At 40.4% G+C, this 133,835-nt stretch overlaps 1 protein-coding gene across 3 annotated transcripts; it reads right to left on the bottom strand.

The window, feature by feature from the left end:
* Positions 1–76,054: 76,054 nt before the first annotated feature.
* On the bottom strand, positions 76,055–128,799 carry MYZAP (myocardial zonula adherens protein). 3 transcript variants are annotated; one of them, XM_063412785.1, is made up of 15 exons: positions 128,434–128,642; positions 122,596–122,685; positions 113,485–113,643; positions 110,881–110,973; positions 108,399–108,512; positions 107,361–107,513; positions 105,461–105,586; positions 104,474–104,602; positions 102,614–102,699; positions 100,396–100,501; positions 90,093–90,176; positions 89,570–89,670; positions 80,908–81,603; positions 80,029–80,251; positions 76,055–79,325 (listed from the first exon to the last, which is right to left on the bottom strand). In XM_063412785.1, the coding sequence occupies exons 1-15, from the start codon at positions 128,515–128,517 to the stop codon at positions 79,188–79,190; spliced, it is 2,382 nt and encodes a 793-aa protein (XP_063268855.1). In that variant the 5' UTR covers positions 128,518–128,642; the 3' UTR covers positions 76,055–79,187. The 3 variants fall into 3 exon arrangements, 1 of the variants encoding a protein (XP_063268855.1); XR_010082393.1 differs by lacking the exons at positions 76,055–79,325; positions 80,029–80,251; positions 80,908–81,603 and adding exons at positions 82,450–84,320; positions 84,942–88,549 and having other exon boundaries at positions 128,434–128,799; XR_010082392.1 differs by lacking the exons at positions 76,055–79,325; positions 80,029–80,251; positions 80,908–81,603 and adding exons at positions 82,450–84,256; positions 84,942–88,549 and having other exon boundaries at positions 128,434–128,635.
* Positions 128,800–133,835: the final 5,036 nt, after the last annotated feature.

The raw sequence follows: 133,835 nt of genomic DNA, 5'->3' as shown, positions 1-133,835 counted from the left end.
CAAGTTCAGGCATTTCAGTGGTGCAGAGCAGGTTAAGTATTCTGTATTCTGTAGCCACAGCTGCTGCACTGGGCAGTGCTCAGCACCAAGTGCCTGCTTATCTGTGCCTGAGGCCTAGAGGCTGCACATACACACAGGACTGGAAATCTGTCCCAAAGACAGAGAGGAGAGGCACGAGGCTGATTTGCCTCTTCGTACAACTGGGGTAAGTCACACCACAACTGTTGCAAAATGTCTCTGCCTTAGCTTACTAAGCTTACCAAGTCCCTTAGCTTACTGTTAGCGAGGGAGGAAAAGCACATCTGCATTTCCCTGAATCCCTGCATTTCCTAAGAATGGTTGATTCTGAAACAGTTCTGCCAGTTGAGTTTACATCCTGAACCCTCACTAAAAGCCAGTCTTATCCCACTAGCACAGGTATTCTAGAACTCAGTTGCATCATAAAGACCATAACTGTTTTTTCCTGATATCATAAATTTAAATCCACTTAAGCCAGTAGTGAAGAGAGACTCCACCTACAATCGACTGCTTCTTTATGGTGAGCATTTGCACTGTTACTTTTCATGGGTTATTAGGATGAGTTTCATCAAATAACAGAGGCTGGCTTTTACTGTGCACAGCAAATGTATTTTTGGCTGTGCTTGCAGTGCCAGGAAGCACTCCAGGGAACACCTTTTTCACCTGATTTCATGTGAAATTTATAAACACATTATGGAGGGTCTTTGCCATCATCTGTCATACCTGCCAGTGCCCAGGAAGGCTGGGACATCTGCTGGGACAATCTACCTTAAGGATCAACCGAACCTACATTACTGACATGTTGCCCAGTGCATTACTGTAACCATTCCTTGTACTGTCATTTAATCCTAGTATTTAACACAAATCCTGCAATTCCAGGATGCTTTCAAGGTGTTTTTAGCTGCCTGGAGTCTCTTGACGAGACACTCTGCATAAACCTGGATTGTGCAACCAGCACAGCAATAGACTGTAAGACAAGCTCCAGCTGCAGGGGTTGCCAAGGAGGCTGTGCAGGCAGCAGGCTGGAGTAACCCAAAAGGGTGCTTGTGAAATGTTTGTGCTGCTGGCAGGCAGCACATTGCCAGGACAGATCACACATCATGCATTTGCACATCAAATGAAGCTGCACTGGTCTGAGAGCATGGGAAAGGCCTGTCTTGAACGGCATGTGTCCTACTTCCTAAACATGTATATTTTACACTTTACACTTGGTTATTGGCCAGATTGAAAGTACCGCAAGTTCCCCAAAGCTTGTCGTTTTGCCTTTGAAGTAGAACTGTTTGGATAATGTTTCCTTTGGCAATTTATCTATGTAACAAAGCAGGAACTTAACTGCATTGGCCTCTGAATCCTCCGCTAGCTTTTGTCGAAGTCTTCATACTCTTGTGTATGTGTGCTCTCACAGAATTTGATAATTTTTTGTGACCTTGCTTAGCCCCTCTCCTCCTCCCTCATGGTTCTGCATGGTGAGGCTGGTGCTCATATTAACTCACTTAATTCTGGGGCTTTTCCCTGCTCTGTGTATGCCTGGCTGAGTTCCCATCTCCTAGAACAGCATAATTAGCAAGATGTTTGTGCACACCTTGCTCCTGCTACCAAACAAAAAAGAAAATGTGCTTCAATGGCTTGCCCTTGCAAAAGAGCTTCAGCTCATGGTCCACCGCTTTTCCCTCCATACTCTCACCATTCCAGAAGATGGGACACAGAGCAGGATCTCCTGAGGAGCTTCTGCTCTTTTCTGCTTTCTGTTGGTCCAAAACCTCTCTCACAGTCTGCGGCATTGGACATCTAATCTCAAAGCACAGTGAGAGCCTGGCAAGAGAGGCCTCCTTTTAGATTTGACTTTGAACATCACAAACACTCGGGTTTCTGGGAAGATGCTGAATGGAAAGGCCCTCTTTGCTCCCACCAAGAAACTGCAGACAAGGGACTCTGGCTAAAGCACTCCCCTCTAGGGTATGCCCAGTGGCATCTGACACTACTAGGTCAGAACTCACAGCTTGTTCATTCACCAGAGAAGATTGTGGCTCTCACTCAGAGCTGCCTGGTGAGATGCCCTATCCCAGGCTGTACAGCTATGGGGACTAAGTAGACAGACTTTATTCAAATACAGTATTTCAAGAAGTCCAGAAAAGTCACCAAATACTTTGGCGTTATTCCTCCAGCATCACATGCATACATAGTATATTTTAAATACAACCTGGCTGTGAAATCAAGGAGAAAAACATATTGCTGCCAAAGAAATGGGCATTACCATAGCTCCCAGTCTGTTGTTCCTGAGTAGCCTGGAGCCCCCGAGCAGTACCAGGAAGGCTCCCACAGCACAATGCTGCATTGCCCAAGGGTGCCATATCTGCTGCAAGGGAGGAGGCTGCTGAGAGCACCATGCCCCTTCTATCCTGGCATGAAACTAAACTGGATCAAGACCCTTCCTTGAAAATCTCTCTCATGTTTCTCCACAGTGCACACTGCACACCGTAAGCCAGAGGAAGCCATTGCTACACTGCTCCTGGGAATTGTTAAATTGTCCAGGTCCCTGAACATACCAGAATATACAGAACCACCTACTCCCATCATGAGACTGCAGCAAAACCCAGAGCAATTCCTACTCTGTCTTTGCTGCAGCCCAGCCTCTCCAGCAGTCTTCCCCTTGCTGTATTTGCCTCCCAAGGACAAACACATTTCTGGGGAAAAATGCCCAGGAAATACCACTGGTAAAACAGACTCTTACAGGAGTTTCCTTCAGGAATATCTGACACCCCACAAGTCCCATTAGATTCCCTTTTGTAAACCTCTCTGATTATACTATTTCAGATCACTCTAGTGGGAAAATGATAGGAGGCTCCAGCTGCACAATGCTTTTCAAAAAGACACAGAAAGATGCACGTATCTCCTGCATCTGTAGCAACTTCATAGTCAAGTCTCTGAGACAAATTTTAACTTAATTTCATATCCCATTATAGAGACTATGAAAAAAATCACTGCAGAAACTCTTTCTCAGTGTTCAAAATCCCCTTGTAGCTCTTTCCTATGAAAATACCAAGCCTGTTTTCTTCCCTGTAGTGAACTGCAAGTGTATTATGGAAGGTCTGGTGCAATGCTCTGCTAAAAGACAGGATTGCTGGTTGCTTTCTATTGTAAAAACACACAGAGCATCCCAAGCTCTTTCTCAGGGTTTTGGCAAAGAGGCTCTTTTAACTAGCTGTGTTCTTAGGTAGAACAGCAACAAATGACTTGATGATTTGTTTTTACAATGTCCTCTCTGGGAAGACTAATTACCAGCTAACCTTCTAGCATGCAGTTTCAAACATGAAAAGAGTGGGGCCCCACTCCTTTTCAGGAAAAATTCATACTACAGACTGCAGAATCTCTCTGGGTGAGGGCATTTTGCTGAAGGTTTCTAAAAGCTCCAGGATTATGGGCTGACCAAGAGATCTCATGATGCTTTTAGAATTTTGCTGATAGAATGAAAAAATTTAGAATGAAAAATTGAGTGGAAAAAAATCCCACGCTTTCCTCAGTTTTACTATTTGTCTCTTTGGGGTAGTTATAGTCACCAAACCAAATGGACATGGAAATACTGTTCTCAGCTGTTTTGCTGACAAAGCACAGGAGAACAAAGGTAAATTTCATGCATTAGTTGTGTAAATTGTGTTCAGCAGAAGGAACAACGTTGCACAGAGCATTGTGTTGAGCTACCAGCAGATTCTGCCTGAGAAAGGAAATCAAACTAATGGGCTTCTTCCAATTTGTCTTTGTTTCACACAAAGTTTCAGGACAAGCAACTTTTCTTCCTTATTATTCCTCCTATTGGACTTCTTTCTCCATTCTTAATTCCTCTTCCTCTTTGAGTGAATGGTGCCTCTCCAAAGGTTTGGGCTGAAGCAAAGTCCTGAATGTGCAGGTAGTCTCTGCTGGTATTTTCCAGCTGTGCAATTAAACACTGGGAAGGCCAGGCAGTACCTTCTCATTGCTCTGTGCTCCTGGGTGATTCAGACTGCAGAACCAAGGCAGCAAACATCTCTCAGTTTTCTGGCTCAGGCACAGCACCCTGTGTTTGGTAAGTCATCAGTCACATCTGCACAAGCTTATCGTAACCATCCTCTCCATTCTAACACACCTTTTCCCCAGTTATAGTTATCAAGATTTACAGCAAATAATTTTGTAATCTCCTTTTACTGGGCAACTAAGCAGCAGCAAACACAGTGTATGTTCCAAACTCCTTGTTCAAACATGTTTTATAACCTTTAAGATAAAAGTAAACTTGCTAGGTTTTAAAATCTTTCCCTGCTTTCAATGTTATTAAAGCTCTGGAAGACATGCTCGATTACACTAGCTTGAGTTGCAAACCATTGCAAGCACAGGCTAATTAGAATCTGAGCAACTGTAGATGCTGCTGAGCAGAGAGAAAAATTGATAAACCAGGACAAAATTTACAGATGGGAAGGGGGAGTGGGAGGCTTAAATGGTTTTTCACTTCCTCTTTTCCACACAGTCCTTAGCACACCTCGCACAGCCTCATGCCCCACTCCCAGTCATGCACTTGATCTCCTGCACAGCTCCTCCTCTACAACTGTCCTTTGAGAGGTATTATTTTAGAAATTTAAATTAAAATGTTCCTCTGTATATAATACATCTACTTACATAAATCTCATACAACATTCAGAATTTCCAGAATCCATATAAAATCCAAACCCATGCATTTGCTTCAGCTGCTTATTTATGTCAGGGATTTTTAAGAAGTTCAGACCTGGAAAGAAACTTGTCCTCTCTTCATGAGACTGTAGATATCATCACTTCCTATGGAATACATTTACAACACAAACAGGCTTTGGATGATCTACAAACCAAAGCTACAAGAACTGTGGGAGTTCCAGTTACAAGGTAAGCATCCATTTTGAAACAGTTCTAATAAAATCAAGTTATTTCAGCTGCAATGGCCTGCAGGGACAACAATATTTGCTTTCTTTTGCAACATCTTTGTCAATCCTACTTCATGGCAAAAAAAAAAAAGGAGAATTTGCTAATTAATCACCTGATTATTTGTATGCACTTGATCAAAACCAAAGCCTCACTGTCCTCTGCAAACATCCTATATTTGGTATAGGCCTTGAAGGTTTCAAAAGTAAAATGAAAATCTTTGAAGAAAATAATTACTATTATCACTTTACAAGCAAGAAGGTGATTGAGAAAAAAATGGAGTGGCTCATCCCAAGATTACAGAGGACAACCTGTTGCAAAGGCTGGGACTAAGTGTGGATCTCCTGGCTCCTAGAACAGTGACCTGCTTGGTACTGGCTTGTTACTTCTATTACAGCAAAGGAAAAATTAATACCTGCAAACACATGCACAGAGAGGATGAGACCCTTGAAGAGGAATTCAGTTTGTCTAAAGATCTGTAGAAACAGAATTTACATGTCTGGCAAACTAAGCTGAGGAAAGCCCTTGAAATTCTTTGGAACCACTGATCTTTCAAGGCCTTAAGTAGAGAGGTCTGATTGTCCTTGTGACACACAGCCACACCAGCCACCCACTTCTACGTATTTAGACTCAGAGCAGGATCTCTCAGCTAATAAATAGTACCATCAGCTTTCACCACAGCTTGACCATAGACAAATGAGCTTCTCAGCTCTTGTATCAGTCTCCTGCAGTCCTGGTGTGTTGTTTCCTGTTTCTTCACAGACAAGTGGCAAGCTCCATCTTGGATACACCTGCGATTTGTTTGTTTGTTTGTTTTTACACACACACGTGTTCAGGCTGCAGGTTTTTGTTTGGATGGACACAATTCAATCCCCTGCATTCCCTTTCTCTCCCCATTCCTACAATTGCTCCCCACAACAGGTGAGTTTCAGAGGACCTAAGCACTGTTCATCCCTGCTGAGTTCACTGGGAAGTGACTGTACTCAGCACCTGTAAAAAACTAGGATATACAGATATTTGGGTGTCTGTGAGGCATTAACTTAAGGAAGCAATTAGGGATCAGTTAGGGCTGGTTGTGTTAACACCAATTAATTGCAGCTTGACTAAAAATCTTTGAAAAGCTGAGTCTAGAGCTGGACCCTACCCGAGATTCCTAACTGAGGTCCAGCCAGAGGCTTTCGAGGGGAGCTCTACCCTGAGGTGACCCTGTTGACTGGAGCCTTTAAGACAGCAGCTGGAGATCAGACACACAGAGCAGGTGTCAGCACCTCCAGCACAGATATAGCAATTTAGAGCAGGATTCATCTTGTCCAAGTTCCTAATTTGGGAATCTTATTTTAACCTTACCCTGATTAATTCAAATCATAGTCAATGCTGTATGTCTTAAACTCACAGCTATTGACAGCTGATGGCAAAGCTCCATAACTACATATGCAGTGTGCTGGGTCGCCCTTAGAGAACTCATTAGAGCTTCTTACTAACTGTTGTGAAATCTGGAGGACTGAAAACACCGAGATGCCAATAAACAACTCCACTGTAACACAGGTACATTAATGCCTGGAGAATGTTAAAAATAAATAAATAAATGCTTTTAAGTAAAAAACCCCTATAAATTTAGAAAAACTTATACAAAGAAAAAATCACATAAATAGAAACTAGTAGAAGTTCAGAGTTCTTGACAATCACCATCCTAAATGTTAATGATTTTGCAAAGTAAACAGATAATTCATTTTGATATGCTTTTTCTTAAACTCTTGCCACTTAATTATTTTGGTTCCCCATGCACCTAAACATTTACATAGTGTTATTTATTGCAGGCCTGTACATTATTTTCCTCTACTCTTTTATTACTAGTCTCGGGCCTCTTTTTTGCTAATACTGAACAAACAGCACACAGTCACAGTAGCTCCTTGCTCTAAGCTCCTGGTACTTTCTTTTTACAGTGCAATTCCCTCCTAGGAAGTACCAAGCACTACAGACAATTCATCTGCCTTCACAACCACAATAATATGCTCAAGCCAGTGCAAACAAGTGATGCAATGCAAGCTGTGTTCTTCCCAAGGGTGGAGAGCACTCCCCAACCAGACTCTCAACTTGTTTCTTCCCAAGGAGAATAACTTGCAAGGTCACTTTTGAACCCTTACTTCCCATGGGGTGGTCACAGTCCACCCAGCAGACCTAAGGGAAAAGAAAATTCACCTTTGAACTATTCTTGCTCATATACAGTGTACATGAACTAGCAAGCAGCAATACATAACACCAATTAATTGCAGGTTCACTTGAAGGATTGAAAGGTTCTCCTAAATAACCTGAAAGTGCCCATGACTAGTAACAAATTCCAGTGACTTTATTCAGAAGCTCAAATGAGATGGAAACATCTAAGCCTGGTATAAATTCCAAATGTACAAGCCTCAATTATATTCTTAATGTTTCTATAACAGTTGCTGGCAATTTCCATACAAACCTATCATTCAGAAAATGTTGTAACTAAAAGAAGAACAACACAATCTAAATACACATCTTCATAGTGTTTGATTTTTAAAGCACTGTGGAAAAAGATAACACTAAAATATATTATTTAGTGTAACAAAGGAATTGATGGGATTGGTACTATAACAATTCTTTAGTTATTAGTCAGGCTTTTTCATATGACCATTGTTTGATCACTTAAAATCTACATTTGTTATTCTCACAAATATAAATGGCATTTCTATTATGATTTTATTCTTTAAGCAGCCAAAATATTTATCTCTGAATTGGCCCCTGCTGGCATTTGGACTTCTGGCAGTTTTTCAAATATATAACTAGACATGAGCAGAAAAACATATAAAAATAAGACAAATTCCGATGCATTCAGAAATACTTGGACTTTTGCAAAATGTTGAACATCTCTGAACTCTCACCAAGGCTTAATACCCAAGAACACCTGTCGTCCTGTTCATTCTCCTGCTTCATTCCCATTCAGAATGTTTTCCATAGTTCAGTGCACCAGACAATTTTTTCTTGTTGTGACACTCTCAATTCAGTTAACTCTGATTAGAAACCTCTTCTTGTGGCAGCCCAACCCATCCTCCACACCCGAGAATAGTGATAAGCAACCAGACTTCTTAAAGGCCAGACCAATATTTTTTCAATCTTTTCAGACATTGCTAGCCCACAACATAAAACAGAACACTTCAATATCAGCCCTTTGCAATTCAATCAATATTCTTACCTAATAACATAAGGAACCTCAAAAAACTTATCATCTTTTGCCTTAAATGTGTACACATATATCTAAGAAACAAAAAATCTAAACCAGAACCTATCACTGCACATGGGACTGGACAGGAGAACACACACACAAGAGATGCTTGTTACTCTGCACTACCAGGAGGTTCTCAGACTGTGCATGGGGGGGACAGTCTGCAGAGACATTCTCATATCACCTACCAAACCCTGCTGCTGTAAGATGTTCAGGCATCCTTCAAGCACATAAACAGCTTCTGGAGTGTTACAAAGGGCCATGCTTGGGCCAGTTTGGACTGGATTGGACTGAAATTGTGCATCTACTACACACAATAAATAAAACTTTTCTTGCATAGGGTAATATGACCTACTCAAAACGTTGTCTTCATGCCCATAGCATTCCACAGCATCTAAAAGAACCATGAACCAAAGGTTTGACCTTCCAATAGGTAACATCTGTTGTCCCAGTGATGTGTTCCTCAACAAATATGTGCATAACACTAAAGATAACACATGACATCGGTAAAGAAAAACAAAGCAAAACAAAACAAACATGGGAGGGAGAAAAGACAAGAAAAGACATCCCATTTTTCTGAGCAGGGCAGAACAAATGTTTGACTGAGAAGTTTCAGGTCCGGCTGGGAGAAGGCCAAGATTAATTTAACCTTTGGTCAAATGGTTGGGAGTTAGCTAGTTTCCTTTTTCCTCTTACATCACTCCCAGAGATTTCGACAAAAATAATATGGCCCCGATTACATGACATTACAGGCTCTCATAATGCACTGGGGAGGATAGTGTTGAAACCCCTTAGAGACAAATTAATCCCAGCAAAGCAACAGCTGTAAGATTGCTATAAAGGGGGAAAACAACTACAATGTTTGCATTATGTACTTACATTATTTTAATATAACTTATTAAGGGGATTAGATTAGTGGACTTTTTAATAGGTCTAACAGCTTTGTATCATCATGAAAATATCAGCTGTCAGGTTGCACATAGTTGCCATTAAGGCATTTAACCACTCAGTACATTTCTTTAAAAAGCTAAAGCAGACCCAGGTATAAGATGATTTCTCGTGCTTTCAGAATTCATACGCAGTCAGAGAACGCGTGCTCTGCCAGGTTTTGTTGAACATACTGGAAGGTCACCGCTGCTGTCACCGTGTGCCTCCCAGAGCCCCTGTGAGCGCTCAGGTGTCAGGCACCTGCTCAGCCCGCCCACCCCGGGACGCTGCTGCAGCCGTGGCACTTCCAAATCAAGAATTCCCCAGCTGAAGCAAACACGACCCTCCTGTCCTGCTCTCCAGTTATTCTATACACACCCCCCTTTTCTTGTACTCTTAAACGTGTTAGCAAACACGTGCTGTTCTCATCTGCTATAAAACCACTCTGGTTGTAGCCCGCACACTTATTTTGGAAGAAGACAAACTGACCTAAAGCCAGATTCCAGTTTAAGTTGCCTCTCTGTAGCCAACCCACACACCCCTCCCAGGTTTTGGGGCTGCCACTCACATACTGCTGGACAAGGAACAGCCACCTGCACCCAGCCTGGCAGAATCTCTGTCACAGCAGCACCCCGAGGCCACATGTGCTCCAGGCCAACTGAGGGGCCTGGAAAGCTGCAAAGCGCTTGTTTCATTTGGGCCAGACTGCAAAGGGTGTGCTGAGCCCTCGCTGTGTTCCTCCCCACCCACACCTCCTGCCCCCACAGCACTGCCCCAGAGCTCACGGTGAGCCCCACGCACCACGGGCAGGGGTGCTCCAGCACAGGCAGCACACAGGACAGGCCACAGGCAGGTTCACCCGGGCCAGGCTGGACACGGCACACGAAGAGAAGCGCTGCAAAGCCGAGCTGGCTGGAAGATGCCCGCAGGCACAAGGCTGGGACACGGCCGGGCACCGCCCCTCGTCCCCAGGCCCGCAGGGGCAGGCGGCGGGCCGGCTCTGGGGGCTCGCCACGGGCCCTCACCCATCCTTGTGCCCTCCCCGTGGAGCGCACAGCCCCGGTGCAGCCCTGCACAGCAGCCCTGCCCAAGCAGCTGAACCGTGCCCTTGTGGGAAAGACTTCAACGAAATCCACTGCTTTTTTGAGATAAAGCAGCCAAACTACCTCCCTCGGTTTATAGCAGCCGGTGGAAAGCTGTGCTGTAAGCGAGAAGTGCAGAGACCTCTGCATGTGTTAGGAGGAGAAAGGAAGATGATTTTTTTCCAAACTGAGAAAATATGCTCATATGGAACAGTATTTTTAGGTGTTTTGTGTTGCTACTTTGAGAACAGGTTTTATCTTCCCTTACTTAGTTTGGATTGCACGTCTGCCTTCCAGTTTGGAGGAGTAAAGAGAGTTGGTCATGGTAACTGTGAAATATGACACTACATGCATTTTTAAGAACTGGTTTTATATATGGTGAGGTTAATTCCATCCAACTAAATTGTGACTGCAGTTTGCTAGTGCTTTGTTTAATAAACTACACCTTATAATGTCATGAGTACAACAACTAGCTCATAATATCGCAGATATTGCTGTGAAACTTGGCGCATATTACAACTTGACTCCCATGAAAAGCATAAAGCAGTTTCATGAAAATTTGCATCACTTTTGAATAAACACCTTTTTTAATTCAAAACTGGGGTTTTTGTCAGGTGAGACAAGATATGACTAAATATGCTGTTATGTTTCTCCATATACACTTCATGAAAACATGGATCTCATGGCAGATTTTAGGAATATACTACTGGACCCGTACCTTGATGAATCTGTATCACTGTATTGTATGTAATCCACAGGGGTTTAAATATGTAAAAATCCACAAGGGCTTAAAAAACATACTGTCTTACAGAAATTTTAACATAATAAAATAAAATGTGGAAACTTGAGAAGAAGTAATTAATAAAAGCAGTGAAAGCTTGCACACTGTGTTAAAAGCTCAGCACTACCCCCAAACCTAAAAGCTGTGAAGGCATATGCCTCTGGTGTGCAGGCTGCACTCCAGGCTGGGCTGGGCTGGGCTGCTGCCCGTCTGAGGGCTGCTAAGGTGGGCCAGAAACCAGAGCTTCCCCTGATAGTTCGGGCAGGTTCCTAAACCCTGAGCTGACAGACTGTTACTCGTAGTGAATTCCCATTCACACTCTTCTCACAGTCACAGCGCTGGTCTCCTGTGGAATCAGGAAGATGGAGGGGCTCCCAGGGCACAGACCCTGCCAGGTGTGCAATGAACATGCAGCTGCCTCTGTGCCTGGCTGAGAGCAGGGCTCCAGCTGTCAGCTTTGCCCAGGGACCTCTGCCGTGGCCTGGCTGGCAGGGCCTTCCTGTGCCTCGTGGGGACACAAAGGGCCTGTTGGGGTGACATGTTGTTTACAGGAGGTCTTACAGATAAGGAATTACCTGTGTTCTTGTGGAGAGCAGAGCTGACACTTCTTAGAAGATGCAATGTCTCAAAGACAAGGGTCTCCATTGCTATGCAAGGTATGCTTTGATGTTATTCCTCTGAACGATCTTTCACAATCTACTGAATTGGAAAGGCATCTCTGCATAAGGTGGAAGAAACAATCAGACCTGTTAATTAACAAGGCAATAGCACAGCACTTCCCTTGAAATTGTTCTACATACATGCAAAAGAGATACATGTCTGCTGAGAAATGAACAAGGTCTTTCAAGGATCATTCCAAACTTGGATATCAAGAGTGTTCTCACTTCGTGAACACCTTATTAACTGTATACACTTTCATGCATTTTCTACAGAAAGTTTACACTCTAAAGTGTATGGCCTGGGCCAGTAAAAAAGAAAGGGGGCGAGGGAGTGGGGCAGAAAATATAAATATGAGCAATCTATGCCTTGCAGAGTTATTTTTCAGTCCTACATTGTATGAGAACTGTAATCTCCAGCGGGGACTAAGTGCACTAAGTAAATGAGAAAAGCCCATTGAAGTGTAGCCCAAAGGGCAATGATTACAGCTTTTTTTGACCTGCAGCTGACTCTAGGACCTTGGCACTGTGAAAGGCCTGATCCTGGCTATCCCCCACCATCTAAACAGATAAGTGCCATTTAATCAGCTTTGCTCCAGCATTGCAGGTAAAGAGGCTGGATGTCTAAGTAAAGAAGGAAGATAAAGAAACCTGGGATGGTAGCAAGCAGCATAACAAACAGTCTACATTAATGTCAACCATGTTAATAGTGCTCTGAAAATTCACTGTTTTTAAACAGGACGCTAGAATTTTCAACACTGTTCACCCATTAGCATGCAAAAGTAATTGCTTGAAAAACAGAGATCAGTAATCCATGGCAGTTATGGCCAAGAAAAGTCAGCACATGGATGAATACCTTGTAGGAGGCCTAGTGTGTGTGGACAAAATCTAAAAAGAGGCATCCATGGAAAGTAGCAGCTTCTTCAACCACACAAGGAATGGCCCTACCACCCACCAGCCAGCCCATCTGGAAATCAACAGGAAATGGGAAGTGCTGCTTTGCCAGAGGAAAGTTACTGCCATTAGCTCTGATCTACTTGCATCCTTCACCTCTAACTGTAGAATACCTAGTTTGGACAGCAGAATAGCAAACTGGCCACTCACAAAAACGCTGCTTACACCAGTATAACACATTGTTAAGCCAGTTCCATGACCTAGCTGAGTAATTTTAGTAAAGCTGCTTGTTAAAAATATTGGGACCATACATTTCTAGTAATTACATGATGAAAATCTTAGTGTTTTTTAGAGGACAGTCTGGTAAGGGCAAGCTAATCAACATAGTATATTTAGAGGAGCAATGAGATTAGAATTTGTGGCACTGTTATACTTCAACCTTAATAATGATTACAATATGGAAAAAAAATCCTTTTCCAGGACTGACTAGTCACAAGCTGTTGGGTGAAAGAAGAGGGAGATAGCTGAGGTTGCTCTCCTGAGTTTCTGCCTTAAAAACTTTTGTATAATCCAGCTTTTAATAGACTATTATAGCATATTAAAAATAACAGTTTTAAAAAACAGTATGCAGTCTCACTGAATATAAATGCAGACACATGCATACATGCATATTAGTGAAAGATATATTTTCCTTAACTTCTGAATATGGGAGCCATGCTAGTAGGCAGACTTCTCAAATATCTTCCATTTCATGGTACACTTTTATGGTGGGAAGTTATTGACATCAGAAAGGAAGAATAATGAAACGGAGGTCACAGAGTTATTTACACTGGCGGGTGGATCCCACAGCATTCCTGTATGATTCAATTGTTTTGATGACCCTCTTTTTGGGATTCTGTCACACATTACATCTGATATTTGGATCTTGGTAACTTGAAAGAGACACTGAGAGGTCTGTTTGGTTTCTGTTACCAGTGAGTTAACGCAAGGTTAAAAAGTCTGGCCCTGTTCAAGCCAATGGCATCATTCCCAATGACTTCAGGAAGTTTCCAAAGTCCCTGTCCCAAAGTGCTAACAAGTCAAACAGAAGGAGCCATAGAGATACCAAGCTGAGCAAGGGGCTCCTAAGAACACCCAGGGAACATCCAGAGAAATATCATTAAATTATTGAGGAGTGAAAGGAGAAAAAATAGTCAGCAACAAGCAAGTGCCTTTAAAAGGCAAGCTTTACTTCAAATTTTGCTGTCAAAAGGGAAATGTGGGAATTATTGCCTCAAAGGCTTTTGTTTAGAGTTAGGAATTGACAAACCACTGCTGCAAAAAGAAATAAAAGAAATAGAGCACAAAAAGCCGTATTTAAATCATAAGCAGAAATCTCACAAAGAAAAGCAGACATCTCCCCAGACTTGAGATGAGCCTTCCTTTTGTTTTCAGACCATTACTGTAAAGCTGTTAACCTTCACAGACACTGTACCACAGTGTGCCCAGCAGGAATTAAAAACCCAGGCCACAGTGATTGAAAAAACCAGAGTATTGACACATTAGCAACACGGACGTGTATGTACGGCTGTGAATAACACAGCTCTGATCCTGGTGCAGAAGCCTAGGGCTTCATTACATGTAATTACTTCCGGCTTTAAATCAAGGCCTGCTTCAAAATGAGGGTGGCTGCTATTAAACTAAATTACTTTCCCCTCAAGCTTGTATGGAAAAGTACAGTACCAAAGGAAGACAGCTTCTATTAAAAAATGTATGGTAAAGGTGCTGCTGCCAGTCTAGAGATGGTTTGTCACTGGGAGCAGCTCATAAATGAAGCTTTATATGGTACCTGTCTTCCATATTTTATAAGGGGGAAATGTTTGTATTTGGTTCAGTTCCTTTCTGCCTGATTATTTTTGCAGCTCCTTGTGCTGCTCTGAACTGCTACATGACAACTGTTCCTAATACAGAAGTCACACATCAGCACACTGATCCTTCTTCCTGAGGGCTTCCCTTCTCCAGGGTGGATACAGGGAGTGCCAGCACAACACTCAGCAACACGAGACTTGCCAGGAACAGAGTGCTCGGAGATGCAGGCAGGTTTGGATGACCGTGTGTTTGAACATGTACTTCAAACATAAACACATTAAGTGATAGAAGAAACCTTCTCCCACAAAGGTCACAACACTTACATCCTGGACCTACCCAGATGACAGGCCCAATTAATACTGGTTAAAAACCAGTAGAAAGCAAAACACCAGCAACAGCCCTTGAAAATAACCTGCTGTGGATATACCAGACTCCTAGCAGACAAGCTGAAATTAAAATGAGGGATGGGTTACTCAAATCAAACCAAATACAAACTTAATGAGAACTTGCCCAAATCTTCTGACAGATTTTTTTAATCCCTGTTGTGTTTTGGCTCTCACTCATATTCAGCATCTGCTCTCTATCCTTGATCACTATCTGAATATTTGTTCCATGCACTTAATTTGATTCTCTTTCATTTTACAGCCTGCCTGGTTCATTTGTTCATTCTTTGATTTGCCCTCACATTTTCTCAGCTTTTAATCTCTTTCTGCTTTTTTTTCCCCGTCTCCTGGCTTTGTTGTCTCTCTTTTTTTGCCTTAGCCTATACAGCGCTAAATTTCTCTTCCCTATTTCCCTGTTGCCTTCCTGTCACCATTTGTTTTCTATCACCCTGCTTTTCTGCTGGTTGATGTTGGAAATATTTCAGGAATTTGTAATTCTCAGTGCCATGAGAACCGTTATCTTTGCATTTTCACTGGTGAAAGTGCTCTCAGCATGGTGAGGATGATGAGGATGATGACGGAGCGGGCCTGGGACAGAGAGGCCTCGGATGGACTCTTCCCTGAGCCCACTTTGCCTCCACAGTGGTACGCTCCGGTGTGGAATGTGCAAGAGGAAGCTGGGTCCGTGGGGAGTGCGCAGGCTGGGGGCAGGGAATGTGTATTGAGAAACCTCAAATTCCACACAACAGAAATGAGTACAGGAGAAACTGAAATAAAAGAGAGAAGCAAGATGAGGGACCAGCTGGAGAAGGGTTGGGGGGAATGCAGGAAAAAAAATACACCCACCACCACCACACCCTAGCCTTCAAGTTTTTCTTTCATGCAGGTGCAGATGAGCAGCAGTCCCAGCCCTTGCTAATATTCACTTGCTCTGAGTAGTAATACTAAGAAAGTCTCAGACTGCAATCTACCCATTATTTATTTCCCTGAGCAGGGTCAGGGGTCACCTTTAAAATAACAACTGCAAACAAAAGGCAATTACATGGAATAAAAAATGATCACTGACTGAAAAATCTAGCCACTGCATAGAGAGTGGTGACTTGTCACTGGAATATGACAACATGCCAACTCAAAGTCACCACAGAGAGAAAAATAAATAAACAGATAAGTGACTGTATTCTAATACCTAGAGATGTCTCAGGAAAAGACCATCAAATGTTAACCAACCTGCTTTGTTATTGTTTCTGCTGCGCCTGCTATTGTTATTTGTATTCTGGTATCACCAAGAGGCCTCAACCAAGACCAAGGCCCTTGCTTTAGACACAAGATAAATATGCACAGGAAGAGAAAGTTCCTGTTTTAAAAACCTAAAGCTTAATGGATGAGATGAGCAAGTTGAGGAAAAACAGAGATAATGAGAAGTGAAATGACTCAAACTGAGTCACAGCAGATCAATGTTAATGTTAAATATTATATTGGATTAGACCACCAGAAAAGCTGTGGTGTCTTCATCACCGGACCCTTTTAGAATAGTTAAACACTTATTTGGGATGACTGACATAGACTGCATCACTTCTTGGGGGAGGAGAGAGACTGGATCTTTGCTCAGCATAATGATTTTTCACATTTTTCATTGTAATTGGTCACCTGGAGTAGAAGTCACTTCTCTGGACAGGGAAACATCACCAGACTTCTGGTAATGCTCATATTCAAATGCCCCAGTTGTCAGACATTCATGTTAGAGAATGGGTTTGGCAGAGTGAGAAAGGGAAGCTATCAACATGTCTTGAAGGGTAATCTGGAGTCTAAAAACCAGAAAATCCATTCAGCTGTGAAAGACAGAATGCATTTGGGAGTGTCCTCAAATCACTTCCCATATTGAGAAATCACAGCTGTAATTTTCTGTGGAACTGACACAATTTTCAAATACTGAGGCCACCTTCACATTACCTCAGGTACTATCTCTTTTCATGCTGTCTGATGCAAAATTAGGCTTGATTTTTCCTTTGGAGAAGAGAGGGGAAGGACTCTCCCTGCAAAGTTTATGGGCAAAAACAAGAAAAAGAGGTTGACATTTTAAACTAATGCTCTTGATTTCCTCTTGTGTTATCTTCCTTGTTCAACATGTCAGTCTGTTTGACTTTTGTAACAGAAATACAGCCAGACCTGTGTGTATTGCATTTAGGAAAAGTTTTTGGTTTGGGTGGGTTTTTTTCGATTTTTTTTTTTTGAAACATCTGTTTGGAAGTGTTAAGGTTCTGCTGAAAAACCTCACACAGATGTGGGCAGCATGCCATATTCTGAACAACAATAGAATCTCCAAGCATCCTCCCAGGACGCGCTTAAATAAAATTCCCAAAGAAGAATGAAATCAAAGTTTTTTAACCCAAAATTTCTTCTGCTAAGCTGCGCATGGTGCCATATCTGTGTACTTGCAAGGAAGACCAAGTCAGCTGCCATTTTCTGGCAGTGCCATGTACTGCACTACTGCGTTGAGTCCCATTCCCATGGTCCCACAGTATGTTTTCCACTATCCCATGCCACTGTACCGTAGCACATTAGTCAAAAGAGAAGAAAATAGGGGAGAAAACACCACAGAACTCACAGCAATTAAGGTTTTTTTATTTCTTCCCTTTTGCCATTACTGTATGCTGTATGTGCTAAATATCTCCCAGGATTCTCTGCCCAAACTTAGTGCTCTCAATTCACCCATGCTTTTCAACACTTCTCTTGGGATTCTCATCCCGTTGTTTCTTTCAAATTTCATTTTCTTTTCTCTTTTACTCTCTTGCTTTCTTTACTTTCCCCCTCTATTTTTCACAGTCCCTCTCACCCCTGCAGGAAAGAAAGAAAAAAAAAAAGAAAGGAATGAAATGAACTGCATTTTAACAGTCAGAGTAACAGCGAAACAATGCTCTTGAGATCCCATCTGTTGCCAACACATCTCCCAAGACAGCAAATGATGGGCATTCCTTGCTAAATAAAGAGAATTTCCCACACCCATTAAAGATCTACACAGCAAAGACTGTTGCTTAAGTATTTACTTTTTATGGCATACAAGAAAACTACCTGGAATTGTAAATACCAATGACATATTGTTCACATCTCTACCAAACATGTGGTCAGTGGCCATATGGATAACTTCTGGGTGTGAAATGTCCTTTCTCTTTTTTACAGTGCTGCAATATCTTTGTGCCAGAAGCTTTTTTAAAAGTTTAATTGCATAATTCTACCTCCGGTGCATGAAGTTAAATTCTATTTACAAACAAAATTCACATTCCTTCCTACCTCAAAAATCAACCAAAGCAAACTGAGTCAGTTCCTATATCCTATCTAATAAAGAGCTGCCTTTTGTTTTTTGTTTTTTTCTTTAATTCATTAAAGCTTTCTCTGATTAGGATTTCACAAATCTTGATCCAACACAGAAACACACAATTTATGCACACCATTTATATAATTCATCTAATTCACAAGGAATAGCAATTATTTAATTATGATTGCCCTGGATTTATAAAGTGGATTTATCAAAAACAACAACACTGGCTCAACACTTCTCAAAGTTAGACAGTTTACTAAGGCCTTAAATGGGAGCATAGTAAAGCTGCAGATGAGCATGTTTAAAGTGTCATTTCTCATTAACTTGATAATGAACTTCTTCATTAAAAAAGGAAAGTGACAGACTCTTTAAGAGATATTGTGTGAGTTCTTAAGAAATTTCTTGGGAGTTGCCTTGACATCCCTACTGTTTCAGCTTTAGGTCTGCACTCTAAAGAAATGCGATTTCCATATGGTTAAGCAAATGTTTCTCACCAGCATATCTCCAAACCCAAGTTATTTTGTATCTCCTTTTTCATTAGAGTTGTATCCCAGATGGTGCTTCACAACAATAGGTGTTACTGTGAAAATACCGAGGCTTCAGAAATGTAAAACCACTAGAGAAAATCTGAGGCAAGGATAGGAAAAAAATGGTGCAAATAAATATCACTTTATTTGCATCAGCACTGAAAGACTTAAAATGGGTGAAAATCCATGATCCAGAGAAATGAGAAATGACGTAAAGAAAAGGCAAATATAGAAGCGTGTAAGAGCAGGTAACGAGCCTCTATTGAAGAGAGTAAGGAAACAAAGATGAACCCCAGCAATTTTAAAATCAAGCAATGCTATTTTTGAAGCAGCCTGTGAGTTGAGTGGGGAACCATTTGAGCTGTTTAAGGACAGGGATGGCTTGATTATGATCTCTTGCATATAAAAGAACATAGACAGCACTGCTCTGTATAAGCTAGAACCTGGAGGGGGGAAGCAGGGAATGCCACAGAGAAAGAAACTGCTTTAGGAAAGGTGGAGAGACAAAACCAACCACAAAGAGGATTATGGCTAAAGCAAATCCAAAGCCTGACATACGTGTTTGGGGCTTTAGAGGTATGATTGATGTGGTGAGGAGGAATTATTCAGTGTTCAAGCAGAAGGCCAAATTTCAAGGCAGGGGAAGCAATCAAAGGATCTGAGCAGAGAAGGGAGGCAGATGATATGGAGTCATGTTAAGGAAGTTGCCCTGCTTTTGAAAGATATTTAGCAGAAGAAATTAGCCAATTAGAAATTATAAAAAGATATTTAGTGAAGGCTCTGAACAGATTTACAGTTGAACCTGATAAGGATGAAAACAGTGACAGTGTAAGACACAGTTCATATGCAAGGATAGCATTTTTTATTATATATAAATGATGTAGACCTTATCGATGTAATTGAAAAATGAAGTATTTCAAATAGAGAATTTCCTCTTCTCATTCCATACAAATACAACACAAACCATGCTTTGCAATAACTAAAGTTAAGATATCCAAGAAAATAGTGGAAAAGACAGAGGTCTAGACTACATAAAGGTACATACCTTAGCAAAAGGCATTGCCATTACATACAGAATAGAAGGGAAGACAGCTGTCTGGATAACGTACTTAAAACCTTGGAAGGAGGAAGACAGCTGAAACAATTCAGAGGGGTGAACATATTTGAAAGCACAATATATGCACTGCCATTATCTTCCATATAACAAAAATCCTTTGTTGAAAATCATGGATGATAAAAAGAAGATCTGTGCCAAACTATAATGTATTTCTCCAGCTGAGTACAAACATCTCTGAAAGCTCAAGGCTTGATCCTTATATCCAGAAAATGCTATTTCAAAAAATGTCTCTCTCTGCAGTGATTCAACATCACAGATAGAATATTGCTGAATTGATCATCTGCTGTGATAAACTATTTTGGAAATACAATCTTTCAGGAAGTAATATAAAATCTAGCTTCTGCCTACACATAATATGCTGGGTTTAGTAATCCATTACTCAGCAAGTGCACAAACTGCTTGTGTCTCCTCTATGTGTTAAAATAACCAGAGCCAGAAGTAAAAAGTCTGAGTTTCCTCATACAAGGAGGAAACAGGGAAAATGTGTGAGGAGGAAATGGTCACACCTGTTTAGCAATGCCTGACTGATAAAATGGTGTGAACACATTTGTAAATGACATAAAGTGCCTCAAGGATTACACATTGTGGCTACATTTATGCTTCCTTGTCTATTCTGGCAAAGTAACAGTCTCTCACATTTCTAAAATACTGCCATAAAGATGCAGGAAGCACATGTATCAGGTACAGCTTCATATTCTTTCCCAGTTGGAATTTGCTAAATCACTTTTGCGTTTTCCCTTCTCCATTCCACGTCCCCTTTCACTTATTCATCTTGAGGTCTGTTTCCTTATCTGGCCATGGCTGTGGAACGGATTTATACCACGCTGCACATGCAAACACTCACTCTCATATTCAGATCAAGGACAGTGGCATTTTCCTACAGTTTGTTGGGTGGGAAGAGTAGGAATATATTCTATAAACAATTCTGAAGGATTATAAATAGTGTCTGCTCCTGTCTGTGTGACAGATCTCAAGTCAGCAAGAACCAGTTAGCCTTATGCTTTCCATCTCTTCTCTCTCTGTGAGATAAAGAAATCCACAACCAATTTGCTACTTGAAAAGAGGAAAGGATGTAAGGAGCACAATTCTCTCCCAGATGATGAGGGCTGAATTCACAGTCTTAACTCTTCAGCATCATTAATACACCTCAATTATGGTTGATGATGATGAAGATATAATTAGTATAAAGATCCACTATGTTTTATTGATGTTAATTGTATGTTGATTATAAATGGGACAGGATGTATTTACATGAGCTTCACTATTCGAGGAAGGTTGTGAAATCAGAGTCCAATCCTGCACCAAGAATAAAACCTGCACCTTCTATAATTGTAATGGTATCCAGATGTTCCTCTGTAACATGAATGCAGGTGGTGAAAGCAGTAAACTGGTATGGAGCAGATGTGCTCTCAGCACAGGTGGGACTTGCTCCCAGTGCTACAGTGAATTTTACACTCACTGACGTAATAAATGAAGAGCCCAGAAGATAGAAATGTAATGTAAAAAGTGAATTAAAAATGTAAAAAATAGTTTCCATTTTGGTGGTGCACCTTGATTGTTGAGATTTTAGCAAATCTCACAAGCAGAGAAAATAGGAATTTTTTTAAACTGAAACAAAAATCCAAAGTGGCCAGCAATGGAGCAGGTTCGGATACAGAAACCCTGGAGGGTGTAGTACTCCATGCTTTACAGGATATGCATAATGGGCATCAGTTGAAGAGATTATTTCTACCTCATACCACCACATAGATAATCACTATTACCATGTTTTGGCTACATATTATTCACCTGACACTTGAGAATTAGGCTCTTCTTTACTGTTCTATTGTGGTAGATATAAGAAGACTGATTCGACTTTGTCAGCAAGCTGGGCCAACCAGCCTCATTCCAATTAACTTTTCAGACTGCATCTAAATAAATCTAACAAGTCTTCACTGTCATGTAGAACAGACTTTCTGAAATTTTACATAAAGGCTGAATGCTATTTGCACTTCTCTGTCATTATATAACACCTGCTCCCAAAATACATGCACCATTTAGGCCCTCTCTGTGCTAGGTGTCAAACCAATCTGTACCAGTCTAAACAAGGATAATCTGTGCCCCAAAAGTATGTACACTGAAAGACAGTCCACTGGATATGAAGAGACAAAATGCACTTGGAAACTGAGAACATAATATCACCTGGATAGGATTGCAATGACCGTGGTCTCTGTAGACAAATAAGCAAGGGAAAATACTAGAGAGGGTGTAGAAGGGGTGGAATGAGACTTTATTGTGGATGTTTTGCTATGGTGTGCTTGCCAAGTGTAGAAGGCAGCACTAGAGTATATTCAACAGGTTATGCTATTAGATAGGACCTAATAGGATCTAGATAGCAGAGACAGAATCCTCTGGATACAGAAAGGCTAGGCTGCAACAGATTGTGAAAATGAAATCTGAGATGGATAGATGTCCTGGATTACCTGAAGGACAGGAAAGAAGCCCCACAGCAGCACTCTGAATGGATTTAACAGTGCAAGGCTATGGGTGACAAACAAGAGGGAAGAAACCACCACAGAGTAAGTCAGGACAGTGTGCCAGCCCAGTGCCCTTGGCCTGCAAAACACTCTCAGCAAACTTCAGTTGCTCGGTCACCAATGCACAGGTTTATGCTGGGTTAGCTTTCATTATCTCCATGTCATTATTTATGCTCCATGCTCAGGGACACCACCCAAAATAGGTGGTTTAGAGACAAATAATAAAGAGCCTGGTTCTTATCCCAGGGAGTTTGCAGTCTAGACAAAAACATCTCTGCTGTTCCTAATCATATCAAGCTGAATCTGGCCATTCACATTTGGAGCCCAGATGAGAATAAGATTCCTAAGGCATGCCCCATGACTACTTCCCCTCTGTGAGTTGAGTAATCAAGTTATAAACCATACCATGATGGGCTGGGCAATTAAACATTCTCTAGCTCATCTGAAGAGATTGCTATGGCAACAATTGTTGGTCCCATTCCTTCTACCTTCTTCTTTATTTAGTAACAGTCATTCTTTATCTTATACCAGGTGGTTATCCTGATAGCAGCAGACATACCTAGTGTAAGAATGCTGCTATATAAGGAAAATGACATGGCTATGATATGTCTGAGTCAAAGAGATAAAAATATAACATACCTAAATTGCGATAATAATTCCCTGTATGAACAAGAAGCTTTATGATGGGATGCTGTAAACGTTAACAGTGAGACAGCACAACACCTCCTTAAGCAAACTCCAAACAAATACTTTAGGGGACAACCACAGGACAGCAAGTGTTCTTCCAGACTGCAGTGTGTAATTGTTTTGACATTGATAGGACCTAATACCTTGATGGCTGCAAGATATCTCACAGTGGCTGCAGTGCACTGTGGCCATATCTCAGCTTTGAATTAGACTGTAGGAATACCTATCACTGGTCAAAAGTTAGCTGCTTTAAGACTTCCAGACTTGGGCCATTTATTGAGATTCATCCCATTCAGAGATGAAGGAAACCATCTGGTGTAGAAGCACAGTGATTGTGGAACTACTGCACAGCAACACCGCACAATAAGATCGGAAGGTCTAGGGATGAATACTGCGAGTATTTGAAACACCCTGTTGCACAAAACAGGCTGATTATAAACTCAAATAGAAATAACTCCCTTAACAGTTTGGACAAAGTAATCCTCTAAAAGGGATATATCCTGACATTACATCTTATCCAAGGGACGAGTAGAAAAAACTGTTATATTTTGAAGTTTGAAAGAGCACCATTTTTTACATTTTTCACTGTGCTCACCTCTACAATAAGCACATAGCACATTTAATGGAATTAAAGTTCTTATGTATGTCAATAATACCTCAGCTTACTGACAGGAATGAGTATCACAGTCTAAAGGTACTGGTCATTAACTCTTCCTATGATTTCCACCTTTCCCTATGACCAGCAGAAGTCAGCTCTCAAGAGGAAGGTCTATGCCAATGTGTAAGTTTGGAAGGGAAGTTTAAATCCCACTATAGAACAAAACTGACAGCTATAAAGGCTTGGGTGTTTTCTTCTCTTTCCTACTTTTGAATCAAGAGAAAGGTCAGATTAAAAAAAGTTTGGAATCTCAGAAAAGTGAGACAATCCAAGAACAAACAACTAGGAAAAGGCAAAAATTGCCGTGCTTTGAGATGTGTGGATGGGTGGAACAGTGCAAAACTATTATGATGGAAGGGAGAAGAGGAAATGACTCTTACCTGTTCTAAGCATCAAGAAATTCAACCTACCAAAAGAATCAGTCCCTGAAAAAGGACATATTCATAGGTAAGTTTAGTTGATATAGTGTGGGTATGATGAAGCCACTAAAGAAAATGATACTCAAGATGCAACTCACCTCTGTGTAACAGCAGGCAGATTTGTGACAGGAGTGAACCAGCAACAGCAAAGCATTGATTTGCAAAAACCTAAACACCACTGATGCATCATAAAAATGAAGGATGGCTGAATCTCAAATGATTCTACTAACTACAGCTGTTTACAATACTGGAAAAGTCACGGAAATCGTAGCCCAGAAAATCAGCTTCCAGCACCATGAGTACCTAGGTCCTCATTGTGTGAGACTGCAGCTGATAACTCTGGTCATGTGCTGGTATTCTCACCTTTTCAGTAGCCAAAGAAGGCAGAATTACCTGTAAATCTTGGGATAGAAGTTGTCAATAGCTTAATAAAGATATAAATGGTTCCAACATGAGTTTGGTTTGACTTGGAACAATTGTTACAATGCAAAACATGAAACAGTTGGGTTCAAGAATGCTGGGAGTCAGACTTCTTTTACTTGTTATAATCACATCATACATATGAAACAGCCTTTTACTGGAGTTTTGTTTCCATCATGGCTAGATGTGACCTCTGTTGCAATGCAAGACATTTACAGCATTAATTAATTATTACAGCATTTTTCATCCTTGTTACTGCATTGACATTGATTGCCTGTCCATAACAAGCACTAAGAACATATCCACACTGACTCTGTTTTTCTTATCCAGATAGATAAAAATTATCTAAAGGATATGAATCTTGCAGGAATTTTATGAGCTTGAGTATCACCCCATTTCACAACTGCATTCCATAATTATTTTGGTTATGTTTACATTTTACAGCCAAAGCTTGAGGTACTTCTATCAAGAATGGTGCCTTTGTGTCACTGTACCTGTTGTGAATTTGCTTTTGTTTTGGGGGGAATAAGGGATGGTTTTTAACGTTTCATGCCAACAATACAGATGATATCTTGGGGAAATGTAGGGAAGACACTCAGAAAAAGCCTGGTGAAAGTGGAGAATACCTAAAGGGATGCTGTTTGGTTGCATGTGCTTCCTCCAATTGTTCCATCTCTGTCTCTTTAGTGTCGCCACGTTTCCCTTTCCTTATCATTTATATTTCACATGGGCTTTTCTTCAGTTACAGCTGCTGCTCCTCCCTATAAAAGCTATATTAATAAAAGAGAAATACCAAATCCCTGCTGTCTTATGACTGATTAGCATTTTTCAGACTATAAACAGCTGGAGTTTTTAAACTCTGTGTTCTGTATTATATGTGGCTGGGAGATGAAGGAATGAGAGGGAAACCACAATTCATTTACTGTTAAGTTTTGATACACAGAAGAACTTAGGGAAACCATTTAAGTAGTCTTAATTGTGGCATGTAAAAAGCCATGTGCATTTATTACTGAGGAAAGGTCACAGTGTCAAACAACACCACATTACCACATTGCTCGATATTCTAAGTATGGCTGACACACTAAGCAACACTTCTCAGTAGGTATTTAAGCAATTTATACCAGGTATATGTTTGACCAAAAAAGAATTAGCATCAATTCTGAGGACTCCTTATAGCAACTTTTGAAATAATAACTTTTACCCACAAGTTATTTATTTCAAATTGAAATATAATTGAGAATTAAGTTTCTCTCAGGAGAACCCAAATACTGAAGAAGTAAAATCATTAATTATCAAATTCTTTCCTTACTCAAATATACGTGGGGTTTCAATTTAAGGAAGTGAATGTTTTTGTATAGACTCAATTATGTTATTTGATGTTTGTACCATTTGATGCAGCTATGATTTTCACAGAAGGAAGGATCATGGTGTTAACATGAATATCAGTGCTAATAACCAATGTAGAGAAATGTTAGTGGGCATGAAAGAGCAGGATTCCTGTTCTGAGAAATGCTTGTCCCAGCCAATCCTGCCTTACTAAGAGACTGAACCTTCCCTTGGGGCCTTTTCCAATATGTTGGCCTCTCATCTTCCCTTCTCTCATACTCTTTGTAGGGCATGAACTGCAGATTGTCACTCTTTGCTATCCAGCTGTTCTCATGTGAGCAGCACCTTATCCCACCCCAAGCCTTCAAGAAAAAGAAGGATGCACAGGATCAGCAGAAGTGGGGAAAACGGGGCAGAATCTGCTTCCCAATTCTACCATCTCCCCATCACCAGAACAAGGAGCCGCAATCTTTTGGGCAGAGACAGCAGAGGCACAATGGGGCTTCACTTTGCTGAGCATCACCAGCCCAGGGCCTCACAGAGCACAGCACCTGGCTGGGCACAACACAGATATTGCAGAATCAGCACCAGGTAACACTTTTCTTTGGTTCTGCTTCTATCAGGAATCACTACATCGCTGTGGGTCAGTCTCAGCCATTATTTCTGCACTAGGAACCCAAAGACTTAACAAGTTGCTGCTCAGAGAAGTGATTTACAGGAAGGTACCAGGGGCATACAACACAAAGCTGCCAAAGTTTCAAACTGTCTCTAAGGTGTCAGGCTGAAATGTTGCATTTCCAGTGTGTTTACATTGCCATTGTCCATGTCTTCAACCAGTATAATGAAGTTTCTGCTTTTTATGGAAGAGTATTACAATGTTCCAATGTCCCTCTCAAATTAATGTTTTTACTTGCTTTGAAAATAAAAGCAGTGGTGTACTCCATTCAATAGTTTACTTTAAAGCATTTCCCATTTCATACCATAATGTTAGGGGAAAGAATTCTGCATGGGAGAAGGTTCTTTCCCATGTTCTTCAGTTCTCAGAGCACAATAAACTCTTCAAAAATGCCTTCCAAGCTCTTTCTATTTCTTGATTTCAGTATTTCCTACCACACATAATAATCCTTTCATTATGACAGAACTGACTGTATACAACTTGGTTCCTTCCTAATAAATGTCACCTCTCCTGTCATACTAATTCTAATTTCTAATTTCTCCCTGGTGTTTACCACATGCTCCACCAGCTACCAACTGTCCACTGTCCAAACTGATAAGCCATTGCTACAGGCTGGAGACCTTCCAACGCAGTTTCCTCAGAGCCAGATATCACCCCTAGCAAAAGAAGTTAAAGTTCAACAAAATCTCACACAAAACACTACACAAATAATCTCCCATTTCACATACATCTTGTATTAAAACACGAAGCCTAGCACAGTCCAACTGAATTCTACTTCACAACCCTACTTTTGGACAGGTCTCAAGCAGTTCTTTTCCCTTCCTAGCCAATGACTGTGAAGAAAAGGTACTGTTTTCTTTTTGATTTTAATTAGAAGTTGCTGACTTCATCCTTTTCCTATAAAGGATATTGAAGTAAATAGAAGTAAATAGTCAGCATATCTAATGCTGCTATAACTAAAATTTTACTCCACTAATTACCCATCTGATATCTTACAACACTAAGAACTAAATGTGGTGGTGGATTTTTCCATTTCTTGCTTGTTTGGTAGCTAAACACTGATCTTTCCATCAAAATAGGCCATATAGAAACCTATTTTAAAGGTAACCCCCAATTCCAGAGAGTACTTTCACCTTAAATAAAACACATTTCAAATGCATAAGGTGCTTCTATTCAACAAGCTCCTTTCTAGAATGAAGGCTAAAATTTGTAGGCATAACTGAAGCTCTAATACATTTATCCAAAGGATTCATTCATCACTGCTATGTACAGAAAATGCGTTAGAGCTTTTATATGAAGAAATTTAGCATGTTTAGTAGAACCAGACACAGTGCATCCCAGAAATTTCTGTACAGAGTACATTTGCTGAATGCAAGTGATAAAACTACTACCAACAGCCAAGTTTCCTTCCAACTTTTCATTTCTGAGTAATTTCTGCAATGAAGACAGAAGTGTAATAGACATGAAGGAATCTGGCAATCCATTTGTTTTATTTCTATGAAATTATTGCTGATTGCAGGTTTGGAGGATGTGTGGGTGAAGTTGGCTGATTTATTTCAGTTTGGTCAGGAATGCTTTTTTAAAACACCTTTAACCTTTTTCTTCCAAACAGTTAATTTGGGTCACTACTTTTGCACTGAAGCTTTGATTGTTAGAGGAAATACTTCTGCATACTTTTGCTCTGCTGTAAGAGAGGCAATATATTTTGGGCCATATGCCAACAGATTTTAACCACAAACTTAGGGAAAGGAGACAGATTAGGTTGTGGTGGTCTCATAATCAGAGTTCCTCTGTACTCTTTTCTTGCTAAGAGCAAGTATTCACCAGTAAAGTGGTTCTATGTCATATGGATAGCATATCCATAGTAATAGGGCAAACTAAACCCACTCAGCTGCATTCCTCTACCCTCTGATAAGCATTTTATAGTAATTTTATCACAGAACTTCTTTAAAGTGTCCAGCCAAATAATACACCTTAGGATCTTCAGTGAATTCTCAACTACTTTTCAGCATGCAAGAACCTTACTCAATAAAGGAAGGTATAAAACAAAGACCTGGAGGTTTATGATGATGAGGAAAAGCCTAATTTCTATCCAAACATTTACAGATATTGTTCCTTTTAAAAGCTGTTGGTCAAGCAAAAAAGGAGAAAGATCTATTTGGCCATGGCATCTATCAGCCTACCATTGCGTATTTGCCTCCAGTAGCAAACTTCCTAATTTTTCAGGCAATCCAGACAGATCAAATAGATGCTTCATCAGCTCACTAGGGAGACTACTCAACCATTTAATAATTCTCCCTGATAGTTCCTGATACCAGTAGGTAAAGTTGTCCCTTTCTTAAAGCCTGGAAGTCCTATACAGATTCTCTTCAGGAAAGGACACACGATGGAGAGATCTCTCACCAAGGATTAAAGTGGTATTGTTGGTCAGCTTTTAGGAGATAAATCAGATTAGCAAGCCTTGCTTTATACTGAGCAAGGGATTTCTCACTCTTAAGAGGCAACAGAACAGTATGGACAGATAAAAATGATAGAAGGGAGAACAAGCTGACTCTTGTTTGATTTCTATTGAAATCAAAACAAAAACTTTTCACAAGGCACTAGAAAATCCTCCTTAGGACTCTTGACTATCATGTAAAAAGACAAAGGATCCTTTCTTTTAAAAGAGAGAAAGCAAAAAGTACATATTAAATGGTCATTTTGCAGCACAAGTTGCAGCAGAAGTTGGTCCCAGACAGCTGGGACCAGTAGCATTCAACCTGTTTCCAAATGATGCAGAGAAGGGCAAGAATATGCAGAATTCCAGCTGAACAAAATGAAAAAAACAAAACCTATGAAAAACTGTGAAAACTATTTTGACATGACACTGAATGAAGAAAAAAAAATAACAGGAGAAATTCAGTGTGGGTAAGTGCAAGACAATGCAGAAAAATTAAAAACCCAACCTTAATTACACATGTTAATCAATAGCATCCATAATAGTTAATGTCTCTCAGTTTTTCAAAAGCTGTTCTTATCAAATACTCAATAAGAATTAAAAGAAATGGATTGGTTATCAGGAACGAAAGTGAGAGTAAAAGAAGGATCATACCTCAGAGAGTATTACATGTGCAGCCTAGATGGACAACCTTGAAAACTATTACTAGTCACACAGATTAGGCTAAAAATGTGCATTAACTTACTCTCGTGAATATAACAGAGAATGACAAAGAAAGACATAATTGGCCTGTAATAATGGAAATTATCCATGCTGGCGAAATAGCAGCTCTGAGTGTTCTACCACTTTCTCCTTTCAGGCACAGCACTGTAACTTGTGGCAAACATAGTCCCTGCAAGTTTAGAGTAACACTTTTACCCCAAATGAGAGCTACTGCACAAACTTCTAAGTTTATTAAGCCACTCAGAGCTAGAAGTATTATGAAAAAAAAATTGGTAGAACTACTAGATTCATTGTACTGAGTTCCAAAACAGGATAATTCCTATAATCTTTTCAATGCAAAAATGAGGAACAATTTCTCTAGCCATTCAGCTTATTTTACTGAACTGCGGTAGAGATATTTGAAAGTGTCAGTGGGGATGTGCTTTTTCTGCAGTCAGCACTATTTTGTATCTCCTACCCTCAAGCAAATATACAAATATATTTTCAGATTCTTGTTCCCTCAATCCCTTCCACAAATAATTTTTCCCTTGACAAAGCTTTGCCGTGGACAAATGGTGCCTTTCCAGACCTCCTCAGAACATCAGTCTAAGTGAGTGTATTTTGCTATCAGTGTTTAGCATATTGATTAACTTGTTTTTAGATAAAAGCTGTGAAAGAGAAGATGCTGCTTTCCTCTGTTCCTCAGCAGGGATCTCAGCAGTTTCTCATCACCTCCAGACTACATGCTGAATGGGGGTGTGGGGCCAAGTTGTCTGCAAACAGCAACAGCTGTGCTTGGTGTAGCCAGCAACCCAAGCATGTCATCTCAGCCCTGCCCTCCAGGTATGCTGTTTACTTTAAGTGGGGTAAACATCAGAAAAAAAAAAGCTTGTGAGAGAAGTTCGATACAACACAGTAGGAAATCTTACTGCTCTTCAGCTACCCTGTGAACTTGATACTAGTAATATTCCACCTAGATTATCCACCAAAAAACATACAAAACCTACAAGGAGAAATGAGGTTTGACTTGTCATTCTTTGGTATGTGTGTAGGTTTTCAAGAGCCCTTTTTAGAGAAATGCATAAATTTTACTCCTACACTATTCTAAAGGCTCTTCAGAAAGAAATGGGAAATTCAGGATGCAGAATTATTCATAATATCAGTCATGAATAGTATTTTCTAGTTTCATTTGTCATTTTGGTGATAGACATGGCCCTGCTTTCCAGTCTTTACCACAGTTACAGTTCTGGTAACTATTCTTTGGCATCAAGCACTTAGAATATTTTTCAAGCATTTTTGACATAAAATCTGATAAAATTATTTTTGTCTGTGGAAAGGCTCTCCACCCCATTATTCACATAAATCTTTGAAACAGTTTTGCAGAGTCATTTATTAACTATGTGTGAGGTCTAAGAGCACACAGGTATTCACACAGCCACCGCTGGACTTCAGGACCACTCTGGATTCCTCTCCCTCCTGTCCCAACAATGCCACGTCTGCCTTACAACAGCAGCGTGGGACTGCAGGCTGCAGAAACTTGCCAAGAGGAGCTTGCATCAAACCAGTCTGGCACATCAGCAGGGAAACCATGAGAAGACAGCCAGCAGCTTGGTGCTAGCTGGGGGCCCAGAGCGTTGCACAAGCTTTCTCAGACTGCACTGGAATTTTCATAGAGCTTCACTTCATGCTATTGGCTATGACAGATTGTATCTTCTTGGGGGAAGATTGCAATGACAGGGGAAGACATACCAAAGAATGAATTACAGAAACTGCTGCTGATCACTGCATTGTAAAAGCTCTCCTGCTGGCACTACAGCTACTATTGCTCACAGCTGGGAGTGAAGCGTTTCCGAACCCAGCTCTGCAGCCCTTCCCTGACACACTGAGATACAGCACTGCACATTTTAAATGCATTATGAGAAGTAACGCAACAAAGCCAATCTTAGCTGCCTCTCCCAATTCAAAGTTGGAGCTCATTTCATAACAGGATGCAAAACCAGAAGCACAAAGTATTCTCTTTAAAGTGATGGTGGAGCCAAGCACCACCTTCGATGAAATTCAGGTTCTGTGGGAGCAATGCCGTGAAGTACGGGATGCCGGTCAATATGGCCTAACACTTTCATTTTTTCTCATGGAATAAGTTACTTTTTAAATGACATTAGAATAATGAAGAACACTCTCAATTGCAGCATTGACAACTTCTCTTCAGCATCACGCTGCTTTTCAGTTAACATCTTTAGAAGAAATGCTGGCATAGTCATGTCCTCAGCAGGCACATGAAAGAACATCACCGGAGACCCAGAAGTTCACTAGCAAAACACATGGTTCAGACACTGACCATTTGCTTGCAAGCATATGTAACATTTGTTTAAATTCCCATGCTATTGAGATGATTAACAAATAGTTTATTCACTCTGGGGGTTTTCCCATGTCCTAACAGCTCAGGTAATAAATAATCCTTTAAAAATGTTTTTTAAAAATCCCCCAAATGTAAAGAAATCTGCTGAATCCCAGTAATCAGAAACTACTAATTTGCAAGGCATCACATCTAAACAGGACAAGTTGTATTAAGTACAGTTGCTTAAAAGGTATAGGCCTAGCTGTTTTGGAAACTAGGTCACATTTTTTTTCAGCTTTTTACATCCGGTGTCATAATGAAAATTTTAAAAAATTGACTCCATGTTGACAGTCCTGAATGTAGTCAAGCAACAGAGGAACAAACAAAGAAACTGTCGTCCAACCATCCATTAGTAAAAGTTAAAACCAATGTACTTGGTCATCTTCTGGTTTCCTCATATCCATTTTATCCATGTTAACCACTGGAAAATACTCATATACAATTTTTCTCTTTGCCATTTCATATTCATAAGTATTTTTGTACTGTAGAAATGCAATCTGCTAGAGATACTTCCTTGTTTGTCCATCAGAATACAAGCTCCATGATGTAGCAGAAGAAATCTATTACTGTTACAATTTTAACAAAAAAAGAAACCCATAAAAACTGCAGCTGGCATCTGCAATCCAACCTGCTACAGGCAAAACAGCAGTGTTTGCCTGCTCTCTATTTCAATTTTGCCTGTACACCTGCACCTGCGTGAATTCTATGCATATATACTAAGTGCTCTTTATGAAACTTTTGTTTTCCTTTTGCATTCTCTGTATGATCCAATCCAGATAATTCTGACCCCAAAAATACCTCAATGCTATTAATGAGAGTGTATCAGAATAATTGTGCTACAAGCAGGTTTTACAGCAATCGGTACTTGTGGAAAGTCTTTGGACCTGCCAGTGATCTGCTAAACACAATAACCTTTAATCAAAAATATCATGAGAGGGAAAAGGCCTTCACATCAAAATGTTGTTTTCCTTTGTAATTTATGTGGCTTGCAAGTGGAATGTATGGATTAACTTCAGGCATTTCAAATATACTGAGAGGCAACATCAATAAAACTCCAGTACGAGGAGTTCATGTTTTGATCAAAACCTATCTTCAGGTTCAAGTTTTCAACCACAATCACAAAACCAAATCAGATTCTTAGGAAATGTGTATTATACATTTTCTAAAACATAAGACCCTGCAAGATACTTTGAAATAATCACTCAAGACCTGAAGCACAGAAAGCCATAATAATTTCTGGAAGGCCTTATTGTGAGTTATCCCATCTGATGTGGAATGGTAGGAGAACACAGAATAACTTGACATTCATTCTAGTCCCATGGAGCTTGAAAAGGTTTTAAAGGACATTTATAAAGACCAGTTAAAAAATGAATTGAAAAAGACACAAAAAATACTTCAAATGGATTTTGAAATTTTCAAAATTATTCCAGTGTCAAAGAAAGGAGTTAATTTCTTTTTAATAATTAATTGAAAATTTCTATTAAAAATTATTCTGACATTCACGTTTCTTACTTCTATTTCTCCTTCCTTTCTCTTCTCATTTTGGAAGAGAAAAGCAGGGGGGACATAATGTAAAAAATGCTTTTTCCTGCTGTCCTAATGCAGAGAAAATATCTACATGGAATTCTCTGAACAAGAGAGCGAGAGAGGTGTGTATGCCCACATCTGTCCTAACAGTTTTACTTTAAATGTGCAGTTACCTGAGGATGGAAAATCTCTAGCCAAAACACTTGTACTTCATATTGGCTACGCAAATACTTATCCCATGTGATGAATGTATTTATTTGTCTGTTGACTGAATCATAACCTTGTACCTAACTAGTCCAAATTGAAGTTCTGCCTGGGTTTATCTTATTTCATTGGCATGCAATTAGAGGACGGGTATGGTACTTTGTGAAGGCAACAGCTTATGTAATTTACTTTCTGAAATATGAAACTATGTTGTACGCACATGCAATCTTAATATTGCTTGAGAAATTCTTATTCCCAAAGTAACTTACACAGATATCTCACTTCCTGTTAGAATTAGGAAGTAGTTAAGGCAATTGTGGCTCTACACAACTTATGATGGTGAGCATTGCTATGCTGTTGCCAAAAGAAATTGTATGTTGAGTATGACTTAAACATTACAATCCCTTCATAAAAGTGCTCCTCATAACATTCCAAGTGTTTGAATTGTCCCAGCAGCACTACTTGATCTGTCATGAGGTGTTTTGTCTAGGAGTAACTCTGCATTATATTTTTTAATGTGCCACAATAAAACTGTTTCCTTAAGCTTATTTTTCTCATCAGTAATTCGGTCCTTATCTTTCAAAATCTTTCTCAGATATATACAAAACCGAACAGATTCTCTCCAGACACTTGTCAGTAGGGAATACTGGTGAGTAGAATAGCTTAACTCTTATTAAAGTCACACAACTGAACACTTGATAGCTCAAGCACCATCCGTATTTTATTTTTGAAAAAAAAAAATCTGAAGGACAAAGGCAGCACTTTCACAACACTAACAGATTCTATCATTAGACAGGTCTGGTTGTGAAGAAGAAACTGCAGAACCCACCTCATGCCTTGCTGTCTAAGCCATTTGTTTTGTTAACTACCTGTCAATGTTGCAAAGTGATAATCTGGCTGAGGTACATAGATTCACAGCTTTATTGAATAAACACTGTACTTCCCCACCCTAACTTCTAAAGACAGAGTTCAAAAGAGAAAGCCAAGTTCATTTTAATATGCTGAAAACAGGCAGAAACTAACAACCCTTAGTTAAGCAGAATGGGGCTTATTCCTTACTTGTCCATTTACTTGTCAATATATTTGAGCAACTAAAAATATGAACTGATGTGTCGGTCCATAACACTAAATCTGAAACTCCACATTTAAACAGGTGTTACGACTTTAGGCGGGATGTGGTGTGAAACACGTCACCACCATGATTTACATTTTCCAAAGTGTTATTCAGAAAGCAAAGGTATATCTACACACCAAAGAGCTAAGTTGTTACAATGGGGAACACGGTTGATAAACTCAGTGTTTTGCTTTAATAGCTATTCTCATTTTATGTGCTACTGTAGCACATTAAGTAAATCAAACACCAAAGACTTCCCCTCCTTACTAGGTCTTGACAAAGCAACAGTATAACACCCTTGCCCCTCCAAACCTGAGCCCAGAGCTAATGATCATTGGATCAAGCCTTCCAGCAGCCAAACAGCAGACCTCTGGGAAACGGGATAATTTAGAAATGCTTGCCTTTGTAAGCAGGCACATTTTCTCAGATATGTTTGCCCAAGAACTAACACAAATTACCCCCAAAGTACTTTTCTGTGGTGTATGCAGTATCTGCTGGAACACTGCAGCCAGCAAGAAATATCTTACAACCCTATCAAAGTAGATACTATTTCAAGTGTTTCTGTTAACTATGGTGAACAAGGCAGCACTCCTGGAATGAAGCGATACCCTTTATCAGATGGAATGATACAGCTGGGAAGGACAGACAAGATTCCAAGCATGAAGGTCAATCTATTGATGCGCTATCTGACTGCCTCACTGATATTTTTCCACAGAGTGCTGGTGGAACTAAACATCCCTTTTAGCTACAGAAAAGATGGCTCAAGAAATCTTCTATTTTACCAAAAAGGAGTGTCAAAAGCAAATATTTAAACAAGATTAAGTTTTAACTTCTTGGTAAAGTGCGTATCATTTAGGTTCCTTGTCTGTCAGATGTGCTGCAGTTCTGGTATTTCCCCATGCTTTCTATGTGATTAACCACTCTATTCTCACTTCTCCATTCATTTTTTTCCCACATATCTTCACTGACCTGTGTGGCAACTTCTTAGCATGAATACCATTCCTCATGTAGCCCCTTAAGGAAGCAGAATTGTAGGCAATAACGTTGCTTGCTGCTCCCAGCAAGGCACAGCAACTGTAGAAATGCAGTTTTAGGAATAAAAATGCTATTCTTTACTCAAATGGCCTTGAAAGACATTTTGTATCTGATCTCACAGACATGATGAACAGGATGAGAGTTCAAGGGTGCAAAAAGTCAACACAAGTGCTATTACTCCAGTGCCAAGAGATACAGAAGTCAGCAGTCTTGTTCTGGCTGCAGTTGATTCCAGTGAAGAGGTTACTGGTACCAGCTGCTTCACAGTTTATCCAGGATCACACCACCACTACTTGCTTCTTAATCTAGTCCAATTAAATAACTAGGTTAGATTAAACTCTTTAACAATATATGCTTAATTGTTTTCTCAGACAGCCTACAGAGCACACAGTTATTGTAGCAGATCTCTAGAGAGTGGGAAAAGAAAGAGAAGCCCCTGGGCAGTAACCTGCTCACCCTGCAAAGCTGCAGCCTGAAGACAATGTGTGACTTTATTATATCTTCACATTATGGTTCCCTAGACAGAACTGAGCATTGTTTCCTTTATCCATAGAAACAATGGCATGCATAACTCCCCATGAAAAAGTTATTTGCAGAAGTTGCTTGACAGTATTGTATTTATTTGACAGAGTTGGGGGTAGCAATTAAATCATGGAAACAAGAGAAAAGCACAATGGCTGGATGCAATGTGAAGAAAGTGGATATGAGACAAGGTCCAGTTGTGGGTACCAAAGGACACCAGAGGGACTGTAATGGAGATTCTCCAGAGAGAACTGAGCTGGCACGAGTCTGGCAACAGCAGGTAATTCCTTAAGAGAAGAACCTCAAGTCCACAAAGCTGGTAGGTCCTCAGGAAAGATGCACTTCTTGTAATCAGAGGGTTCACTACAATAAATATTAGATTGATGCCACCAACATCTGATTTCTGGACTAGATGGAAGGTATTGAGAGAGAAGGAAGACTACTTGTAGATAAAACAGCCTCTTGTTAAAAGAAATGAGGGAACAAAGAAACTGCAAAGCCTAAACACATAAATAAAGCTGAGAAAGAATTCAGGGAGCAGTTTTCAGTGCGACAGTTCAAGTACTGAAGATTCTGTATCATTGGTACTGTATCAGTGATATCATCCATCCACATGCCAAGGGACGACAGCATCTTGACTAGAAAGGGGCAGTGCTGTCATTCTGCTAAAGTATTTGTTTCTGCAGTGAAAACTAGGAGTTTAAAGAGAGCCTAGATTAGGTTCCTCTGTCTAGTGAATACTGTGAAGTAAAACTTTAAAGCCCAAGAGACTCCCTGCCGGGCAGTGCAGGACAGGCCTGCTGGAGAGGGCTCATACAGCACAAGAATCATTCCTGAATCATCCTGGCCAGCACTACCTGTAGCAGTCCAGAATAAAAGATGCTCTGGAGGAAAGTGCTCTGCTACAGTCTGCTTCCAGCTGATTAAAGAATCCATCATGACTGCTTTGAGTCCTTTTTTTTACTTTTGCTGTCCTCATTAGTTATTTTCCCTTGAAAATAAACAAATACTTTTTCTCCCCATTTAAATTAAGAACAAAATAAAACAGCATATGCAAGTTAGAAACAAATTCGAACTTATTCTGTGACTGTAACCATACAAACTCTCTGCGGGATATTTAGTTACACAATAGCCTCAATCAACAAAAAATAACTTAGAGGCATTACATCATCTGATCAGACCCAGAGGCAACAGCATTGTTACCTAACAGCTTCAGACAGCTGATTAACCACTTTTTGTAGGGTGTCAATGACACCACACCCTGCTTGTTCAGAACTCTGCTGTTGACAGTACAACACAGAAAGAGAAAAGCAAACCGCCCCCCACATACACACCCCATGTACATACACTAATGCTACTGCCAGAATGATGTTTGTCATGAACTCAGCTACAAGTACTTAGAAACCTTCAGTAAATAAATAAAATAAACAGCCACATAATGTCATATCTGAGCTTGTTACAAGATGCTATAGAGAAATTTTTTTTTCTTTATGTTATGTCATGTTTTCAGGGAAAGAGAGGGTTTTAGAAGGAGTAATGAAGACCTTTAAGAAGGCACTCATTCACTCTTGACAATGCCAGTCTGAGATTCAAAATCCCTCTGTGAAAAAGGGTCTTTTGTTAAAAAAAAAATAAAACCCAAACCAAAACTTGTTTCATTCAATTTCCTTCACATTCTTTCTGCTCACTTTTATGATACATTTCATCACTATGTGCATTTTGGGTGCTAAGGAAAATAAAGTGATCTTTTCAGTTTGACATGGAATGGATAATGCATACTTTCCTTATAACCTCTCCTTTCCATGTGCCTGCTGGAAATTGTTTTTCATTGTTCGTAAATCCAAGGCATGTTTACACTGGAATACAGGAAAAGCTAAAGCAGAATGATGGTGTGTAAGCCATAGTGGCTTTTTTTTGGCTTTTGCTGTGAAGTGATAAATGATTCTTGGTCCCCCATGGGTTAGAGGGCACCAAACTTCAAATAACTACAACATCCGATAACAAAGTTTTTCTCCATCATTTGCAATCAAAACACCAAGAACACAGCCCTCTGGACCTCTCATCCTTCATGTTCAATTGTAAATCCTGATTAAATAGCTTGCAGGTGTCAGGATTAGAGTATATTCATTGGGAGCCTAAACACAGCACCAGCTGGGTTCCTCATTTGCCAGTTGTAGTTGCTTCTTTGTTTTGAAACTGTTGACAGTACAACTAAAAATATTCCTTTGGGTAGAGACGGCGTTAAATAACAAGCAGGATGAGTAAGAGAACAGCTGTAGATATTTTTCTGTGTTTAACATACCTGCCTTGTTGATTTATAGTAAGCCCTCCATATAATGTACATTTTGTGTAATCCAAAACATTTAACCTTTCGAGCTGGGGCTGTGATAAAGCTATCAAACACAGGAAAGGCTCTTGACAAGTCCTGTATTACCAGTCTTTTACTCAAAGGAAAAATGAAATATAGTTTCACCTCCCTTTTAGTATACAACAACAAACATTATTATGCTTTATCAGTTGCTACCAACTAAACTGTATGCCAGACATCCACATAAACATCAGTGTGGAGATGGGAGAAGAAAACATGTATTTTAGGCAAGTTCTCAAGATCTTCCTTTGGTGATGGTCCAGTTGGTTTGAGCATGGCTTTCTTGAAGGGAAGCTCAGGTCTCCATTTAAACACAGAACCAAAGTGAGGGAGTGCTTCAAGAACAGAGAGGCCATTCTCACCATTAGTCCTTTGCACAAACGCAAGCAGCATCTGCCAGCATTCAAGACCATCAGTTCAAATAAATCCCCTTTTTCATGATTTTATAGTGCACGGGTACTCCATCAACCAATACTGTTGTTTTAAGATCTAACACCGGGGTTGCAGCTCATTTCTATCATTAAAGAATTTGTATTGTTTTTGCTATTTTGTCCAAAGCTGCATTCTCTTTGGAATTAAGGTCTGGCTACTTAAAAATCCCTGAAGTTTTCAAATACTTATTCACTTTGACTTCCTGTCCCAAACTCTTGAGTAAAACATTACTATGTTTTAATCCCAAAGGCCACTTCTTTTCAATGGGCAGTGAACCAAGTCATACAGCACAGATGTAAAGAGAGACACATATGTGTATGAAAGACATTGTTACTTTCCCTATAAGAGAACAGAGGGAAAAATCCGAAAGAATTAATAGTCTTTTTATTACATCGTTCTGAAGAAAAAAAAAAAACCAACAACTTTTGAGCATTTCAGATAATCAGTCCAAGATAAGCTTAAACAAAATATTGACTACTTTACACATCTGCATTTATGGGGGAGGAGGACCATGAGTAGACATGGGCCAAATGGTCCCAAAGCAATTTGCACAGTAGTGAGGCACTCACCTCACTCATGACTAATTGAACTCACTTTTCCCAACATCAGGTCTCAGGAGAAACTCAAAGCACACTATAGCATTTAATACTGAGATTTTAACAAGTTAGCTTGAAATGCTGCTAGAGTTTTAAAGGCAAGTTCTTCCCAGTAAATAATATAATGAGAAAACATCAGCACTTAAGAGGATGCCACAGGGTTAATGCCAGGTTTTAAAAGACTTCAGAATGGATTTTACCCAGTTCACATGTCAGGAGGCACAGCACGGAATCAATTTACAGCAGGAGCCAAAGATCACAAATTTTAGGGGAGCCTGGGGACTGATTTCCCCAATCAGTGCCGTGGGGTGCACAGATGAAAGAGCAAACTTGTTTTTTTTCTTTAATGGTGACAGCGTATTCTGAAATTACGCACAGCAGGCAGGAGAAACCTGCATAGATTTCAAAAGATACTGCAGGTTTGTGTGCTGAAGCACACATTTAAGGTCCTAGTTAATGTGCTAGCCTTTCACCTCTGGAGGCCTGAGCTCACATTTATCCGAGGTAAAATAAAGGAGAATTTGGGACTTCTATCTTCTTAACCTTTATTGGCCTTTCATCTACACCACACAAGTACAAACCACTTAACAAACTTTGGATCAAACTCTACTTACTTTTATTACTCTTAAGTCAACCTCAAGCAATGGTCCTAAACACTAATAACAGCACAGTTTAGGGTTTCCACCAATTTAAACTGGAGTGAAAAGCCAAATTCTTTTCCGATTTATATTAATGAAAACTTTCACCTGTACCAGTACTTAGGAAATCTGTGCAGAGGGATTAAGCATAAGACATGAGAGAACAAGACCCTACCAAGATGGAAAAGCAGACTTTTTTCAGCTCCAGAATATTTCCTCAGAGCCTGTTTAAAAGATGTTCTGTTGTCTATATTTAGCTTTTACTAATGCTGTTCTAGATCCTCTCTATTCAAAAGACCCCACCTGTTTACAGCTTTAAAGTCTTCATTGTCTCCAGATTGGCAGAAAGAGCTATGAATGATTGTTTTTAAAAAATATTGAAATAGTTTTGTTTAAGCTGATTGGGGGGAAAGGGAGAATCTGAATTTCCCCTGCAACCACTATGTTTTAAGTCCCTCTGAAGTTTAAGTAATATATGTAGCATTAAGTCTTAAAATACCTCAACAATATTCTTTCTACCTTGGCTGTAGAAATAAATTGTAGGAAAACATGATAATCACAATTTCCATTACACATCAGGGATGTTCCTCTTTTCCATGAAGGACATTAAAATAAATTCTGTTGATAATAAACTTATGAGGCCCTCAGCAGGTTGAGAGCACATTGTTAGAATCACTTTTATAACACCAAGCCAAAAAACTTGCTGTATGTACTCTCTGGATTCTCCCTTCCCCCTTGACTCTTCCCAAGTTCATTCAGTAATCATGGATCTAAACAAGGCTAGCACACACAGCTGGTGCAGCACTGCTGGCTAGTGAGTCTGACAAGAACATTCAAGTCTGAAGTTTGGCATTTGTTTACGTTGCACGTGTTGAACGATGTTTTGTCTGTACTTAGGTGACAAACTGGTTTCACAAATAGGTTTAACATGACAATACCAAGAGCAATGAAAAGGGCCACCTCTGTAAGGTAAATGTCATACACACATTATCAGAGCTCATGGAGAAAAAAGTCAAAACAGAATAACTGGACAATGGAAAGGAGTCAGTTATGCCAAATCACTTGTGCTAGAAGGAAAGGTGTGATACAATCCCATACAAGGAAATACAAGGAAATGTAACTGCAAAATATGACACATTCTGACACAGTACACAAGCCTGTGATACAGAGAAATGTGAAGAAACAAGTATACTAAAGGGCTGAACACAAAATGACGAATTACACCTTTGTGCCGGGAGAGGCAGTCATGAAGATTTATTTTGCTAAAATTCTTTCTTGCTCTGGCTCATTTTCATCGTTATATAAAAATATAGAAAAGTCTGTATTAGCTCCTCTGAGATCTTCAAGTTTTTTCTAAACAGAACAGGTGAGTGAAGCAAGGAAAACAGTGCAAAATTCCAGAGATACAGCTTAGAAGGTGACAACCTAAGCCACACTGCATGGCAAATGGTGTGGTCAAAACACTCGGAGAACAGGTCTAGGGATGACCAACCAAACACCTGAATGTGATCCCCAGCAATCAGATACAATATATGCTCATTCGTTTCCCACAAAGCTCAAGTGATGTGAGGTGCTACTTTGTAAGCAGAGTGAAATAACCTAAAGCTTTTCTTCTTCATAGTTTCATGCATAAATATAAAGAAGTACATTTCCCTGAATGGCAATATCTGAGGATAGAAATGGTGTGAAAATTATGAGTAAATCCCAGAGGTGTTTCAACTTTTCTTTTTGACATAGATTACTTGTCTCATATACACTTGCCTTGAAAGACAAGTAATCTGATCAGTTCTAATTGAACTGCATGTATACGGTATATATATGTGAGTTGTGTGTGTATATGTGTAAAAAGATATAAATTTTAAAATCTTGCATGTTTTATAAACAATTGGTTAAATATATTATTTACTGATTAGAAGTTTAGATTTCATAATTAAAATACTGTCAGTGTCATGAAAGTCATTTCAGACAGGTTAAGCATCTTGGACAGTCTTGTGTCCAGAGCTGTCTGGATTTTGTTAGTTAAAAATATCTTGGAATACATCTTGATCTATCTATAGAGATTAGAACAGTACTGTTCCAAGATATATTATGGAACAGCCTTCAACTCAATTTATTTTAAAGGGAACTTCCTTTATTTCTAGCAGAGATCAGCCTGAAGCATGGTCACCAAAGCAGAGCAAAAAGGCTTTAACTTCAAACACTTGAAGCGGGCTTTGGAGATTCCTAATCAACCTGCAGCTCCCTTTCAACTGTTCATGTGGAAGATACATTCATTTCTTTCATGAATGGCACTCACACTGCCTGTGGCAGTATGTGAGCTCTACCACATGAGCTGTGAAATCTGCGTAAGGCACCAGGCAAGGCGCACCCTGCATTCCATGGCCACACTTTGCACCTCAATTCAGTACCCAGATCCAGCAGAGCTGCTCACTGGAACTCAAGAATTGTAGCAGGAAACAGCATCAATTACAAAATGCATCATAAAGTGGCCTGTAGAGATACTGCCTCTAACTGTTAGGTCATCACTGATTTCTCATGCCAGCTAAAGCAAGGAAACTGGAAAACCAGAGTTAGTTGTTCATGGCAACTAGCACTTAACAGAGATCAAAATGACTACTCAACAGGCATCTAAAAAAAGCCACCAGAAACGCCAATTTATACATTTTAGAAGATATTTGGCATGGCAGAAACTGTCGTTTAATACTAACAAAACCACTTGGCTTAAAAGGGATAACTTTTCAGCATACATTTTCTTAGAGCACATGAATTCCATAAACTTCAATTCATTAAGTACATAAATTTGAGATTGAGGCATATAGATTGGAATTAATACAACTATCTTGTTGACATAGTTTAGGGGTTTTTTCTTAAATGGGCAAATTATGCCCCACCAATACAGTAATTACTTTCTGAATGAGTTACTGATGTATGTTCTACAAATTCTGCTGCAATACTTCTAAATGTTTCCTAAAAGACGGATGAACTACTGCAAATCCGTCCTAGTCATAAAAACCAACCTTTCTATACAATCTCAAGTATTTAAACCAGCAAGAGCTAATGGAATGATGTTTCACAGAACTTTATGCCTCATCTATTATTATGTATTTTCATCAAATATGATCGCTAATTTTACTGTAAGTAATAAAAAAGCTCTTTCATGTAGTATAATTTAAAATGACCATATTTTTCAGCAAATGAAATGACGTGTTGTCAATGAAATTTAAGCAACCTCAGGAGTACTATAGAGTTTTGACTAAATAATGATCAGATGAAAAATTAGTTGGTTAAGTCTTACCAAGGATGTCCACACATTAGAGTTCAGTCTACACCGAAATGCTACATAAACATATACTTCTTTAGGGTTTTGTTTTGGTTTGGGGGGGGTTGGTTGGGTTTTTTCTTTTTTTTCAGAGTGAGTGTTTTTCATTTAGAGATTATATCATGAACAGATGTAGGATAATGTTAATAGTCCCTTCTGGAAACATTAATCACAAGGTTTTACTTATTATTTGGTGTCAGCATTTAAAACTTAAAGCATTTCCAGAACTGTCAGCATTGAAATATTCCTTTTGCTTAAAGCTAAATTACAAAACAGTAATTTATTTTACAGTCACAGAATCTTTTTTAAAACACATATAAGAGGGAAAATGGCAGTCAATGCCTTGTTCTCATGGCAACAGTGTAGACTGACAGTAGTAAGTCTGTTTCTACTTTAGGAAGAGGACTAAAAATGCAGCTCTACCAACTTTATAAATGTTTGAGCGATTTTAAGTCTCCACAAAAGAGATTTTGGTTGTCAGCATGACACTAGCATGATGTTTTCAGAACTGAACTTTGCATTCCCAGCTCACTGAGCAAATATTAAGCAGAACCAAAATAAAAGCAGGCTTAAGCCTTTTTATCAAAGAGATCTTTACCTCTCTTCCATACATATTCACACAAGTAGAATATTGTACAGATGAAGCAAACTGCTACTACTTCAAGGTATTTGTCAATGTATCTGCAGAAATTTTCCATCAACTATATCCAAAACACTTAAGAAAGTAATCAAAACAAGTCCATGTCCTTCTGTATTCCCAGGAAAGGATCTTACTGGTTACTTCAAAGTCCTGGAACTTAAGAACTCTGCAGCATCTTCCAGTTGAAGCTTTGCTGTGTATCCACCCTGGACAGGTGCAGCAAAGAGCTCATATGCATTTTAGTATTTAGGCTATTGGAGGGGAAAAAAGTATAAATGCAGGTCTGTCCTTAGAGCATCAGTGAAATTTAATCAAACACAGCAGCACAGTCTCAACATCCCCAAAATCATCCTCCATTCACATTTCACCAAGGTAAAAGTTAATTGCTTCACGTGAGATTTACCTGAGGCTTTAAAGTAAGCAGATAAAAGACTATTCTCTCCTTTAAGCACTGCTATATATATAAAACATCCCTCATCACTGCTTCCCTTTTGCAAGGGATGAACATCAAAGACTCCTTCTGAAGAGGCTCATCTCTTTCCACTAGCTCTAAAACTAAACCAGCTCCAACTAAGGATCAAGTTTTTCAAGTATCCTAGGGATATGAAATGAATCCTAAAGATCATTCAGGCATTCTCACATCTTCAGTTCTGAAATTTCAATCTTAATCCTCCTCTATCGAACTGCCCTAACCAGTGCATTCGATCTGGTCTGGTATCTCTGGAGAACAAAGCAAAGGGCTAAAGTAAAGATAGAAGTGCTTCGGCCTCTACGTTGACTAAAACAAACCACATCTTGCAGTCAGTACTGAAAAGTGGCTTAAACCTGCTGCTCCCTGGCAGACTGATTCTCCAGTTTCCACAGTATTATTTTCAAAAATGTCCACGTGAAAATGCAAGCACGTGCACTAAGGATTATTTTGACACATGGTATCCATCATTTGGATTTACTCATTTTCCAAAATAAACTGTTTTGTCAGTTTTCCTGTGCATGTGAATTTTTGAGTAAAGGCAATGTGTACTGTTAGAAGACACATTCATTGCTGACCTTTCACAAAACCAAAATTTGCAGTAAAGCTAGGGTGGTGGGAAGCACTGCATTTTCATTTTGGCCACAAGACCAACACACAAAGATTTGAAACAAGAAGTTGAGTAGCCCTAGCTTGTGGCCTAATTCTCCTTCCTCACTTGAACGACCTGATCGAGGATGTAGCATCAACAAAAGTTACTTGTAGGAAAAAATGTTTATACAAGTAGATCCTTTCAGAAAATTTATCTGCATATGACATGCACAAAACAGGCCTCTACCAGTAACAGTAACTACAATAACTGTAACTACAACAACTACTGGTTATTTCCAGAGGCCCTATGCTCCTTTAGTTTGTCATGTGTATTTCTGTAGTACACAGTCACTGAACCAAGTTTTGTGTATTCCTTCTTATTCCAATAATCACAGTTTGACCCCTACTTTTACAAAACATTACTTATTACTTCCCATCCTCAGGGTACTTAAACATGCTCAGTTTATTAACAGGCCAAATTCTTCCTTACTTGACAAGATTTTTGTTTTAACATTTTATATTTCCATTTAATACTATGCTAGATTTAACTCTGTTTAGAAACTAAAATTCCAACCTTTACATATACTGACCCAACACCTCTGGGACTCTGTGAAACATGACCAGGAAAAGACAAGTTACCTACACAAGTCACCTAAAGCTGCAGCTCCATTACCAGGCAGCAGAACAATGCAGCTACAATTCCTCATTTCTCTTGAGTCTCCCTTCTGGAAAAGGTCTATACTACTGCATGCTTCTTCAAGTGAATTTATATGGCATCAGTTTGGAAGCACTCTAGTTTCACCAAACCATGGCTCATACTCTCACACAAAGGCTTTCCAGCATTCATGCCTGTGGTCTCATAAATGGACCTGTATTTGAAAGAGCTCACAAAACAACTACAGTGAGTGAGCAGCCTTGGAATAAGAATCTTGCAGTCTTCTGGCACGGTCTGGAGCTGCACTTATCCTCTCCTAGGTACCACAGTGGCTACACGACCTGAGCTATGCAGGGCCAGAACTACTGGAGATTTTCACTAATTCCATGCCTTCTTGCAGCTTCCAACTCCAACTATTTTGGAAGGAATAAAGGGATGCTTCTCCTCCCTGACTCATTTCTTGTGACGGTGCTGTATAAAAACCCACATATTCAAAAATCCAGACATCAAAAAATAATACGTTTTTCATCCCCTTGAAGCACTGCTCCTACCTTAAAGAATACCCACTAAAAGCATGTCTATAAGGGGGCGTATGTTTATCTTCTGTAAGCATCTGCATAGAAAAATACTGAAACAATCCTTAAACTGTAAACCAACCTTTGGAGCAGAAAGAAGTTAATTCTGGAAGGGCACAGAACTTCCCACCCACACAGCCCCAGAGTGTGCCCGTCAAGGACCTCTGACTTTGTACCTATTGTGTTACAGGAGGCAGGGATGGGGGTTAGTGGTTGTAGTCTGCAGTTTCTGGCAGAATCCCCAAAGTAATTTTCAATTAAAAGGTTAAATGCTGGTACTTGTCAAATGTGAAGACATACAGTGCTATAACAATACGAAATAGCTTCCTTACAATTAAATTAATTTCACCAGGTATTTAAATAGAGGTTGCAAATATTATGCCTTTGGGTAACTTGAAGAAATACCTAAATGAAGTGCAATCATTTTCTGTTACGACTGTGTCTCAGTACAAGAATACAAGCCTGGCTTTCAAATCCTTTGAACTGAATAATTCAAATACATGCAGGTCCAACAAACATTTGTATATTTTTTGTTTCCATTAATAAACTGTTTTTGTTAAATTAGCCATGTTGTCAAGAAAATTACATTTTTAGTTTCACTGTTAGTCTGTTATTTCCCTCTAAATACTTAAACTTATGATAAATGAAGAAACAGTAATGCTTCCAGATAATCACCAAAAAAATACATGACTGACTAAAAAGAGGCATTACTAAATAAATTATACCTTCCTCGCTTAACCTCCCACTAATCAAACTGTTAAGCAGTGTAACTATTTGTCTTTTATAGGTCCATAGAAATAGAACACACCTGACACAAGGAAAACACAGTAAGTAACAGATGACTTCTGGGAACTGAAGGCTCACACAAGCTCACTGAAGCCGCCACAAACTCAAGACAAGACATCTCTAAGCTTCAAGACATATATGACTGAGCCTCTAATTCTTATATCTAATTTGATTGAAGAGTTAGAACTATGAAAAATATGAAAGCGTATTTACCCAGAATGTCAAAGCAGTCTGGACCTCTAGCTATGGCTCTGACCTGGATTCAGAGGATGAACTAACAAATCTTCTCTAGGCTTCCTTAGTTCTAATACTCTTGCAAGCACTTCTACATGTTTTCTTTTTCCCAGGTGTCAAGGGACAATAATGATGCTTACCCTAATTTGAAGTGTTAGACACCTGTTGAAAACAATTCACAGCTACTTTTAATTTCATTAATTTTCAAATCTGTTGAGCAAAATAATATTTTCAAATGCTGCTCCTGATACATTAGGAGGCCAGGGCAAAGATCCTGAGCCTAGATCATTGAGTGTTGTGGGATTTTAAAAAATGTATGTGATTAAAGCTTTGATTCAGCAAAGTCTTACAAATTAACTCCTACAAATCTTCAAAATTATGTAAATAATGGGATTATCCTTGTACCTAAAATTATTCATATACACAACTTATGTGTTTAAATGCAGAAGTTCAGCTTGGCTGCAAGAAACATACTACACACCAAAACAATGCAAGAATAAATCTTAATTTTCCTGTGCAGATGTAGGTGACACTCCCGGCCCCCAGCCTTGTAACTTTTCCTTCATTCATCAGCCAGTGTGTTTATTTTTGCTATATGTGATGTGACTAGCAGAACTTAGGCAATGAAAACTGCTCAATCAAGTGAAGATCTTTTGAAGAAAAAAGAGGACCTGCTCCACTTTTCAGAATGCAAGGTCAAGAGTTATATACACACGTTTAGAGTCCAGTTTCATTTAAGTAAGTTTACAACTAAGAAAAGGAAACATTTCCTCCTATAACTTGTGAGTGAGAGTTACTGATATAAATAATGTCTTGGCAGTAACAGAAAGAGAACTAGATAAGTATATTACCATTAATAATCTATGTCCTTATGCAGATTATAGCTCTGTATCAGATCTCACACCACATGAGTAAATCAGAGAGAACTTAATTCCAGCTGTTGCACTGCTGGAATTCCAGCACTACTCTTACCCCCGAACAAAGCATTGCAGAAATGTGTCTGCATGCACTTGCCTACCACACAGCAGTAAGATTTTCAACCTCTAGATATATGGGCAGCCCTATATTCTGTATTTCAGTACATGGAATACAGAATCAGAAATATTTACTGTCTCTCCAGCCTCACCCTGTAAGACAGCGGTGCAGTAAAGACTAACAATAGCTTGGAGTCAAACACATATATTGTTATGGTGTAAAAGAGATGGAAAGGCAGCAGGGATTTTTTTTAAGTTTTAGCTCAGTTCACCTCAATTTCATCAGCTCAGCAAAGGGCATTATCTTACATGTACTGCAGAATGAAGAGGCCAGACTGAGGAGTCCTACCTCTGCACAACACTTCCTCTGGGACATGGCCTTCTCCAAATCTCAGAGCTCTTTGTACTCCTGGGAAATGTGCTGGGAACCATGGGATACGTGGTCTTGACTTCAAAGTGCTAACAGCATTTATTAGTGATGGGAATGAGAAATTAGTAACTCCTACACACTAAAGATTAAATAGGAAAATATCGAGAAAAGAAAACCTACATTTTTGTTCCATATTTGCTACCTATTTCTTTATTTCCCTTTAGTTCTTCTCTATGGAGGCAGAATATTATTTGTTTTCCATTTTTAGGCTTGACTAGAGAAATATAATTGGTTTACCTGTGGCTCTGAAGACAAACAAGTCATGGGAGAAGGAAGGAATGAAGCACATGTCAGCAGAGGAGATGACACCTGAAACCTGAAGGAGACAGGGCAGAGAAGCTGCCCGCATAGGTTCATCAGTGCAAGGCATAGCTGTAGATCAAACACTGCTGTCTTTAAAATAATGAAAGGAAACATGTCACAGCTATAGCAGCTTTTTCCATTCTGCTTCTATTATATCCTCTCTGTGTCCAAGATTACTTTTTCCTTTTCTTAAGTAAAACCAAAAATCACAGCTAGGTTTGCTTCTCCCTTCCACTGGAACATCTTGCACCCCCCACTATCCCCCTGCACAGCCACGGTGCCTCTGCTTCCTTCCAGCCTCCAACTTCCTTCCAGGAGGGTGGCGCTGTGTCAGCCACGGGCATTTCCTTCAGCACTTGCCCAGGCAGGGCACTCCAAATGCTGCAATCAGTTTGGCAGCCAGAGGTGGGTTACAACATCGGTCAAACAGAAAGTCACCCGCGCTCCTCAGGCTCCCCTGTCACCTGCAGTGACACGTGCCTCTCGTGTGTCTGTCACTGCACGGGAACTGCCTCTGCAGGTGCTCCCACACACCCCTGACTGCCTGACTCAGCCTGGCCTTCACTTCTCTACCTGCAGCTGCATCATGAGGTTCCTCTTACAGCAGAGCCTGAGGAGTGACAAAGGCAGTTAGCACACACTACAGACTGTGGGTTCCCTTTGATTTGTGCTTCCTTTCTTTACCCAGCTGTTCTTAAGCACGTGAAGAACACCAGCAATTACCAAACTGAAGATAAAGCTATGTTTCCTTATATTGTTTTGTAAGACCATTCCAAAATAAGAGACAACACCAGCTATGTCCAGAGAAAAGGCTAGGGAAAGAAGAAAGCAAACATGAGAAAATTAGGAAAAGTGGAAAAATATGAACTGTTATAATTTCTAGGCACAGGGAATTTGGTTCTGATGAGAAAGAGAGGCAGAGGGGGAGAGGGAAAGAAAAGCTGAAACTTAAGAAAAAATGACCAGTTTAGCAACTGACCAAAAACAAGAAGGGGGAAAAAAAACCCCAAACCACCCCAAAAAGTGAGGGACTCAGTAAGGCTGTCTTTGGAGCTTAGTCAGATAACTCAGAATGCTATGGATCAGATTTAGAGCTTTTGAATTAAAATAGTTTTATTGGAGTTAAGAGCAGAGTCAGCTTAGCTCAGAAGGAAATTTTCAACCAGGAAATTTGTAATTGCAACCTTGAGTACCAGTCACGAGGTGGAGCTGGGAATGTTTTCATTTTTTTTAATTGCACAGGAAGTCAGTGGAAGGAAGGGCTGACTATTCCACATGGGTGAAACCAGGGGGATGCATCAGCCCTAACACAGCCATGGCTATGCTTTGTTCTGAACCACCAACACAGAAGCCACAGGTAATCATGAGGTCACATTCAAAACTGTTACATTCCTTATCACCTTTTCATGTCATAGGATTACTGCACTAGAAAAGTAATTTTACGAGCTAGCTTGCAATCGCATTATCAAACCATGACAAATAATCCAGTTATTTCCATGTTTCATGTAGATAGCTGCAGCTTTCTCATTAAGCTATAATCAACTTGTGTTCGTTTAAAAGTAAGTTTTAAAGTTATAGCCAGTTTTATCAAACCCTCCCTCTATTTTCACATGTGTAGATTCCACTCGCCTATTTTGTCAGGTTCAGATAATTTAGTTCCAAAATCCAGTCAAACTTGATTCTTTCTAAGAAGCCTAAGCAACTATACATTTAGCTCTCTGGTTTTATTCTGTCAGCACCTATGCTTCTTACTCTTAATCCTTCTACTGCACTGTCCATTTTCCTAGAGAATTGAAATTCAGTGATTTTACCATTACCTTTAAGCACCAAAGAAAAGATGCTATTAAGCCCAAGAGAGGATGAAATACAGCCTTAGGGAAATCAGCAATATCACATTTTAACTAAACATGAGAAATTATATGGGTTCTGGTCTTTGCACCTTGACAAATAAATACTAGAGATGAGGATGTAGAGAGAGAGCAGCTAATAGTTTGCAGCAGGTGACTAACAAGCAGAGACCGAAAAGTCTAGGATTTATCAATCCGAAGAGAAGAGCAAGGGGGAATACAATCAGGATTCCCAGAATTATTGAAGAATTGTGAAAAATTAATGTACACATTCTGTTCACAAAACCCGTGCGATTTTCAGGCCATTAGGAGGCACTAAATGAACATATAATACAAAACAGATACTTAGTGGGCAATACAATTCCTGACCTTGCCACCACAGGAGATGGTAAGGTCAGAGTGCAGGTTCAGAAAGGGATGATCCCAATTCATGGACAATAGGTCTGTAAGTGGATAATATCCAACAGTCACTGCTAGGCTGCACACCAATATCCAAATGTAACAACTGCAGGTGTGGGGGAGCGTAAGGAGAACACACAACAGCAAATGCCTTGGTTCCTGTGCACTCACTATGCAGTGTCTCCTGTGGCAAGGGCTGGAGCCACAGAGCTCCTGTGATCCAGTGAGGCATTTCTCCTTACTCAGATGACCTTAAGAAACAGTCATTGGATGTAACTATTCACTAAGGAAATGTTATATGACCCATATGCCAAACACTTCAAGATAGCTGCACACAGGTCAGATTATATGTGAAAGATGCAGTCAGATTAAGATGGTGGAGGAGAGATGTGTGAAAATGTCAGAATGCATTAACCTGCATTCCATATAGAGTAGGAGTGCATAAATTTTAAAAATCCCAGTGTTCATGCATTTCATTTGGAAGATCTGATAACAGTGTTATTCATTTATCTGAACTACAGTGCATTGGTACATGCACAGAGAGTTCTTCACAATTCAAGAATTGGCCCAGCTGCAGAAGTTGTTGAAAATAAGTACTTCATGTGGAAAAGCATTACTGTGTCAAAGCAAGATGCAAACTTTGAGATTGAGGGTTCTATGATTTTTTTTTTTTTTTGAGTCATAAACGTTGAGAAAACCATCACCATCCTTCCCGTGAGCAATGAGCCTAGCAAGTTCCCGGTACAAAAGCCCTTCTACCAAGAGAGGTTCTCCTAAAACCACAAGGAGCATAGCATCTAAAGTACTGCATCTTGAACTTTTCAAGATACATTACAAACACAGCTGCACAAACATTAGCGCATGAAAAACAATTTTACCCAATTAGCACAAAAATAATCATTTAAAAGCACCTTTGGTGTAATTTTTTGTTCCAGTCAGAACTTAAATTTCAGTTGCGACTGCTCAGATATCTATCTTATGGCAATCCACTTTTCAAAGTTTGAATCTACTTTACTTTCATTGAAAAAGATGTTTCTAAAATGAAACATCTGGATAAAAGAGGAGTGGTTTTGGCATTCCTAGGCCTTAAAAACCTTACATACAAAAACCTATGGTGACACACACATCAAGAGAAAAAAGAGGCAAGGTGAGAACTGTCATAGGCTTAATCCTGCCAGGGGGACAATAGTTTTTCTTCTGAAACAGAAGTATTACAGCAGCTTTTAGAAGATTTCAAAGGTACAACTTGATCAGAGAACATAAAACACTGATTGACACCCACATGAATTTCCATGCAGCGTATTTATTTTCATACACTGCTGCACTCTATTGTTATGAATGGAAAATCCTTATGAAAGATTCTTCTTTGAATACTATGTCATTTTGATTAGACCATGAATATGCTGACAAGTTTATCAACAAGATTTTGTCTGTGTATAAGTTAAGAGAGCTTTTTTCATGCACAGAAAATTATTCTGGTTTCACGATATCTCCTGTCATTGGGTACTTAGACACAGAAGCAGAGAAAGGCCTTTAACAAAAGCATTTTAAGCAAGTTATAAACACAAGTTAAACAGGGAATGTGAAATATTTTCTTTATTGGAAAGTAGAAACCTCTTGTCCATCTAAATGCATTAAGTGGAATAAGTATGCCATTTGAACTGTGAATTGGTGCAAAAATGAGTGTTCTAGAATGATAAATTATGACCATGAAATTTGAAATACATGATGGCACTGTAAAGCAGCTTCTAGCTCTGCACACTGATTTGCTAGTCTTTCAGCAGGATAATGACAGATGACCTTTAATGCAGCTTTAATGCCTTCACTTGCAAAACCAGAAGGATTGGTAAATTTTGTGGCTTTCCAGAAAGGGTAGTTTTCCCCACAGCATCAAGATCCAACCTACTACAGCGAAACTATGTTAAAGCATCACTAATTTAATCACTATCAAAAATAAAATCCGATGCAATTTCTACACACTCCTTACGAAACTGCCATGTAAGCCCTAATCAAAGAATAACTTAGGATCATGCAAAAAATTATGAAGCTTCTCCATAAGACTTTTGGGTCATGCCATCAGCTTCAGCCACAAGAAAGTGAACCACTCCTCTAAAAAACAAATGGTGCTCCACAGTAACACCTGTTAGTTCTTCTTATTCCATGTCACTGTTTGTTCCAGAATCTGGATCTTCTGTTCTTAGAAACCTAAACTGCAGCTCATATTTCCTCAAGAACAGCTTATATTAATTTGTTTGTCTTCAATTGTTGTCTTTTAAACAGCACTGCTTTTCTGGTATTTTCTTCCATGGATACAAATCACAGCTCAAATTTCATTTTGCTAGGCTAAATAAACCATTGCCAATTTAGTTTTTTCTTACAGAAAAGCTTACCATTCCCATGATCCCAGTAACTCTTCTGTGGACTTGCTGAATCTTGATTTCCCCTTTTTTCGACAAGGAAAATTGGAGTTATACATGGTATTCAGATACAGCTTCATCATGTCTTGTCAGGCAAAAATACTTACAGATTTCAGCTGGGAAGATCTAGCCAATCTCAAATTCCATTTGCCCTTTGTGCCTGAAACATACTGCTGGCTACCAGCTATCCAGCAAACCCCTGATCCTTAGGTAAGTCCCTTCTTCCACTGTTTCCAAACCATGAGCTCCAGTTTGTATGAGTTTGTCAGTGACCCCAAAGTAAATGATCTTGCACTTCATTCCATTACCTTTCAGCCTGTTCCTATTAGTCCAAACTTGGAGGTCATTCATTTCTTGCTGTAAGTAATTCCTGCCCATTCTGCACTAGCAATAGGTACCAACTGGATATCATCAATAAATTTCCTCAATATTATCTTTTTATACCAAAGTCACTAATAAAAGCATAAAAGTGTCATAAAAGTGTCATATTCAGCACCCTGACTGATCACCACAGAGCTTTGTTACTTGCCTGCCCATTAAATCCCCTTTGAGGCATTTCCTTACCCACAGTGTCTGTACAAATCCCCACCTCCTGCAGCCTAATGCTGGCAGTCCCCTGTTGATCCTGACCAAACGTTTTGCTGCAAAATATCTACAACAGAAGTTATCTACAACAGAAATTCTTTTTCTAGACACATTATTGTTTTAAATATTGCTTTACTAGGCTGTGATCTAACTTTGGCAAGCACATCTCACGTGTCACTTTTTTAATCTCAATCTATAATTATATTTTGAACACTTGTTTTTAAGCCTTGAAAGCACAATATATCCAGTCATGACTGTTCTGCCAATGGAGTGGAGGACAGAGTGTATTACACAGAGATTGTTTGGTACTTTCTATCTCTAGGTAATTTGTTTAATTGAAATATTTCTAGAAGGAGATGATAGATCTGAAAAAGCTTCTATGCAGTAGAAAAAAAAAAATTAATTGAAATGAGATAACTTGGAAAGAAATATGGTTTAACAGGGAAGGAGTAGTTATTATCTTTCAGAATACAAGAATAAAGGAGTACCATGGAAAATGAAACAAAACAAACAAAAGAATGTGGAACTCGAAATGAGAATGTCTTGTGAAAAGAATTTGATCAGTTTGTGAAAGCAATACGCCACAACAACCCAGCACGAGGTATTCTTAGGCTGCCAGTTTCCAAAATTTGAGAGAGTCTATGCCTAACCTTGTAAGAAGTGGCCACTGTTGATACTTCATTAAATGAGTTTCTCCTCGGACACTGGGATTTTCACAGCAAAACATGATTGGGTGGAATACCTAATACAGCATTTAATGATCTCCAATTATATCATCCATGACACTGAACAGAACTCAGGCCCCTTCATCAATACATAGTTAATATCCCTTACAAATTAATGGACCATATTTCCGTATTCCATTCATCCACACACAGAATTCCAAGGCTGTACAATCTTATTTTATCACGCCTCTCAACAGCTTAGCTCTCTGCTGAAGTGAACATGGTCCCATGTTCCCCTTACACAGCTCAAAAAATATTTCATCCCTTTAATTTTTATATTATTTGAAATTGAGTAATAACAAAACATAACTAATTAGTGGTATATTGAAAATAACAAATGTAATTTTACAGGGAACATTTAAGTGAAACACTCCGTGTTCAATACAAATTCCACTTGACAGTGTACCTGTAAAAGCCACACACTCTAGAGAGTTCAACATCAGGCAAAAATGCTTCCTGCTGGAGCATAAGACAAAGTCACAGCCCTCAGAAGGACCCTGTGGGTGAAAGAGAGATGGGGCCTGAATGATTTTTCTCCCAAAATCAAGGAATTGTTTTGGCTTCTTCTTTGCTGAGGTCATTTTGTGTCTGCATAGATAATAATAAATACATTGTAATCACTGTGGATTTATGAGGCAACTAAAGTTATTTGGGCTTTTGCAGAAAGCAAGGCTGGGAAAGTAAGCTGGTGATTTTTTAATGTGTCACATTCCCAACTAAAACAAGCTTAAATATAATTTTCCTTATTCAGCTATACTTGGGGAGGAAAAAAAAGCACCAGCCACAGCTGGCATTTAACCCACAGTCTGTGGGTAGCTCTATTATGTGCTCACTTTGCAGGCTTCAGACAGAGCCCTCACGGGCCGGTTACAGCACTGGCAAAGCAAATCCTACACCCTTGGCAATCAATTCTCTTCCTGCTTACTCTTCTGTCTTAAATTAATGTTCTAAATCCTACACCACTAGCAACACTCTGCTGATTTTGTGTCATACTTATGAACACAATGCAATCATCAGAGAGTTTTTCCAGATGAGGCACCACAAAAATAAATCTCACATTTTATTTGGCTTAGTTTTTCCTGAAGAGAAAGGTTCTTGATGTGGCATTTAAATTTGGGTATCTATTGACTGGTGTGGCAAACTGTCCCTACATCCAAGATCCCAGCTGCTTCCTCTACAGATATAAAAACTTCTTTGGAGCTTCTCTAGAAAAAACTAAAGTTCAAAATATTAGGAAATAATGTAATTATATTTCCTTACATGGACCTTATGAGGTCAATTCACCCTGGCACATCACCTTAAGAATGCTACATTTTGCTGAAGTGATTGTCAAACTCGTGTTAAATTAAGTGTTGTTTTTTCCTCAGCAAGGCTTTTCCCACCACAAGAACAGATTACTGGAAGGTACTAATGTTATCTGGCTATAAAAGAACAGAGGGAGCTGGTTTAGGGCCCTACCAACATGCTATACAAGAAATATGTACCTCAGGCTTCATGCCATTTTATTGCCAGCTTTTTGTCATTTCATCTGTACATTTATTTAGGTAGACTTACTTAAGTGAAATAGACACAGTATGTTACTTTTCTATTTTTAAGTCCTCCAAAGGACTCTAGATCTCATCCGTGTACCTAAGCCTTGCAGAGGCAGAAACACAAGGGAAGGAGACACAAGGAACCCCAGCCATTTCAGTTAGGAATGCACAAATTTTAAGTGATCAATAAATTAAATTTTACCTTCCCTCAAATATACCTACTGCAGGCCTTTCATATACAGTGAAAATAAATTTTTGGCTGACTTAGCAGGAAGAATTCAACAAATAGTGTGAACAGAATAAAAACTTCTGTAACACTGTTGGCAGCCTACTCATTCAAAGCTAACAAAAAGATATTCTTAAGAGAGAAAAATCTTATATCTTCTGCAGGGATGGTAATACATATCTAAGGATAGCCAGGAACAGGCCCCCAAAATTAATCCTTATTTGCTTGCTGAACACAGCATTTCCCTGTTACTAACGTTACAATCAGAGATACCAGTTTACTTAACAGACATTAAATTATCTGAGTAATATAACTGAATATCAATGATGATAACTTCCACTTGAGGCTCAAGTGAGGAGTGGAAGTGGACCTTAATGTCTAAAGACCAAACAAGACAGGAGTCCTTCCTCCCCATACTGCCAAAGCCTGTGTGTACACTGAAGCAGTTCAGGTGACAGCACAGGCAAAGGAAGGTGACAGAACATACAAGTAAAAAGAATGCGCAGCATGAGACCACTGCCAGTCATAGTACTCTACATTCTGTATTTCATTTCCATGGGTAAGGGAGCATGTCACTACCAGAAGCCTAGCCAGATTTAGTGAACATGGGTTGCCTTCAATTTCCCATGCTTGCTTGGCAGAAGATGCAGAGCACTTAAAAAGCCTATTTGCCCAACTGTGAGATTTTCAAGGTTTTAAGAGTCAGGAGCAACACATTGCACAACAAGGACTACTCTGTGAAGTTCCCTGAAGTCCACAGCAAAATTCCCATTGACTCAAGCAGAGCCAGGACTTCCTATCAATTCCCCAGAGGCCAGCTGAGTTCTCAGTGCTGAGAACCGAGAGCTGTGTGCATTACAGAGAGCAAGTACCACCAACCTTCCAGCTTGCACTCGCTCTTCTTGTGATGGGTTTTGCATGTGGTGGTTTCAGCTTTGTATGCTTTAGAGATCAAGAAACTACCACAGCATTCTGGGTTTGTTTTATTTATTTCATGCAATAACAAAGCATGGTTACTGTCTGTTTTCCAACCAAAAGTGCTGTAGGAGTGGAAATTAGATAAAACTTCATCATTACTCTGGTTTTCCACCACCTAGTTCTTTTTAATTACCCCTTTATTGTAGACCAGTTACTAAAACTTCCCTGCTTCAAAACAGGCTTCAAACCTTGTCTCTTTAGCTTCAGTTACACATTACCCACAGAGCTTAAACTATTCTTGCCTTTCTAATACATGTAAGGAGTCTGAAGACAAACTTGGATTCAGATGAATTGCTGTCCCCATGGGGACAGTAGCTGACCATGGAAAGACACTGCAGTTCTTTGACAGTGCTGCTCCTGACAGCTCCCGCCGTCACAACCTCTCCACCATCAGAGCCTCCACAGCCACGTGACAAAGAGGAGACTAAGATAATTTTCAGAAACAGAGAAAGCCTGAGCTATGGGAAATCTTGCAAGTTTGGTTTGTTCAGGTTCTTGTGAATTTTTCCTCCAATTTGTCTGTATTCTGTGTGTGCTTTTGCAACTCCTAAATTTCACTTTGAGTTTCAGGCTCAAACAAGAATATTAAAAGCTCAAATTGAAACACACTTGAAATCATCAGGTTTCACTTGCAAAACTGTAAGTGGGCTTCAACTTTTCAAAGGTGCAAATTAAGGAATTCATGTGAGAATGGCAACTGACAGTTTTATAGCTGAATGAAAGTCAGCAAGCTTTGCATGGTTCTGTAAGAAACATTCCACATAGCAGTTCTCCAGGTTTTATTCTTACTGTATGTGCAGAAATGGGCCCTTTACACTCACATAAGATGTCAAAATACTCTAATATGCCAGATGATTTTTTCTTTCAACTGCTACTTAAAATCTCTCCTCCTTACTCTCTCTGGAGCTGAACCAGCCCAAAGACCTTTGGGCAATAAGCTTTTATAATTATTCCCCCAAAATCTCTTTCCCTGTTTTAGGACTAAGGGGTTCCTTGCTCATGGTTATGCACCATTTGTCATTATCTACAAGGTCTAAAATGCCAAGGATGGCCTTTGGCTGTCAGTTCTGCCCCTCTGAACAGGGTGTTACAGGATGTCTCATTCAGCATTTCCAGTCACAGGAGAGGGGAGATTCTTTAGTTCAGAGCAGGGAATAGCCTCCACAGCTGCAGAGCACAGGAGGCCTAGGGAAATTCCTAAGACCAGCAGCTGTGGAAGCAAATTTTGGCTGGATTGGTCCATTATTGTTGATGCACATAAGGCCTCAAAATCAGTGTCAGGAAATTGTGCACATGCAGAAAGATCTTATTTTTCATATTAGGTATGCAACTGTGTAATAGTTAAACCTTGATGTTATGTTCAGCATTATTAGTATTAATAAAAAATTATGCTGGCTCTTCAGTCAAATCATATTTAGAAGAAAACTCAGTCCTGCCACCACCTCCCTTTTCATCTAACCCAGTCCACCAGTGTAGCAATCATGACTTGACAAAGTTGTCACAAGCATGATCTTAAACTAAGTCAGCATCTCTTCTTTCATACTGCAGTATGGATGAAGTTAGGAACACTCATTTTTTACTCTGAGACTTAAACACCAATTATTTACAATCCCAAAATATCCAGCAGTATTGCTGTGTGCCCAATCCTTTTGCAGAAGTTCATTTCTTAGAAGTTTCCTACGAGACCTACACGAAGACAATGAAAACTAACCCAGCGTTCGGCACTGCACTTTACTTAGTACTTCTGGCTCTGTCATTATGCACAGCCCTGAAGATGGGGAGATTTCCCGTCACTCTGCTGCCAAATTGCTTGAGCCTTTATGTAAACTCTGAGCTAACTCATTATTTTTGCACCTTGATTTCAATCCCTGTAACAGAGACAACTCTTGCTTAACTTTGCACAGGTGTGTGTTTTGCTCATGACCCTCCGATACTCTCAGATGCAAATTCACAACTTAATTAACAATACAGTAACGTCAGCAAGGGCTAGGAAGACATTTTTGCACAACATTCACGCAGACACTAGACACGATTTTTCTGTTTTCTTTCAGTTTCAGTCTGAGGTGAAGTGGCAAAGACTGCCCCTCCAAATCTAATGTTCCGCAAAGCAGCAGCAGCAGATTCAGCATTCCCTACTTCATACCCTGCAGAGCAAGCCAAAACCTAAGAAACAGACTTGCTCAACAGCTGAACAACGGAGGCAGAAACAGATCCATTCAGCAAGGAGAGCCAAAGGAGTCAGAGAGAGAGCCAAAGCCACCAGCTTCCTCTCGCTAGCGTGCAAGTAAGAAGGAACCCCAGAACAATGGAGAGAGCAGAACAGCATTACACTGGGGTCATTTGGTTAAGTTCCCAAACTGCTGCTAACAGATGCCTTGAGGGGAAATTTGCTGTGCATTGCTGCTGCCTCATCACCCTGGAGCCATGTACCCTATGCTCAGCTTGGCAAGCTGCTTCTCCTTGTCTGCTTCGTCTACCCAGGCTGAGATCCAGACATCAATGGGCCCGTGTGGGGGGCCCAAACTCCATCGGCTCCCCTGGGTTTTGGATCCATCCCTGGAACTAGTAATTATTCCTTTGGCAGTGCTGGTCTGAGAGAGCATCTCCCAGCCCGCTCCAGGGAGGTCATGAAAAAAGTGCAGTTGTGAAAAGGTTTGATACAGAATGGATCAACTGACATGCAGAAAATTATCAAAATCCACTTGATAAGGCCAGGAACAGAGGATAGTGAGGTGGGAGAGGTCACTAAAGGAAAGAGCACCAAAAGGAACAGATCCTGAGAAAGGACAGAGGGTTTGGGGAACAAATATAAAGGGGATAGTATGACATAGTGGCCCCCAGCCTACAGATTGAAGGCAATGCACAGCAAAGTTGCATGTGACACAGGAAATTAAAACATTCTGAAGATGACATGGAAAACAAACTAAAATGTTGCTAAGAGTGTGATAATTGCAAGTGTTGTTGACTACACCACCGGTTGGGAAGCACAGCTCTTTATCTCCCTTTACCAAGTTAAAATCACTCCAGCTGATCCCCCTCCAAATCTGGGGGGCTGGGTAGGGCTGCAGGGGTGTGTGGAAATAAGCATCTCTGGTTGGAAAAGTCTGGCTCCAGAGTTGGCCAGCTCTAGCTGGCTACAGCGTGTGTAGGCACACCCTGCAGTCAAGATAAAACAGCCACAGCCTATTTTCCTAGAGACAAGCAATTGCCACACAAAATGTCCCCAGCACTGCTTGTGGCTGAATTGGCCTCTAATTCTTAGTGCTGCTCATTTTGATGCTTTTGCAAATAAGACAGTGACAGACATGTGGGAAAGTGGCCAATGCTGCTTGCCTGGGCTGATCCTGTCTCAGAGCAGGGTCTTAACTTCCAAAAGTACAACTCTGCCACACTTGACAAGTACCCTTAGAGATTCCTGCTGGAGATCAGATGAAGGAAAAGACCCCTCCTGTGAGACTCAGCAGATAATGAAATTTCTTCATTTCTAACCAAATAAACCCTGGATTGTTTATCTTCTTGTCCCCATTTCATATACGTGGCAATTTAGAAATATTTCTGTTTATTTTATAATATGCAGCAAAATGAATGTTCCTTACACACTGAAATAAACAACCCTTTTCTCTCCCTGCCATACACACACAAAATTCTACACACAAGAAACTTCCTTCCACATCCTTCCTTTGTGGTTGTGAACTCCTCTGGGGCTCACTACTCCCAGCAGATCCAACAGAACACTTGCCATTGCTTTCAGTCAGAACATGACTGCACCCTTTTCTTATAGCAGGCAGAGAGTTAATTGAACGGAGCTGAAGATGTATTGTAGGAGACAGGAGTAAATCAAATTATATGAAAACATTCCCACGGTTTTGATTTACTTCACAGAAAGAAGCAAAATATTAGACATCTTGTATTTCTTCACATTTGCCTTGAGGGCAAATGTGAGGTAAATGTTCAGAAAATTCTAAAAATGTAGCAATAAGCCCCTTCTAAGTTCTCTATGAATAAAAAAAAGCATTACTGAGAATACAATATTATTCTAAGATTCTAAACGGGAGTCTCTAAACCCATTTCAGAGGGCAATAGTTTCCACTAGTTTTAGATGGGATATTCCTTTGAATCCTTTGAATCTGAAATAGTGAACTAATAAAAACTGTAAACAGAAGGGCTCTCAAAGCGGTGAACTGGGCAAGTTTGTAGTGCTGCTGACATCTACTGAGAGAAAGACAAATTGCACATCTTTGCCAAGGGATGCGCCTCCCTTGGCCCTCGTTTGTTTGCTCTTCTAGTTTTCAGATGCATTTCATGCCTGTTTGCACATTTACTAATTATCCTGTATTTACTCACTTGCTTCATTTAAGGTCAGTGAGTCAACTTTGATATAAATCAGTTCCATGACAGGAAACGGCAGGGAGGAAATAAAAGGCCCTTCAGGAGATGGCTGTATCCCTTGTACAAATGCTGCAGGTTTGTTCTCATCGTTGCAAATCTGAAGGCTCAGATTGACACACAGCGTCTGGTGCATGAGGCTGCACCTCTAGCTCATACTGACTGCACATAAAGCTCAGATTGGGGCAGCTGAAGCCAAAATCCACATAGTACAAAACACCAGATTTAAGAAACTGTGCTCCAAAAGTAATATTGAAAATATAGGATTTTTTTTTCCTATAGGAAGTGAATCATTTAGCTAAACTATGGCAGGAATAAAAATATCACCACTATGAGAACTGTACTCAAAAAACTAAATCAGAAATACTTTCTGATGTGTGTGTCTGTTGTCACAGTGACATACGGCAGTGACACTATTCAGGCAATTAAAAAAAAAATTATTTTGCTGGTATCTTGTGCATTATAAAGCGTGTTCTTTCCTCATGCTGAACAAAGAAGAATTCATAGCCATCCACAGAGCCACAGAACAATAACCATTACTACAGGTCTCATGGCTAGGGATTTCCTTCTACAACAGGAAAGGTATGTCTATCTCAGTTTGGGTAACAGCAGCCTGGGGGCTGCGAGGGAAGAAAAAACATAAAATTCTAATAAAGTTGGAGTGAGTCAGGGTGATAATGATTGAGGGCATGTGTTTCTCCAGCACTAGGGCAATTTTCTCATCACTGATGTTACACTGAACATTACAGGATTATAAATAAAAACTAATTTGGCAAATAAATATTTGTAACACAGAGCGACATGATAAAACAGCATAATTAATTTTATTTCTATAAGAGAAACCTTCACAGTCAAAATTAAATATCACATTACAAGATTTGATCTAAGTTGTTATGAAATGCCCCGTGACCTTGACAGGGCCAGGATTTCAGTGTCTGCAAGAGCTTTTCACTGTTGCTTTCTGCAGATTCTGAAACAGATATAAACATGAGACCTTTGGTTCATGTATCTGCTGTACAAAATATCTCCATCATTAATTTCTGGTCACAGATGACTAAATTCCAACTTTTTTAGGTGAGTAGGTCCAATGAATAAAGCTGATACACACTCAGCTCCCACTTAGGTTCTGCTCTGAAAATCCCACTTAGGTTAAAAACTGCAGCACAGGGTTGGAAACCCTCTCCTGACTTCTCTCACTGAAGGATCCATGCCTCAGTTATCATCTCGAATTTTTCTTCATACCTAAAGCTCGGTTTCTACATCCATTCTGACATGGCACATGTGAGGACTGCACAGTTCAGCACGTACCAGCAGGATTCATGCAGTCACCACTAGTGCCTGATCCACAATACATTCCTGTTGCTCACACTGGCCTCCCCAGAAAAAGTAGCTGCAGCCCTGTCTGTCCTCCTAGAGTAGGAGAAGGCGGGTAATCCTGCTCCTCCACCAAAGTAATGCTTTGAACAGCAGCTGGAACCTGATCTTCAACATGTCAGAGAGGTTTGGACCCATGCTCTTCCTCTCCCTGAGGTTTGCTAAACTGGGTAGCAGCTTTTCCTGAGGACATCAGCCTACACCACCACAGAACAGTTTGTGGACCCCTGGTTAATGAATTTTTCCGAGACATTCAACAAACAGACTTGAAGGGAACACTCTGCAATAAGAGGATTTAATCCCGGTTGAATTCTACAGGCACCTGATCATTTGATGGTGTGATTTCAGAGAAATGACAGTCACTTAGCTCCTGAAAAGAAACACCCAGGAACCTTATTTCCTATTTCAGATTGCTAATTCAGAGTACCTGGAGGTACTTCCTAACTGTTTCTCTTTGCTTTCTGGTGTGACCTGGACTTTACACGGATCTTTCAGAAGGGGCATCTCGCATATTTTATAAGAAGCCCCTTAACTCATGGCTGTGCCTTTCACTCTGTACTCAGAATTCTAAAAACTGCACAGCACAGTGCTCAACACTGTTACATCTGAGTCTCAGAAAACCCCTAATGAAATGCCATTTATATACTCATATCAATGCACTTAAAATGGGCATTTAGGAGGGTTAAGGATCTAGTGGTGCAAAATCGCATGGCCCAAGACTTGGATGGAGTTCTAACACACTGCTGTGTACAGAAACACACAGATCAGAAATAAAGATGAGGGAGAGGGCATATTTAAACAACTGTTCCTGAACAGAAATAATTTCCTTATTCTATTATAAATCTATTTCTGATTACCTAAAAAGAATGTTGAAACACATGACTTTCTAGCAAAAACCTGGTTCCAAAGATGAGTCTCTGAAAAGGCTCATTTTGGCTTGCACTCATCGAAAACCAAGGCACTCAATATCAACATTTTGGCAATTCTAATAACAAAGACTGCCAAAAATATGTTGTCTATCAAACATACACGGAAGAAAGATGTTAGAATATTAAGAACAGATGTCACAGATATCTTTGCAAATACTCATGCTCCCCAAGTACTCTGCAAGGCAATATGTACTAAACCTCATTGAAAGATTAAATTAATGCATGTTGTTCAAAGGCTTCCAATTGTCATATATGCATGTAAACTTACTTACGTATGTAAACTTACAAAATGTGTAGTTGTAAAGATGTTAAAAAGGAAGACTGTCTTAATTTGATAATGGCCTTGTATCTTAGAACTTGAACTTTAACAGTTCAATAATGAAGTAAAGATTACAGTTTAATAAGATGTTACTTAAACCATTTTGTTGTGGCTGTGCACAAGGTTTTCCAGTTACTGAATATTCATTTATTTACATTTTAATTATTATTCTACTGACAAATAAAGTTTACCAAAAAATTCCATTTAGAAAAACATCTTAACAACTTAATGAAAAGAATTTTTATATAAGAATAGCTTATTTAAAATTAAAAGGCCACTCACAAAACCAAAGTATGTTAGGAGTCCATTTGAGCAGGCACAGAACATGCTTTCTTCCTCTGCTGTATTTATTTTCAGTATTAACAATTCTAAACAGTAAAAATTAAGCAAATTTCCAAACAGAAAATCATGGGAATCCGCTGATTGATTGATTTATTTATTTGTAAACATAGAAAGCATTGGATTCCTTATAACCGATAGAATTAAGAAAATGTTTTACCTTTAGGGCTGATTTTCCAGATTTCAGGCATAGAAACTCACCTTATACAACCGGAACAGATATTTTCATGTATGATTGTTTCAGGTGATCGTGTTAAAGAAAAAAACAACAACAAAACAAACAAAACTGCCCCCAAACCCTACTGAGTAATTTGAAATTCTCAATAAAATACTGGGCAGTGATACCATTATGTTTCTAATGGGATGACATTTTGCAGTAACAGCCAAGAAACCAGAAAACAGCAGTTTGAACTAACGATTCTGACATTTCAAATGTTCCTACTGAAAGCAGAATTTCAGCAAGAAGTGGATCCTGGCTCTCTAAGATAGGCACTCATGTGAGCACGCAGAGCCACACCAGACTTGTCTTTATTGTAAGTTTAAACCTATCTTCATGCTAAACTCAGCTGAAGATTTTGTGAGGTAAAAGATTTGCTGTTTGATGTTAAAATGACTGTACTGAACTCAAAAATGTCATACTGTGGATGATATAAGAGTAATGTAATAATATCATAGTAAGACATCACACTCCTAAAATGTAGTGGTAGCAACAACACTGGCATTTTCTGAACTTCAAAATTTTTTAAAACAGGGCTGGTTTCCTCTTACCGTCCATTGCTGACAGGGTAATAGCGGCACAGCGCCGACAGTACAACAGCGATGCTCTCCCGGCCGAGGGCGGCCCGGGCGCCCTCAGCGCGGGCAGGGCCGGCCCGGGGAGCCGCGGCCATGGCGGCCGGGCGGGCGCTGCGCCCGCGGCACGGCCCGAGAACGCGGTGTGGGTCCACGGCCACCGGCGTGTGCCAGGCCTTCGTGGAACACGGGCACGTTTAACCCTCTTTTCCAGAGTACACATTCACAGTGCCGCACCAGGCCCTAAAACACGGTTTAAATCACCCCCTCACAATTAACAGATGTGAATGTAAACTTGGCATGTACAGATGGCTTAATTTGTCCCCCCCTTTGAATAACCTGTTATATCCAGTTTCCGCAACAATTGTAAGAGTGTTTACATTGCGGGGTTGTTTTCTTTTTTTCTCTCATTTCCCTCTTTTAATAATAAAAACCAGACGCGGCTGCCCGGTGCCCTCAGGAGGCCGCGCAGAGGAGGGCGCTGCCGGCCCCGCGCGGCCGCTCGGGCGCGCAAGGGCCGCGGCGCGGGGTTATTTATTTTATTTATTTTATTCATCTCTGCAGAGCCCCAGGGCCCCATTCCGCCCTCCCTGGCTGCGCTCCAGGCCCAGGCTGTCAGCCAGGGAGAGCACAATACCTCCAGGCTATGGCCCATTTAAAGTTTTTCCTCAGCTCTCACCGAGCTCCTCGCAGCTCAGGGGAAGCCACGCCATCTCCTCCCGCCTGGAGCGGCCCCGGAGCCGCCGCAGCCCGGCCCGCTCGGGGGCTGTCACCGCGGAGGGCTGCGCGGGCTGTGCCGCCTCTCACAAACACAACCCCGAGCTCGGGTGCTCCCCACAGCCCAGTCCGGCCTGCGCAGTGAGTTGCAAGGCGCATCTCCCGCTTTGGTGTTTCCCCTTTTCTGAAGCTCTGTAAAGAAGTCTGATATTTAATTAAAGTAACATGAAAAAAAATAGATATTTATTACATGATTATATCAGCTAGACTGAACATCATAAATCCACAGAACATTGTGTTACAGTTGGAGTTAAGCCGTTAGTCAGAAGCTACAAACAGGCCAGCTACACTCCTCAAGCAAAGGGAACAGAAATAAGATCATGCAAGGTTGCATAGACCTGTATCATCAATAAAAATATCAAAAGATATTTTCAAACCCTCTTAATATCTGAACTTTATCATGGTTGGTTACTCTACTGACATGAGGTTACTCTACCTAGCACAACATTGTTCATTAGCAGGGCTTCATTAACCCAGGCAGAGCTTGGTGCTAATGAGATTCCATTGCTCCCATCGCCCTGCCAAGCCAGGCAGGGTGCTGGCGTGCTGCCTGCTGCCACTGGGGCCCCATGGCATTACACCCGAGTGCATTAACCATACAAAACACTAGTTACGATTTTCAAACCCTAACACAAGTCCCTAACAAGGCCATTTTTGTGGGGAGGAAAAAAAAATTGGTTTCTCTCTACCTTAGGTTTTAAAAATGCTATGGCAGCCTTGAAACATTGGCACAATGACAAAAGCCACTGAATGCCTTGCATGGCACAGCTCTGCAGTGGGGAACAGGGTGATCACAGAGGGGATAGCGACTCTTCAGATGGAAGCACAAACAGGGACTTTCCTGAGGACATGGCTCAGTCAGACATCACCTGGGTTTAAGCACCTGGTCTTAAGCAGGTGAAACAAATAGCAACACTCATTCAGATTAATCACACAAGTCTCAGTTGTTACAGCTGCTCTCAAAAGCACTCTTCCCCTGGCAGGTTGTGTGCCACATCCAGTATTGGCTCTACAGAGCTGGCAAAGAATCATAAAGGCAGCATAACCATCGCTCTGGGGCTGCTGCAGCTAAACAGAAAACAGGAGTTAGTTGTGTATCCACATAATACCCTGCTTTAACTAGTACTATTGGGTGATCCTTTACTATACAGCATCAGCATTAATAACAGTAAACCATAACCCAGGAAAAACATTTCCTGCTGCAGTGGCAGGCTGTAAGTGGGTCTCCTGGTTCTCCATGGGCTAGACATGGCTCCGTGGTCCTTGATCAAAGCCCATGTACAATGTATTTCAATGCTATTTGATCCAGGGCAGCCCTGTGACATATAGCACTCCTACAAACATCCTCTTACATTACTACCACAGATATCCATCTCACTGCACTGTCCAGGCAACAAAGTATGGATTTCATATCAAGTTCTGTGATAAAGTGTAATCTGACTCTCATGTCTCCTCTACTCCACCAGGAAAGCTATTTACTTAGACATCAATTTAGCACAAAACATAAGTATAGGCTGGGTTTAAGAATAAGTGTCATGCTGCCCTTCTTTATACATCTGGAAAAGGTGTACTGGGTTTTCATCCTAATCTCTACATCACTGATTCTTAGAGCCTCCAAATATTTTAGAGATATCCTTTCTTACATGCTAAAGCATAGAAAAGAGCACACCAAGTCCTCTGGAGCACCTTCCTCCAAAGCTGTGGCAGAGAGTTATGGACCACTTACACAAGGTAGACAGATGTGACACAGACTGAAATACAAACTGCTGCTCCCTCCAGACCTATGAAACTTTATCTCTCATCTCTCTGTTTTTAAAAGATAGGAAGAGTGCAGTTCGGGTGACTCTCCCACAGATCCATTCCCCCAGTAAAAGCAGTCTGATCTCTGTGGAGGGGAGAGGGAGCACCAATTCCAGGAAGAAGTGTGCGATGCTTCATAAGACAGGCATAATGGATGAAATATTACATGGTACTTTGCCAACTACCTCTATTCTAAAAGCCAAATGCAATTGATAACCCTGAGAACTGCTTGCAAGATAGAGAACAGAGCTATTCTTAACATCTGTCTAATATTCCTGATCTGTACTCTTTTCTGCAGGGCGATTCTGATAACCCAATAACAATATATGCTCTTTGATGGGTTGCTTTTGGTTTTGTTTGGGGTTTTTTGATTGTTGTTTTAAACAAAGTGCTATTTATAAAGAAAGTGAGAGCTTTAACAAGTAATGAAATAATTACTTGATTAACATTTTTCTACATCCTGCTTTCTTTTCATTGTTTCTTTTCTCTGCATATAAGTATGGGGCACATGAGCATAAAAGTCAGCTTGTAATGTATATATTGCCTAGAAGTTTGTTATCTTTGGGTCTCTACAAAACTTAATAATCATTTAGGAAATAAAAATACTGAAATAGAGAAATGAGTTAAGATTTTAAATGTACATATGTCAAGTGTCTCAACAGCCATTAAGTAGAAACCTATAAACTTCATTTCCTCTCTACTGTGTGGTAGTTTGAGTCAAACTATGGGTCAAGACTAAGCACAAAAATAATGCATAAAGAGAATTTTCATCTGCTACAAATGAATCGAAGCTAATTTTATTACTGTTTTTTATCAGCATTTTTTCCTTCTTGGGAAAAAGTAATGTTGGAATGGGGCAGAGCTGATAAGCAAAGCATTTACCCATACTGCCCCATCCTTTCAGCAAGATCAGAAAACAAAACTGCAGGAGGAAATCAGAACTGTCAATGTATTTCAGATTCAAGATCTGATGAGCAATTTCCCTTAACTTCCATGAAAGTAAGGTATCCAAACCACACCCTGAGGTTTTAACCAGGAATACACCCGGGAAGAGTGGCTGCCCTGTGACAGAAGGGAATGCTGCAGTCACGGCATGGGCAGCACACACAAAGCAACATCCCCACCTCCCCATTATCCATTTACCTCTTCAGTGCAGAGCTGTGAGCACCTGCAATGAACATTGAACACTTGCCCATGGGGGATCATTCAACAGATAATTCCTCTGTTATAAGAGCTGCTTAATATTCACAACCTACATTTTCCCCTTAGATTTATCCATTCTGCTTTATTCTCTGTCTTTCCTCAAGTGCACCTCTTTGAATAATAAACCTCTAAATAATTTGTCTTCCTCCTCTGTGTTCCTATAACAATGAATAAATTGCACTGTCTGAACTTGAACACTACAAATTTCCGGTGCATAGTTTTAGCAATAAAGAATTAGGTATTCTAATAAATACAAGGATAAAACTAAGGAAAATTAATTACTGAGCTACAGATCAATGAGCAAGAGGTGAAACCGCCAAAGAGATGCTCTTATTAGATTATCAAACTCAAGGCTGATTTATAGCTTTCACTGTGCTTCCTTATCCATCATTTTTATAGTATGTAGAAAGGGTTACAAAGCACAAATTGCCTTGTTTTAATTAACAGTGAAGTTTTGGGTAGCACGGCTATCCTGATCTCAGTATAAGTTACTTTTTTGTTTTCAGAATATGAAAGCACAAAATATACTTTATTAATCTGAGAGAGCTGAGACAGAACTGAATACAATACACTTGGTCAGCCCACAACTTCCCGACATTCCTGCCTATGATTTGTGCAGAAATCTCAAGCTGTGGAGCAGCCCTGCTGAAAAGGCCTTGAGGGCCTTGGTAAAGAGCAAACTGCTTGAGGCAGCAGAGTACCTGTTCACCTTGGAGACGGGGAGACCTCAAGGGAATTGAGCAGCATCCTCCAGTACCTGTAAGGGCATCATCAAAAGACAGAGCCAGGCATAAACTGGAGGAGGACAGTCATACGTGGGAAGAGGCTATCCTGAGGTTGCATGGTCTCCTTCCTTGGAGGTTTCCAGGACCAGTCTGGATTACACCCTGAGCAATGTCACCTGGCCTCAGAAGTGACTGCTTCGTGCAGGAGCCTGGCCAGGAGCTCTCCTGAGGTCCCTTCTAACCTCAACTGCCACACAAGCCCAGCCTGATGCAGGAACAACTTTGTCAGCCAGCACAAGAGAGATTTTCTGAATTGTGCTCAACTCATGCCTGCCTCTCGCCCCTCTGAAAGGGATGATGACCTGTAGGTCAGACTAACACAGCAACCCCCTAAAACTTTCTTAATCCAGTGGTACAGCACAGCCCAGCCAGTGTAACGTTGGCAGCCAGCTTACACTTGTGCTCCTGCTAGAGACAGCCAGGCAGGGAACTGCAGAACGAGCTGATGTTGACAGGCCGGGCTGTGGGGAAGCATAAATTAAACTGAAAGTGGAAATTGAAGATTCCTAAATACTGAGTACACTTCAGAAGAATTCCTCATTTTGTCCAGGGCCCCCAGCAACAAAGGTACAGATCATCTCAAAATTATAATAATAATAATCTTTTTTAAAGCATGAATAATTTTAATATAATGTGGAAATAACACTTCAGCCTCAGAGACATGATTCATTCCTCCTGAAATAAGTGGTTTTACAATTAGAGCCCACAGTAGAGACTTCTCTAAAGAATATAGAGATAAAACCAAAAATTAAGTGTGCTTTTGCAAGCCACTGACTCCTCACAGTTGTAATACTACGATCAGATCTGGGCTGCAGTATTCCATTCAGTCTTGTAGCTTCATTACTACCTTTTTAAAATACTTTGGTAGATATAAACATCTCTTCACTGTTTGTAAGGGATACCACATTCTTAGCACTATCACATTACCAAAAGTAAAAAAGATAAAGTATCTTCTAAATACTGAGAATAATTTTTAAAAATTATTATTTGTAATTTTCTTTTCAGCACAATTTAAGTGGTTACTATAGCTGGAATGAAGTACAGTGCATTGCCAGGAATTTCAGAAAAGGCCCTTCCAACCCAGGAAAAGTTCAGTTGCATTCTGCTTTAATGGCTTCTGGCAAGCTTGCATTATTGTTTTTGTACAAACAGAAGTAAGTTTGATACAAATAAAAAATGGAACTTTATGTGAATGAAGCAAACATCAAATTCCTTAATCTTCAAAAGAAACTGTATCCCTGAATAATTAACTATGATATATTTATAAAACTAGAATAATTGAAAACAGAATTCTAAGTTGATTCATGTGGACTGCGCTGAAATATTTATTATTGCAAGTCCAGAAGATCTGTCTGGGTTTTGTCACTGGAAATGTCTAAACTCAGTGTCCAGATGTTTATTTAAGTTGCTCCCACATAGTTCTAATGTCAATTACCAGGGGTTATCAGAGAGCATCACTGTGTATCTTCCTTGACTAATATTCTCATTTCTTCTGCATCTTTGATGTTTTCTTTCATTAAAATTCCTGGCTCACAGCCACAAAAATCTGCCATGCAGGCAAAAAAACGGGTCTGCAGGCATGACACATGATGATGCCCAATGTCTGTGCATGGATAATATTTATCATCAGCTATCATTTAAGCAATACTATAATCAGTACAATGCCAACTTAAAGCAGTTCTGAGAAAGACATGTGAAACCAAGGATTAGGAACTTCTAATCAATATGAAATAACCTGAGTCAGTAAAGAAAATGTTTTTACATATAAGAAAGGTTTTGTGAATCTGTGTGGCTTGGGTTTGTTTTTTTTTATCCCTCATAAGGAAAAAGCAGGGGAAAAGTCAATGACAAAATAATTTCACACATAATTACAAATGGAATTGATGGATCTGTAACTCTGGAAACCAGAATTACATCAAGACTTTTATAGTAACCAGGAGACAACACAGACCACTCGTAACAGTGACTCGAACAGAAAGAACTTATCACAGAGTCTCTGAAGGTTTCATACATTCAAATAATAGCCAGATAACCTAGCTTGTGTTTATATATATATATATATATATTATCTGTTACTCAAAATCAGGGGGTTCATTTTGTTGTAGGTAAATTCTGGAAGATTCGTTTTTAAAGATTTGTAAGAAAACAGAAGAAAATCAATGTTAATTGAATATAAGTGGAAGCAGAGTTATAAGATGGCTGAAGAAAAGAGTGCCAAGTTAGTACCCAGTACTAATACCAGGTTCCTCTCTTGGTGAGGAATTTTAGTTCTCATTGAACTATGAGAGACAGGCACCTTGCAACTTCAATGGAAAACCACTTAAATTACTTGGGAATGTTAATTTCATTGATTTGTAGTTTACTCTCCCTAGAGCGTCAGTTTGGGAAGGTGTATCCACCTACCAGGCAAAGCATTCAGCTGAGCATTCAGCCTTGCAGAAGTCACTCTCCCTCCCCAGGATCCACAAACGCTGTCATTGCACCTCCATCTCCAGCTGTGGTTCTGCAGTTCGAGGTTTGTCACAGTATTTGGGCCCAGTGCAGACGACAGCTCCAACTCAGAAATGGGTGCAGGAGATCTCCTGCTGTTACAGCCAGAGCTGCAGTACTCCCAGCACCGTCTGACTGCTCTCTGAGTAAATTTAACGTGTATGTTACCGCCTTCAAGTAACAATTGAGAAAATATTTTTCCAGGTTAAAAAAAAAAAAGTACAGAAATTTTACAACTGAAATTTCTATTCAGAAGTGTGTAAAGAATATCTCCTATCAAGTACTCAGCTTCAGAGACTCAGCAAACCTTGGACTGTAACCACTTGCCACATTATATCACTGTCTTGATCTAATAAGCAAGTACATTAATACCAGCTGTGTGGAGAGGGAGGAAATAGGAATATGTTCATTAAGCATTATGGCTCCACTCATATCCCTCATGATTTCAGTGGAGATCTGCCAATTCATGCATGACACAATTATGGTCCCCAATATAAACCTGAAAGAAAAGCAATGAGGGTGTCAATACAAATTCTTACAAATTTTCCTGTCAAGAAGCCACTCTTAAACTTACTGCTGGAGGACACATTCACTCATATTTACATGATTAGAAGTGAAATGCTTAGTTCAATGGTTCTAGCAAGTTGAAAATCAATTTGCTTCCCACACACATTTCACTGGGCTCATTTATGTCTCTTCACATCCAGTAACTGGTTCACAACTCTTATTCACAAATTGCCTTGCACACAGAGATTAAACAAAACACAGAGCCAATATCCCAGTTCAACAGAGCACTTGCACATAAATGTTCCTAGAGGAATCAAGCTTTGACTTCAGTATTACAGTGAGCTTTCATGCTTCACCAAATCAAGGGGCAATTTAGCAAAAGCTTAGTAACCAAGTGATCAGAACAGTTACTTTAAACAAGAGATGACTAAATGCCTCTAAAGCGTTGCATACATAATAATAATAATAATTACAGTATGGATTTACAAAGGGGTCAAATGCAGTTTGATCCATATCCCATGAAAAGTCAGTGTGACTGGAAAATGTTTGGGCTGCAGTCAGCTAACATTTGCCCACCACAGTGGCAGCAGTGACAGAGCACTGCAGAGAATGAGAACAAAATACAATCATTAGCTGACTGAAAAACAAACAATGCCGCAACAAAATAAATGTTTTCACACAGCTGTCATTTCAACTTCCCTTTCCCTCCCACAACATGAGAGTTCACAACCTAAACCCAAAAATTAGGAGAGCAGGAAATCTCAATGGTGATCTCCACACATACCATCCTAAAAGCAGTAAATTTGCAAAAAAAACCCCAAAAAACCCCAAACCAGTAAATCACAAACTAAGGGAAAATACCTCCCTGGAACAAGGCCACAACATGCAACACCTACACCCTGAAAAATTTGTCCTTACAAAATCCTTTGGAGGAATTATGCTTCTTTCTCACCCTGCTCTGAAAAAGAAGCAGGGCTGGGAAAGCAGAAAAGCTGCTTTTCCTACAGTAGAGTCCATAGGGTAGGACACAGCTTCTTCCAACACAGTATTCCCTCGGCTTGTCCCCTTCCTGCCATTCATTTTCATTAGTAATAAAAGGCCAGTTGCAATTCCCCTGGCCCAAGTACACTCCTTGCAGGCACTAACTTGCTACAGGCAGAGGATGAGCCAGACTCCACCCAAACCGTGCCAGAACTGGGCCCTGCTACAGGTGATTTTCACTGGCAAAACCCAGCAAGGCACATGCCTGAGGCTGCAGCTCCTGGGGCCGGGAGCTGGCTCTGCACTGGAGCTGCACACAGGAACAGCCCCGCAGCCTCATCCAGCCCTCGGCCGGGGCTGCTGAGCCGGGAGGCTGCTGAAGGCTGCCGGCTTGTGGCGTGTCTGCAGCTCCGCACGCAGAGCCCGAAACCCCGCCTGGGGCTGCGCGGGGACCGCGACCAGCGCTTGCCACGGCTTCCCACCCAAGTTTTGATTCATCAGTCAGGAGTGTCTGGGTGTTGTTTTCCCTGACCCCTGATATGCGTGCCTGTGGCAGGTTCAGAACTTCCACAGCACAGAGCCACAGTTTCCATATTCTCTCGGTTTCCCAGCCCCATTTCCTCCACACAGGCACTCACTGTCACTGACCTTTTTTTGATCACATGGCCCTTAGAAGTAGTCCACAAGCCAGACAGAACACTATCAACAGAACATTAAAAAACAGAAAAAGCAACGATGTCTTTTCTACCCTTAGTTGGTCTCAAAGACTGCCAAAAATAGTTAAAGTCCAGCAGCATTTAGGTTTTTTTCTTCAAATGTTATTTCCTAAATACTTAGCAAAAATTTTTAGGTGGTTAAATCCTCTAGATAATGTTGTCACCATAGCAGGCAAACCAGACTGCATGTTCTCTCCCTCAGGAAAGGTTAAAGCTGCTGCACAGACAATCTGTTACAATCTGAGCACTTTGGCAATCAGGTACTCCCAGCAATGCAGGGATGAGGGGACTGCAGCTGGTGCTGCACAGATCCCTGCCTCACACACTACAGCTGACTCACAGGGCACATTTAAGCTGTGTCTCTGTGCCACCTCTCAGACCTGCAGGACTGGCCAGCTTTAGGTCTCGCAGGTCTCTTCTCCTCCATTTGCATTCCTAGTTTTCTTTTCTTATATATTATATTTCCTATAATCATTTTCTAGCTCCATTTCCATGTTTTTGTTGTAAAGCACTGAAACAAAACAGTTCCAAATCTCTTCTGAATTTTGCATGGTCAAAACAAAAGATTATTCACATGAACAACTTCAAAACTATAATAACCATTCTTTATTTTTACTGTATTAACAGCCCATTCCAATATATCAGTCCATTCTCAAAACAGCACAAGCTTCCCAGCTCCCAATATACATTTTGAAATGATCTGGAACTGGGAAAAAATGAAATACACAACAGCAATACCATAATCAGAAACCTTTTTCAATGTGACTAAACCATTTAATGATTCATCCTTTCATTATCCCACAAATCCTTTCATGATCCTCTTGTACTCTAACCTTTCACAGACTTCAAGACTGCACCCTCCTTAACACAGGACTCTTTAAACCTGACTTTGCTTTCTTATCATTCACAGAATCTTAATTCAAAGTGCATAACCTTTGCTCAGAAGCAACAGCCCCTGGGAAAGCTTCTAGGTTTTACAAACTTTTAAATAATAACTTAAAATTCATACCTTTAGCTTGGTTTTGTGTTCACACAAGGCTCTCCTCCGCAAGAGCTCCCCAAAATTGCACTGAGCAGCTGCTAATTGTTTAACAAATGCTTCAAACAAATAATGCACTTCACCTGTTACCACAGTGATTTCCACCCCAGCCTGCCTCCCTTAAGGGTGAAGTTTGCCCATTCAGGGATCGTTTTGGCAAAGGCCAAATATGTTGAGTGCTATCAAACTAAAGATCAAAAAAACTGCCTCTGCAGTTTAGAGAGCAAAAGTATGTGTTAATAGCACAAGGAAAAGAGTTGGGTTAGTTAGCAGAAGAGCGTGGTCAGCACAAGCCCAGGTAAATTTCAGTACTCTAGAAAAGAAGTCCCTAACTGTGTAGCTTTGTGTGAATTCCTTTAGCACAGAAAAGCCAGCACAGAGAAAGCACACAGCATCATACAGAGGGGTGACAGCACAGTCAGTACAGGCTACAGGCGATGATGCCAGCCACGGGAAGAGATGCAAACAGCCTGGGAGTGGTAATTTATGTTTCATGGAACAGCAAAGGGAAAGCCAAGACAGTTCTGAGGCTGCTTGTCCTTGAGCAGTACAGCCTGCAGTGATGGGAGGGCTGATGACAAGGTGCAGCTGGACAGGCAGGTGGCAGCATGGACAGCATTGATCTGAGAGATGAGCTGCATCCACCAGAGGAGATCACTCCTCTGTCCTGTGAGTCAGAGCCACGTGCTGAACAGAGATAGAGAGAGTGGAGACCCACTGGGTCAAGAGGGATGCTGAGGGATGAATGTGAATGGCTGAAAACAAGCCAAAGAATTGTGCTGACAAAGGCAAGTGATGGTGAGAAGCTGGGAGGATGAAGAAGGAGCATAAGCAAGGGAGGAAGGAAAAAACCCCAAGTATGAAAAGAAGGCAGAAGGATGAGAAAGCCTGGAAAGAAGAAACACCTGCAGAGTCTGAAACCAAAACAGGAAATAAGGAAAGCCTCAGGAGAGCAGTCATGGCAAAAACACAAAGATATTGAGGTCTCTGTGAGGAATTCAAGGGAGTGAGGCACGTAGGAGATGCCAGGTGCAGGGCTGGTGTTTAGATGGAGTTCCAGAAAGCAAGATAAGATAGCAGTGGCAGGAGGATGCATGACACATGGCAGGAGCCAAAGACAGAGCAGTGTGTCATAGGAAAGGGAATGGGTGGTGCAGGCATGCAGAATATGGATTGGGTTTAGTGACAACAGGTAAGCCTAATGAGAAAAAGGGAAGAGCAGCTTATGAGAAGCCAATGAACAATGATAATAAGAAGGTTGCAAGAGGAAAGGGTTCAGGAAAGAGTAAGAGATGACCTAGTCAAAAATACCACAATTAGCTTAGCAGCAGTTCCAGTCCAGCTGCAGTGCCAGGGCATGGACTGTGCCACAGGGACTGTCCAGGAGGGCTTGTGCAGCACTTGGGAGAGAGTTACTGCCCGCTAGGAAAGTGCTGCCTGCACACAAGAAGTGGCCAAGACCTTCATCCCACATTTTCATGCAGCTTTTTGAATGACTTGCAGCTGGAGCAGCCTTGGTTTCCAGAGACATCATTCCTGCAGAACATGTACAGCTCCAGGGACAGCCCAGCACACACAGCTGTGGCAACATCTGGGAAAACACGTGTTGCCAGGCTATACAAGGAACATCTGAGGTTTGTTTTTAAGAACTGAACTCAAGCTAGGCTCAGAAAATCCTAGTCCACAGTGAAAATGCTATTGTGAGATACTTGTCAGGTGTGTTCCTTATCTTTCAAAATTCATATCATTATTCGTGGTCTGGTAAGGAAGGTTGTTTTTCGTCTTCAAATAAGAGCCAAAACTTTAAAATACACACAACACTTTCTCCAAGAAAACCAGAGGATGGACCTCTAAATTTACAGTATTGGACTATGATAAAATAGTACCTCCAAAGTATGAAAGCAGTATACAAAAATACAGAAAAACATAAAAATCTTTAATAAAAATAGTGAAGTCTTCATATTAACTTTATCTCTTGATGTGCTTTGCCATAATAACCAAAAATTAAACCGCAGAGTCCCTTAAAGCCCAAACAGAATTTGAGTTACAAAATAACTTTGAGTTCTTACCTATTTACAACATAAGGGCAGCGAGTGTTATTTCAAGGTGCAGGCACAGAAACAAGTTCTCATGTGATAAGAAGTTACCTCACAGCCTAAAGATCAAGTATTTATTGTAACTCTCTGGGCAGGTATTTTCACCATACCATAAAAGCAAGGTAATATTAAATAGGTAAAAGAAGTAGCTCACATTTATACAAGACAAGAGCTTTCACACCTGTGAGCTGTGCACAGGCACCTCAGCTTTATGGATGTGGTTGTTGCCAAAGCCCTTTGCAATCACATTTCTGCACAGAAGAAACCTTCTCTTGTAGCTGACCCAACAGAGCCTGCAAAACTGTATCAGAGAGCTCACTCTGCTAAAGCTGAGAACTGTGGGGCATTCCACAAGGATTAACTGCCCCCAGTGCTCCAAAAACAGTCCCCAAAGGAGACTGATAAATAATTGTGATATGTATATTAATGATGTCTACACTGAACCCTTCCTGGAGCTGTCATATGAAAATTTTAAGAAAAAACTGACTAGATGAAGCATTCTCCATATTCAGGTTTGGGTTTTAAGAAGTACTGCATAAAGATCAGTTACACAGCTCATCCACAGACACCCTTTCATGTGTTCAGTCTTCTGCTGAAAAATAATCTTCATCTCTCACTTCTCTGTACTGCATTGAGGCCTCCCCCTCTGGTTCAAACCTGAGCATTTTTATATTCAGTCTCTCTGCAAGCTTCTGTGCTGCGAGCTTGGCTTGCATTTCCTGTGTCAGAAAAAAGGACAGAGGTCAGGAAAAGTGTTCATCTGTCATTCTCATGAATAAATGAATATACTAAAATATAAACTTGACATCATAATATCAGAAATTCCAACGTGGCCTTAATTAAAAGTTTTAGTAACTAGCAAAGAAATTTCAGGTTTCTTTTCCACTTATACATAACTATGCTATTAATATTGGACTCTTTTTAATAAGAATTCAAATTCTCCATGTGGCAGCCTCCACCTGTGATACAGTAATGGCAATTTTAACAGAACACTTCTACAATGGTGTCTAATTTAAACAGTAACCTGACACTACCTGGGAAGTCAAAATGCATTATAACAGAATTTGAAGAACCTCAGAACCTGGATTCTTCAGACACAGCATAAATAAAGGCAAATGTAGATACCTGCATATTCTAACAATAACAAATACTGCTAGGCCTTCATTTATGCAAGGGACAAAAACTCTAACGAAGAGTGAAGAAAGTGCAATAAGATCAGCACTTCAACACACAGAGACTGTGTTTAATGTAGGACTAATACCTTCAGAGGCCAATATATCATTAAAAGAATCAAATGCAAGACAAAGTGCATTTCCTCAAAGTCTCCCACCTCAATTCACCATCGTGATAAGACCCTGTAGCTTTTCTTTTTTGGGAGTGATCCTGGTTATATAATTTTCAGACCAGATTGTAAATTCATACCTCATAAGCTTCTTTTTGCTGTATCTGAATTGCTATGGATTCCTCTATGGATATCAGCTTGGCAGGGGCGTGGTGCAGTGGGGGCAGTCGAGCTGCAGTGATGTCATCCAAGTGTTTCTTATCTCTGAGCCGTCTCTCTTCTGGAGGAACGGGGGAGCCAAAGCCCCCGGGTGACCGACTGCATGAGGAACCCTGAGAGGATCCACTCTGCTCTCCTGACAGCCTGGAAGACACAAAACTCCTAGGCTGTGACCCAATCACACAGCTGAGCAATGCCAGTTTCAAAACTTATTTTTAACACTTAAAGAGTTGAAAGTATATCTGAAGTACTGTGAAAACGCAAATAAAATGTGAACAGCACTCAGAAAAACCAGAACTATTTCTCTGCAGAGAGACAATATCACAAGTTTCTCCTGACAGTGAACCAAACTGCTTTACTGATTTATTAGCAAACTGAAGTTGCAATGCTTTGTGAGTCACACAAGGTACAAACTATTAATACTACCAGAACAGACAGCATAAACTGTAATTTAAAATTCCTAGAAGTGCAGAAAAAACAAAAGGCTTCCAGCTAGTAAAGTTCTACACGTTCTAGAACTGATCCAAAAGCTTTGCCAATTGTTTAGTAGTTTTGCACCTTAAGCTATGAAATTCCATGAAGATTCATGACAATTGTTTCAAATGGATAGAATTAAACCACTGCTCAGTACCGAGATTCTGTGGCATTTAAAGCTAAAGAGATAACATATGAATCTTGTGAGACTTTAAATCTCTTTAACCATCACTAAAAAGTAAAGGCATTGTGCTAGTTCTGCAGCATTTCCAATTTCATGCACATCAAGTGTGTCACCAAAGGTTTTTCTGTGTCATTATACTCACGCGTTTGTTTTGAATTTGGGTTTTCTGATGACTGGATTCTTGGCTCTGGCCTCTAGAACTTCAATGTAGTGTGGTGTCCTGGGATGCCGGCTTCCAAACACATTGCCCTTATGTTCTGCCACATCCTGCTCTTTCTCCAGTGTTTTTTCACTGTTTTCCCCATCTGCAATTGTAACTCTTTGAAAGGCATCAACCAAGGCTTCTCTGCTATTGTCTGAAGCAGCTGCATGTTCTGTGCCATCCTCAGTATTGCTCTGGGAGCCCTGCTGATTGTTGTTCAGGTGATTGCTTGTGCCTGACTTGGAGACAGCTTCACAAAAACGATTCTGATCCTTTGTAACAGTCTCTACTTTATTATTTTTCCTCTGAGTCCTTTGATTTTCCAAAGCTGTATTTGTGGCATCTTCTTCAATACATTCTGTCTCCTGCCTTTCAGCAGAAATGTCAGAAATGTCTTTAATATGAGAGTTTTCATGAAAGTCTGAGGAATCTGCACTGTTCACTGTGTCCTCAGTTAGGACAGCTTCCTGTTTGCTTGTATTAACCTCTTGCTGTTTTGTCTGAAACTCCAACCTGACAGCAGATAACAGCTCAGCTGTCCTGGCTACTTCTTCCTCTTGGAAAATGGCAAGCTTCAGCTTTTCAGCAAAATCAGAGATCTTCTTACCCTTATCTGGGAGCCTAGCAATGAATTTCCTAAAACAAGCAAACAAAACCGGTTATAAACAATCCTATTTCAACCTGAGATACAGAAGTTTTCTTAGAACAGCTAATGGGACAGGTTTCACACTGCAGCATCAACTTATTTACATATTAAACTTCTGAAACACGGCAAGATGCAAAGCACTTGCAGCACAGCACTAACTACGTGTTGTCAGTGAAACACAGGAGCCATGGAATGGTTTTGGTGGGAAGGGACCTCAGAGCCCATCTCGTTCCACCAGAGCAGATTGCTGCGAGCCCCACCCAACCTGAGCACTCCCAGGGATGGGGCAGCCACAGCTTCTGTTCAGCGCCTCACCACGCTCACAGGGAGCTATTTCTTCCTCCTGTACCTGATCTAAACCTACTCTCTTTCACTCTGAAGCCGTTTCCTCCTTGTCCGTCACTACACACTCTTGCAAATAGTTTTGCCCCGTCGTTGCTGTGAGTTCCCCTCAGGTTCTGAAGGCCGCAGTTAGGTCACCCAAAGCCTTCTTTTCCAGCCTGAATAACCCCAGTTCTCCCAGCCTTCCCTCACAGGACAGGTGTCCGTTCCTGCCCGCGGGCAGCAGGGCCACAGGACACGAACACCCTGCGCGCAGCCCCGCGGCCCCGGCCGCTGCAGCCCGGGGCTACCCGCGCCCTCGCCGGCCCCCGCAGGCGCTCAGCGGGAGCGACCGGTTCGTCCTCTGCCGCCTGCGGGGGCACGGGCGGAAAGCCCGGCGCGCTGCCCGGCCCCCGCGCTCCGGCTGCCCTCACCGGTCGGCCAGCAGCCGCTCCTGCCGCCTCAGCATCTCGCGGAGCTCGGGCAGCGCCCGCCCGCGCAGCCCCGGCGCCGCCGCCATGGGCACCCGGCAGCGCCCCGCGGGCCGCCATCTTGCCGGAAGCGACGGCGCGGCGGCAGGGCCAGACTTGCTCGGAACGCGAAGGGTCCCGCGGCCCGCCCGGGACAGCCCTGGGGGAGGCCGGGCTGGGGGCCGGGGCCGGGCTCACCCCGCTGGGGACTCGCCTTTATCCTGCGGGAATTGGGAAAAGTGCGGTTTGTGCCCTGCACGGCGCGAGTGACACGCGGAGTCCCGCACAAAGGCTGTGGGTTTGAGTTTGAGAGCAAATTGACACCTTTTAGCAATTGTTTGGGTTAGCACTTCAGCAGACTCTCACCTTTTCCCCTCCCCAGAGACCAATCTGGTATTCTATCTACGTTTTTCAACATCTTTTGTCTGTGAAACTTGTTAAGAAAGTATGAAAACAATTTTTTCTCTCAAAATTCTGGGAATTTCTATCATTTTTGGCCAATGCATAACTTTAAAATCCAGAGGGTTCCTTACCTATGTTATTCCACATTTACTATATTTTAAAATCTAAATAGATTTTCTTGTGAAATACGCATCTTTCAATGGATATGCTCCAGCGATATGTTTTAAGTGAATAATCAGCCGAATTTTACTGCAGGGTCACAGGTGCCTGACGCTGTGTTCGTGCCTGTGCGGGCAGGTCCGGCCGGGGCTCCAGGGGGGCCACAGCACCCCCGGAAGGGTCCCAGAAGGAATTCCAGAAGGAATTTCAGAAGGAAATCCAGAAGGAATTTCAGAAGGAATTCCAGAAGGAATTCCAGCAGGAGTTTGGGGCTGTGGGCCGGCACTGACTCCGGAGCTCTGAGCTGGCACACGCAGTAGCCGCAGTGGGGCATTAGGGAATGGCGATTCCCCGCTGGCAGCTTTTGAAGCTGATGGCAGCGGCGGTGTCTCGGTCCGAGGCACATTTGGCAGGGACTGCTAAAGCCCTGCTGGTTCTGTGAGCAGGACTGAGGCAGTGCCAAGCCGGGGGACTGGAGAAGGAAGCGCTCCGAAATGTCCGCCTGCCCCTCTGTTTGCGCAGCTGGGCGGCCGAGGGAAGGGCTGAGGGCCGGGGGAAATGAGATAAATCCAACAGGCAGCTACCCATGGAAAAAACACCGCAGTCAGGGTGAGAAAACCCATCCAGTGACTACTTGAAGAGACCATTTCACTGTCTGTTGTGCACTACCTGGATCATCTGTGGAAGATCCCTTGGGGGAGCTTTGCCTGAGAGTTCAGGGAAATCACTGAGTTTTTCTCACTGGGAGATCCCCCTCAGTTACAGGACACAAGTCCTTTGAATTGCTGCCTCTGTTAAGCCGATTTAAGTAATTTGTGTCACATTTCTGCATCTTGCAAGAAGGAACACTAGATCCTGCAGATAGGAGAGAGTGGCAACCCTGGGCATGGAAACCACTCCTGCCAGCAGGGGAATGACAATCTAGAAGGAATAATCTTATTAGACTACTGCTCTTACAAAATGTTCCTCTGCTTTATGATATGTACAGAATAGCAATGCCAGTATTTACAGTGGGTTCCATTTATGTGCTGAACTGAATAAACACAGAAAAAAGTAGAGCAAAGTATTAAGAGAATGAAGTGTTAATAACATGGTTTCTGGGAATCACAACTCATCATTCTGTACCTCACTTGGAATCCTGTTCATTAAATCTGTATTTGTCCAAGTTCACTGGGAAGGAATATTATTCATCATTACAGTTCAGGAGTGTTGAATTTTGGAGTAACATTGTCTGTTTACAGGTAACCCACAGTTCCAGGATGATGAACAAATAGCTGAAATGTGGAAGGCGCTGGAACAAACAGATTCTTGGTTATGAGCAGGTGGGCAGTATCCAGATACTGAGACAGCATCAACTTCAGTACAAATTTAAAGAAGGAAATAAAGATTTAGTAATTAGTAAAGAAAAGTTGTTTTCTGTTTTCTTCAACTTTATAAAATGTTATTTCTTTTCACTATGAAAAGGAGCAAAAGAAACTTTAGATTGTAGTTTTTGAAGGGGAAGAACTACCTTTACAGTTTCTCTGCTCAGAAACATTGAGGAGCTGGAAACAATCTACACATACAATGTAAATCACCCCCAAGATAACAAGAAAAAATGGTATGATTATTTGGAATTTAATTGAATAGTTTTTATTTACAAAAAACCTCCTTTCTTATCAGCATGATGCACCTTTGTAATAATTAATTTTATTTTCCTAAAAAAAACCCTCTTTCTTTTAACCTTATTTCTCACAAAAAAAAAAAAAAAAAAAAAAAAAAAAAAAAAAAAAAAAAAAAAAAAAAGCCCTGAACACTTTAAAAGCAAATTTGTATATATTTATACCTATCAACATACTGGGAAGCAGCCATCAGATCATTGCATTGCCTACATACCACATGCCTTTACAGAATATTGTAACCCCACTGATGTTCACTTCTGTGTATTTTCTCTTTAAATCTCCAAGTCCCTTTTTCCTTTGAAAATATTCACATACCTTGAGTTGTAAATGGCTCCTGTGTCCTTATTCTCTTGTGTTCCTTCCATGTTGTGCTTCAGGTAAGGCTGGAAGGGCCTTAATTCAGGTCTCTCATGCACTTTTCTTCTTTTACACATGGAAATAGCCCCAGGGGCTGAACAAGAATGAAGTAAAATATAAGTGGAATGAAACTCTCAGCATGTACATCTCCGTTCTGTGGAGCAGGGATTTCCTGTGCAGAATTACAGACTTCTGCACACAGAACTTACTTCTCATCTGTCCATATGCAGAAGTTTTCAGATGTCAGGTATTTAGAGCTCTCAAAAGCACTGGTATCCAGCTCCCAGGAATCCCCTGTTGTGGGTTCAGCACCAGGCACTGCCAATCTCAACAAGATTTTATCAGGGCTTGTTGGCAATCTGAGCTGAATACACATAAATAGGGAAGCATTGTTTGAGTTAAAAACATGACATTCTTCCTCTGAGCATTACAAACCTGTGACACTGTGATTGTCATGTTTGCACAACCTCTTCTTTAGTTGACACATAGACTGCTTTATTTTTATAGCCTTAAAAATAAATCTGTATTATCCGTAAGTGGATATAAACTGTAAATAAAGATGGGCCAGAGCCATCCCAGTCCCATCCTGCTGAAGACTGGAGAACGTCATCCCAGATGGATTCAGATGTTATCTGGAGGATCTGAAGTTGTTGGTTTTTTCCAAGAGCTACGCTGCCCGGTTTTTGTTTATCCTGTGCAAGTCAATAGTTTTTTATTTCATCTGCTTTTGTGACTTGGCTTTGAGAAAGTCTTCAGCCAGGGAGTGCCTTCCTGTTCTCAAGAGCCCGTCTGCCAAGGGAAACACCGACGAGAACATCGAGGCTCCGCGGGAGCCGCTTTCCATTCCCACGTGCTTGGAACAAACAAGGTTGTGAACAGTAACAGTCTGCAATGTTTTAAGGTAGGTTTATCTCTAAAAGATTGTTGACACAACAGAACAACAAGTTTAAATAGAGTGTTTATTGCAATTTATCCTTTTCACGTCCTGCATACCGGATGTATTAAAAGCATACAATGTAATACATTATTTGTACAGCATATATGAAAAGTGTATCCCAAAATACTTTCCAGAGTATCTGGAATAAATCACAAAGGAATACTTATCATGGTACAAATGCAGTCATACAATTGACTTACATTTAGTGTACTTTATGGGCCCTTCCTATATGGCTTTTATTGCTGTTTACAGAAATTCTACTAATTTTTAATGTGATAGTACTAATTAACTCAGTCTCAAATTGAGAAAATTTATACAGAAGTGTTACAGTCTTTTCAGTCAGGTTTTGTTATTATCTATGCTAATTTACATTACTGCTCATTTGACTGGAAAGCTCTACATTTTCATGTAACACAATGATATAAATACAGTTCCTCTCCTGTTCTTCACAGTTACCACATTTGGAGCAGTAGTCCAATCAAGTGATGGTCATCCAGCTCACTGCATGTCAAAATGCTCTTAAAATACAGCTTCGACTTCAGTCCTTATTTGGTTTACAAAAAAATACCGCATTTCATCAGTCAAGACAAAATTTACACAGAACACCTTTACAGTAAAAACTTAAGGCCTTGCTGCATTCCTGGTAAAGTCTTGAGCAGATTATCATAATGTTGCAAGTCTCAGAGTTAAAAACCAGCTTGCAGCATTTTCAGAAGATCCTCAGGAGTATATTGAAAGTAGAGTGAACTTCCTTTGAGTCTGTGTCAAAACAGCATTTTGATACTTCCTGGCCCCTATTACCGTTCACTGAGCACCTCACAGTCATCAGGTTTTCTGAATTCTGGCCAAAATCAGAGGGGTAAAGGATTTTCACTTTTTTAAACTTGCCAGTTAATGTCTTGTACAACAACCTACATTTCCATTTATCTAAAAATACCACCTTCATCTACTCATTTTAAGTTTGAAAGTAATTTTCACAAACTATGGTTCAGAATTCAAGTCCTGAATTACAGAGGGACTCTTTGGGCACAGAAATGCTAAAGGACATTCTGTAAGACCTAAAGTTGAATCCCTAATGGACATTATGTACCTGTTTGGATTAGTTTTCAGTGTCTTTCTCTTCAAAAACAGATACTGTCCAAATATTTGCTGTTATCAGCCACTAGATGGAGATAAGATTTCACAGGTACAAAGCTTATCCCTGAAATCAGAGTTATTACTCATCTTCTTGTTCAGTATGAGATCAACATTATCACTTGAAATACAACTTTAGTAGGTGTACTTGATTTGAATAGACAGGACTGAATTGCATTAGGCTGGAGATCAAAGCAATCCCTTTGGGAAGCTTTGTGGCAAGGTGAACACCTGGGATTGACACTGCATGCAAGAATAATATTGATCATACGGAACCGAAGTTGTTTGTTTTCTGTTACAGGTACTGTAGTTTAAAAAAAACAAGGTCCTTCATTCATGTTAACAGAATTAAAATAAAATATCCCTAATTCATTTTAAATTCACTAAGAGTGGAAGATCAAAACAAGATGTAAGTAATACCCTATATATATATATTTAAATTAGTTCAGTACTAGGTACAGTCATTCCTGTTCCTACTTTAGAGCCAAAGACAAGATTTTAAGTGCTTTGGACAAACAAATAGTACTCAATCCCCCAAATCCTGAATCAGGATTGCTGTTGCTGTTGGAATTGTAAGGACTGCTGCAGGTTGCAGTAGGCAAACTTTTGTTTAATGAAACTCCTTCCTCAAATGGAAAAGTAAATAAACAAAGCATCAGGGATTTTCCTACACAATTACTACTGAATGTGTCACCCATGGTCACTCTGTTCCATGACTGAGGAAGTGCAAACCAGTGCCTCAGTCCAACAAAGCAAATTCCATCATAATCTGCTCTATCCCTTACTGTTTTGAGCAGCAAACACAATATTCATCTGCCCTGTGTTGAGGGAATGGTTTTAGACAGCCCAGTTCATCTCTCCCTCCCAGACAAAGAGTGCTGGGTACAGAAGAGCTGCTCCCAGGTGAAGACAGCCCTCAGCTGTACCAGGTCTCTGGGACAGGTGTGAGCCACCCTCAGTCTGGGCAGATTCAGAACTTCCACACGAATTCCCTCTGCCAGCACAACTTCAGGTACTGCTCCAGTAGTACTGACAACACAATATTACAGCTTCATTACACAAACAGAATTACAACACAACTGAGGGAAAAAACCAACTGTACAGCTATACAAGTCCTTCATATAGGCATTTGAAATGACACATTGCACTAGGCAGCTTCTAAAGAGGCAGTACTGCCTGACTGCTGCCTCACTCAGCCTGCTGCTTCCCTATCCTCTCACATTAACATCACTAGTAACTTCAGGGATAAAGTTACTAAAGAGCTGCTTTCAGGATAAATCTAGCAAGAGTCCATGCTGCTGCTCTTCTCTATGAACTGATAAAATTTATCTAACCAAGCTGCAAAGGCGCAAGAGATCTGTTTGTATTTAGCAAGCTGGATGAGGTGAATGCTCAGGATGTACTGCTCTTGGTGCTGAACTCCAGCACTCTCTTGAACGGGGTGTACGTCCTCACTGGCCGCAGGCTTTCAGGAGATCTGCTCTCAGTGCTTGTGCTGTTCAGGAGACAAGAGAAAGCTCACAGAGTTAAGGTCAGAGTATCACACAGCTGGGCTTGAAATGCCATGGGAACAAACTTGTGTTGGTATGGACAGGCTAAAATTAATCTTATCAGTGCATTTGGTATGTTCCATATTTCTTTTCTATAATGCCACAAAGAATATTTGATGAAAACTGTGGCAGATACTGACACATTTACAGGCTGCCCAAAGCCAGGCTCCAGAGGCACTGGGACCATACCTGAGCTTCCCAAAGCCAGGCTCCAGAGGCACTGGGACCATACCTGAGCTTCCCAAAGCCAGGCTCCAGAGGCACTGGGACCATACCTGAGCTTCCCAAAGCCAGGCTCCAGAGGCACTGGGACCATACCTGAGCTTCCCAAAGCCAGGCTCCAGAGGCACTGGGACCACAGCTGAGCTTCCCAAAGCCAGGCTCCAGAGGCACTGGGACCACAGCTGAGCTTGCCAAAGCCAGGCTCCAGAGGCACTGGGACCACAGAGCAGCAGCAGCGTTCCGGTGCAGACAGGGCAATGTCACGGCCCTGTTTACCTGGCAGTCCTCCACCCTGGGCCAGGAGCTCTCCAGGGTCACTGCAGCCCTGCCCTGTTGGTGTTTCCTGCTCTGCAGGGCTCCTGCTCACAGCTCTGGGCACAGAGGGTGACGAGTGCCCGAAGCTGAGCATCCTTGGGCAGAGCTGTCCCGTGTGTGCTGCGCTGCCAGCAGCCACCCTCCACCAGAACTTCCCAACCTCACAATCCCCTCTCTGACTTCTCAACTTAAATTGCATTATTGGCAATAACTACTCCCCAAAAGTTTGCTGTATGTTTGCATCTTTAAGAAAAGTATAAATCCTAAACCATAAACCACTGAAGTAAACCACTGCACCTAGGAGTGGGGTGCTCTTTTAAACTCCACAATCCACTTACACAGTTTATTAACAAAATGAATTACTAACACAGCACTGATAAGGGACATTATGAGGAACTTTGCTACAAACAAGCAGAAAAAGTAAATACCTGTATGGAAGATCACATTCTACACCAGTATCTCTGGTTTCTATATTGGTCTTTGGTTGGTTTTCCATTAAGTAGTCCAGTTTATCTTGTAATTCTTTATTCTGGGAAACAGTAATTTTCATCACAAGTTTATTTTATTTATGGTAATTAAACAAGGAAATAAAATTACACATTGCCCTCTCCCTACAAGAAACAGTATAGAAGTATGTCTTGAGAAAATAAAGGAATTCTTAATTCTGGAAAGAATATTAATTAAACCAACAGTTTTATTCAGAAGCTTCTGGTTTAAGTCATTATAAAACCATTATAAAATTTTAAGTTAAGAAACTTAGTGTGAATATCAAGACTTTATTTCCTACATTCCTGACTGTATGACTGGTGTCATAAGTTTAATTTCCATTTGAAGAACAGCAAATATGTATAGTAATTATACATCCAAATAGCATTGGGTGACATTGGTTCAGATTTAATTTGATTCTATAAAATAATCACAATAATGTAAACTTAAAAGGTAATGCCTTACCTCACATTCTAAGAAAGAGATTTTGTCTAAAAGCTGTATTATAAATAATTCCTTTTCTTTTACTTTCTTCCTTAGCATTTCAATCTATGAAGAAAAACAAACATTTAGTCTGATGGGAAAAGAAAGAAAACAGTCTAGGTATCACAGGAAGAAAACATGTTTAATATTATTGTTCAGAAACAACTGAATACCTGTAAGTATTCACAAACTGATTTAATCCCTGGATTAGCCACCAAATTTAGTGGACTTTTACTAAAGTGAATTCATTTTGCAGAACAGCTAAACTGAAATCAAGGAACACTCAGAACAATTTGATTTTTTTCTGGCAGTCATAGCAAGAATGACCATTTCTGAATACTTCAGTCAAATTTTCCATCCATTCTCACCAGTCACTTTTTAACTCTGTATTCTGAAATCAAAGCTGTGAACAAACACTAACTTCCCCTCCAAAACCACCAGTGTAAAATTTTTCAGCGTATCTGGAAACAGTGATTAACAGAAATATTCCCATCCTGGTAAAAGAGAAAGATAAAATACTCAAGGCACAACAAAGAAAACAACAGCAGTACTACCACCCTCCCAAAAATTTACTGCTAGAAATTATAAAATATTTAAACAAAAACATACAGAACTGAAAAAAATGAAGCAAAACAAATACACATATTGAACCAAAAAATGAAAAGTTATAACACCAACTGAACTTTAATTTAGTCTGCATGACTTTCAGATATCACATGTCACTGACACAATGATCAGTTATTATTTGGAAAAGCTAAAACATAAACACCTTACAGTGTTTGCAGCTGAGCAGTTACAGAATACAGGAGTGCTATCATCATCCATCTTTCTCAGAATCAGGTATTTCCTTTTATTCCTCTTTTAAAGTCCATGTAAAAGCTACCCACGTCATCTAAAGCCATTATCATTTCAGTTTTCAACTCACAGAAACACAAAGCTTGTAGCATTTTCAGAAAATCTTAGAGCGTAGCTTGATCTTAATATTTAATTACAACTTTGTTGAGTAGTATGACTGAATTAAGTCAGTTATGTCTTCCCTGGTTCTATAGCTTCAGTCTTGCCAATAAACTCCACTTTAGAAAATATAAACTGTTCTCAAAGGACTTTCAATTGGATCTTTTCTATTAATATTCTGTTCTCCTACTATGCATATAAAGAAATAATACTAACACCAATAATCAGTGCCACACAAAGAAGCCCAAAGCCAAGCACAGCTGTGTGATCACACTGACACACAGCCATTCTTGCTTGTTATTGAAAATAATCAACTCCATCTGCTGCCTAGGCTGGTTTTTACATCAAACACAAAATATTTCTGTTTCCAAATAAGTGATCAAATTATCTGTCATCCAAAAGCAACACCAAATTCTAGTGTTTCACAGGCATTTACCTTAACTGATATTCATTCTATAATGGGAAGATCCTAAGACGTGAAATAAATTGAGAGTAACAATTATGTTCACCAAGTATCATGTACAAATAGATTTTGTGTAAGTTAAAATTAAAGTTCTGCTTATTTTTCATATTGGGTAGAGAAAGAGAAAGAACCTCCCTGATGTTTTTGAGTTAATTAGAATATTCTAAAGGTGAAGATGAGCATGGATACCTTAAGAGAATACAAAAAGGAAGACACTGACAAACAGCTTCCTCCCCTTCCCAAGCACAGAACAGAACTCCAGAAAGATATTTTGTATTTTGTATTTTGGTGAGGATGCTCTAGGGAGCAGCAGACTGAGGCATCCACAACAGTACCTCCAGCCTCTTTGTAACATGTTTACATAGTCCCAGTCAGAGCCCATTAAAACCATGCCCTTGCCCCATAATTACACCAGATTTTTAATACCTGCCTTCTTCTCTGCAGAGAATATGTTAGTATATCATCACAAGCTCTGTGCCTCAGTCTAGCAGTCAGAGAGAATGGAGTGGTTAGACCATGCAGGCTACAGAATGATCAGGCTGGGAATTGTGTATGGAGCAGGAATGCTGCACCCTCAACACATGGCCAAGAGCTGCCTCAGCAGCTGCTGCAGTCGAAGGGCTGACACAGATGACACATCCCAGCACAGTAATTTACTATAAAAGTGAGTTTATTTACTGAATAAGGACTTGAGTACACATCATCTTATGCCATTAACACCAGGAATGAAAAACCTGATTTGATCCTTGAGAGGGTATGACATAGGAAACTAGGAAAACCAGAAATAATTCTAAGACATTATATTAATATATTACTATATTATATTAATATATTACTATATTAAATTTTAAAACCCCACAAATCCACATCTTGAGAGTTTCTTTGTTTCTGGAAGCTGCATAAAGCAAGAGAACAAGTAGCAGGTGACAGAGCAATAGATTTTGACTTTGGGTTTAATACAAGGTAAGGAGGAGAAGAGGAGAAGCAAGATGAGTCAAACACAATACTCCACCCCAGGCCTGAGTGGTGGCCAGAACAGTCTGGCCGAAATGGTCAGAAACAAATCAGTGCAAGCCAAAGACTCTCAAATTCCATGGACTGACTCCTGTATCCAAGTAATTTTTGGACTGACTCCAGGATAAAATTATCATCAAGGTGTTCCTGTGTTTTCTTTGGTCAATGCCCACGGCCTATAATCGCTGCTGTGTCTGCAGACCTCAGAATTTCTGCCCACTGAACTCAGCAACTTGATCCCAAACCTGGCTTCTGCACAACTACCCTTTCAGATTTCTTCATAATTTTCTGCAAGTGCTATTCAGGTAAATCCTTCAGGCTCTCTCTTCCAACCTTCTCCAGAAATGTCCAGACAGACTTTCCCTAGCACTTAATTCTTGACTTGACTTACATTATTAAGACTCCACATTTCTCCCTGTGTTTCTATAAACTCCATATCTACATTAAGCACTCAAACAAAACTGGCAACCTACTTACAAATATCAGTTATATTGGTGACCCACTCATTCCTTTCAAAACAGTTCTGCTAACAGTAAATAATGTGGCTTTAGCAACCCTGGGCCACACAGTCACCCTTCTTCCTACCACTCTCTTACCCCCCCAAGCCACTGTATCCATCATTCCTGCTTTCCCTTCTCCAGCTGGGAGGCATCTGACTATTCCAAAGCTGGGAAGAGAAAAGCTACAAGGCCCAAGCTCCAGTCTGTAATTTATCTGGTGTGCCAGCAACTGAGGGGCAGCCCTTGCTCTCAGCCCTTCAGCCACCCCACCTCAATCGCTGGCATTTCCCTGCCAGGCACAGAAAGGACACCTAATCTCTCCCCATTCTGGCACGACCCCTGAAGTTCCCTGCCAGTGGTGCTGGGTGTGCAGCTTGCATTTCACATACCCACTGCAATTTCTAATGATCTGAATCAGCACGTAAGGTCCAACACGGAATGTGAATCATCCTGAATTTATCCACTGACTCAGGATTAATATGGTCACACACTTCTTTTTAAGATCTCTCATCCTCGTTTCCGCCCTACTGCTGTTACCACCTCTATGCTTTTGCCTCCTTCTGAAACCTTGAGGTCATTTCTCCAACTGCCTCAATCTCCAGATTGTCACTTTCTCTTGCTGCATCTCCCAGAAAATTCAATTCTTCTTGTCCATCCCATCAATGAAGATCTCTGTCTTTCTCACTGCTGCACCTTATAGATTCTCCAAATGCCAAACAATTGTCACAGTACTTGAGTGGCCGGTGTAAATACTCTCTAGGAGGAGCTGCACCTCTGACTTTCTCCTGCACCACTAAGCAACTAAACTTTGCTCCCCTAAGATGGAAAATGAGATGCAAGAGTCAACAGCATTAAACTGATCTCATGGCCAGAATACCTAAGAAGAACAGTCAAGAGAAGAATGGGAGAATTGCAAGACCCAAAAGGAAGAGTCTCTAAAGAAATGTTGGATATGTGACTAATGGTATTAGAATGAAAAGTCAACAGAATTACACAGCTATTAAAGCAGAAGGAAAAAGCATCCCGAAAGAAAACTAAAATTGTATTTAAATGTAGAGCCTTTACAAAGAAAGCCTGAAATAGGAAACTTTATTTTCTTCTGTGTAACTCAGACACAGATTTGGAGGCAATAAACTATACAGTGATCTCCTGGATTGGAACAGATCCAGCTATTAGGTAAACTCAGTCACCATTTGCCACTTAACAGTATTATCCATTAGTTTAAAATATTTACCAGAACATTGCTTTAATATATTTAAGTATCGTATTCTTCAAGTATACTTATATTTTCCTTATTCATCTACCATTAATGGACTGGGCATCAGTTACATTGATACAGAAACATGAACAAACTGGTCAGAAATGGGTATGACTACACAGGACAAACAGATGCTACACAGCATGCACAAAACAGGACAGACAAGACATTGCAACATCAGCCTGAGTTCTCAGAAGTAATTGCTGTACAGGGAGAACAGGATTTTCTTCAGTCTTGTATTTCACTGGACCTGAACTGGTATTTATGAGAGGCTAGACAAGAGTTTTGAAACTTTTCAGGGAGCATAATACCAGGAATAGGAATAAGCACTTTTGCCTTTTAGTTCTGCTTAAATCATGTAAGCAACTTATCCATACTTTTTGTATTTTCTAACTCACATTGTGTTTACAGAAAAAGTAACGACTGACTGATTTAGGTTAATGCACCAGCGTAGAGACCTCCCTAAATGGATGAGCTCTATGAACACACTATCCAGTGGTTGGTGTCCATGTATTGCTAAAGCAGGGCCTGACAAGTCCTAACGAGTTACAGACATTGGCTCATTGTCTGCACATCAACCCACCTCGTTAAGCACTGCCTTAGCAATGGGCAAATTTCTAATTAATGACTTGGCCTGGCAATTCCCAGCTGAAAGTGCTGATGTTATGCATATTTAAACCCTCTCACCAAACATGGGCAGTGATTCTACTTCTGCCAGCAGATAAGCAATGTACTGCTTGCTCAAGTCCACTGAGGAATGTCAAACACTTGTACTGGGGAGAGGGGAGGAGGGTGTGGCAAGTTATTCATGTTTTGTCCTTTATCTTCTTCCTCCAAGCTTCCAAGGTGGGTTTCTCTTTCTGCATTTCTTGTTCAGCATTTTTGTTGTTATTTCATTTTCATGATAGGTACTATGCAATGCAGATTTTGGTTATTAAAAGTTTGGCATCTGTTGTTGGTAATTCCATCTTCTCCTCTGTACTTCTGTGTGGCTTCTTTTACTTGACCTTGAAACTGTTCTCCCATACTAAAAGAGGTAAATTCCACTATATATCTGAGTTGGACTGTCTTGACACAGATGTTTTCAGATGTTTAAGTCTTTTTTGCAAAATAGTCTTCTTTTTATACCCCATTTGTGCAATACAAAGTATCTTCTGTATTTGGGATATCATTTGCTCATTAGCACTTTGTCCTTTCATGCACGTGTCTTCCCCAACAGAACAGGAGACAGCTCCTCCCTGGTGTCTGGTCACCATTTATTATCCAACGAATCTGGGACTAAAGCTGGAGAACAGCTCATGGGCCATGACCTAGAGACAGTTCAATTCAGTAGTTAGGGGAATTTCACATGAAATCTGAGTTCTGTAGATAATTTCTTGGCATGAAATCAAATATCCTTTTTTCTTCAGACCCCTTCAGAATGGTTTCCTCTATCTGCATCACCCCCCTTGCCTTGCTTACAAAAGATAAATGCTGATATGCTGATTTCCTTCCCTCTCCTGCTTCTCATCAATGAAACAACATTACATATAAAATAAGCTTACTGTGCAATAAAATTGCAATCCATTTCAAAGTGAATCACATAAATCTCAAAAGTAAACCTCTCTTAAATCTCTCCAGGTTTGAAATTGAGATCAAGCCACAAAATAATTATTTTGCTAAATAAAAATCTATATTTTGTATTTCATTTATCTTAAATGAAAGTCTCGTTTCCTACAGTGGCAGCGATAGGATGAAGTGGCTGACCCATCAGACAGATACTTAGAAGAGAAGCTTTTACCCCTCTCACAGAACAAGAGCAATTTCAGCCCTGAAGGGAAGAACAGTGTGGTAGCAGCTTCCCATGCCTTCCTGGGGTGCCTCTGTGCCTGCATCTGCCTGCCCATTCCCATCTCTGCAGGGGAAACTCCTGAGTGGAAGGGCCTGAAGTCTGTGTGCCTCTGCCTTTCATCTGTGAGTCCCCTGCAAATTCCTCTCATCAAACTGTCTTTTTCCTGAATTGCCTTTGCAAGTCTCTCTCTGCCCAGCCATACTGTAAGATAGCTACAAAGGCAAGGGCTAAAAAATCTGAGCCTTGCGTGACCCACTCTGGCCATCTGTCTCTCCTCACTCGTTTTCTGAAAGCCTGTGATGTACAAATAGGATGAGAAGTGGGCTGGGTTCTTAAACACCTGCCAAATGCAAGTCCTGCACTTTTAACTGCCAGCACTGCATTTAAAATGCACTACACTAAGCTGTGAACAAATAGATTTGTTTAACAAACATGTTCAACACAGGGATAAATCTGTCAGCTGTAAATCATCTGCAATCTCACTCTAATGAGAACCTGAGGCTTTAAGAGTATGCAGGATAGCTGGTGCACTAATGAGCAGTAATTTTTGCTCTCACGGAAAAGAAACCCTATGAGGATGAAAAATGTGTGTGCATGAGAACTAACACACAGAGATGTTGAAGGTCACCACCTCCAGAAAACTTCCATTTGATTTCTTCCATTTATTTTTCTTCTGAAGGTTATTTTATGTGCTTCTATTTAATTTATGACTGGTTTGACCGGAACAAGTTGAAGAAGGTTCCATTAATGCCTGAGATGGAAGGATTTATTTTCAGAGGAAAAACATTAGAAGCAAATTATGGTTTTGCTAAGGAGTATAAGCACACTGGATTGTGAGTGTCCTCCTCTGCCTGGGCTCAGTTCCCTAGATCACATAACCATTGCATTCAGAACCAGCGTGATGAGATCTATGAAGAGGAAGGTGTTAATACACTTCACCTCCATGGCCTCCTACATTTGGTGTGTCTCTGCCAGCATCCCCTTTCATGCCTAAGTTAGGACTGACCACCACCTCCTAACACATTTTTAAATGCCAGCAAAATAGCACCAGAGGTGTTAGAGTTGCCTGCTGCATCACAGAACTCCACTACAAAGTTTCTCCTTCACTTCCTCCTGGCTGCTTGCTGCTCTTTACAGAATACCCTGCATCTGTCACTTGCAAACAATCCATCATCTTTCCCAAAAAAGGCTTAAGAGCTATCTGTTTGTGATTTTGTTCAGCCACGAGATTCATCTCAGTACTTGTCCAGATTTGACAGTTCTCCATATGAGTTTGAAGCAGTGTGTCTTGTTGGTCCAGCATCCCTTTGAAGTCATGCTCATTTCTCCAATGTCTCTGGAGATGGTAACAGCATAAATTCGCTGTGATTTACGCTGGAAGAGTAAACCTCCTACTTATTTATACTTTAGATCTGTGTCCAATATACAAAGATTAATATTAAACAAAGGTCATCCTGCAGTCAAACAAGTTCAGGCTTTCTCACCCAGCAGCTCAGACAGTAGCTCTATTTCAGCTTCAAACATAAGCACTGCTGATAATTTCGACTACTGACTTTACTTTCCTTCCTTTTCTCTCACGAGTTTCCCAGGTTAGCCTGTTCTCACTCTGTTGGCTGCCACAGAGAAGCTAAGTGTTTCAGAAAACAAGATTTCTAGCTTTTGAATAATTTGGTTATTCTTTCTTAATTATTTAAATGCAAGTTATCAATATCATAATACCCTCATAAACCCTAAGATGGCAAGTTATTTTACAGATACCAGCCATGAAAATACTGCAATAATGAGTAACAGGGCAGGTTTTCATTACATTTTTCTTGATATTCCTTGCCATTACATTCTGCAATCAGTTAAATTTAGAGTAGGGAGGATGTGTGTTTAAATATACCCTGATGAACATGTCTTCCGGGACTTAAATAGTAGTGCAATCTTCCCTATTTACTCCAGCAGATATTTTTAGTGCTGCTGCTCACTAGTTTTTAACCTAACTTCAGAACAGACTCTTCAGAGAGTATTGCTTTTCAATAGTTTTGTTGCTAATTTTTCAGCTTCTATGGCATAGTTATAAAGTGTTTGCTTAAAATGAGTGAAAAAATACTTATCTAATGTTATGTAGAGAAAAGCACAAAATCATGAGAAGCACCACATGCTTGGATAGTTGAGGACATCCATATCTGCAGTGCTTTTTCTCTTGCCCCATAGTGAACAGCTACTCTTCTCTACATTATTAAAGCTGCTATTTTTAAGCCTTTAATTAAGAGTCCAGTTTAAAACAGGGCATGTCAACTATATTACAGATATTTTCTCAAACACAGTACAAACATAAGCAACAAATGGCACAAAACAAGGAAGCAAAGCCCCAAACATTAAATGCTTAATGTATTTGGTACCACTTGACCTGATCAAACCTCTGGTACAGGAGTCTTTAGCTGGCTCACTAGTGAAAATGTAGATGTAACTACACAGGTGTTCATGAAGTTTTCCAGGAAACGGAATTAAAATAAAAATTAAAACACACAGGGACTAAAGGGGAGAGCAGAAATATCTACCCTGCAGCTATGTGGCAGTCAAGACTGATGGAGGTTTACCTGAATCTGAAAGGCATGCAGGCAGACAGCAGATAGAAGCAGACATGTTTGACAATGAAGTAGTGACTTGGTCACCTAACACTCATTAAGTAGGATAACCAGATGGTCTAAAGGGGTTCCTGTGTATATGAAGGCACCAATAGAGATACATCACAAGGAATTAGCAAGCTAAACTCACCCATTAAATCTAATATTAATGAAATCATAATCATTGGCTCAAGCCTTATATGTGGTTTTATTCCAAAACAAAACATGGAGCTGAAAGGACTTGTTATACCAATGCAGCCCACTAGAGGTCAAGTCACAACCAGAAGTTTAAAATATATTTAGTAATAAAGGGCAAAATCTAGGCCACCATCCTCATGTATTAATTACTGCATTCATTCAGGGTGCCCCATGTATCACAAATCCTTTAGAACCTTTGTTTAGAACTGACAGAAGAAACTCTTCATACAATGTCTGGTGTACAGAGATACAAAACAGATTAAATAATTGCTCCCATAATCCATTAATTAGATGGATTAGATTATTGGACTGGAGAAATTTTCCTTAATAAATTACCATTGCAAAGACTGTAAGTTCAATTTTAGACCAGCTTTGATGCTTAAAAACAGTGATAATGGCAAACTAAACTAAAACCAAAACCTCAAGACTTGATATGTCTGATACAACAGAAGAACTTTAATCTCTGTGTAAAAGACACTTAGTATCACACATCTCATCATACAGAAGGACTACATCAGAGTCTTACAAAACAAAGCATCTGTAAATACATATAAATACAAACATGGTAAAAATGGAACATCTCCATGCCTTGTCAGAAATCCTGTAGTTGCACATAGTGAATGCAGAAAGAATGCCTTGAGTGGTTTCTAAACATTTGTTATCTTGAGTGTATGATGTGCAGATACAAATCAAAGGTATCTCATGAATGCCCATCATCTCTGCAGTAGGAGGCTCGTCCAATAGAGCTGTCAGTCAGCTTTGTAAAGTTCCAATTTAAATTTAACTATTTCCCATGTCATTCTTTCCACTTGGAGAAACAGAAATGTTTGCAATTATGCATGTTTGCATAAAAATGTTTGCCTTCTGACTGCAGAACAGTTTCCTGACACATAGGTAGTCTGTAACCTAAAACATCTATCCAGCAGAATTCCACTTAAAATTTTACAGCAAATGGCAGCAGCTAAGATGATGTTCCCAGACCAGGGTAAGAAGAGATGAGCAGTGAAAAACTGTGCTTGCTCACCTACTTCTATGAGGAATCACATTAAATAAACAAAAAAACCCCCAAGCAAAATCTCCCAAAACCAGAAGAACAAAACAATAAAGGTCAGATTTGCCTTCCACTTCTGTACAGGAAGCAGACTGTTAATGGCTGCATCGTATCAGAGGTACCCTCTGAATGGTTCAAATTGAGCAGGAAGTTGTGTCACATTTCCTGAACACCCATGAAGAGATCGAGAATTAGTGTCAGCCTAAAGATCACAGTATATAACCCACAGCCACTGGATTAAAGTGCTTTCATCTACTCTTTCTGCTTCACTGGCTCCAGATGCTTAACTCAGCTTCCACTGTAACAAAGGTGGCATAAGGCACAAAGAACACAGTTCTCTTTGCATTATGTACTAAACGAATCAGTGCTCCCCAGAGACCCTGAGCTGTGTCACTACATCTCACCTCCTCAACCATATGCTTGACTTTCTTCTGCTGGCAGTGGACCATGTCATCCAGATGCTTGATCCGCTCCCTCAGGCTGGCTGCCACCTCCTCCAAGTGCTGCGACCTGGCGAAACGTGCAAGAGTCAAGCCTGTGAGTGGGGAGCTCTGCAGTATCAGCAGAACGAGAACAACCCCCATGGTCCACCATAAATCAGTACAGGCAAGTCAAATTGCACTGACAGATGTCAAACTGTCCAAAGTACATTTTAATGTGCTCTTAGTCCAAGTGGCCATCTCCACCCAAGTTATCTCACCTTTGTCTTGCATACTGATGTGCTTACTCAGAGCCTGAAGTGCCAACAATTAAACAATGTGACAAAACTCCTCTCAAGATGTGTTTTCCTTTAGTGAAAGGCTTTTAGACAACTTTAGCTTCAGAGAGACACACTTAGCCTGACTTTCTACTACCTGCAGGTATTTTGGAAATGTATGCTAAACAAAAGCCAAGCAGGTCTGCTTTCAAAGCTGTCTTACAAGGCAGGGGAGCCTTGAGTCAAGAATTTGGCAGAGCTGCCAACAGCAACAGAATGCTAACTGGAATAGTATTAACTCCTCAACAGTCAGCAGGAATGCTATGAATGGTTTAAATTTGTGCATACAACTCTTCAGATAGATTCTGTGTTTCTTCAAATCTGTTTAATACATAAAGTGAACTCCCACAGAACTCCTGCCACAACTTGGTTTGGCAGCTTGTCAGAAAAGTAGCTTTACAATATGCAAGGAAACACGAGTGAAACTTTTCCATAATATTTTGTCTCTGTGGCCATGGGAGTCTCCATTTTTATCTGAATGTCCAATTCTTAAAATTTGTCAAAGAAAGCAATCGCTTGCTTACAAAATAAACTGCTGTATTACTGGGTTCAGGACTGGACAGAATTTGAGAATGGGAGGAGGGGAATCAAAAACAAAAAGGCTTTTTTCATCTTGGTCTGTGTGCAGCAGAAAAAAAAACTGTTAAAGCTGCAAATAGAAAAACCATTCTAAGACAAAGCAGCAGATGGCAAACTGTAAGACATGATTCCAGTGAGTGACTGAATTGTATGCTGTTCCCCCCCAAAAGAGTCTCTATTAACAATTAAGTACTCTGCAGAAATGTAACTGCAGCACTTTGACAAAGCATTGCTGCAGGTTTTTCACTCGTATTAAGGTCTCACAAAATTTTAATTTATATTTTGATTGCAAGTGTAGCACATTTTTTGTATCTCATTGGAAGATTCAGGATCTTAAGCATTGACAGCAAGGGAGAAATGGAACAGACTCCTTCCTTGAGGTGGAGCTCGAGTGTCTGATGAGGTACAGACAGGTAAAGACAACTTAAGAATAAACCAGCATCCTCTGAACACAGATTCATTGCTTGCGTGGCATAGATTGCAACTGTGAGCTTGCTTACCTTGCACAAATTCCTGCCTGAACACTGCCCTTACCCTGTTACTGCAGTGTAACTTTTCACACTGAAAAGGATTCACTGAAGCGGGAAGAGTCTGGGTTATTCAGAGGTAAAGGAAAACAGCAGTTCTCCTTCATCTCCATATTCTACGTTGTATGCGAGCGACATCTGTTCCCTTGAAGTTATTATTTTAACAGGCTGCTGTGAAAAGCCATTCTTACCCTGAAACCAGAGAAGCTGGTCACAGATCAATACAAGGCTCTGAGAAGGTCTCAGCAGGGACTTCCTTTCATGTTTATGCTTCCCAAAGAACAGCAGGATGGCCAAAACCTTAACACTGAATTTCTGGGTGCCACAGAACCATAAGTAGTAATCAAGCACTATTATTCAGTCTTTGGGTATAATTCATCTTTACCCACTCAAGCAGTGTTATATAAACCTTTGAGTTTAGATAGTGAAAGTATTCAAAGTCAGGATCATACTCTTCTGAATGTGAGATTGCAGATTTAAGAAAAATGCAAGCCATAGATGTGTCACAGTTTGTTCCATCTACAATGGACTCAGCACATTTGCAAACAGCTTTTCAGAAAAGATGCATGAAGGTAGTCATTGTTGCAAAAAATAATTGTCTTGATATTTTACATGTACATAAAGCTACATTCAAATGGACAATCCCTACTAGACTGCAGTTTTAAAGTTACAACAGGCAAAATCCAGATGTCTACAAAAACAAAGAAACCCCTGAATTCCTGGCAATAGTAGAAGTTCCACAGGCAAGTCATATCTCACCTTTCACTGTCAGAGTTGTTTTCAGATTTTGCTCCAGATATTTGTAGTTCATTTAATTCAAGTTGTTTTTTCAGCTGGTGACGTTCCTAAGAAGGAAAAGTTATCTTTCAGTTCTCCATGTATCAAAATGTAAAGGCTTCACAAAGCATATTTCATTGCAAGTCAAAACATCGTTTGTGAAATTAAAACATAAACTGATTAAACAAAATTCATGCATTTCCTATAGACAAGGAGGACAGAATACATAATAATACAATCAGTTTCCAAGCTATGCATGGAAACAAGATTAGTTTTCAATTTTCTATATGAAGATGTACGGCTGTACTTGAAACTGAATTTTTTCAATAAAAAGATGAGTCATCAAAATCTTTAACTACATAAATGTCAAACTGTCCAAATTATCACTCCAAAAACATCTCCCAAATCAAGGCTGAGATAAAAGGTATTGCTGCATTTTCTTCCCCCAGAGTATTCCTGTTTAATTTTAAATGCCCAGAAGGACAGTGCTTGTGAAGATCTATGAGGACTTGGGGTCTGACTCAAACAAGTTAACAGAGAAGTGTAAGTGTGTTATCCACCTTGATGGGAATTTATTAAGAGGCATTCAGTCTCATTGGGTGAGTATCAGCCAGATAAGAGCAGATTAAAGAACTAATGTGGAGGAACTCATCTGTACTTGTGAACTGTACTGCAATCTTACACTCACTGCATAATACTTAAGAGTTGTAGGCTGAAGCCCAGATGAAGTTAATGGAGACAGGGGCATATTAAGTGAGTAGTTTCTCAGTGTAATCACTAATTATGCTAATGGATTTGCAAGCATTAGATGAAAGGGGCTCAATGCACATTAGACCAACCAGTCAAGCCAACAAGACTGGCTTATAAAAATGTATTTCTCAGTAGATACTGATATTAAATATGTACTACAATAAAGTGAAATTGGTGAAAAAAAACCCCACTTCATTAGAAAGAGTAGAAGATTGTACTCCCTCCACTGACTAAAACACTCTCTGCTCCTGCATTTGAGATAGTGAGGGACGAATCTTTAAAGATAATGAGATGCCTGCTGTTGAATGAAATGAGAAATGCCAAAGTACGTCCAAGACCATTTCATAGTCACTGGAACCAAGGCTGCCCCTGAGCTTCACATTCTCCAGCAGCTCCTCCCTGTTGGTGAGAACAAGGTCCAGAACAGCACCTCTCCTCACTGGTTCCTCTCTCAACTGGAGAAGAAAGTTATCATCAACACATTCCAGGAACCTGGATTGCTTATGACCTGCTGTGTTGTCCCTCTAAATGGTGTCAGGGTGGTTGAAATTCCCCAAGAGGACCAGAGATTGTGAGCAAAAGGCTGCTCCCATTGTCTGTAAAGGCACAGTCATCCTTTCAGCCTTCCTGGCTGGGTAGCCCCCACTCTAATGTCACCTGTCCCTGCCCTCCTTTAATCCTGACCCTGTAGGTTCTCCATCAGCTTCTTACCATCCCCAAACAGAGCTGTGTGCACTCTATGGACCTACCACAACATTTCTGAGAGACTCTGGGTCATTTATGATTATTACTTGATTGGGCTTAGGACACCTTGCACACCGAAGGGACACTGAATGGTTTTTAAATTCTCTCTTTAAAATAATGGTTCATTTCCTAAAAAAGTGCTGCCCTGTAAGGACCACTAGGAAGAGAGAACCACTCCTCATCACAGGGTGTCTATGGCAGTCCAGGTACTGATATAAATACAGTAACTAAGATGCAAACAGCAATGGTATGTCGCTGAGCACGGAACTGAGCAGCAGAACAATGAGAAGTGAAATCTCCTCGATGCACTCGTGCATTCCCTCTCAGGGCAGCCATCAGCTCTCATACCTCTTCCATGCACTCAATCAGCCGGTCCAGCTCACCAATCCTCTGGTCTTTCTCCTGTATGCTTGTTTCTGTAATCTGCATCTTCTTATTTGCCTCTTCAATAGCCTTCAGAAGCCGGTTTGTTTCCTCCTACAAACAAGAACATTTACAGTCACACTAGCATCTAATAGATTAATGAGGAACATTTCTTGTTTTTGTCTATAGGGCCAGGCTAATAGCTGTTAAAGAGCTCAAAGCTTTTCACTACACCTGCTTAGAAATCTGGAAGAGCTGGGACCTTAAAAGTGAATTATGTAGAGCAAAAGATTGGGGGTACTTTGAAATACACAGGTATTAGTAAAGCATCATTATGACAATCCAAGAGAAACTTTTACCCATTTCTTAGATAGCTGATTTCCCTTCCCCTTTCCTAAGGATGCTGTTAAATAACAGCCTGAGAAAAATATGCTACTGCAAAAGACAACTTTCTAAACACCACAGTTGGCCACGTTCAGCTTTGTACTTTCCTTACATGTAAAGCAATATGAATAAAAGGAGCATTTATCTTCAATCTCCATCATTATCTAACTCTATCATTTTAAAAAATGCAACAGACTGCTCATAGAAAGGTTTAACTTGGATGTGGTGGGAAATTATGGGGACAGGAGAGTTCTTGCTCCAGTAGCATTCAGTGAAGATGTTCCCTTTCTCCTTCCTAAACTGTCACTTAAAATTGAACATTGTATTTTCCTTTTTTAGAGAATCAGAAGTCATAAAAGCCTACTTACCCTATTTCAGATTCTGAAATCTAGATTATCATTGACATTACAATGTTTGAACCCATATTTTTCTTAGTCCTATGACCCCCAAAATTTGGAAAGCTTAGTAACTACGGCATGACTAATGACAGAGACAGAAGTGAAGGGACACACATCAGCTTTGAAGTATGAAGTGACTGAGAAATGACACCCAAGCTAAGCACTGCTCTTACAGTCTGGCTGTACGTACCAGGAGCATTTCTTTCTCAGCCTTGTGCTTCTGTTCCTCTTCCCGCATTTTCTCCTCATACTGACTGTACAGCTTTCTGGTCATCTCTCTCATGACCTCAGCATTGGCTTCCTGCGAGGATTCCACCTGTGAGAGAGGAAGGTTCCCCCATCAGTAAGTACAGTATTGCTGGCAGCAGGAGAAAGAGAGTTCATATGATGAGAAAATAAGGCTTTGAAGTTAAGCTCCCCCCTGTTATAAATCTGGCATTGCAAAAGTGGATTTCCATTTGCATCAAGACTATTTACAGCATTTTGCCAGGATTCACATGATTTGAATCTGTAGAAGTTACTGTTCCATCAAGTTCCATGTTGCCTGAATTTAGCTCATTTAGTCATGGCTTATCCAAGATCAGGCCATGCCTCTTTGCTGAACCCTTCCACAACAGCCTCCAAGTCACTTGGTTTGTTTCCCCACTGAAATGATACTGTTTTCCCCCACTCTACTGAAGCATGGACTAGACTCAACTCTTGTTTCTAAATAACCATGAACACTCAAAGCAATACTTTATTGCAGTACCCTCCCTGCTCTCTCTTGGTTTTTCAAATTCTGCTCTTTGTGTAGGCATAAGAACAGGGTAACCATGCAGCAAAGCAATCAAAGTGAAAAGTAAAATTCTCAGGCATGTGAAAGGGTTAATTTTTAGCAACAGAACCAGAAACTTTACTGGAGCTACAGGGAAGAGGGCAGAATGGTAATGCAGAGGCAGGATTTCCTGCTGTTGGCTGAAAACAGGCTGAACCACACCCTCAGTAATCAAACACCATACAGCATATTCACAGCTTAGACCCATCTCCTATGTAAAGCACAATAAAAGTGAAGTAAAACAGCTAGTACAGGATTTAGCTCTCTTACTAGAGATGCTGTGAATCAGCCAAGGTTATAGTGAAATGTTGTGGGTGCTACAAAAGTGACAGGAACAGGAGGACTAGAGTGTTCCCTGCTGATCACCACACTTAACACTGCTACAAAATACAGAGTTCTGATGATAAGGTTTTGGGTTGGATATTTTTTTTCTATTTTAAGGACCAAAAGCTTTAGTAACCCTTGGGTTCACCTTGCATGGCAGAAAAAAGCTTGTTTAGTACCCTGAAGAAAAACAATAGTGTGTTTCATTCCTTGAAAAGTGATGAGCCCTGGAGGACCCCATTTATACTGCAATTGTCCCCTTTGTCATCTCACCTAGGCCAGCCCTGGAGCTGCACTTTATGAGAGGGTGTGGAGTGAAATGAACCTTCCACATTTCAGGAAGCCTGAAAAAATCGTACCATTTAGAGAAAGCCAATTATTAAACCCCAGATTTCTTAAGTAACACTGAACTGGAACAGGATCTCTGGCCTTTTGTCTCCATCATTCCTTTCCTTACACCTTGAGCAATGAGGACTTTGCAATTTGTGTCTTATTCCCTTGCATTTCTCTGAAAGAAACAGCTTAATTCTCTTTTGAAGATGCCTGCTCTTACCTGCTGACCACATGCTCATAAGACTTAACAGACTACCTATTAAAAATGGTGCAATACCAAAGAAACTCAACACCAAGAAATTCATGTAGCAACGTGCAGAGTTGTAATATTCCTTCGTTTAATAGGAATGGGTGCTAATAACCATTTAATGGTTTGAATTTTCACCTGTCAACACCTCTGACTCTTGTGTTACATCCCATGTTATGGGAAGACCACCTGTCACCATCTGAGAGTCTCTGTTATTCAACCAGTATTGATTCACAGGAATAAGTGAGCTCAAGGGCATGACGAGGGCATGAAGAATGAAGAACCCTTTACAGATAAGGCCAAGGAATTTATTTAACATGCACCTAATGCCCTTACTGTGCAGTATTTTTGGGGAATTTATATTTACCACACCTTTAACTTCAGTAACTGATTTTCAATTTGTGCCGTCTCCAGTTGCTTTTGCTTCTCTCTCAGCTTTTCCATAGATTGCTCGTGTGTATGTTTTAAATTCCTTATTTGTTCCCTTATGTCAGTGTTCTCCAATGTAACATCCACTAGAGTTTTCTAGAAGAGAGAGGCAAAGCACATATTAAAAATCATTAATAATTTGATGAATTAATATAGGCAAGAAATGATGAAACAAACAGCACATTTAAAGAGCCTCCTGACATATTAATGCAGTGTGAACAGTTTTGCAAGTTTTAACATCTAAAATTATGGCTTTTGTTGTTGCTAGGAGGTATTTCTGTGAGGAGTATACTCAGTGAAATCAAGTCCTGGAACACTATTAAAAAAAAAAAAGGAACATGGATACATTTCAGTATGAATAATCTTCCCTTCTCTCCAAGGGTCATGCCATACATACAAAATGCAGTGGAGTGCAAACAAGAAAGTAATGTACAAGAATGTAACATTCTTGTTACATACAAGAAAGCAGGGACATTAAGTTGTTCAGCTCAGATACATGGGAATTTGGGAATTCAGAAGTCTTTAAAAAAGAAAACTCATTCCCACCTTGTCCCTCCCCCTGCATTTTATGGCTATGTGAAGTCTCACAAGTGTCTGGCATCCAAACATGCCACTTCACTTCTGTTACAACTGAAGGCAGAACTAAGTCAGGAGATGCCCCATTTTGCACTGTACAGACTAAATCACATTTTCACCTTTGGTAGGTGAAAACAGAGAAATGATTTGTGGTATTAGTCTGCTGCATATGAGTATCTCTTTATATCTCTTTATTGTACACTATTTTTAATGGTTTTTTTAAATACAGGAACTTCTAGAACATTTTTCTTTTTTCCCTAAATTAGGTGCTTTAGATATCCAAGACAGTACTTTAAGGTGTTTCTCAGGGTTAGAATCTGTGTCTGTCACCCATGTTTTCTGTATGCTTTGAAATCCATGTTAGAAAAGGCAGCTGGGAGCTGGGAAGCAGCTATGGAGATGTACCTGCAAGTCTATTGATGCTGATGTCAGGGAGCTGTTCATTTCGCTAAAGCTATCTAAGGCTGCAGCCTGCACTCGCACATGATTCTCTAAGGATTCCTGATGAGCATTTGTCACCTGAGCAAGGGGAAAAAAAAAAAAATTATATAGAATAATGATCAAGTTTATCTATTCTTTCCAAGAGAGCTACAGAAGAGAAAGGTCCCAAGATCGTTTTCACAGTACTAGGATGCTTTAAAGTATATTCTCACAAACAAACAAACAAACCTTAAAATTCAAATAATCTAACAGAAATAAGGCATGAGTATCTAAGTTTATTGGTAGTCTGAAATCACTGTATAAGCTGTTCTTTTTGAAAGCATAAGAGGACAATTGGCAGCTGTCTATTCAGAAAGACTGTGTACATAGAGTGGGCATATTGTAATAATTCAGAGCAGATAGCAGAAGAATGCAAGAAATAGGGAAATCTAGAACTGTGAGTTGTAGAAAAGCCTTAATTAAGAAGGAACTGATTAATCAGGTACATAAAGAAGCAACATCAAGAAGACGTAAGGATCAAGCAGTACAAAGCAGGGAGGGGAAGCCAGAGGGCTTTGCTGTGTGAAAATTACTCTTTTCTGACATGTACACACACACATGCTTAAAACTGAAGGGGGGAAAGACACAAAATGACATCATTCAAGAAGAGACCAAAACCCAAACAGTGTAAATATTTATAATAATTATGAATGATTTGATAATAAAGAGGAAAAGAGTGTTACTAATGGAAGCCAGCCCAGCTCACAATCCTAGATGGACTAGATTTGTTTCTGGATAAAAAACAGAAGAACACCAGGGACTGATACAGGGGACAAGTGTGTAGTAACCAAGCCATACACAGATTAGATCAGCGTAGGGAATAGAGACCAAGTAGTCACTGTTAACCTTCTATAAATGTGTGCTCATGTAAAACAAACAAAAGCAGAAATGCTTTGGATGGTTCAAGAAAGTTACAAGATAAGAACTTGTGTGAAGAAACCCAGGGCAGGATATTGGAAAAGCGCATTTCAAACAAACTTTATGAACAAAAAGTTGTCCTGGAAATTGTTAAGATAAAAGCACAGTGATTGAAAGCTGAAGCAAAGAGTATAGAAAGGATTTTAAACAGGATTCACAAATAGCACAAAAGACAACAGTCATGTAAAACCAAAATCAGCTCCCAAGTAACTAACCAAACAAGAAGTTCACATTATTAGGAAGAACAACACTTGTGCTTCCTTTCAGGCAGTCTAGAGTATTTAAAAAAGGGAATGATGTCTCCTAATGTGCCATTTATGTCAGAAGGAAGCTTCAGGAACTGCTGATTTGCTGCAGAACTAGATATTCTGTCAGAGCTGGTCAGAAACCCTTAATTAAGGAAGAATTTCTGACTCATGCAGGATTTCTACTGGTCTGACAGAAGTTCTGGAAGTGCAGGATATCATCACTGCTATTCACTAAAGATCAGCAGCAAAGACAACAAAGCTGCACCTGAATCAGCATTTACCACATGCATGCTGGGGAGAGAGTGAGTCTTGTTTGGCAGCATTACGACTATTTAACACCATTTGCAGAAATTGAGTTTTCTCTCTCTTCCTCTCAAGTCAGGGGGATTTTTTTTCTCTCTCTTTTTGAGACAGGTTGCACAGAATGAAAGTACCTGCAAGTACTGTTTTTTTTTACAGCAAGTTCTGGTTTTTGTACCTAATATAGCATGCAGGGAACTGACAGCCTCCAAATGAGGATGGCAAAGGGGCACAAGTCAAGGTCCCAGGCCCTTGAAGTCAGGATACTTTTAATTGCCAAAGCTTCCTCTGAACCAGGGCTGTGAAAATCAATGCTGAATATAAATTCAAAGCAAGTTTTCAGGGGGATTTTTTTGGATCAAACAACTCAGCAGTTTAATATGAGGGCTATTTTTAAAGAGTGCAACAGCTTTTATTGCTAAAGCAGCATATCAGAAGAATGACAGGTCATTGAATGACCATTGAAATATTCCGTTAAAAACCAAAAGGTAAGTAATTTTTAGCACTTTAATACTAATGAATATTGCTACTTCTTTTACTTAGTTTTTAAACAATAGATTCAGTAAAACAGAGTAAAGTGTTGAAATTACTCCAAGTTATCAGTTTTTCCTAATTCTCACTGTTATTTATTCAATTCACCTGGAAGCTGTTACATCCATCTCCAATAACTACCAATACACACAGGCAATGGTATCAGGATCATTCTTGTATTTCCAAGAATTTCCCAGTCAGTAATTTCATGTGCAAAAGCGTCCCTGTCCTCCTTTACCTTCCAGGATGGCAAAATAAATAAAGAAAGGAAACCACAGATGTCACATAAAACAGTGAACTGGAGTGGTTTGGGAGATTAGTTCTGTTCTGCTAAAGCAAAAGAAAAGTTTCTATATAACAGTGGGACAGTTCTATCCATATGCTTTCCCTGCAAATGAATGGATACTTACTTTCAGTTCATTTGTAAGCTGCTGTATTTTTCGTTTCATTTCATCATATTCACCATACATTTTCTTTCTTACTTTTTCCAGAGTTGCTCTCACCTGGTGTCAGAAAAATCAAATGCCTGTATCAAAATTGTGGATTATACCATTTATATAGTAGGTATTTTCTTCTCTATGTTCTTCACTGTAACTTTCTGTAATTTCCGTTGTTAATCTACCCCTGCATCACAGCAATTTATTCTCAAAAAGACAAAAACTTAAGTCTCAAGACTTGTCTACATAGGGATGATACAAATAACTGTCACTATGAGTAATTCTAAACTTCTCTGTACATGCTTAAACACTTGTAAATTAATAATTTAAATAAACTAATTTCAATTAAATATCCATAAATAATTCTAATCTGATCACTAAATGAATTTAAATTATTTTGAAAATATAATGTTTTATTTCTGAACAAAAGGCATGGACTTAATATACCTTCATACTTCAAAAAGTGGTTGATTTCCCCTGAATATCCTTTGCAGATAAAAACTTTTAATTTCAGTCTTTTAGACTTGTATCTAACTAAAACAAACTGGCTTGTATACACCAATGCAATTTCAAATCTAAAGAACAGATAACTCAATTTGATTTCAAGAACAATGGATGCAAATTATTCCTTGTCCTTCTAGGAATAAAAACTCAAAAAACCCCCAAGCTAGCCTGCAGTTTAGCTTTACACACTACTGCAATCATGTTTGCCTACAGCCTACATAATTCAACCTCTTTTATTCCCCCTTCCTCACCACTACCAAACCCAGGCTGACTGCAGATCATTTAGGGCAGTGAATTTACCGTGTCTCTGCACAGGGGGCTGGGGTGAACTTCAGCAGCTCTGCACAGCATCCCCCACTGCCTCCCAAAAACAGGGGCACCAAACCTGTGCAAGGAGCGCTCCCTGCGCACGGGCTCCCTTTGGGATGAGGAAGAGAGGAGGGAGCCGACTCCTGCCTGGCACCTCAGCAAAGCACCCTGTGCCTCCCCACGCACACGCACACGCATGCACACACACACACATGCACACACACATACACACGTGCACACACACACACACGCACACACACACGCACACACGCACGCACACACGCACGCACACACGCACGCACACACGCACGCACATGCACACACACGCGTACGCACACACACACACGTGCACGCACACACGTGCGCGCACACACACACGCACACACACACACGCACACACACACACGCACACACACACACGCACACACGCGTGCACACCCACACACGCCCCCTTGCAAGATGCAAATGTGACTGGGGCAGAGAAAGCTGTCAGCAGCTCTGACACGGCCCAGCAGTTCTGGTCTATTCAAGTCAGCACATACACGGCACAAGCTGAGTACTCTTGTTTAAGGCTCTGCTTTTAAAGACAACACTACTCTGGCAGACCAAAGATCACAAACTAGCAGAGCTGAACACAGCTTCCAGAAGACAGGAGAGCAAAAGCCAGCATGTCTCCTCCCATGTCCTTCCCACTTTTTCCTGAAAGCATCAGCACCCTAAATGCACAAGCAGGACACGCAGTTCACCTGGTCTGACATGTCCCTCCATAAGGGACAGACAAGGGCAGGGAGATGGTTCCAGCCCAAGCAATCCCTGGGTGACTCAGACAGTGCAGTTTGGGGAGCTGGCCCTGCTGTGTGCCAATTCACCTGCCCCTTGACAGCACCCCAGCAGGGCAGAGAAACTGTGCAGGCAGGAGAAGAGCAGCCAAGGCAGCCTGTGTTCCTCACCAGCACTGCAGCACGGACAGACCAGCCAGTCCCTACCCTCAGCAGCCTGAGCGTGGTGAACCCCGGGAGGTGACAAAGTGGCAGCACCAAGGGAGAGAAGCAAGAGCTGATAGCCACAGACCAGGCAGATGAGAGGAGCGCACACAATCAGTGCTTTACGCTGCTCGCTTTACTCAGGGTTCCTCCCTGTTCTATCAACTCAGTTGATAAGCACTGGCCAACAGCCTCCTGGGTGGTGAGGGTGGATGGAAAGAGGTCAGGTTATTTGCCCTGAGGTAATTAGGGTGTTACTGCCACAGCCTGAGCCAGACTGATGGGCAAAGAGATGCTGAGTTTCAAGAACAGAAAAATATCAAGTAGGATCAGAAATGCAGTTTTTGTTTTTCAGGAGATCTTCTGCCAACTGTGATAAACGAGCAGGCACAGAGAAAGTAGTACAAAGACACCCTTATTAGGCTGACTATTTTAAGGCTGCCCCAAAATATACCCAAGTGATTTTACTATGTCACCTAATTTAGAAGCCTTTTCAAAGCTGGGGGGGTTTGGGGACGGGGGAAGCAGAGGAAGAGAAAGACTTTATCCTTTCAGGTGTCTGCTTACATAGTTTCTTCCATCAGCATGTATAATTCCCAGGTATAGAGCATGCTTTTTTCCCAACTCAAATACTACCAAGGCCAGCCTCTAGCTTTAGAGTAGGTTCCCAGTTCAAACTGAGATGTTGGGCTAGACATCAGTCATCCCATTATGCTCCCACAGCTCTACATGGATATGTGGAAAGGGTATTTATCAAATTTGAGGTGAAAGTGTAACTCACTTCTTTAATGTAGTTCATCTCCTCTTTCAGCTGATCAGCTGACCAGCCATAAACCACCATTTCTCTTTTATGGTTGTTGTCAGTTCGGTGCACAACACCATACACCATCCCATGAGAGAGCTTCCCTGGAGACATCCCATTTGGTACATGGTAGAGCTCCTGTAAATTTAAAAAAAAAATCAGTACTAGATTAAAAAAAACCAAATAAAGCCACAGTAACTTAGGGCCAGGAGAGAAACCAACTATAGTGAAAGCACAACAGTACATATGAACAATAACTCCCAAACATTTTGGAGCCAACCTGTCAGCCTTCAGGTTTTTGGAAGAACTATGACCAACTTATAATTGATAAAGAATACTGAGATGTCTAATTACCACTACCTGCAATGGAAGTCGTGTAGGCACAGCTAGAGACAACAGGCTGGATTTGTACCAGGCATGTAGAGGCATGTAAGAAAAGGTTAACCTGGCTTACTTTCATTCACCACCAGACAGGACTTTTCTGCATTCTTGCAGAACACTGTCTGATTTCTAGTTCCCTCTAAACTCTTGCAACCACAGAATTATCCCTCATTTCCCAAACTCCCTGCTGCACGAAACAAAAATTCACACATTTACTCAAAAACCAGAAAGTTCTAAGAAACTGAAATTAAAACCTTTTAGGCAGTGTTCCTTAAAAGAAAAAATTTCTGTTTCTCTTGAAGATAAAGCAGAACTTTAGTTTGCACTTAAAGCTAAGTAAGAAACTCCAAAGCAATCAAACTCATTTCAGGTCTCCATTTCTTTTACAGATGCTGCAGAACTGACATTGGAAGAGCTAAAGCAAAGCTATGAAATAGCATTTATGTGGGTGTTCCAGTGTTATTAAATACTGTAGAAGGATGAACCTTCTAAACCAGGTCTTGCTATGTAAACAGAGGTTGTTTTAAAGAGCCAACATTTTTTATTTGAATGATCTCCAGAAATTTATACACTGGCAATAATTGCATGTCTTGCTTCAAGCCACCCTTCACAGACTCCTCTTGTTCATCTCATCAATACACTTAATAAGAAAATTCTTCATGCAAACAGCAGGAATCATTTTGCTCAGCATGTAAATGAATATCCACAAGGCTGGATCACCACCTGACCTGGCTACTCACCTCTCCTCCCTTCTAATGGGCCCAGGGAAACATCCTCCTGTCGCAAGCATCTGAAATGAGTCAGTCCTCAGAACTACTCACTTCTCCTCTTGATTACAAGGAATTTAAACATCTACCTTCGATGAAGACATCCACATTATGACTTTTTTTAAAAAAGGGGAAATATTCTTCCTGAATGTGAAATATTTGCAAACTAGGAACCTAAAAATAATCAGTGATTTCTGAATGGAAAATTAGAATGAAAAGTTTGGAAACACAGCTGTTACTGATAAGTTTTGCACATTGATTCTGAAAGGTCAGTTCTAGAGAAAAGTCAGGTATAGACAGTTTTAATTAACTTACTTTCTTATGCTGGATATAGCAGATACAGGTACTCTTGAGGACATTTACTACATTAACTTTAGAATATGTTTGGGTATGCTTTTTTGTTTCTAAGCATTGTCTAAATATTCTCTTTGACACCAAACAGAGGCTTAAAGAGATGAAGTTTAGCATCTTATATCCATATACAGCTGCATCCCAGAGATCTCCAGTCCTTACCATGAGGGTGAAGAGAGGACACCATCTGCAGCCTAAAGCAGCAGCACTCTCAGTTTGTAGGAGCCAAACTAACACAACTATGCTGGCAATATAAGAATAAATACTTCTTTAGGTAAGGGGAAAATGAACAGGAAAATTTACTTGTATTAAGAAAAGCTGGTGGAGACAAACATTTGTTTTATATTGTGTCCTTCCCACATGGCACTGCCAAATTTTCCTCAACACCATAAATCCTACATGCTCTTCTTTATCAAATCATTAATAGTTTAACCATGATGCTGAAGCTCTGGGTGTGTGTGAAGGGCTGGGAGGGGAACAATCACAGAGCAGACACCTGATAAAGAACATTTCAGGCACAGAACAACAAAGCTGTAAGCCTTCATTTGAAAAGAAAGATTTAAAACCACTTAATGAAGAAAACATTGGGCAACCAGCCCTACCTATACATAACATGATTTTGCACTCTGAAAACATTATATGCAAAGCTTCATATCCTCAAAATGAGATGTTTCCTAATTATATATTATTGGGGGTTTTGTTTTGCTGTTTCGATGTGCACAAACAAAAGCCCTATACCTCATATTTAGAGATAGAGAAATACAGAGACCAGATGGAGACATGACTCAAAGTTATTTTGTGTTTGTTTGCTTCCAGGGTTGTACAGTTTCTTTCATAGCTCATTGCAGCTCCTCCCCTGCATCTGGAAAAAGGGATTACACACAAGTTTCCATCTTCCTGATAAGAGACTGAATAATCACTTTGATTGTTTAGAGGTTACCAAGGCACCAGACACTGAATTCATAAATCCATACCCTTTGCCCATGATCACTCATTTTTAATGAGGTGAACAGCTGAATACCAGCAATACCGAGGTCCTTTGTGCCTCTAAAACATTAGCAGAATTGTCTAAAGTGCTGTTTGCAGAGTTCTGGCATAAAAATTCTGACCAAGTTCCTTATTTTTAGGATATTATGAACACATTCCTAAGGAATGCTTTGAAGGATTCCCCCCTCGTCCTCCCCCTCCCCAGAAAGACCTACAAATTCAGACCAATGGGTTTGCAGCTGGAGAATCACCCATGGCACTTACATATGTATTTCAGAGATGAACAGACTTAAATTTACATTATAATGGACAGTACATGCAGGATTAGATGCACACAAAGGCAGACTGGGTACATGCCTGTTGCAACAATGCTAAACTTGCCTGTTAGCTGTATTAGCACCAGCCTCCTAAAATGCCATTGTTACTTCTCTTTCACAAGATTAAAAGACTCTCCATCATCTGTTGACTGTTCCAGTTCTATGTGCTACTTAAAATACAGGACATTGTTTTTACCCTCTCCTTATTCTTTCTTCCTATCAGAAACCCCAGCAAGTGCCTGTTAAAATTTCAGTTCTTGCTTTTTTTAAAAATGCGTGAGCCAACAGCTACACAAGTAACTGTTCTCATGTTTCCTTAACCTTTGTCTTGTCTTTCATTGCTATGAAAGTTCTATTCCAGCCATGCTTATCTTCTACTCACCTTTTTCTGTTTAGTAACTCTTAATTTCCTCTCAGTGACCACTTGTTTCAGGGTCCTGTGTAAATAGCCAAAAAGGGCTCACCTGATGCAGTCTTCTCTTAGGAGAAGGGTTACAATCAGAAAACTCCTCTGAAGGCAGGGTTGAGATGGTTGCTTTGTTTGTTGACTTTTTCAATAGAGCTTTGCCTCTAAATGAGGCTTTGCTGAGTAGCTCAGTTCTCAGGTATCTCCCCAGAAGTGCAGCACTAAGCATGCACTGAGTGTACTCTGCCAGTTTGCCTCCTCTCAGGCTACTTCCACCCACCTTTGTCTGTTCTTCTCCCTTCACTGTTTTTTCCGTATCTGCCTCGTACTCTGTTCTTCCTCTGACACATCCTCTCTCCCAGGTTTCCTCTTTCACAAATCCTGCATCTTCCACATCCTCAAGAATTACAGAACAGTTTTTAAAGTCAAATACTTCCCATATTTTCCTCTATGTCCCATACGTATCTACTCTCAGAACTCAGACATTTTTCCAAGCAGGCCCTCAGTGGTCTCCACTCTTATCTACAGTGAGGCATCTTAGTGAAGATAACACCATAAATAAATACAAGCAAGAATTTAGGAGCAAGTAAATACTGTAAAGCTAACCAGAACAGTGCTTTAAGATGGAAGGGTTTGTTAGATTAATCAACCACTGCTGTTTAAGGTCAAAATATCAGCCAAATCCCTTCTAATGTAAGCTAATGATCCGAAAAGGCAGAGTTAGCTTAATCAGTTTGGGAATGTTTCTTTGTACCTACAGTCAGTTCTACGACAGCTCAAGGTGACAGCAAGGACACATCATGTGGATGCTCACACATCCTGGATCAGCCTCCAGGAACATGTCCTGTCTGTGCCGCAGCAACAGACAGCTGTGCTTGGTGTGATCACACAGAATGCACCAAAGAAACACTGACTGTGTTTACCTAACTAATAAATATTTAAAACACAAGCCTACACCCCAAGGTTGCAAAAGTCTTGATAATTACCATGCATCCTGTTTGTGTCTCTGTCCAGGGAGGCAGCACAAGTAGCATGAAACAGATGAAGACATTACAAAACCAAACCCAAAATTAAAGGGTTTTTGCTATTTTTTCCATGTTTTTAGCCCATGGTTTTACTTGCATTATGTAAATAACACTGAGGGATGATCTGCTTCCTAATCTACCAGTTTTATAAATGAAAGTCAGATAGGCTCATATTTTATACTTCTCCCTGCCCCAAAACTGAAAGCAAAAGCACAGAAGACACATCTTTTTTGAGAAAAAGAGACATCTAATGTAATGCTTAACACAATTCTGTGGTAAGTTTCCTTGTGGCCTTAAAATTTTCCTGACTCATGATCTTCTGTTTGCCTACACCATCAAAAAACTTTTAACAAGAATTATATCAGTTAAGCAAGTTATATCAGTTTATCTTTCCTTTAACAGCCACATTCCAAGCATTTCTAAATATATAAATATATTTTCTATTCAGTAAAATGACACTGAGCTCACCAAGAAAAGTTACTGTGCTCTGACAAAAGGTAGCTCTGTTTTTATGTCTTTTCGTATTCCTCTATAGCCTCTGAAAATCCCATTACATTTAGGAATGTTTTACATTAAAATAGTATTATGGCAGGGAAAATATGCCACAACAGACATGAGTGTTCTTAAATTCATGAAGAATGGAAGAACCATTGCTGAACATGTTGTAACTTTGAAGCTCCTTGAGTGTTGAATTTAGATGTCCATCTCGAAAGAGAAATGTCAGACATTATACAAAGTCATATCTAATCCACGAAATCTGTACACAGAATGCCAGTGTTCACACACTGGGAAATTAGGATACAAAAACTACAGCAGTAACCTCAGAAGTCAGTGGAATTCTTTCTGTATTTTTTATGTAGTGCTGATTTTTAAAAAGATGTTGCTTAATCAAGCAGCCAGTGCTGGAGAGACTGAGAAACAGTAACATCACCTGTAGCAGATGAACCACATTTTTCCAGGCACAAGTTCTGCTCTGCTGACAGGAGTGGGCTGGCAGCAGCAGAGAAAATAGGCACTGTCCTAGATTCCATGTGCCCCACGTTCACTGCACTCAGATCCTTGAACCAGGCCTGACACAAGTTTCTGCTTGATTCTCACCATAATGTACAGAAGCAAACTCCTCTTCTGGCTTCTTTACAGCCTACTTTTTTTGCTGGGAAAAAAACGTTTGCTATGCTTCCGTATTCTTGCTTGGGACGTAAAAAGAATTTCACTTCTTAGTTGTGATGTTTGAAAAAAACAAGAAAATTAAAGTGTTTGAGGATATATGCAGCCAAAGTATCAAATTGAGTTTAAGACTAAACAATGCTCAAACTTGGCTGAAAGCCACAGACAGTACAGTGACACAAATTTCCAGAGTGTTATCTCATTTTCCTTCTCTTGTCCATGTAGCCAAATGAAAATGAAATGTCTGTCTATACATATCTTCACATTTTGCACTCAAAAGCTTAACTGCAGCTTCCAATGACACTTCCAAATTTAATCATGACAGTGAAGAAAGAGACTGATGGATAAAAATAAGCCCAATCCCAAACAGGGTCATTACAATTGTCTGGTAGCCCTTTATTACTCAAGACAAGAGAGGCTTCAGGATATGCAGATTTTGCATACAATCTGCCAAGCACAATATTCCTTTGTACTCCATGGTGAAGTAAACAGCCTCACACTGTCACCCATTGTCTATCATGGACAGAAATAATGGAAGAGAATCAGGATAGTTTGTGACTCTCTCTACCTAAAGTACTAACAATTCAAACAACCCAACCAACCAGCCACTACCTGTGAGTTAAGTTCTCATATGCTTCTTTCAGGGTATCATATCCTAGATATGAATATAAAACATCCAACCTGACACAACCTCACTCCCCCTTCAGTTTTTGAGATCAGTCTGTAACTCTGTACCATCTGCCAACCTTTCACAAAAAGCAGGGAGAGGACACCCTAGTACAGTATTGCCTGCAGCAATTTTGTTGCACCCAGATCCATCACTTCATTTTAAGCTCTTACACTGGTTCCTTTTTATTTCACGGATGCACAGCAGTAAAAAGGTTAATCTAGAAATTTACTGCACTGATACAGACTGAACGAAATACAGCACCAATTTCCTATGAAGTTTTCCAATTAAAAAGGCTAAGGCTATCACCAGAATGGATAAAGAACCACTTCTGGTCTGACATCAAGCAGTAGAACAAGTTATTGGGAGGATCAGCCCCAGGAAAAGCTGCTGTGCAGTTCATCAGCTGATTCTGCAACTGAAGCACCTCTTAATGGTACTGAGCCTGAGAGATGCAGAAAAGTAACAAACACAGGGAGCCAGCACCGTGTCACATTAGGGCAGCTCAAAATCACCTCCTTCTAACGAAAGGTTTGAAAGAGGAGATTACCACCAAATGTCACGCCATGGTGTATTTATAGTTTTCTGGCATTCCCCCTGACACTGCAAGGTCTTTTCTCTCCTCCCTCAGCAGCAGAGGCAGAGACTTGTCCTGCCCAAACCTGCAGCCAGGCTCTGACCACCCAACTTGGTTGAGCACTCCAACAAAACTGTGCAATCCCACAGATTCCCCTGCAGTTTATTTCTGTAAGTCACATTAACGTATTTTAAATACCAAAAGCATTTCTCATGTTCTCATTTTCTTAGGAGTCAGCAATTAAAGTCAGCACAGAACTCTAGATTCCAGTAAGAGATTTGATTAAATTTGATTCTTGCTGAAGCTGGATTTTTTGACCTGAAATTGTAAAGTGCGAGGTAGAAAACAGAGCAGATCCCTAATTTCAATTACCCCTATTTCCAAAAAGGGGGCACAGTACTCACGGGACAGTGTGAGGATTATCTAACATTTGTAAAACTTGTTCTCAAAGTGCTTTGAGCAATTTCCTTAACACAAAGGCAGATGAACATGTGTGATCAGCAGACACCTGATCATTGTTTTTACATTTTGTTTCAATTAAACTGTGTAGTAAAAGCATCACAGCATGACTAGTCATGAGGCATGTGTACACTGTAAGTTACTGTATAACTAATTCGAATAAAGCAATCGATTACACAGACAATAAAAATCTACAGGTAATTCACTGCTGTCTGGCTTTAGAGACATGAGGAAAAACCAGTTCATGAGCAGTGATTTTTTTTGAGCTGTTTCCATACACTATGGCTATACTATCTGTGGGGTATTTTTTTAATCACACAGAAACTGTAAAACACAAGTGGTTGGCACAGCTCCTCAGTGTTTTTTCATTACTGTGAAATGGGCTGAGTAGATCCCATCTAGCTCTGAAGCCTGACTTTTTAAGTCTTTCAATTGTCTAAAAGTGCTGAACTTTAGAAACTACTCAGAACGTACAATATTCAAATTGCATATGGTGTTTTCTGGTCTCAGCTAATAAGGACCTGTCTCTTACACATCACTGTTTGGCACATTGAGCCAAATAATGCATTTATTATCTTCATATCCTCTCCTTAGCATTCTCTGATATAAAGCCCACTTGCCTTTACTTGTATTATGGGGGAAATAAAAGCTCATTAAATACAAAGTCCCACAGAGAAAAAAGTTTGCCACATAAGAAAGTCACTACAAATTGTCCAACCCTAATCCTTCACGATTCTTTCTCTTTATCACATTACTCAGAACCATAAAGTGAGTGAGCAAGATGAATAAACATCTATCCTCCTCAAAAGCAAACTCAGATTCCTCTTAGGGCAATGAGCCCATGAGCTTAGGCCAGTCTGAGGGTTGCTGCAATCAGATACAAGCTGACAAGAGACTGACAGAGAAGTTACTGCAAGTGCTACAACTAAACACCTCTGTACAAAATGAATTATTACTATTTAATGGTGGCCCACATTGAGTTTGCATTAAGGTCTATTTAATCTGTTCTGTAAGTAACATTTCTACATCCTGAAGAACCAATCACTCTGCCAGACCAGTGTGTGAAAACCTGAGTGTATAAAAGATTCCAGGGCAAAAAACAGCTGAAAGGAGTCCTTATCTTGAGCATTTTATTTTGCATTTTAGAATGTTTGTCTTTCTCAGTAATTTTACAGTTATTTTTGCCTTTAAGTATCACTAAGAAATTAATTCTAGTAAATCCTATTGTTTTTCTTCCTATTGTCATACTGCTATTCAGACACTGAGTCTGGCAAACTTCACCAAATTGTTTGATTTTGATTGATCAAAGTATAAATGTGGTGAAGTTGTGTAGCCTGTCCAGCTTCCCTTTTAGTCTTCATCCTTAAGACTAATTAAACTTCATCTCTTGCAGTAGAACAGCTCTTATAGAACAAGTTCTGCACTAAAGCAGATTATAATTTTTTTCTGTGCACACTACTCAGTTCTGCAAAAGAAATGCCCTTCTGAACCCTTCTAAGCACATGACCTTTAAATCCCTTTCATGTCAGAACAATCTTGAATTCTTTATTTTATATTTTTTATTTGTACATCACCCTTTCCCAAAATTAGCTGACACACACAAACATCATGAAATATAAAACCCTCTTTTAGGATCAAGAGGATCTGATCAAGATACTGTTTAATACAGGACCCTGTTCCTTCTAACAGTTTCCTGCGCTTTGATATATAAATATGAAATAATCAAGTTTTTAAGGTCCTTCATTCCCAAATCACCTACAATCTCTGTTGTTTCTTTGCCACTGTCCTATTTTGCAAGCAGTTTTGCCATCACTAACTCCAAGGCTTAGGCTCAAAGCTCCCACCCAACTTGATGACCTTCCACATGTTCTTAAATCTTCTAAGATGACTGGGCTTTGGGGTGTCAAAACAACAAATATCAACATCTGTGTAGGGAAATGTTTACTTCTTATTTATAGAGAACTTAACTCGATTCTTCAAACTTACACTTTTCTTTCTCTCAGTTTCCTTTGGTCCCTGTTCAGGCTGTGACACTTCATCCGGTGGCACTGTTAAGCGTAGCCTACACACGTTCATCTGAAAGAGGAACAAGATTTAGGTGTTACAAAAATGATTTTAATAATTTGCTTTACGGAGTGAACTGTACTGAGATTCAACATGGAGCTTACTATTTTCTGTTTTCTACCACACAGCTGACAAAATATTTTAAAGGTTAAAGGGGTTTTTCACTGGCAAAAAGTAATTCAAGGGCATCCCCATAATTACATACCTGAAATAGTAAAAATCCATTTCAATGAACAAATTTTTCTTAGGTACTCATAAATGATATTGAGAGCTGAAATAACAGAACAATCAGTGTCATTTTCTATTTCCTACATTTTGGTTGCTGATTTTGCATACTTTTATTCTTCAAAAGGGATTATTTAGAAACACAGAGTGTACTTTAGAGTAAATGCTCCTTTTCTGCTCAGCATATAGCCAAGTATTTGATACAAGGATACCTCAGTACTGCAACTCCACTAAATGTGAAATAGGAATATTATTGAAATCTGATACAGACAAATGGTTTCTAAAGCTTCAAAACACTTCAGAAAAAAGTTAAGAGGTGTTGTTTCCTAATTGATTTTTGAACAGCCACTCTCTTGCCAGCAGGCACGATACCTTTCTGTCCCCAGCAGCAGTTTGCCTTGCTTTGGGCTGAGACATCTTTGGTTTAATGGTGTTTTCCAAGCAATACATTTCATACAAGAAACTTGCTTAAAACATTCAGTCTTAATCCTGTTCGTGAGTCATTTTTGTGGAAAACAACTCTAAGCAGAGCATAGCAAATGATGAAATGAGAATGTGGCTGTCCAAATTCAAAGCTGCACAATACCTCCCTATAAAATCCCAGCTGTCTGCTGGCAACAAAGAGAGTTCTTAAAGCTCTTCCTTAAAGCCTCTGAAGGATCTCTTTCATGATCACTGAGGGCCATCATCGCTGTTCTTCTACAGCCCAGCATCTCATCTGATCTAGATCACTCCAGTTTCTCCTGAAGTCATACTGAATGTGTGTCTCTCACCCACCTTCCTCTGCACTTGTCCCAGCTAACAGCTCCTGTCTTTGTCATTACAGCACCTCCTTCTGCCTTGAAAACTGCAATAACGTTCTGCTCACTGCATTCAGAGCACTGCAGCAAAGCCCTTCACATACACCCCAGATGTTACCAATTTAAAATTCATTTTTTCCAACTGTCTTTCAAATCATTTAAGCTGCCTTGACTGCATTTTCAAGCCTCTTTACAATACAACTTGCTCACAGACCACTGATCAGCAGCACAACAAGGATCCCTATTTTCCCTTTCCAGACAAAAGACCTTTTTCAACTTTTCAAACAGGCTTTAACTTTTTCTTCTTCCCAAGCAAAAACAAATGGAAAAACTATCTGCAACTTCACTATTTTTCTTCTGGCATTTCTTTAGATCCATTGAGAGGACAAAACAGCATTTAGGCTACTGTTGTCAACCGTATTCTAGAAGTGTTATGTACTGCCTTCCATCTTCCTCTCGGTTTGGTCTTTCAGGTCTGCAAGGCCAGTAAGAAACAGTGTCCTGAGATAGATAAAGTTCTTATAACATATGTGAGATGTGTCTGTATTATAAAGAAAAAGAAGGGGAAAATGCCTATGAGAAATCAAGGTGAAATATAACCTATTCTGTAGATATATCTGTGAAAGCAATGTTTTGTGCAGTGGCCTCCTTCCTGTTAATTTATCATTCATCCATATGCTAGAAAACCTAGAACAAGAATCCACAAAGTGACATAAAGCCCCCAAAACTTAAAAACAGTTTATGCTTTCATATTTCCTAAAGAATACTGAAACAATGAAATGCGTTTTAAAATTATGAAATTTTGTACATTGGCTTTTGATACTGACTGGCTGCTATGTTTGTTCTAACACCAGACTGTCTCCATATACTACAGAAGCTGGTAGTAATTCCTACTTACAGATTAGTTATCCAGATACATTAAGAATAAATTCCTCATCTTTGGAACTCATTGATTCATAAGGTAATTAACATCACCTTTCCTCATCTATTTCCTCATGCCCTTTCCTCCCATTAGCTTATTACAGTTCTTTCCTCTTAAAACATTCCTGTTTACACCAAGAAGGGAAACATAGACTGGCATTCCTCCATGTAAGCAAACAAAGACCAGGCCATAAATAGGAAATATAAGTGAATTTGTACTGTGCAGGTAGTGATAGATGAGGCCAACTTTTTCTTATAGTGATTTTGAACCAAGGAAAACTGGACAAAAAGGAATGAACACACTGCTAGGATGAAACATTAAAAATGCCTGAAATAACTAGAAGTAGATAATGACTGGCAACTCAAAGTTAGAAGAAATGAGGTTGTGTATGATTCTCTGAAGCTAATAACTTGCCTATTAATCAGTATGAGGCTAATTATAGGCAACAGAGATTCCCAGTGCAGTAAATAAGTAATTATCCCTGTACCTGTACACCAGTGAGTGAACCACGACTGCCCTTCACATCACAGGTGTTACAGGGCTACTGTGAAGGAAATCACAGAAGTCCAGTACAGATGGCAGTCAAGTCACAACTATGCTGAAAATATAAATTAACAACAGTCATTTGTTGAGACTAAAACCACTGTACAGTCAAAAGGTTGTCATAATTGAAGCTGTTTTTTCTTGCCCTTTTCACCCTGCCTTATCTATTACCCCCAAATCACTCACTCCACCCCAGCCCAATTGGCAATCATAAGGATTCCAGCCTTGAAGTTGTGCCCAGCAAGGTTTGTACAGCAGTGGCAAAGAACCACCCAGTTCCTTGCTAGAACAAACCTACACAGGCTGTACTCTGCTATTGTTTACAACAATTGAACTTCCTCGGCATCCCTGGGGAAACAGCAGCAAAGGTATAAAGTAGCCATGCACTCCTGCTCCTCCTAGGTACCAAATGATGCATTCTACCTAAGGACAGCACTTCAGATCCATCTGCTAAAATTCAGAAACACTACAGAGATTGGAAAGGAACAACAACAGGCACTGCTTTTTCCTCCAGCCCCCAGCAGCAGTTCTGAACAGTGTACATGCACTGTTCTTGCTCTGCAGGGCTTCCTGAAGGAACAACACACTGTGCTATTTGTCAGTGAGTTTACTTGACCAAATCAATGAGCAGGCTCACATGGAAATCACAGCAAGCCCTCCTCCCACATCAAACACCGCTGTAGTGATGCCTTAAAATGGAAATGAAATCCTAACAGGAAGAGCCTTGACTCAGTGCCAAACAGTGGCAGGATAACGTGCAACTGAGGATGAAAAAGTAATTTCCAGAAACAAACTGGGTAATGTAAAGAGAAGATGGGGAGGAGAATGAGAACTACTCTAACAGGGAAAGAGCTGCAATTCAATTTCCTTTATCTGCTTACTGACAGTAAGAACAAGTGAGAAAAAACAGGAATGGACATGACTTTAACCTTACCTTTATGTTATTGACATTGTAACTTTGTGAGCATAACTTTTAAAAAGAAACACTGCATAGAGGAAGAACCAGGTATCTTTCTAACAATCCTACAAAGACTGACTTTTGTTTAATTTGCAGCATCTGTAGCTTTGGCAAGTCAACATTATAAATAATCTTAATTGTGCAAACATTTTATGCTCGCTCCTGGCTTTTTGACACCAACAACTTATTAGTGGCATTTCCAAAGCTCATCTGACATCGTTTGTGAAACAAAGACACAGAGAGGAAAACAAAGACTGGACAGGTTCACCTCAACAGGACACCAGACAGCAGAAGTTTCCTGACTTCAATGAAAAGTAACAGGTGAAAACACGCTTTTTACCAAATTTCTAAGAGGCTAGTGGGACAGCATAGAGAAGAACTACTGCAATATGACAGTTCAGAAAAAAAAATCTAGCTTAGTTTGAAATGTTGAGAATCCATGGCCTAGATCCACAATCCACATGTATGTTTACCATCCTGCTCAAATCACTAGGGTGCAACTTAAAACAAATACAGATGACAGATTCAGTTTAGGTAATGTTCTTTAGCCTCTTCTTTCCCTTTTCCAAAAAACAAAGCACTCAGAAAGGCATTAATCAGAATTAACTATGGGCTGAAATAATTGCAGATTTTTTAATTAAAATTAAGTATATTAATGAGCAATGCTCTTATAGAATAACCAAAGTTACTAGTACAGCAACAGAAAAATACAGGCTGATCTACTAGCAACCAGTCTCTAAGCATTTTACAGGAGCCCCACAGGAAAAAGATGTGGTTCAGTATTGATCTAGCTTCAAACCAGCCCTGGAGTTCAACATCACCAGAATTTAATATTGTTGATACTGGCAAAAGACATGTGGATAACACATTTTTAGAGTAACTATCTACTACTGATACTACCATCAATGGTCAAATATCACTCCCTTTGCCTGAGGTCCAGTGTTGGATTTAGACCTTTGAAGGTTATAGCAGAAAAACAGTGCATGTTTAATTTCAGTCCTGAAAAGCAAAAAAGAAAGCACTTTCTTTGTTCATTTATCTGTTGATTAGCCTGCTCCATTTATGAAATGTCTGCCATGAGACAATTAAAGGGCACTTTTCCTGTGACCACAGGCACACAGGAATGTGACACACGTCCTTCTTTTATTCAGCAGTTATTCTAACTGTGTCTCTCCCCTTTTCTCACAACTCATGATAAGGGAGCCACTAAAAAAGGGACAACAGCTTCCCAGTGGGTTGTAGTCACAAAATAAAGTTTTAGCAGTTTTCTTAAAAGAATGTGTCAAATACTGTTCATCATTGAAATCTATGAAGGGGAATAAAATAAGAAGCTTATCACCTGAACAGAAGTTCTCTTACTGTAACTTCTTTAAGAAATACAAGAACAGGGAAACTCAGTGGGAACATAGAAGACATATAGGGAACAGAACTATGATTTTCAAGTCATCATGATTTTTCTTACGCATTAGCAATTTCATTTTTTACAAAGACCAGGGATGTTTTTGTCAAGAGGAACGTTCTGACCTTCTTGCTATCATGTAAAACTGGAGCAACACAACATTCTTCAGTTTTTAAATTATGAACTCATATTTTTTAAGCATCAAAACAATAACCGCATAATTCAAGAAACATGGTCACATGGGTGTATTTTTGGTAAGGATAAGATTATCACTTATTTTGATTTCTTTCTTCACATGTGGAATCAACATTCACAACGACAGCAGTGGAGCTAACAGCAGCAAAAAAAGGGCTATTTAAAGCTGAGTGGCTGTAGAGACATTCCTATCATATCTGCCTGAGTTTAAACAACTTTTTACAAGCCCAACAGATACATGGTTATTATTTAGTGCATTTATGAAAAAATTTTAAAAATCAGCAAATTATATATCTGCAGTTGAGGAACTGATTATACAACTAAATTACTATTGCCATTTAAATCATTACGGTGAGGTTTCTCAGGATAGGATAGGCGAGTTCGCAATTGTAAATATCCAGGCACATTTCAAGGATGCGGGGGAAGTCTCCAACAAGAGTACACCTTCCTCGCAGGTTTACAGAGCAGGTCTAGAACTACAAAAGGCTCGCAGGACTCCCCAGAAACTGTTCCTTTCCCCACAGCTACAAAGAACGCACAGAAAGATGCTCTCGCACACTGCAAGCTTCACCTGAAAACACCGAAAATGAGGAAAGGTGGGTGGGAGGGAGGAAAGGCGCTCCGCAGGTAACTACACGAGGGGGGATGTCGAGCCTCGCTTCGCCCCGCCACCCCCGCTCGGGACCTTCCCGCCGTCCCCCCGCGCTGCCCCGCGCACCTTCCGCCGGGAGCGGCCGCCGTCGCCGGGCGGCCTCCGGGGGGTGGTGGCGGTGACCGTGAGCCCCGAGCTGTAGCGCAGCATCCCCACGGGCCGCCGGCCGGCGCTCTCTGCGGCTCTCGGGCCGGCGCCGCCGCTCCGCCCCGCGCACTTGGCCGCGGGCGGCCGCAGGGGCCGGGCGGGGGCGGGCCGGGCTGCGCGGGGCTCCGCTCCCCCTCCGCCCCGCCGGACGCGCGGCTCCCGCGCCACCGCACTGCCCGATTTCCTCGTGCGGGTGACACTGGGCAAAGTCGCGGCGGGACGCTGAGCTGCCGGTGCGGGGTGGCATTCCCTCTGCTCACGGGGATATTGGGTGTCGGAGCGCAGCCTGGGGAGACGAGCTTCGAGGGGAGACCCGGAAAGGTCCGTCTGTCACACAGCCACCTCCCGGCACTGCAAAACGGGCTCGCAGGAGCCACTGGCGGCCACTCAGTCCCATTCTCCGGCACCCACCTCTCAGCACTGTGACAGAGTCCTTTGTGAAAGCTGGACACTGTCCTCCCCTTCTTCCCACCGCAATTCGTGAGCCACACAGGTCTGTCAGTTGTTGTCCGGCTCCAGGAGTAGGTACCAGGCTCGTATGAAAGCACACAGATCCCAGCCAGTCTCGGGGTTGACAGGCACAAAGTCGGAGCAGCTCAGTGCATGAATGACAGCATCAGCCCCAGTGCCAAAGGTCCAACAAGGTGAGTGTAGTCTGCCCGAGCCGGCTGGCCCCGAGCCAGATTGCAGCTGTGGACTTCAGCATTTCAGATGCTCCGTTCTTCCGGATCTGGGCTGAGGAAACGCCATAACCCTACACAGCCCTATACGGCCTAGGTGCACATCTTCACCTGCAGCCTTGGGCATCTGTCAGGAGCACAACATTCCTCAGGAATCAAGGCAGTTATAAGCAAAGGAGATGCTTTTGTTTGAAAGAAATGACAGAACAAATAATTTAAACAGCATTTTAAAAATAATTTATCTCCTGTCTCCATGTAATTAAATTAGGACCACAAAACAGCTATGCAATGTCCTTACCCCTTAAGATGTTAATGACCAGAGAACTGAATAGAGGAAATCCGCATTGGAAAAATGGAAACTGCACTGAGCTATGGGGGTGTCACCCTCTCTGTGCACAATGCCTCTGTTGCTGCTTCTGCCTCTCAGCTCTCTGTCCCCAGGGCAGGATATTGACCTACCAACATGGCAAGGATCTAAGGAAGAGAGGAAGAAATCATTGCCCAGCAAAGAGGAATGAATGAAGGGTCTGCATTTAGCATTCAGCATCTTTTTTGTTGTTTTCCCAGTTTGTTCTCTTCTCCTCCTGGGGAAGGTAATATAGTCCAAGGCAAATGAATTAGAACATCCACTTGTATTCTTTTTGTGGCAAGGTGTCTTGTTCCTACAAACAATTGCATTTTCGTATGAATCACCCCCTATCTTAAGTCCTGGTTGTAATGCTGCTTTTGTAGGTTTGCAGGTGGATACTAGATGTGTCATAATCAACACGACAAGTTCCTTCACAAGAATGTTGTCTACTGGTGGGGCTATCCCTTAGCACTTGTTCCTGCTCATTCTGAGGAGTCCATTTGAATCCTGGTATGCAGACAGCTGGTGACCTCTGTGGTTTCAGCTGAGGAGGCAACAGGCCTGTGAGATTGCCCTGGTTAGTTACAGGTTGCACCTTTGGGACTGTATTTCCCTCTGGTGTATATGTGGGGCTTCCCAGTCACTGCAAGGCACCATCACAACTGCTTTTCTAAGAACAGGCACAGAGACTAAACTTGTACTACACTATGGAAAAGGACTTCCTATACGGTAAGAGTGTGCCACAATGAGCATTGGCATGAGAGTAAGGCACAATGATCACATCTCTGGGAAAATTTGCAAGGTCTGCATCAACTTTGAGAACATTGATAATTTTGATGGAAATCTTATAAGTGCAGATGAGCAAAAGATTTCTCCATGGATAATAGACAGACAATAAAGATATGTTTTTCTCAGTTATGTCTGTTTTAGTTGCACCTCTCCCCATTTCTTGGAAAATAGCAGAAAGATATGTTCATTTGATTTATCAATATTTGTTTGAAAAGGAGCATCTTCTATTTACTCATCAAATTAATATTCTCCAAGAAAAAATAACCTACATGTATGGTGAGTAGTCTCCTTTTCTGGATACTATCAGAATCTCCTTCCCTTCTCCTGCCAACAAGATTCACAACTCTAGTAATGAGAGTGATTTGTTTGCTGCCTTGCTACTTGACCATGCAACCATCTGCAGTCCTTGTGTAGCCTGTGTGACCCCTCTTAGCATGAAAGCAACATTTGGAACAACTTTTTCTTCATCCCAAAAGCTCTGCCTACACTACAGGGATTATGGAGCCAACCACTTATATGGAGTGAACATATGGTATTTCCTAGGTGGCAAAAAGAAAACTCCAGAGAAGCTGTTGAAGCAATATGAGATGTACACAGCAGAGCTGAAGAAAAAGAACCCTAGAATTATTTTTGGATTAAGAAAGGATAAACAAATTTGTGATCTCTGGCTTGGACAAAAGACAGTGGCAGGGAAAGGGTGACAGAGGCATAGGAGATCATGGTATGCAGAAATGAACAGGGAATAGTTATTCATTATTTCCTGCCCTTGAGAACAGTGGACTTGGAGAAAACCAGGCACCACATTTCTGTGTGAAACTATGTCAGAAGAATCACTGATCATGAAGAGTATAATGCTCCCAAAAAGTAGCTGAGTAGGCTCATGGAAAACAAGCTACAAGGGCTATGAAACATGAAGACGTGCCTACAACTACTGACTCAGGAGGTCCCCAAAATGTGGGTTTGCTGTGTTGATAGCTACCCAGTCAAAGACCTCTGACCACTCCCTTGTGCTCCTGGGCAGGACTGACTCCCCACCAGCAGTACCAGACTTTTAGCAAGCAGCAGGTCTCCTCTGCTCTGGAAAGGTGCTCCTGTGCCCAGCTGTGGCTACCCCTGGGCACACTGCATGTGTTCATGGCTGCAGCTCATTATTGCCCGTTTTCCATTCTCTCTCACCCCCTGTGGAGTTTTAACACAGTCAATCCCTCTTTCACTCCCTGACAACTCTGGAAGAAGTCTCTGCTTGGTTTCAGCTTGACCCTGTTTGCCAGGCCCCATGACCTTACCTCCTTGGTCCTAATAATCTGAAGTAGATTTGCCACAGTTTAGAGCTCTTTTTTTCCTTCAGGAGTCAAGGTACACTGCTGTGAACATTTCAAACTGTGCTAGTTTACAGAAACAAGATGGAGGAATAGAAAGTAAATCACTACTTGTGAATTAGTTTGACTGAAATAACCCAATTCTGCTGATTTTTATGGCTGGGCAGACTACCCAAAAGGTATATAACCATACAGCCTGCTCAGTGACAGTATACAATATGGTGACAGAACATAATCCAACAAGGAAGCTGAGCTTTCAGTTCAAAACCTGCCAGTGCTTTGTGACTACAATGATCCAAAGGCACAGTGGATAAATTACAGGATGACACTACAGTATGAATACCTGAAGCAATAGTTATTGGGAAAAAGCTAATTACACAGAAACAGCAAGAAATTTAAAGGGTAGGCACCTTCTTTTGTTTTTTGTAACTACCTTATTTCCCATCACCAGCATGACTGAATTATTTTTTTCCCAGGAGGTCCAAAGACCATTATGCTGTGGAAAAAATGAAACTGGATGTCACAAAATCAACAGGCCTTTCTGTGAGATGCCCTTGATCACCAGATGGACACAGAGCATGCAGTACACAGAGTAGGAAGAGGGTCTGCCATCTTAGAGCAGCACGAGTGGGTAACCTGGTCCTACTGTAACAAATTGCCTAAATGTGGACATGGTAAAACATTGATTGTTTTATATTCTGTCCCCCCACCATCAAAATCTCATCTTCAGGTGAACTGCTGACACAGTGCAGAGGAGAAAGAAAAGTTCCTGTAACACATGATCAACTGGAATACTCATACTGTGAGATTTGGGAGTAATTGAAGTTACAAACTGTACAAGAACTCACACCTGTGGTCATTAAGGTTATAAAGTCCCATTTGTATTGCTACAAAAATGAGGTTATAATTAACTTCTAATAGCCTTCACTTTCCAGGGGGATTAAGATCTATTCTGCCTTCATCATCCCTAAGGCATGAAACCCATTTATAGCAGAGATTATCAAATGGACAGATGCATGTAAAATATTTCAGAACCAGACTTAGCAAGAACTGGAGGTTTGAACAACTATGTTTCCTCAGAGCTGTTTCTTTTTTCTGCCAGCTCTCTGTTATATTCTACAAACATACACTTAGCTCAGCACCATGTAACTATCAGGCTCTCTTTTTTGGGTATTACAGCTCACGTGAAAATTTTAACCTGCTAAAAGTCACAGCAGAGCCTGACACATACCAGAAACTGAGCCCCCAAAGTCAGTTGCCATAGGTGCTCTTGTATGCAATATACAAACCAATACATAATACTGAGCAGGTTTTCTTTCTTGAGTCTTTTTCTCTCCCCTTTTGTCTTTCACTGGCAAATCCATCTTTGCTGCATTTGCAGTTACTGTCACCCTATTTAACTGACATAACCCATACAGCCACCTGAATGTCCAGCTTGGTTTAGCTACAAGCATCGAATCACTTCTCAGACCTCCTGATATAACTGTTTGATCTCACTTAACAATCTTGGTACATGGCTAATACAAGATTACTACAAAAACTCAGAGCCTTTCCTGCTGATCTCACACACACAAATCTAAAATTAGGAATTCCCACATCAGGAGTTTGAAATGCAGAATACACATTGTATTTATGCAAAGTCCTCAGTATGTATTTTATGTAATTATTTCAGTTATGGTTGAATTGAATTGAAAAAAAATTAAATTCCTGGAGTTACCTGCAATAATACCTTGCTTCCATCTTTACTATAATGTAGAGTCACAGACTGCAATTGCAGAAAATGTTTCTTTTAATATCTTCTGCTTTTAATTGTTATTCTACTTTCTGCTTCAAGTCCATGTTCCTGTTGAGTTCTCAAAGTACTTTTTAACTATACAGCAACAAAGTAAAAAAATGCTAGATATCTCAATAAGTAGTACAATGCCATGTGCACAGTAATTTCCCCTGGAACAGACAGAAAGGACAAAAGGGAATGGGTTAGTCAGAACAGAGAAACAAAAATTACTACTACTAAGATTCTAAAGAAGGCTGCAAAGCCCTAGAAGGGCAGGTTTTTCAACAAAAAGGTATTTTTATATTTATTTGGGAGGGGGTTTCATTGAACATGTCTATAAACCATAATTTTACACTTCTATAGTCATTACTTTTGTTTTATTAAATAAAAAGACTGGAATTTAAAATCAA

This window comes from Prinia subflava, chromosome 15 (assembly GCF_021018805.1).
Source record: "Prinia subflava isolate CZ2003 ecotype Zambia chromosome 15, Cam_Psub_1.2, whole genome shotgun sequence".
NCBI classification, from domain to species: domain Eukaryota; kingdom Metazoa; phylum Chordata; class Aves; order Passeriformes; family Cisticolidae; genus Prinia; species Prinia subflava.
The sequence above is the reverse complement of the archived record's forward strand: the minus strand, read 5'-3'. Positions and strand labels throughout refer to the sequence as shown.

What these genes read in the sequence shown, in the direction of transcription:
- MYZAP (XM_063412785.1), bottom strand. Translation starts at nt 128,517, where the DNA reads ATGCTGCGCTACAGCTCGGGGCTCACGGTCACCGCCACCACCCCCCGG. An exon ending in GCGGCCGCTCCCGGCGGAAG is followed by an intron (nt 122,686 to 128,433) that starts GTGCGCGGGGCA and finishes TTCCTCTTTCAG; the next exon opens with ATGAACGTGTGTAGGCTACG. An exon ending in CAGCATCAATAGACTTGCAG is followed by an intron (nt 107,514 to 108,398) that starts GTACATCTCCAT and finishes TCTCTCTTCTAG; the next exon opens with AAAACTCTAGTGGATGTTAC.